General features: G+C 39.9%; 4 protein-coding genes across 5 annotated transcripts; 1 reads left to right on the top strand and 3 right to left on the bottom strand.

Annotated features, from left to right (window-relative positions):
* Nucleotides 1-34886: 34886 nt before the first annotated feature.
* LOC127639871 (adhesion G-protein coupled receptor G7-like) lies at nucleotides 34887-52887 on the bottom strand. 2 transcript variants are annotated; one of them, XM_052122171.1, is made up of 17 exons: nucleotides 52795-52887; nucleotides 49621-49869; nucleotides 49061-49171; nucleotides 48461-48564; nucleotides 48195-48338; nucleotides 46028-46119; nucleotides 45205-45335; nucleotides 44333-44452; nucleotides 43506-43666; nucleotides 42507-42668; nucleotides 41084-41196; nucleotides 40525-40856; nucleotides 38908-38989; nucleotides 38568-38726; nucleotides 38268-38427; nucleotides 37927-38125; nucleotides 34887-35415 (listed from the first exon to the last, which is right to left on the bottom strand). In XM_052122171.1, exons 1-16 carry the CDS (start codon nucleotides 52826-52828, stop codon nucleotides 37940-37942), a joined length of 2340 nt encoding a protein of 779 aa, XP_051978131.1. In that variant the 5' UTR covers nucleotides 52829-52887; the 3' UTR covers nucleotides 34887-35415; nucleotides 37927-37939. The 2 variants fall into 2 exon arrangements, with proteins under 2 accessions (XP_051978131.1, XP_051978132.1); XM_052122172.1 differs by having other exon boundaries at nucleotides 49061-49108.
* Nucleotides 52888-55184: 2297 nt separating this feature from the next.
* On the bottom strand, nucleotides 55185-80212 carry LOC127639950 (adhesion G-protein coupled receptor G7-like). Its single transcript, XM_052122301.1, has 17 exons — nucleotides 79874-80212; nucleotides 79752-79772; nucleotides 69438-70295; nucleotides 69207-69311; nucleotides 67965-68068; nucleotides 67435-67581; nucleotides 66592-66683; nucleotides 65951-66087; nucleotides 65472-65588; nucleotides 65204-65364; nucleotides 64075-64227; nucleotides 60048-60160; nucleotides 59458-59786; nucleotides 58370-58451; nucleotides 57983-58141; nucleotides 57706-57865; nucleotides 55185-55597 (listed from the first exon to the last, which is right to left on the bottom strand). The coding sequence occupies exons 1-17, from the start codon at nucleotides 80001-80003 to the stop codon at nucleotides 55505-55507; spliced, it is 2961 nt and encodes a 986-aa protein (XP_051978261.1). The 5' UTR covers nucleotides 80004-80212; the 3' UTR covers nucleotides 55185-55504.
* A 919-nt stretch (nucleotides 80213-81131) lies between these two features.
* Nucleotides 81132-90232, top strand: LOC127639436 (basic proline-rich protein-like). Its single transcript, XM_052121451.1, has one exon. It carries the CDS (start codon nucleotides 86874-86876, stop codon nucleotides 88497-88499), a length of 1626 nt encoding a protein of 541 aa, XP_051977411.1. The 5' UTR covers nucleotides 81132-86873; the 3' UTR covers nucleotides 88500-90232.
* LOC127639435 (collagen alpha-1(VIII) chain-like) lies at nucleotides 89511-120623 on the bottom strand. Its single transcript, XM_052121449.1, has 3 exons — nucleotides 120470-120623; nucleotides 94091-94427; nucleotides 89511-93160 (listed from the first exon to the last, which is right to left on the bottom strand). Exons 2-3 carry the CDS (start codon nucleotides 94422-94424, stop codon nucleotides 91233-91235), a joined length of 2262 nt encoding a protein of 753 aa, XP_051977409.1. The 5' UTR covers nucleotides 94425-94427; nucleotides 120470-120623; the 3' UTR covers nucleotides 89511-91232.
* Nucleotides 120624-121065: the final 442 nt, after the last annotated feature.

The following is a 121065-nucleotide window of genomic DNA, read 5'->3' as shown; positions in this document are numbered from 1 at the left end:
ATTCATCAGCCTAGTACTGGAGCACTATGGTTGTCCACTTTTCTTTTCTTCTTCTTTATTTTTTTTTTTGCATGCTTGGCAAACTAGTCTTTATGTCTTAAAGGCAATGCATCTACCCCACTGTACTGTAAGGGAGTAATTTCAGAGTGACTGGAACAGTGATTGTCCTTCCCCCTCTTTATTTGTTTGACCCTATCAATTGGAATGAAAGAACAATCCAAAGTACATTCATATGTTTGGACACCTGTGATTTAAAATTACATTTAAGCGACAGAATAGTTTCCATATTGCACTTAAGCAAGAACATACGCTGTCAATTACCAGTTGGTAACTGCAATGTTCAGTCCTGTGAAAAGGTCAGTCCTGTTGGCGAATGATGCTATAAATGATAAAAGAGGGCATTGAGTTTCAGTCTCTATGTTAAAAGAAACACATTGCTTGGAAAAATCACAAAAAAGGTTAGAAAGGGAGAAAAATGTAGCAACTGGTTTTGAGACCAGACTTTGTATCAAGTGATTGTTTTTCTTCTGCATGAGACCGTAGACTCTCCATCCTGCGCCATGTTGACTGAGCCCTCCCTTCACTTTCAAGTGTAGCTCTGCATTCCACATGGCTCATATTTGAATATGCGGAGAGCTAAAGCAAAAGAAAGCAGTTGGAGTTGAAGGGGATAGCAGTTCTCTGTAGAGGACCTCTAGAGCCAGGAAGGAGCAAGGATGAGAGAGCGCAAAGATGGGTTACATTACACAACTGTCATGGAGAGACTCACAAAAGTAGTGGGAGTAGGTTCTGAAAGAGTGAAGGAAATTTCTATAATCCAAATGCTTAAGTTTTGCCAATAAATGTCACTGCATAGTTTCTCTCTAAGGGAACATTTTAAGATGCGCTTTCAAGGGGATTATGTTTTATTACAGTGTTTGAACATTTGTGATATTATGACAACCAAGCCTTAATTTAATAGTCCAATACTCATCAAAGTTATGAGTCATTTTATATTGACAAATTAATAAATGATCTACATCATTTGGCTTTTGAGTCCCTAGAACATTTGAAGCATTTTGGGAAACCTGAAATAATATATGACAAAAATTGTTATTATAATTTTTGTTGTTGTTGTTCTTGCAAAGCATGCTGATGAGCTATTCTGCAATCCAGCAAGTGTTTCTTAGGTTGCACCAAGAAGGAATACCAATAAACTATTTTTAAGCAGTTGGAAAATCAGCAGTTCGTGATGTGCCGTCAAAGGTTTCATGGGTGAAATGTGTCACCTCGTGTTCTCTTCATCTCCCTTTCACTCTTGCCTACCCAACATCTGCTCTGGTGGAGATTTTCATTGGAGCCTAAAACAAAAGAAATAACTAAACCAGCATAGGCTCCAAAAGGCATCACTTAATCATAGCTGGAGCAGGATCTTTCGCCAGGGACTCAGAAGGGACATGCATCCAACTCTCTGTCATGTCAAGGCTTTAATTGTTTGAACAGACAAAAGAAGAGAAGAACAAATCCTACAAATATCTCCCACCTGATGAGCTCTGCAGTTGCAGGTCATCGTTATGCCCGCCAGACTGGCTGTCACACAATCAGGCAATGAGTCCTCTGAACAACTGAAATGTTGAATCTTGGCACGAGTCAGGGATTTATGCTTAAAATTACCATTCGACATTGGTGTAGGTGGATGGTAGTTGAAGTAAGGCCTTGGTCCTGATGAGGGTCTCTGCACTTGTGGTTGAAATTTTGGCTTTATTTACCAGCTTATTTGTTTCCGAGCATTCTACCAGTAAATACAACCATTTTTTAACTTGTGGTACACTGGTCCCATTCAACTGTACATCAATTATGAAGATATGGTCTGACTACTAACATGAGATGTCTGTCTGCTGATCCAGTTATGCTGCAGAAGTCCTGTCATTTTGAAAAATGTATTCCAACAACATTTTCCAAAACAGCACACTGAAATTAAAGACAAAATTAATACACTCTTTCATCAAGGATTTTCTGTCACTTAACAAGACTGAAACAATTCACTTTGAGGCTTAGTAACACGCAAGCATTAGTTAGCCCTCAAACAAGTACATGCTTGCCTTGGCCCTGGTTTCACTGCTGTACTCTTTTCACAACCCACCTTCCCATGCTGATCCACAACATTTATTATTGTATGAAATCGATGGGAGTGCAGACAAACCTGAGGCATGTATGGTTCTCATTTGTGGATGCAGACAGGAAAAAGATCACTGATGGTTACATAACCAAATGCAGCCTTGCGGTTTGTAGGCTTATGATGTAATGTAATTACCTATGGATGAATGGACTGCCTGCTCTGCCTCTCCATATTGAGATCAGTCATCTATTATATTTGATTACAATGTTACTTTAACTTTGAGTAATTTGTGTTTATGAAAGATATGACTGCCTTCTGGTTTTGTTTTGATGGTCCTGTGGTTTGTTGATGAATGCAGTATAAATGAAATGAGGCAACGTTATCCAAAAACATTTCATATCTTGAGCCTGATAACTTCTTATTTTGCTCTCTGCAACAGGTCAGTGTTACAATGGAGAGCTCATGCGAAATGCTCAAATTGCACTGGAGAGTACATGCGAACCTTGTCACCACCCTGTAACAAAGACCACCAGGGAAAGTCAGAGGGCAAGAGGGATCGCATCAATGAGCAATGAGTTTGGCAGCATGCATAAACAAATTCTCAAACAATACAAATGAAATATGTCATTTCAGACATTTTGTAGACATATTAAATACTGATGAGAAAAAAGCTGTGTGTGTGTCAGAATTCAAAGTCGTAATTTATAAGGCCAGTAGCATTGGTGTGTAAAGTGAAAATGGTATTCCCTTTACCTGAATGATTAAAATCCATTGGCGTTAACTGCATGATTTACACTGCACACATGCACAAGTGTCAAAATTTGTAATTCCCTCTCATGTTTAACTTTATTTAAATATTAACTTTAATCGAAGACAAGACCACTATCCAGACATTCTTATTGCACAACTGTTTAGTGAATTACATTAAACAGTTGTGCCACCTTTGTACATTTTATTTTAGCACAAAGAGCAATGGCTTGTTCACCAACCACCCACAATCTAATTAAAGCTGGCAAAATCAGCGCTGAAATAGTGCTGTGACTCATGATGCTGTACAGTACAGTCCTGGCAGAGTAAGCCAGATTGTGGTAGTCGACCGCATCCTCTGCTATTTAGCGCTCAGAACTGGACCACAAGATTGGAATTGCACCGTACAAATTGCTTACATCACAGACTTTGTGGCCGTGTTTGCCGGATCTGCATAATTCCTTTAGTGAATCAGGCACTGAACCAGCGCAGTCAGTGCATGCATTAACTGTCACTTTTATTGGACACAAATCATTCGTAGTGACAAGACCCCAAGGTCTTTTCACTTTCTGTTGACCGTCACCAAACTAGTCACATTCCTCTGTCAATGAGCCTGTGGCAGGGTGGAGGGTGGGGCCGGGTTGTGATTCTACACACCCGGTCCCTTATCAGGCTCATCCCCGCCTTCCTCGACCTAGGAGGAGACAGGAGGGGAAAAACAACAACAACAACAAAAAAACAATATGCGAAGGAAAAGGCCAACATGGTGCGACAGAGAGAGAGAGGAGAGAGAGAAGAAGCTCACTCACCGGCTCTCTGATGTGCCGTCGCGTGGTCCTCGAGCACTCCTCCACACTCTTCGGCGGATGACAGCCGCTCCTCCCCGGGCGGACCGGAGTCAAACCTCCGACCCCCAGTGGACAGAACGCCCCTCCGCTTTTCTGGCGGCACATGGGGACATTCCTCCGCCCCTGGCAGCGGCCCTACCGCTCCAGGCTATTGGGGAGTTACTTCCCTCCTCTCCTCATGGACGGCGGTCTTCCCTCGACCCCTCCGCATTTCTGGGGGATGGCAGGGCACTCCTCCACCCCTGGCAGCGGCTCCATCGCTCCAGGCGGTCGGGGAATCCATTCCCCACTCACCCCGCGGACGACGGCCGTTCCCCATGTACGGGCGAGTGGGATACTCCATCACCCGCCAGATGGCAGCGGCGCTCCCCGGGTGGACGGCAGTGTCGAGGACTCTGCGACGGGCATCCCTCCTCCTTCTTGGGTTTTCGGCACCCATGTAAGGGGGTTAAGATGGGCAAGGAGGAGGCGAGAACCGGCTTGTCGATATAAATAATAATTTAATGAAAACTTAAACCAAAGCATACAAACATAAACACACACATGACGGACATGCCTGTAATTCTCTCTCTCTCGAACCTTCGTCACCGGCCGCCTTTATCCCTCGCGTGCCCCATCAGGCCGATTGGGATCGGGCATGCAACATTCTAGCCCAGCCCCACCCTCCCTCCGCTCCACAGAGCCAAATAAATCGTTTGATCAATAAGTCTCAATCAAGTTCACCAAAGCTTGTAGCCACAGCTTGGTTCCAGAAGCAGGGGAGTATTGTTTTTCACAATGAAGCATCTGGGATCATTGCTCATGTAGACACTTTCCTTCCATTTGTGGCCACAACAGTAGTATTTATACCTGGAAAGGTACACTGCTATGATGCCGCTTTCATTCACTTTACATGTTTTACACTATTTATCACTGTGTGCATGATTGTGTTTGTAAAGGGAGCTGTTTTTCATCCTGTCCATCACACTTTAACAGCTGTTTGTTCTCTCAAGAGGGAGTGTCATAATAAACATACCAGATATCATCAAAAGACATCAAAGTCAATGAACAGACCTTCAAAAGGAAATGTCTCTCAGAAATGCCGGGCTCTGGGGTGGTGAAACAGTGAGAAAGAAAGAAACTAAAGGATATCACAACTGTGGATAACATAGATGTTATTGCAAGGACCTAAAGCAAATCTTTACTAAAACAAACCTGCAAGAGGTAACCAACCTTTTCAAATCTGCAAGATTTATTCATGTGTTCACATTGTTCTTGATTATGCCCTTTTCAGGCATAGACCTGTCAAATTTCTTCAAATTTCATTCTATCCCAGGTGCATGTAAACTGAATGCTTCATACTTTGAGTGGTTACAGCAGTGGAGAAAATGGGGAACGCTGTCCTGGGCCCTGAGCAAGAAGGGGCTCACAAAAGATATCTATGGAACAGCTTATTCATTAGGCCCAGAGGAGGAAAGGGCCCACCCATAAAAAAAATTTAAATGGTCCGTCCCTGTGAATTTAAGCAGCAGCCCTGAGTCATGGTAGCGATTGAGCAGATGAAAAAGGAAAGGAATATATGACAACTAAAATGAATGTTTCTGGTGAACACAAGTACATCTTATGTATATCTATCACCTGTGACCTTTTGAAGACTTAGATGCTTTCTGGCCTCAAGTATTGCACTGGAGCATGTTCCTTCCTCTCCCTGCCACCTGTCATATGTCTCCTTGGGATATATGACAAAGCACTTCTTTATTTAAAGGTAAAGTGTTAAATTGTTGCACCATTAACAGCACCAATGCAATTGCAAATATAATCACTTTCAAATAGGTTTCCCCAAGCAATCCAACCATCTACCATTGTCCACTTAAACAGATAGCCCAATATGTGAAGGAGCATCTCATTGGTCTGGCCCGTTGAACGAATACACCCTTCACTCAACCAGTTGAGATGAGATGTCTCATTTATGAACAAACTTAATGTACTGATAAACTCATTCACGAACAAAATGAACGACTCACTCAGTCATCTCAGCATGTCGTTTGTGTAAGATCAGCAAGTGAGTCAATCGCTTTCAAGGAGAGAAAGTGGTGAAATGCACCTAAGACAAGTTTATAGGTATAAACAAAACATATTCCCCAATTTATGAATGTGTAAAAAGACGTACAGTTAAAATGACGTGATTTATGAATGGAAATGTTGTGCTTTGATGCACAGTTTAAGATATTTGGGTTATTCTTAATCGTTTTCTTTGTCTTGGTCAAAATTAAGCCCAGCATTTTACAAAATATAGAGAAAATAAGACCTGTCATTTGTGTTGAAATTGGTTATGGTGTTTAAACTATTTAGAAAATGTCTTCATTCATTTGTAGGCAAGTAAATTCCATTTGTATAAAATTGTATATTTACCCAAAGAATTATCAACCAATGAACATCCGGGAGCTCTTTTGCGCAATACATATTTCTTAGGCTTCTAAAGCCAGACAGAACCAGAAACTCCAGTCCTTAAAGGGGCCAAGTCCAATTTATGACTAGAGTTAAATTACATGAAATTTCCTCACTTGGCTACAAACTGAATGAATCAGTCATCTCGTTCGTGAACGATCTGCTTACCGGCTGAACGAGAGGATGAGCTGCATGTTGTTTGTTCAGTTTGTCAATAGGTTTCAACAAGAAAAGAGACTGGATTAATTATGAATAAAAGTGACTGATGACCACACATTACAATGACATACAGACGTTATTGAAACTCATAATTCGTTTTTAGACTAGTATTATTGTCTATTTTTGTGCAGCTTTGATAAAAAGTAATGCTCAGCAGTTCACAGTATGATATGCTTTGTTGTCATTTGTGGGGAAAGGCTTATGATGCTTAAACACTCTGCAATGCTGAAGTCTCTTTGTAAAATTGTAGAAAAATTTTAATAAAGGATAATTAGACTTGTTCTGGTCATGAATGACTGGTTTTGATCCAATGCAATTACTTAAAAGACGGTCATTTGGCACCATCTACAGGCACAAAGGCATAACTTGAAGAAATGTTCAATGAACAAATCAATAAACGAATCTGAACGATTAAAAAATATTTTTGGTGAACAGAATAAAATTAATTGAATTATAGCAGTGTAGGAGGAAGTCTTTTACAATCAAAACCATTATGCATATCTCCTTTAAGGTTTTCCCCTCAACAGAATAGTGAACATGTTCTCAATTAAATACTGGAAGAGCCCTGGAATTTAGTCCTTACACTAACATGTCACTGGGACCTAGATGGAAAATTAATTGGATGGAAAAAGTCCTGCATCTGGCAAAAACACTGATGCCTCTAGAGGACAATATCGTTTGTTTTAACACTAGTTTTAAATTCAGAATGTATGTGCAGCAGTTATTAGTAATTTTAGTTATGCAGCAGGCACATTCTTTTCCAAATTGACTGGGATAAGAAAGCTCTGCTAACATTCCAATCCCAGACTAAAAATACACTCACACTTTTATTTCAGTACAGCATTTAAAGCTTCGAGAATAACATGCAAACACTTCTAAAACACAACCAAGCCCTCAAGGTCACAGAAATGGACAAGATAGGTGCTAGAACTCATTGAATGCTAACTGAGTCAAATAGAGATGTAATCCAAAGGTCATGGAGTCCTGAACTGAGGATAGTCAGTGCAAAGCTGACCTTGTAAAGATCAGTCTTCTGCTGAGACATAATGTATTCAATATTGGGTTATCACTTTGTAGAGACAATGCAGCAACCTCATCTAACCCTCTGTACAAGGATGAACGTTCACCTCCTCCACAACAATAAATGCTTGTTTTATTGGATTCATGCAACTTCTATGAATATCCAATCTGATAGGGCTCTGAAGAACTGAAAAATGCAGTGAAGCAAGATGAAAGCAATTATAATCAGGATGGAATGAACCATTTAATCAGGACAGGCAATCCTTGGAAAAAAGAAAGGCCAAGGCCCCACCACAATTTCACCATCATGGGCTGTACCATTATTATAGTACACAACTCTGAATTACCCTGTCCAAAATGTTACAGATAAGATTAATTGTAAGAGTTACATTAAAACAGGTATGAAATCATTATGGTATGTTGTTTACAAAAAGTTATGGTATGTTGTTTCCAAACAAGCTTTTTCAGTTAATTTTGATTTTGATGAACCTTCAGCACAAGAGCACTTGCCTTCTCCCTTTCTCGTTATTAACTTCATATGTTTCTACCTGTCAGAGTAGGTCTACCCCAGAAACCACATTGGCTTAACTGCTGCCACTTGAGGTTCTCCGCACCAAGGCTCAGGCATATCAGAATGCTTAGGGAGCATTAAAATGGATGAGAAATCTGGAAGAGAAGAACCACAGTGCTGGAACAGTGGTTTTTGAGTATCAACAAGGTTCCCAGAAATTTGATAAATGATTATCCTTTTCCATGACCTTAACAGTCATTCAAGGATATCAACAAACATCTATATATGGACCAATATCTCCAATAAGAGCCTCAAGAGACAAAATGATGTTTTCTGACTTGATTGTGGTCAGGTTTTACTCTACACAAGCATTCTGACAGATAAAATATTTTAGAGCAAAAATGTATTTTCACCATTTATTATTTAATATCCTCTCATTTACACAGAGACCTGAATGAAGTAAAAAAAAAAACGTTTTGAGTACATTCTTGTGTTGGATTTTGGTGGTGAGGATATCGGATACATTTGGGGCAGGCATGGTTTAAGGTGTGGTCTAGCTTAGAGAGATTTAAGACATATCGATTGAAAACCTCAGCAGGGCCTTCGGGCTTCCTTAACCCTCTGGGGTCTGAGGGTGTTTTGGGCCCTGGAGAAGTTTTGACATGCCTTGACATTTGTGCTTTTTTCAGTTGCTTAAAAACATATTAATGGCTAAAGTCTGATAACACTGTATTCAGCAAACTGGGCTACAATAATATGTGAGCAACATGTATGTACAGGTTTGTATTTTTGAGAAAATAATGTTTATGCATGGTTTTTGAAAAAACGAAAATTTTAAGTCACTGAAATAAGGCCATATAACACATACAAGATTATCTCAGGATCTATGCATCCTTTCACCCAGTATTTGGCCTTGTTTTATTTGGGAGTATCTGCTTTAAGCAATCGTGTGTAAGAAGTTCTTTATATTTTTTATATTTTATAGTATTCATTTTTCATAATAAAAAAAAAAAAAACAAGTCAAATGCACCACATCGGTTTATACAACAGTAGTCCAAACAAATAAAATTGAAATAAAACAGTATTGCATAATGAAAGCTTAATATTTTTTAGCAGGGTTAAATACATTTTAAGTTTGATATTCATCGCCAACTGTTCCTAAGCATCCATTTGAACGGTCCACACACTGCACTAAAATGTTGCTGGCTTCCAAGCGTTTATCCAAATTGACTTGCATGTTCTATCTTTTTTATCCCCTTTTTTCCCAATTTGGAATGCCCAATTCCCACTACTTATTAGGTCCTCGTGGTGGCGCGGTTACTCACCTCAACCCGGGTGGCGGAGAACAAGTCTCAGTTGCCTCCGCTTCTGGGACAGTCAATCTGTCCATCTTATCACGTGACTCGATTTGCATGACAGCGTGGAGACTCACAGCATGTGGAGGCGCATGCTACTCTCCGTGATCCACGCACAACTTACCACATGCCCCAATGAGCATAAGAAACACTAATCGTGACCACAAGGAGGTTACCCCATGTGACTCTACCCTCCCTAGCAACCGGACCAATTTGGTTGCTTAGGAGACCTGGCTGGAGTCACTCAGCACACCCTGGATTCGAATTCGGGACTTCAGGGGTGGTATTCAGTGTCAATACTCGCTGAGCTACCCAGGGGCCCCCTTGCATGTTCTATCTTAACAAAGCCAGTTGTTAAACAACATTTCCACAATCTGAGTGTTACAGTTTTTTTTTATCTATAACTTACACTTTAGTTGGATTAATGCTTGAAATGAATGCACCACTGACATTTTAGCACTGTGGGTGAGTATTGCAGAGATTTAATTATTCATTATTAAATAATTTCTGAGAGTATTTAATTCCTAATCCAATTACTTCTCTTCAATGTTTGCTGGTGGCAGAACAAGCACTAGTAGGTAAGCTTGAATGGAAGGAGGAGACAATCGAAGTAGAGAATGAAGTAAAAGCATAATTCAACCCAACCAAATTTGACCTGAAGAGCTAAGGGGCCCACCTCTGTTAATAACAGTGACAAGCACATAAACAAATTTACACACTAATAGCCCTCCTATATCCAAACAATACAAGCAATATTTTGCAATACAAGCCAGCCAAAATGAGGCGTGCTGAATCAGGTCTTTTATTACCAGGACATTGGAGATAAAACCTTGATGAAATATCATGTCCTTCAATGTCCATTTACTGCACTAGTAGGCCTCTGAGACACATGCAGGCCAAGGTAACTGGAGAGCAACAGCGGCCTGAGGCTTTCCTGACCCTGCAGGTTTTATGAATACATTACAGCCTTGGCCTCAGACCCATTCAAAATTCCTATAAATGATCAAACTGCTGCTATCCATCCATATGACTCTGATACCACATTACCTCACACTACAAACCCCTAACTCTGCCTGCTTTTGTAATCTACATCTGATTCATTGCCTGAGATTTTTGGTACATAATGAGTGATGTAAATATGTGTACATAACAGAAGAAAATTGCAGTGGAGACCAGGAAATTAAATACCATCACTTGGCAGGTAGTTCCCTCAAGCTCCCGAGGCCTTCTAATCTTACGCTGTTGATGAATACTCATTGAAATGACGGATGACAAGATTAAAATCAAAACCAGAACCCAAGCAAAAGTCTGATTCAACAACTCCACCTGTAAATATTCTGTAAGTAAAAATGGACAGGAAACACTATCAAATGGAGTTAGGAGCACTGTGATTTGTTAATTTTCGGGAACAGGAAATGGTAAATCTTACACCATCTGTTGCAGATATGTATTCTTCACATGATATAATCAATGTTTATAATCATGCTAAAGACTTTACAGAGTAAAGGAAACGTAGCATTCTTGCTAATGTGATTACTAACACTTCAAATGAAAGAGGACTGTTAAAGTGTCAGGACTTCATCAATGATGATTCATGGCATATCCCTGTGCTTAAAGGAACAACAGCACCCAGAACAGCTGTTTGCAATTACCCCAAATTTGCACTTTATCTGAACTATAAATGGATTCTTGGGCCAGAAACATACTTTATGCAAGTATGCAAATGCAGATGCAAGCACTTCTAACACACAGCCAAAGTGTGGTCCAGTTGAACATGCTTAATGTGCGTTCATGTGTTACTGTGGTGGTAACAAACACCAGTACTCAAGGGGTGACAGAGTTTCCTTCAAATGCAATTAACCTGGATGTGTTATTATTCAGAGCCTTGTTTCCCAATAACGATTGATCTTAGCGTTTAAGAGCGTTTTCTATGAGCGATTTCATGAACTTTCGTTATTTTTTATGTGCGTTTCCTGAAACTGCACTTAACATGAACATGCGAGGATTTGCTTTAAGTACTACTTCAGAGAGACGCTGTCCATAAACATGAAGTGCTGAAATGTGACCATATAGTGCTGCTCATAATTGCAACTTTATTGTCTTTGTGCGTAACTATAAAAACTTTTTTAATCTATAAAATGTAAAATATTTTTCTTAAATTCACCACATACCGTAATTGCATTTTGTTTAGGAATTGTTTTGCACAGAACGATACATTTCTTTTACACAATTACTGTTTTTGTTTTCCAAATTTGCTCTTACAGGATCAGTGAAGACAGCGGAGACCCTGTGTGTATAATAAAATAAAAAGTATGTATACTGATATTAAATGACCATAAAGTGTAGCTATAGATATTTCAATTATATTAGGTCTAATTTCGTGATTGCAGCAGGTGACTGCATAAGTCTGTGTCCTTACGATGTTCTTAGCGCTGTAAGAGTTGTCATATTCCCTGTTGTTTTTGGTCTTGTCTTTTATGTTGTAATTCTTGTTTAGTTCCTGTTTCCTGTTAATTTTTGTAGTCCTTTTGTAGTTTCATTTTATGATTGGGTTTCCCTTGATTGTGTTCCTCTTTCCCTGATTGTTTCCCCAGGTGTTTCTTGTTTTCCTTGTGTATTTAAGCCCTTGTTTCCCCTGGTTAGTTTGTCAGGCTTTGCATGTATTGTTGGAAGTTCTGTGCTTAGTTCCCTGTGTTTTGTTTTCATTATACTCTGAGTTAGTTCTTTGTTAATAAAAGTTGCGTTTAGATCCTCATTCCTCACCTGCCTCATCACAAGAGTACTCCAGAGCATTTGTTAATCTACAAGCATTTTCTTAAGTACAACTTACGTAAGGCTTTTGGGGAATGGGCTGCAAAAGTAAGAAGAATCGTAAGATGGATTCTACTATCTACTTAGGCTTACAATGTTTTTGGGAAACGAGGCCCAGGTCCGTTGCAATAAATAGATTGATAGTAGCAGACAGTTTTCTCTGATGTCCGTCATAACACGTACTTGCATAGTGTTATGAATTGGGGTCTGACACATTTTGGAACGCAATGCACAAAATTGAGTTTGCATCAAGAAGCATCTGCTTTCGCACACTTGTGAAGAGTATGCTTCGGTCTTTAGAGTCACTTCAAACATCCCTTGGAACCAACCAAAGTCACAGGCAATTCAAGAAAAAATGGCCCTAACTTTTAAAACATCTTTGTCTTTCCTATCCCTGTGATAAACAAACAAATGAGAGTGAAAACTCACGCTCAGTCCTACAAAAACAAAGATATTGTGTTGATTTCCAAAAGGGAAAAACTGAGCTAAGAAAACCTTCAAAAAGTAAAAGGATTGCTGTGCTCTGTTAATGGAGGAAGCAGAAAAGCTGGAAACAGGACAGTGCTGTGTGGTCTCGCTTGCTGAGAAGGGGTTCGGAGCATGGGTGGCATTGCATTACAACACATTTATTGGAAGATCTGATACTGCTGACTACAAATTTAGAAATTAGGGAGATGAGCCATTTATGACACCATAGTATTCAGTGACGCCTGTGAAATGGGATGGACAAGTCCCGTAATGGTAGTGCCTTATGGGATCCCAAGGGTCAATTAATGGAGAAGGGTACATAAACGTGCTTTCTCGAGAAAACTTGGAAGTCAAAGGAAGGTGCTGTAAGAAAACATTTTGTTTGCAAAACAGTGCTTTGAGATCACATCTCTATACATGTGGAATGCAGAGAAAGAAATTAATAAATACCGCCATGTTGAGATCATTCGACCAGCTGACTACTCATTACTCACTTTATCTCAATCTCTGGCCATTTTCACAGAACAGAGCTCTTATCAGTCCACACTCTGTGAGCAGTTTGCATCACATGTAGCAACAACGTGACATTCTTTTTATTGCCGAAGGGTGTTTTTCGCTCACATTGGCGTTAATAACAACACAACATTGTTAACAAACTGAAGCAAGACAAAACACAAAGAGACCACACAAATAGATGAGACAGAAATCAGGTAGCTTGATGCCAGTGTTGACTTTCTAGGTAAATAGATGCACGATGGAAACGTTTTAAATGTGGAGCTTGCAGAAAAGACAGGGAACAGGTTTCTGTGCAAAGAGTCATGATTGATATTAACACCAGAAAGAGAACCAGCAAGAGCCTTTGAGAACAACACACAAACCAGACTATTACGCCAACCTGGTCTCATTGAATGAATGTTACGATAACACTATTTTTGCAAAATTAGTTTTACATTAAACTTTCTATGTTTTACTGCAGTTTCCTTGTGAAATTAACAATAGAGATGCAACAACAACTGTGCATTTTATTCACTTTTACACATATCACGAGTACAAAGGCTGATTTACGCTCTATTACTCACACTCTGCGATGTTATGATATCGAAAACACTTTTAGACGCATCATTTGTGATATGTTTTAACATTTTAACACTAGCATTACAGACCCATCTACATTTATACACTTATTCCAATGCAATTAGCTTGCAGTGTAGCTGACCTGATAGAGTGGTTGGTCTCTTTGGACTCGGGAGTCTGAGATTCAAGCCCAGCCAAGCACGCAATCTGACACATGAGTTGAAAGCTTCATGAAAGAGCCTATCATGAGTCTAAAATCGCAAGGGGCATGTGGATTTTTAAAAAAAAAAAGTCAAATACAGTTTGGTAGAAAGATTGATAGACGGAAAGATTGACTGATTACCTCACACAACATCTTACCTTAAAATGAGACAAGGCCTTTTTACTTACTGCTTGAAGGTTATATGACATGCTCAACAGAATATAAAGTGTTGTAAACCTTGAATGGCTCAAACTTGGAGATACCCTTCTCATCTTATCATTATTCTCAGGCGACAAGGACAAAATCCAGATGGAACCTGCTATACAAGAAAACACATGATAAAGGTGCCCCTTGTGTCTTTCTCTGGTTGCCCATCCATCTATGTTTCCAGTGTAATCTGTGGCTCTCCCCTGATGAATGATTTGAAAGTATAAATATTGTATGAACATCTGTTTTTGCATCTGTGTTTCCAAGTCCGACATAACTGGTTAATGCTCGGAAAATCTGCGTAGACCTCAGAATGAAAGGGAAAGATGTCTGTGTTTTATCAAGGTCGGTAGATTATTTCTCCTGATTCATTATTTAATTGGGGCAAATGTATAAGCTACCTGTCGTGTAAAGCTTTGAGACAACCAGCTATCCGTCATCTGTGAGGCAGTCTCCTCTTGAGAGCTCCGCCAATTAGAGGTAAGCATTCAGTCCCGGCTCTCTGAAGGCACAAAGGAGAAAGTGAAAATGCCTCATCTATCTTGGCAATTTAATACAATTTGATTGTTTGACAAGTCATTGAAGCTTTCGGCATTATCAAAACAGAAAATGCGAGTGAGAATAATGGATGGAATGTGTATAGGAGAAGAAAAGGAAGAAAAAGAGATGGATAAACAATACCAGCCAAGAATGCTACTCTCAGGAATATTTTTTCTTTAACCACAAAGAGTGGAGAGAACAGATTAATGGCCCTTATTTATGGCCAAAATTGCAAAGCGCACTTTTTTTGGTCCCCTCATTACCGAATGCACAGCACATCATTATTTATCCCGTACTGGTTGCTCAGTAGACGTCACAAAAACGTGACACTACACACCTGGACTATCTCTAAATGTTGACCTACTTCAGCTGTATACAACTGTATATGTTGTATACTGAGACTAAGTACTCTAACTCTACTGAGGGGAAAGTACCACGGTTTGCTTTTACAAGACAGAATCTCATCTTAAGAAGTCAATTATTTGCATGGTATTTTCATTTATTTCAGGGCTGAACCAGAACTTGTGCTCAGCACATTTCATCACACTGTTATGAAAAGAAAGGCTGCAGCCTCGGCAATATGCACTACAAGTCAAAAGTCTAGACACACCATTTAATTATGACTATTTTTCACATTTTAGAAAAATCATCAAAACTATGATACACAAATGGAAGAATGTGAATTATGTGACCAAAAAAATCACTCATCTTCTAAATGCGCTTCTTCAAAGTAGCCACACTTCGCCTATATTCCAGCTCTGCACAGTGCACACTTAGCACTTTTCTCTCAACCAATTTCATGAGGTCCATCCTAAGATGATTATTAAACAGTATTAAAGGAGTTCCCATATAGGCCTATGCAGGATACTTGGCTGTGTTCCAGTCCACCAATGTTGGTTCCAGCTTTTTATTTATATATGTATTTTTTAGTTTAATAAAGAAATTCAAACCTAGACAATTTATATTTGTCTTAGGGCTGTGAATCGCACAGTTTTATGTGAATAATCACGATTACATTATGGTGCACTATACTTTACAACAAACATTCAACATCATCATAAATATATTTACCTTTTCTGAAAGCACTTGCAAGAAATTGGTTAATCATCATTTATTTATTTTTAAATCTTTTTTTCTTGTTTTTTTTCCGTTAGTTACAAAAAAAAGTGAATTAGACATATTTTTGCAGGTATTGATCTTTGATAGAAGTATATGTATACATGCCAGAAATTCACTGGACATGCTGTTATTAAAAGTTGGCCAAAGTGTCCTGGCATTTTACAGTGGACTTGTTTTTTTCTTTGTATATATAATTGGATCAAATGGGCAGATTCAATTCCTTTCAAACTTTATTGGCAAGACAAACTTAAGTGTAAATTTCCAATGCACTATTAGGCACTATACAGACAGATATAAAACAAAATGAAAGCTGAAATTTAACTTGCTCAAAACTATTGTTTTGTCTGGCTGACATAGGGTCTCTACATGTATACTTGGCTACAGCTTGCTGAATGGCCAGGACCTTCTCAGTCTCAATCCAGTAACCATATGGGGCTTTTCCACTGCATGGTATAGCTCGACTCGACTCGACTCTGATCACTTTTTGGGGGTTTTCCACTGTGGATAGTACCTGGTAGCTGGTACACTTTTTAGTACCACCTCGGTCGAGGTTCCAAGCGATCCGAGCCGATTCTAAATGTGACGCCAAAACCCTGCAGATCACTGATTGGTCAGAGAGAATCGTCACTACCAACGTCACTGGATTTGCGACACGGGACATCAACATGCTAGTTTTAAAGTTAGCTACAGCGATCGCAATATCATTTGTTCACTCAACTTTCAAAATTGTAAACAGAAATGGCTGTGTGCAAAACCACGCCGTGGTCAATAAACGAGGTGCAGACGTTCCTCTCATTAGCGATGAACAAAACAACGCAAAACGAAAAGGTCTTTCAGGAAGTATCTCAGCTGTTGGCTGCACACGGCTGCCACCGGACCTACCAACAGTGAAGGGAAAAGTAAAAAAAAAAAACGTAAAAGTGACTACAGAACCATCAAGGAAAAGTGGAAGTGGTTCGACCAAATGGACGCTATCTAGACCGGCGAGCAATGGGAGGGAGAGTGCCCTAGACTCCGCAACGGTTGGAGTCCATGATGAAGGATGGTATGTTTTGTTACGTTAACTCTATACTCTGCTTGAAAGCTTCACTTTATTTAGTTGACCAGCTACTGGAAATCTTGCTTCTAAAACAACCAGGCCAATTTAACTGTTACACTTAACTGCATTATGCAGCACAATGAGCTAGTAGCTAACAGCTAGCGGTCGTGTTATTGTTTATTGTTTTGTGTCACGTTTATGATGATGTCACGGCAGTAGAGGCGGCGCAACTATGACAATCAGCCTATAATCCCACCCATGTTGAGACGGCACTAAACAGCAGTGGTAAAGTGAATAGAGTCGAGTCGAACTATATCTTTCAGTGGAAAAGTGCCAATACATGGTCCTATGGTCCGTGGCCCTAACCATATGGAGCCTCTGGCTGAGTAACCTGCCAGAAACAATGCAAGACACTTTTCTCCCATTGTGAGAAGCTGCTCTGGTTTACATCCGTGGTGAGGCTCAGACCTCAACTGAATGACACACAAATGTTTTTTAAAATATAAATTTAAACAATTTGCCTATATATTCACTTAAAATTCCCTTGTTTGGGCATTAAAAAATGAGTGGAAAATGAAGTGCAAAATAATTGCAATTCTCTCAAATAATCGCGGTTAGATCAAATAACCACGATCAGACGATTATTTAATAATCGACAAGCCTATCTGAGATCCACTGTTTGAATATGAAAACGTATAATATGATACTAATTATGTCAACATTTTCATTTTGGGGAGAACTATTCCTTAAACAGTCTTGCTAGCCCTGGTACAATTCTGAGATTACAGAGGCAAGAAAGGCCTATAATATCTTAGACAAGAGTACCCCATCATTCTATTTTCCTGTGGGACTGAGCTCTTAGCAAAGCAGGTCAGTAGTGATGTAACAATGAAAGGTTACCAAGGCTGGTTGGATAGATTTCTTAAACTGTAACCATCATGCATTCATCATTCATACTATACAGTATATTAATCAGTGCTCTACCATTCAACACCACTCGGTGAAGAAGAGGCCATTAATCCACATTAAAGTGATGAAGCTCCTGCCTAAGCCCTTCTTTTGTCAAGGATGCAATATAGGGACCAGCCAGGTATTTTCACATTTCACATCTCTTCACATAAACTAGCTCCTCAAGTGACTATGTGGCATTGAATAATAGAATATATTTTAAGAGACATGGCATGTTTAATGAGCCAGAGCTATGGTGCACATGACATGCTCAGTCTCAAAGGCCTTAACATCAAATCAAGGGATAAGAACCAAACAGAGGGATGATCAATCATTACAACAGTGGGTAGTGAAATCACAGAGTGGGGCTTACTGAGGGATTTGAAAATTGGCAGCAGTCCTCATCAGAAATATAACTGTTGCAAATTCACACCTCTTTTAACTCATGAGGCAACATAAACCATGACTCTGTTTGCGATGAGGTTATCATCTGTTTAAAGGAATAGATCACCCAAATATCATAATTTACTGTTCCTTAGGTCATTCCAAACCAGTATGACTTACTTTGTTCTGCAGAACACAAAATGAAATAATTTAATGAATGTCTGTTGCCTCAGTACAATATAATGGAAGTGCATAAGGACAGCATGACATTTGGTTGAGAGACAAGCTAAAACCAATAAGGTTTGATGTTATCTGTATTGACGCCATATTGGATTTCAGCACTGCTTATGTACTTTATTCATGATTTGATTTGAGAGTTATTTTGTTTGAACCTAATGACAGTAATAATGCATGTAATTTCGAATTAGGCAACCTCTCTCCTACTACAACTTGTGCAAAGAATTTAGACTTCTTGTTTGACAGCAGCCTAAAATTCAATACACAAATAAATGCTGTGGTAAGATCGAGTTCCTTACACCTATGACTTTTAACGAAAGTAAAACCTTTTCTTTCTTTGAGGAATTATGAAAAATTTATTCATGCATTTATCTCATCATGCTTAGATTACTGCAATTCCCTCTACATTGGAGTAAATCGATCATCTCTCTTTTGTCTTCAAATGGTCCAAAATGCTGCAGCTAGACTTCTGAAGGTCAGACGTAAATATGAACCTATCACTCCAATTTTAGTTTCACTGCATTGTTTGCTGGTTAGATACAGAATTTATTTTATATATAAATAATTAAACAATTATTACACACCACCATATTTTCTGATTTAATGCACCCACACAAGCCATCCTGATCTCTTAGATCCGGGGATCTCGGAATGCTCTCTGTTCCCAGATTCAGGCTTAAGCAAAGTGGTGACCGAGCCTTTGCCATACCTAGCCCTAAACTCTGGAACAGTCTGCTGGTCCACAATAGAACTGCTCTATATCTATCTGTTTTTAAATCTAGGCTTAAACATTTGAGTGGTAAAAACAACTTACATTATGGTCTGTTCGTTATTCAAATTTATTGTCTGCCTTCAGAAGTCTTCCTGAGGACCCTAAGAAAGATTGTCACAGCTAAAGAATTCTCTTACTAGTGCAAATCAGTTGAGCAGTCATCCATCTCCCTTTTTCAAGTGATTAAACAGACAAGGACATGGTCATACATTGCAAAACACAAGCTCTGTTTCTGTTCTTCTCATTCACACTTGCACATCCTGGGGTGTTCATCATTTTATATTAACCTTAAGCTCAAACTGCCGTATCTAGTTCAGCTTAACAAACAAGAAGATCTTATTATGATGACTGTTTTGGGGTAATATTAACAATATTCAGACACTACATGCAGCTGCAAAGCCAAAACATATGGTTAATATCACTCTTCACTAAGCTAGGAAAGCTTGGAAGGTTCCAAGGAGTTTCTTTCCTTCACTTTCTCCATTCCCCAGTGTCCATCCATGAGATGCCATTCATCAGTGCATGCTCTGACTGAAGGTCCATGGAGACAGAAGCTCACTAACTGGGAAGAAGCAGGAGAACATGCCAATCACACGGTGGCCATTGGGGAATCTGCATGTGTTCGGCAACAGCATCCAATAATAACAAATCTAACACTTCATCAGCTCTATTATTTTTAACATTTTATGTTTATGAGTAGAACAGCTGCTAGGACCACAGTGAGTCTGGGCCGGTCTAATTTCAAGTCATTAGAAAAAAAATAGAAAATTAATCTAATGCGCCCACCCGGGTGAAAATCCTATCATTGCTGGCCCCCGAAAGGGATTCTGATTTGCTGGTGTCCCCAACAGGCCTGGTCAACCTGCTTCATCAGAAAGACCCTGCTGAAGAACGAGCTAGACCAACACCAAACCAGCATAAACCAGCCTGGACCAGCATAAGAATCCACACTGGTCTAAGCTGTTTTTCTGAAGGGAAATGTGTGTAGATGTGTGTGGATTTCCAGAAGACACTTGGCCTCTTAACTTAAAATATAATGATTTGTTCCAGTTATACTGTAGCTCAGTGGTGAAAGATGCTGGCTACCACCCCTGGAGTTCACTAGTTTGAATCCCAGGGTGTGCTGAGTGACTCCATCCAGGTCTCCAAAGCAACCAAATTGGCCCAGTTGCTAGGGACGATAGAGTCACATGGGGTAACCTCCTCTTGGTTTCTATAATGTGGTTTGTTCTTGGTGGGACATGTGGTGAGTTGAGTGTGAATGTTGCGGTGGATGCCGTGAATCCTCCACATGCACTATGTCTCCGTGGCAATGCGCTCAACAAGCCACATGATAAGATGCATGGGTTGACGTCTCAGACACGGTGGCAGCTGGGATTTGTCCTCCGCCATCTGGATTGAGGTGAATTACTACATGACAATGAGGACTTAAAAGCATATTGGGGGAATTGGGCATGCCAAATTGGGAGAAAAAGGTTATTTATTTCTACAGTACAGAGAGTAGTCAGAAGATTTAGTTTGGTGCCAAAAATGCTGAAACCAAACAAATGTTCAAATGCACAAGCATATATGTTCTTATGCCTATTCCAGGCCAACATCGTAGTCCAAAACTTAATATCATGAATATCATATCAGTCGAAATCTTTCTGACGGTCTCTTTTATTCCCTGTGTCCTGATAGAGGCGTGGTGGTCTTTCTCAGGCACACACATGTTTTGTTTCCATATGCACACGTGAGGTCATCTTCCCTCCACGTGCCGTCAATCATTAACAAACCTGTGACTGCAGAAGACTAAACTTTTGGATCAAACAGGATTCCTTCGGTAAAAAAGGAAAGAAAGCAAAAATGTTTTTTTGTCATTTATTTTCTGTCTTGTTCTAATATTAGCCAAGATGTTGGGCCCATAATTGAAAGCAGAGAACAGTACTGACAGATCAGGAACAGGGAAGCGGTTGGGCTGACAGCCTTTGGGAGCCCACTTTGACAGCATGGTAAACACACTTTGCCTGCTCAAATAACTCTAATACCTCCTGTTAACCCACACTGCTGATATTTGCTTAAATGTCAACAGAACATTACAATTGCACTCAATAACAATAGTAAATTAGCCTGCTAAAAAAATCAGCATACACCAGCATGGATTTTCATACTGGTTTAGGCTGGTTTGTGCTGATTAGTGATGGTCTAGAGCTGGTTTAGCTTGTGGGCCTGAAAATCCATGCTGTTTAACCATCATGGTCTTTATTTGGAAACACTGGCTGACCAAAGCACTCTTCCTGGTTAATCAAGTTAAAAAGCCCTGATGGGGACACCAGCATACCAGAATCTATATGCTGGGGACCAGTCTCCAAAACATTAGCTGGAGATCATCAGTGTAGGTCTTTTCAAAAGGGAACTTCCCCAATGATCCCTGCTGATATAGACTGACCTCAGAGTGAAATCGGAAACTGCCCCAGTGGCCAAAGTGATAAGTGTTGTTGGGCATATGTCTGAGCTTCATTTTCTGGGTAAAACATCCATGGAGGGGTGACAAAAGCGAGTTGTTTTCAGCTGTACAGGCTGCAATACATCTAATAGGTATGCATATTTTATAAACTCTACCATTGCATCTAACTAGTGCCGGACCTTTACTGCTCCATTCCTGGACCTGTGAAGACACCAGCAGGTAGAGAATGGTCTCCCGAGGAGAGGCGTGCTCGGTGTTTAAAGGCAGCATTGATGATGAGGCTGTTTTTATTTTTGTTGACTGTTGGCTGCTGTAGGCCATTCAAATTTCTTCCATTCATTTTAATAGAAGTGGCCCATCTCTGCTAAATGGTCTCTGTTTTGACAAGCAGCAGATATTCACAGAACAGTGACGTCACTTAACGTCACCACGAACAGTCCTTGAAATTGTCTATACTGAGGAGTATCACAAAGCAGTAAACACGTGTCAAACCCCCAGCAGTGCTGTTTACAACAACTGAGTAGGATGAACGCTGTACAGAAGCTTTGTTGGTTTTGGTGCATTTGTGTGCTTAACCTGGATGTCTCAACAGAGAGAAAAACGTGAGATTATGTCCATAACATGCCAGCGTGAATTTGTCACATGAGAGACCGTGTGAATGCATATACAGCTGCTAACTGGAAGCAATGGCTATTTGTAAAAAAGAAAATATAATTTATGCTGACTGTCTGTGATTTTTGGAGGACTGATCACCATCCACTTGCACTTCCACTTTTAAGGACCTACTGAGTTGAGATATTTTTCTATTTTTCTTCAAATGTGTCCTTGTGAAGACAGAAAGTCATACATACCCAGGATGGCATAAAGGTGAGTAAATGATGAGAGAATTTTCATTTTTGGGTGAGCTATCCCTTTAACATACTAAATGTAGTGGCAGTTGCCACATTCACCATTATTGACAGTTATTATATCAAGCCAGCATCGCAGCCAAGTAATGCCACACTTACAAAGGGCAAACCACGACCACTGAGAGCATAAAGTGTCCAACACTAAACATTTGCGTTATTTTGGTTGAAGAAGTATAACACATTATCCGGGTATCGTCTTACTCTTCTACTCGAACAACAAAATGGTGTAGAATAGTGCAATGTGACTGGGGATGCAGTTTATACTTTGAAAGGCTAGTGCACATGAGTGTGCCTTTAATTTCAGAGTTTCAAAGAAGGGTAACATTAAGGGAATCTAATTCTTTGCTTGAAGACTAATAATCTCAAAACTAAAGTTAAATAGCATTTGGCCTTTGCATTAAGAATTTTGGCTAGGGAACATGTATGCTGCATTATGGATTGTCAAACTTGAGGTTGACATGAACCTCAAGTGAGGTGCACAGCAGGAGAGTGCCTTCCCATACCTTCCCACAGATTCACAAGCTCGGTATTTAGGTTTTTAACAGAACTGGAACACCCTGTTGATCTGCAGCCAAATATACGCATACACATACACAGTCAGGCACATACACACAAACATTTACTGTAGATCAGGCATTCCTGTAAACCCTAAATCTTGGGATAGGATCTGGTTCTGAGCCCAGACCTTGGACCCCTTGAGTAGAACAACCAAAACAGATGCAGGGATCTTAGGCTCAGATGGCTGAACAACTCAGGTCTGCTGTGGCCTTGCATTCTCCAGCCTTGTTTATGCTTGTCACATTCACACATGCACAATGCCTGACAAACTTTGCTTTACTCTACAAGGTAAGGTAGATGGATCATTTACATGAGGTGGAGAAAATAAGAAAAATACAATGTATGCTGCCCACTACATTGCAAAAAAATCACTCGCATATGCAACCAAATTTCATGCTATGCGACTAAAATATGTCTGTTATTAGCTACTCGCTAGTAAATATTCAGATTTGACTCTCCATAGATTGAGTTGTGTAGTGGCAAAGAAGAACTTCAGCAGCACAGTCCTATTATTGAATAAAAAGCTGGTTATTAAGGAGCTGGATTTAGCCTTGTCTTGTCTCATGAGCACGCAAATTGACCTTATTTGGCTGCAGTGGGTCCTGAGGTGTTGTGATTGCGGTTGCCACCATCGCTTTAGTTGAGCCATAATATGCCATTCTTACATTTACATTGCATTTAATGATGCCAACTCTGATTTTGCTTAAATTTTTCCACTGACTGTTTTCACAACATTCTCCATTTTAAGGCATCACTGGAGACCAGCATAATGCACCTGTTGGACATCTGTTAAATGGGTAAAAGTGTTCCAAAACTCAAGAGCTTGAAGATTTAAATTTGAGAATGTGTACAATAAATATTTCTACAAGTGAATCATAAACATTATGCAAGTAAAAGTTTCCTTTTGCTTCGTTCCGTGTATTATTTGACCAAAGAGGAGATCCAGGTTTATCATGTCATGTCACTTTTAACATGCTTTCATTTACAGTCAGTTGGTGATCAAAAAAATAAAAAGAAACATGAATCCACATCAATCATTGGACGGATGAGGGAAAAACAACCATGCAACTACTCTCTCTTTAATGTGCACCACAGATCTCCTATACCGAGATAAGAAAACTCCATGTTTTTATCATATAGGAGATAATGTAATAGTGTTACTACAGTAAGTCACCGTTGGCGAATACAATACAAATGAATGGGGAGAGCATTAAAACAATAACTGTTGCGAAATGGTCTCTTAAAGAGACAGTACAATTTTAGTGTTTGTTACACATATTGGCGTAAACTCAATGCAAAATCGCACATTTGCATAAAAACAAACATGTAACAAAATGCGATACTGTAGTAATTGTAGTAAATGTGTAAATACATAAATATTTAAAGGAAAAATCATCCATTTGGAAATATTTTAACTTCAGAAAACTAAATATTAAGGAATTTAACAAAAAGGCTCGTGCCACATCTATGAAAGAGTTTGAAATTTGCATAATAATTTTGATATAGTAGCAGTTAAATTGTTATTTTTATAATACAATTATTAAATTATTGTTATTTGTGAAATTCTATTTTCATTTTCTAACCTTGTGAATATTTTATTTAAATGTGTATTAAATGTACTGCTGATTTGAAATATGTTCTTTGATCATAATCTTGACCAACTATTTTGGAGGTTTCGGTCATTCCCCATTCAAGTACATATGAGCTGTACATTCATGCTGCTTGTATCCATAGAAAATAGCTGCATGGAAAAATTCCCAAGATGGCAGCCCACTGTCTTGCCTTGTCTGACTCTAAAGTGTATGTAAAACAGTTAAAGGATGGGCAAGGAGGAGGCGAGAACCGGCTTGTCAACATAAATAATATTTTAAGGTAAACTTAAACCAAAAGCACAAACATAAACACACATGACGGACATGCCCGTAATTCTCTCTCTCTCGAACCATCGTCACCGGCCGCCTTTATCCCTCGCGCGCCTCATCAGGCCGATTGGGGACCGGGCGCGCGATATTCCGACCGGCCCCGCCCCCCTCCGCTCCACAGTGTACTACAGCATTTGATTACAGTTGATAACTAAGTAAATTAATCATATGTAATATTTTATGAAATCAAATTGTATTTGGGAGGTAAGAAATGGAGAGTGTTTTGCTTGTGTAGAGAGACTGGCACAGGTAGGTTGGTATAGGTAGGCAGCAGTGGCGATTGCTTTAAGACAACACGGGAAGCATGGCTTTCCATTCAATTTCATTAAAATTGCACAATGGCATGTTTATCAAATTGCATATAACCTCTATATTCAGATAAGTATTGTAACAGCAACAGCATACAACTTTTCTTTTGCGTTCTGTTGATGTTATTATGTATGATTATGTCCATCTGAGTTTGCAGAGGAATGTCCCATTGAGTTTAGTGGAGCAAAAGATCAATGTTCATTGGACAAGAGACTTAACACATCAGTGTGCTTTCAATCAATGTATTTCTAATCTGTCTATGACTGGTCTGATATCACTTTATCCCCAGATGTGTGGTTGTTATTCAGATAAATCATACAGGATTAGTTTAGTTATGAATAAAAGACTCAAAATAGTTTAAGTAATAAAACAGATAGCTCCAACCCAAATGTTGACTGGAAGAGCCATATTCAAAGTATAGCAACTGTACAAAAATAAATAAATAGCTGACTTACACAACTGTGACCGCTAATCAGTTGATTTCTATATTAATGCAGCAAGTTGTGTATATTTTGAATTTATTGAAAGGATAGCCCCTTGAGATGTAACATCTCATGTTCAAGGGGGTCCTATATCTACCATGATACAAAGGATAAATATATATATATTTAGCTTGATTGGAGGGAGGGGGCGCACAGAAAGTCTGTTCCATATTGTAGAGCGCATCTAAACACGTTCAGCGGGAGACACGGATATAAACATGTAGACGGTGTGCAACAGCGAAAGTGAAAGCCACCAGGGCAGCATACATTGATTGAAGAACTGTCAGCATCTCCCACCTCATCTTTTTATATACAGTATATGCCCTACTCTGGGTACTAAACTGAGTACAAATGATGATACAAATGTCACCAGGCTTAAAAACAGGGTCAGTACTAAGATGTGATCTTTGGGGGGAATTTTGATCTTTAGGGTGGGCAAGTGGTTGTTTCTTCATTGGACTGGGAATGGGGTGTAAGATGTTTCTGGGGGGACAATAGGAAAATCTAGGGGGGCAATAAATATAAATGTATATCCATGATCATAAGACCAGTATGGCCGAGCGATGGGACGTCGTTATTGGATATCGCCGATGTCTTACAAAGATACCAATGACGATTGCGACACTCATTGAAGACAATGAACGACAATATCGGGAAATGGCAAAACCATGGATCTGGTAAGTTGCCAAATATATTAAAGAGTAGCCCAGGGGGTGAAACTGGCACCTGCCAAATGCAACGCGGCTGAATCCAGTTCGTAAGCTCCTCGTCCAAATGTACTTCATGCACGTGGAATTTTGCTCATCTACCCGCAACAGGCGGGCAAATTCTATAAGACGTTTCATAGTAACACATGACAAGAAATGCTGTTAGTCACAAAGACTCTCACTTGAAGAAACACACTTTATTATATTTTTAAGAATAGACAAAAAAAAACTGTCAATGCTTGTTTCTGATTCGCTGCTTGTGCAGCACAAGCTTGTCTCGAGGAACAAGCGCATATTAAAGGGGTCATGACATGGGTTTTTTTATTGTATTATTATGTTCCCTTAGGTGCAATTATAGTATTAATATATTTTTTTTTAAGAAAAACTTTTAAAATCTAGTGATTTATGACCTTTTCCCACCCTGTTTCTCATCCTCTGATTCAAACAGTCTGTTTTGGGGGCGTTTTCCATTTAAGACTTCAGTGTTAACGCCCACTGTTATGATTGGCTAACGTCAGTGCCTATGTATCAATTATTGACGCCCCCAGCCAGAACAATATGCAAGTAAACTAAGTAAAAACACTGTGATTATTCATAATGAATGAAATTGCGCTTTAAAAAGTAGTTTAAAGTTTAAAATAGATTACTTACAGTTTGCGTCGTCGTTGTTCCCAGAATAGTCGGCACGGACTTATCTTTGAGCAACAGTTTTCTGGCAAAGCCAGCATCATATTGAGATTTGTTCTCAAAACAGTCATCCTTAAAATGTACAGAACAAACGCTTAAGTTAACACTGCCGTGACTGGGACGTCCGCAAAAAATAAACTGCATCCATTTTTTCCTGACGTCTGGATCTTTCGGCAGCTTATTCAGAGGTTTTGTTTGACCACACCCAGGAACAGCACATCTGTGTGGCATCGTAATTTTCCTGTGCACAAGTAGTCTCTGTCAGAGCTCGCTGTCCATCGACTGAACACTTGTGAGGCGACGGCGATACTGAAATGAGCGTAGTTGTCTTGGCGCTTAAAGCGTAGTTATCTTGTGCTGGAGGCGGTCATATGCAAACGCTGGTACGTCACTTCTAACCGTCACGTCACTTCTAACCATGAATCCAGAACGAGCTGTATTTTGAGCTTGATTAAATAAATGATTCGTTTAAAATGGGGAGGACGTCTTAAAATATTAAACTTGCAGGACGTTTTAATGATACAAAGACCTCTTATATACCAAAAGATCCAGGCAAATTTGGTTTCTCATGTCATGACCCCTTTAAGAGTTATCACTCATTTTTCTCTGTTTCATTCGACTGAAAACTATTTGCAAGAATAATGTCATCTACGTATGAGAATGCGGATGGTTGTGTGATCGCAAATTGAGCAGTTGGAGATGGTTAAATAAGGTCTTTTGATCACTTTGTTATTTTATATACATATCGCTCAGCCCTAAAGACCAGTCAAAAGTCTTATGATCATTAAAAAATCTTTTGATGCAGATACATTTGAAGGGCCACAATAGAACCACCATACAGGAAATCATCTGTCATTTTATAAGTAGTCACAATGTGTGTCATCATAAATCCTTTAACACTCCCAAGGGGCCAGTGTTTTTGTACGAGTGCACTTTGACTGTAAAGCGTGATGCTAACGGGCCACTTACCATCATAGATTTAGATCACAGAGACACATGATAGCCACAAGTTCCCAGAATACGGTGCTGTTCCTGAAAGAGAGACACGCAAGTTCATGAAAGTTCTGAAGAGGAGGTGGTTGAAGAAGGAAATCTAATTACGTCTGCAGTAAATTCTAAGGTGTAAACTAAACAGGCAAACGTGTGTTGTCAGCTGTTTTCTGAATCCTTCTGGCCAGTAAGTAACCCCAAAAGATCCATTCAAACAGCAGGCCAGAATGGAGAACCTAGAGCTTTGTACACACATACAGACATCCTGGACATCTTTTAACACTAAAAACCCAGTTCAAAACATTATTATCCTTAGCCAGTTGGTTCTTAAAAAACAATCCTGAAAACTTTTAGGAGGCAGAAATAGGGTTGCCGCAGTGTATGGTGTTACTGGTTTTACAGGGTACAAGTGACAACACCAATGTGAAATTTTACACTGGTGGAAACATTATAAATGGAACTTCCAATATCAGTACAATAGTCTAATGAATAGAATAGCCTTAAATAAAGATTAGTTGACTAATGAAGAGTTTGCAACCCATTTTTTTCACCAAAGTGGCATTCAATTGATCACAAAGTATAGTCAGGACATTAATAATGTAAAAATTACTATTACAATTTGAAAACTACTTCAAAGAGTTCTCATCAACAAATCCTCCACATGCAGCAATGACAGCTTTGCAGATCTTTGGCATTCTAGGTCAGTTTGTCCAGATACTCAGGTGACATTTCACCCCACACTTCCTGTAACACTTGCCATAGATGTGGCTGTCTTGTTTAGCACTTCTCACGCTCCTTACAGTCTAGCTGATCCCACAAAAGCTCAAAGGTGTTAAGATCCACAACACTCTTTTCCAATTATCTGTTGTCCAATGTCTGTGTTTCTTTGCCCACTCTAACCTTTTCTTTTTCTGTTTCAAAAGTGGCTTTTTCTTTGCAATTATTCCCATAAGTCCTGCACCCCTGAGTCTTCTCTTTACTGTTGTACATGAAACTGGTGTTGAGCAGGTAGAATTCAATGAAGCTGTCAGCTGAGGACATGTGAGGCATCTATTTCTCAAACTAGAGACTCTGATGTACTTATCCTCTTGTTTAGTTGTACATCTGGACTTCCACATCTCTTTCTGTCCTTGTTAGAGACAGATGTTCTTTGTCTTTGAAGACTGTAGTGTACACCTTTGAATAAAATCTTCGTTTTTTTGGCAATTTCAAGCATTGTATAACCTTCATTCAAAACAATGATTGACTGATGAGTTTCTAGAGAAAGCTGTTTCTTCTTTGCCATTTTTGACCTAATATTGACCTTAAGGCATGCCAGTCTATTGCATACTGTGGCAACTCAAAAACAAACACAAAGACAATGTTAAGCTTCATTTAATGAACCAAATAGCTTTCAACTGTGTTTGACATTATGTCAAGTGATTTTCTAGTACCAAATTAGCAATTTAGCATGATTACTCAAGGATAATGTGTTGGAGTAATGGATGCTGGAAACGGGGCCTTTCTAGATTTTATAAAAATAATAAGAATAAGAAAAATTATTCAAATAGTGATAGTGCTGTGTTTACGTCAGTAACGTCCTGACTATACTTTGTGATCAGTTGAATGCCACTGTTGAATTAAAGTGCCAATTTCCAGAGGTGTGGACTCGAGTCGCGTGACTTGGACTTGACTCGGACTCGAGTCACTAATTTGATGACTCGCGACTCGACTCGATAGAATCAAAAAAGACTTGCGACTCGACTTTGACAGCAATGACTTGCAACTTGACTTGGACTTCAGCCGTCTGACTTGGAAATACTTATACTTTTTAAAACCAAAGATAAGAGTTGTATAATTAAAAATGTGCAGTAAATCAACAATTAATTTCCCAAATAAACGATTAATTTGATTTACAAATCTGCACGTCAACGCTCCTTATTCAACTAATCAGACAACCAACCAATCAGCTTCCACGAAAGCTGGACCAAGTTTGAAGACCGCGGCGCGCAATTAAAGAACAAGGACGCAGCAAAAATGATTCCAAAGGTGATATAATTGGGATATATTGAATACAGCGTTAAAGGCTGTATTCAATATGTAGAACCTGTGGTTCCAAAATTACAGACACCTCGTCGACAACGTCCAATTTTGTGAGGCATCTGAAAATCCACAGACAGAGGTAAGTTATCTAATTTACGTCAGCTAAGGTTCAGTAACATACATGTCTATGGCAGCACATGGCAGATTTACAGGCTAACAAAGTCTGCATATCGAACCGCAAACAATTTTTTACTGCGGTCAGTAGCGTTTAACGTGTTATAGCAATTGGTGTAATGGACTAAATCTACCCAGTGTTTTATCACGCTGTTGTATGACCTCGATAAAGGAACTGCATTTATTGTCACCACACACGTTGGTGCTTTTTGAGCATAACTGGTCAGAACGTGCATGTAAACACACACATGCTTTTGCGGACGCGCTGGTCCTCTGTCATGCGTTTAGCTATATTTATTTAATTATATTGGTTAAAAATCACAAAACCGATCATTTACTCTGTTCGCAGCCCTTTACAGTATATAACCAGGGCCGGACTGGGACACAATTTCAGGCCGGGAAATCCTACACCCATCCAGGCCATCCTATGCACCCAAATAAAATGTAGAAACACGGACAACCTTGTATTTCATACAATATTTTAATTTTTTTCTTTTCTTATTTTGCTTCTACCTGTCATCTCACTCCCTGGCTGAATCTGATGTGTGATCATTGCACCACAGCTAGGCTGGCTGTCTCCACCTTCATTTGATGAAAAAAAAAAAGGAAATTTGTATTACCTTATTAAATGTATGCATCATCTTTCATGTCAAATTCTTACATTTGATCAATAAATTCAGTTATAATAATAGGACACTATAGGGCTATTACCCGTCAAATTAAAAAATGTGCACTGCAATTACAACTGCAATAAATAATGTTATGAGATTGATGTTTTAAATAAATGTTTGACTATAAAAAAAATGCAATAGGCCCTACTTAAACATTAAACTAAACCGCCAATAGGTGGCGGCAAGTGACCGTCTTAATTAGTGAGTCATTCATACAAAAGATTCGTTCAAAACACTGAATCATTCAGTAACAAAACACCGCGCTGCTGTAGCTTTCCTTTGGAACTATTTTAGTCAGTGAAATAGAACAAAAACAGTTAATATGGTTTGTGTCTAAAATGTAAGTAACTTAATAAATATTAACTACGCTACTTGTTTATTGAACAATAAATTCAATGTAACATTTTCAATTGTGATAATATTCAGCAAAACAGCTCCCTTAGTTGTGTTATGTTAAACTAAATCATATGTTATAAATAAAAAAAAAACAACAATTCGAATTTTTACCTCAGTACATTTCTTCTGTGAGTTTTCTGTGTGCACTCATTTGTTTTGATTTCTCCAAGAATGTAACGTTAGACGGGCGCTACCGCTTACATTTGCTACCAGTTCAATACTAAAGTTAACGAAGAAAAAAGTACAGTATTTACAGATGAAACTGACCTGCACTTGAAGCCCTGAACTGGTCAGTAATTTTGCAACATTTTGCTGCTTCTTGGAGTGCTTTCTTTTTTTTTTTTTGTCCTTTCCCTCTCTGCTCCAGCTGGCCGCTTTCTGTCCATCATCGGGTGCTGCTCGCATTTTCTGTTTAACCGTTTGTAAAGTCGAATCGTAGCCTTGCCAGTCAAGATTAACAGATTCATGATTTTTCTTTTTTTTATTGTTATTAATATTAATAATAATTTTATTGAATGACGAATTCAAAAATGATCACTGGTAAAGGTAGTAATATAAAATAATAATAATTTAAAAAATACAAAAAAATACAAAAAACGCTGGCTGGCAGCAGGCCAACTTAGTCGCCAGGCCAGTGGGAATTGTCCCGATGCTCCCGATGGCCAGTCCGGGCCTGTATATAACTCATATATGCAACTTAAATGTCTGCAATTAGCCACTGCCTGGTAATATTTCAGATTTCATTCACCAGTTCAGCATGTTCAGTGTCCTTTCACCGCATGTTTAGAGTAAAAGTTTGGTTTGCCTTAATGTGTGTCCAAAGATAAGATCCATGTATCATCTTTATTACCCTCTTTGGTCTTTACAGGTAGATATCGTAAAAAAAAAAAAAAGAGAAAATTAGATTATAAATTAGAAACTTCTAGATAAAATTAGTACAGATTTACTATAGTAATTAATACTCTGATACTAATTTGCGCAAAGCGCACTAATGACTTGTTTAAGACTTGAAACTAAAAGTTGAGGACTTGTAAATTGACTTGGACTTGCCTGCCTTGACTTGGGACTTGACTCGAGACTTTAATGCAATGACTTGAGACTTACTTGTGACTTGGAAAACAATGACTTGGTCCCACCTCTGCCAATTTCCTTCCGAAACAGCAAAATCTGTCCATTATTCCAAACTTTTGGCCATCAGTGTGTGTGTGTGTGTGTGTGTGTGTGTGTGTGTGTGTGTGTGTATGTATATATATATATATTATTTGTTGCCAAAGAGATATTGTCCTTCACAACTCTTGAAAAGCCATCTTTCAAACTATTTTTTTTATTCTGTTTGAACACATTTTTAATTGCATGATTTGTATCAGTTTCATTTAAATGTATAGTTAAAATCAATATTAAATTAAGTTCAAAGTTTGAGATCAAGCTGCCTTGTGTTATTGTGTGGCTATTTCTTTACGAAAATGACCCCATAGTACCACCTAGCGTCCAACCAGCGGTAATACTGGTGCTAGTCGGTTTGAACTAAAACACCATACCGGTATGAAAATTATGACACCGTGGAAAGTCTAGGCAGAAAACACAAGTTTTAAACACACTCAAGAGATCTGTTCTCGGTGGATACCATTTTTTATTAATCAAATTATCTTTAGTGTTAACTTGTTTGTCCAAACAGCATAAAAGCGGGAAACAAATTTGTGTTGTCTGTAACAGAATGTATGCGCCCTCTTGTTGTTCCTGAGGTTATTACATCTAAGCAACTCAGTCACAGCTCAATGTAAAGACCTGGGTATAGTTTATTTTTGTGCGTTCCAGATAGGACACGTCTGACCGCGTTGCCTTTCAAGTATACTCTTCTGACCGTGAACGAATGCTTTCGCCGCATTCGAACTGTCGCCGTGGACTGTTCTGATGACGACATTTTCATCAATAATATATATATATATATATATAGGCTATATATATTAAAAAAAAGTATACTTTGGCCTTAATGGTGACACGTGACCAGCGTGCTTGCACCACGTTTTAGCTTTCATGCACACTCAGGCATAAACCAAGCAAACGGACCAGAACTGCTCATAAGACGGCCATGAGGTCATCGTCTGCAGAGGAAGAGAAAACGCCTTAGTCTGTGTGGATTACCAACTATAAATAGTAAATTATGAGTTACACAGTGTGTTATTCAACTGCTAAACTGTACGGCAGACAGCAATACTGGCCGCATGTCTCTGTGAGGACAAAAACACAACAACCAGAGTGGTCTGGCACCTGTCTGAAACCTCAGTACTCACAAATAACAATAACTCAATAACAATCACCATGTTTTTTTCTCCCCAGTAGGCTATAAGACAGCTTTGCATTAGGTAATGTAAATATTAAATGCCATAGGCAGGGATAAATTCATCTCACTTCATTATTTGCTTTGAACTACTGTTGTGAAATGTCATGTTACTGTTGTATCAAAGTAGTTTGATAGTTAGATAATTCATTACACATAACAGTATAAAATACAATGCTAAAGAAGTTTTTGACCACTGTGTTTAGTTACAATTGTCTAGGCCTACCAACATGAAAATGATTCTTCAAAAGTGTGCACATTAGTTAGGCTTTACTTAGTAAACACAGGCAATACATAACCATTGTTATGTGCAGAAAAAAGACAGCTTTTTAATAAAATGTGTATTTTCTTGTAAATAGTTCCCTCTGGTGGATCTAAAGAGCTGTTAAGCGTTTTTTGTTTTTCAGATTCTCAGAAGCAGTAGCACTGCTACATTGCAACAAAGAAATAATTTAATCAAAATCGATGGTGATTGAATAAATGGTTCTTTAATAAGTTATTTTCACATACTTCTACAGACTTTCTTACAATATAAAAAATACCAGACTATTCTGTGAAACTGTTTGAACGTATAATTTCAGTACGTTTTGGTCTCCCAGAACGTAAAGTAGTATGTCACTTTGTCCTCACGAAATACAGAATATAAACAATACAATAAATGTTTTATATCAAACACGTGAGTGTCTGTAAAACTGAGAGCCTCCTGTTTTACAACACTCACAAGCCCTTAATTTTTCCAAAACAGTTAAAATTGCATAGCATGTTGGTCACAACTACTTTAACACATTAGAAGGAAATCTCAATCTCATCCAGATGAGTTATGAAAGTCCTAGAAAATAAGTGATACAGTTTACCCCAGCATGTATGAAGCTTAATGGTTATTACTTCCCTGTACACAGAAAACACCTCCTCTGAAAACGCTCACCATGTTTGTGTATGTTCAATGTGTTTACTGCCTTTAATTCAGTTTCAATTGCCAAGTCCGCGGTTTTCTTATAAACTGTTGCCGCCAATTGAAGATTTGATGCACCGGCCCATGTATGCTACTTATAGTTGTTAAATTGCTCCGACACCACGCAGCAACGCACATACAATGAAAGCATTTTTTTATATTGTAGTTACCAACCATGGTTCATTTTTGTAATGGTTGTGATTGAGCTTTTCTTAGCATTCATGAACGCAAATAAAGATTTTTGTGTTGCTTCTCATATGACACACAAGTCACATCAACTACTTTTTTGATGGCTACTTTTGGGTCCTTTTTTGTGCTTTAAAGAGAAGCGCAATCCTCTGCCATTTTATTTTAAAAAAGCTATACATTGATATTCAGTAACATCTTATTTTGTTCTGCATTATAAAAGTCACGCAGGTTTTAGAAATGACATTGGGGTTAATTATGATACAAACTTTCCTTTTGGGTAAACCATTCCTTTACTTGCTTTATCAGGAAGACTTGCTTCCAGGTGTAATATTTTGAACACTTTCCTTCTCCACTGAGTACAATATGGAGATTGCTAAATGAGTATGCAAACAGCACCATCAAAAAGACACTGACTTGATTTAATTCAAGATTTAATTTGTATTCATTTTACATGCAAGTACTCTTTATTACCATTACAACACAAAGATATAAATCAACAACACAAGTTTGTATCCCTCCTTCTCACCATCTATGTATTGAGCCTTACTCTCATCCTGAATCTCATAGTATCAATGCATGTTGTCCCTAAATGCTGAGGAGAAGATCACAATCTGAACATCCAATGATCTGCTCCAGCTCTAAAGAAACATAGTATGGACATTTGGAGTTGTTACAAAAGAGCAGTTTTATATGATAATACCAATAATACCAATGCTGCATCTGTAACAGTGGGGATTTCTTTAAGACTGCAAGGGAAGCTCAGCTTCCCCTATAATGTCAAAAAATAATGGTCAAATATGTACTATTGTGTAAACAATTTATTGAATAAAAATGCGTTAACACGTTCATCTCGAAGACGAGTTCGTTCAGAATCAGCTACATTACATATAGCAGGTCGGCTGACTCGATTTACTTCTCATACATTCCCGTAGCGTCAGTGCATTTCCCTGTTGAAGCCGAGCGTCCATTGACTTCAATGGGGCTGCTATGAACAGTTTTTTTCAGTGCTCCGAAAATAGACGGTCATTGGATAAATGCTGCGATTATGTCCCGCCCACGGACGCTCAGCGTCTCTGGGGGTGAATGAGGAGTGGGCTGGCCCGGACTCCGGGCTTCCACGTGATGATTGGAGGATCTGTCGAAAGACTACATCTCCTTTTGATTGACAGCGAATCTGTACTATAAGAAGTCACTGAAGCTATTTCGCGCTCAGTCCAGGGTTGCCAGATTGGGCGGTTTTGCAATCTTTTTTGCGGGCAAAAATGGGTTTGGGCGGGTGGATAAAAATTGGGCTGGTTTCGGATCAGTTCGGCGGGTTTTGTAGCCGAAACATCGGTACTTCAGATCCTTCTTTCGGCGACTCTCTGTTCAGTAGCCTACTCTCACTCACATACACACACACACACACACACACACACACACACACACACACACACACACACACTACAGGTCTGGCTGACGTGCCCCCTAAACTCACAACAGACACTCCCTCCCTTCAGCTCACGTCACGCACGCCGGCACCGCCCTCCCCTCAAACACACTAGATTGCGCAGGGTTTTCAAACTTAGCTAGCTGACTGACACTGACAATATGCTAAAGTGGGCAAAATATAGAAAAAGTTACAGGAAAGAGTGGGAAAGAGATCCAGACTTAAAGTCATGGATTGCACCGGGTGCAGAAGAAAGAATGGCACACTGTAAATACTGCAACGCTGATATCCGTGCTCATTTAAAAGATCTTAAAGATCATGCAGCCACCAAGAAGCATAAGGCAAGGTGCCAGCCAACGGTCAGACAGTTAGCAGAGTGGGTGAGTCCAGTAACCCTGACACCAATGACCAGAAACGACGAGAACTGCGGATAGCAACGTACATTGCGTGCCACACTGCCATTAATGCTGTTGATGAACTGATATACTGAAAGACGAGACAGGTGCATTCCATTCTAAATCACCTCTCTGTATTGTTCCAGAGACATGGCTCTTCTCATTCAGCACTGCGGGAAAAATATAATTTCCGGGTTTGGCCTTAGAATGAATTAATATGGACATTTTTTCCATATTAATTTGTGAATATTTTAAATGTTTAATAAAGGGGCAAAAAGTCATAAACAATGCGTCAAGATTTATTTTTTATTTATTTTATAAAAATAAATATGTATTATATATTTATTTTATTTATTATACAATATATATATATATATATATTTATTTATTTTTTTTTTTTAACTGCAGCATTTGCAGGTCAATTTCAAATTTTGGTGTTCAACTTTGTGTTTTAAAAATACAACAACCGTTAATTTTTTATTACAGGTTAAAAAAGGAAAAACGAATGGACGCAAAGTACACGGACCAATGGGAAATTTTAAAACTCGTTAATGATTATCATGTGTTTAAACGAGAAACCATAGCGAGAAACAAGCCAGAACAAATTTGGGCGGTTTTTTTGTGCATTCTCGTGGTTTTTGACGAGGTATTGGGCTGGAAAACCTTGCTGGCATCTGGCAACCCTGGCTCAGTCCCATCACGGATTTCTCAAGTGTAGTCGAAAGACAAACTGCTGCAACCTATTTCTTTATATTTGTTTGGCGAAATTGCTAGTCAATTTGCATAATACATTTCACACAATTATACACCACATTCCTTGTTTCAGTTTTACCAAGTTTAATATATTTTGTTTTAGAGCGTTCGTTCGTTCGTTCGTTCATTCATTCATTCATACAGTAGGCTAGGCTAGCGTCGTACGGGTTAAACTGTGCACGATGGCAGACGGTGCTAATATTGTCGACCTGATTTTGGTGAAGCCATTTGAAAGTCTTCCTTACGAGGAAAAAATTAGAATTAAACAGCAGGGCAGATCAACACCTAAGATTGATTTAGTGCAAAAAATAGGGTAAATAAGTTTATAATGTAGGCCGAAAATGAGCTTCCCCTCTTTGAAAGACCAGCAGCCGCCACTGATCTGTAATGTATTATCAAAATAATGGTATCAATGTTAACAATAATAGACTTTACATTTAGGCTTGAAAAGTATCAGCAGACTTACTATTTTAAACTTTCTTTGAATTGGAGGTACAGATCAAAAGTAAATATTTACATGCATTAAGTATGCACCCATAGTTTTAAAATGACTATTTTGGTTATTACTGTACCTTTACTGACGACCTATGGTGGACTGGAAAAGTCGAGATCTGTGGATGTGTAGGTTTCTCTGCTTTCAGGTATGTTAACTTTCCATAAAGAGAAAGTTTTCCTATGAAGGCTTATCTGTGCTACATGCATAGTGTCCAGAATAGCTGGTTTCTTGTTTAATATAGATTTCAGAGTGAATAAAATGAATATTTGAATGCCCTTAGTAAATGGAAAAAAAAAAATGTGTAATCAATTTAAAAGCTTTACAGATTTAATTTGAAATCCATAAATATTTCAACATATTTTACAGTCAAATAATGTAAACTGCTGATGAATGAAGAGTGTATATGCATTAACAAACCTGTGTTGTGTTGCAGAGACAGAAAACCACACTAAGGATGAGCTTGAGAGTTTTTTCTTGGCTGATGAGTAAAATGTATCCTGTGACCCAAGACAAACCGAGCATCACGGCTAGAGAGAAACTACTCAAAAGCTTCTTCTTTAAAGGAGTTTCCCGTGACCTAAAGACAGCAGAGTGTTATCAGTGGAACGTTAAAATCTGTTGGTTAACAACTGATTGTACTTGTTCATTATTACTTGTACAACCGTGTTAATGTATTTATTGTGAGTGTATACAGCAATGCTCCAAAAGTAAATGTACTTGTTTAAATTAGGGTTGGTCCTGCAGACGTTGTGAGAGAAGAACAGCAGCATTGCTGTGTTGGAGATCAGCATGATCACTAGAGGGAGCAAAAATCCCCAGAACATGGGTTTCCTCATATCAAAGTTGTGTTTCTGGTCCAGGAAAGCCAACCAACAACTGCAGCAAAAAAGAATGACAACTGAACTACCAAAATCCCTTACAATGATGTAGCAATCATTAGTACGAATGAAAAAGTTTGGTGTAGAATACTATGGTGTCCCTAACTCTGCTTATTGTTAATGTCCAAAACCCAAAATACTCAAGTTAATATGTGAAAACTGAAATATTTGGTACTTACAACTCTTCTTGACGATAACCTAAAGGTTCCTTCACTCTGTAGGTGGATCCCAATGAGATTCCAACAATGACAGCAGGAAGCCCTGATACAAGAAAAGGGAACTTTATGGGCACTCAGTAATGATATGACTTGTTGTAATTTTCTTATTGGTCATTTGATAATCAGGAAGAAATAGGGATTGGGATTTAACAATTCTGATTCTGGTTCCATAATGGTTCCTTAATGATTCTTTTTGTAATTTTGAGGAAAAAATAATTCATTTACAAAATGATAAGAGATGATTTCATATTTACAGAATATGAAACCGAACATATTCTTGCCAAATCCTTGCCATGGAATTTGTTGTTGACATATTTCATTTATTTTCCTCCCCTTTTTCTCCCCCAAATTGGAATGCCCAATGCGCTCTTAAGTCCTCGTGGTTACGTAGTGACTCACCTCAATCCGGGTGGCAGAGGACGAATCCCAGTTGCCTCCGCATCTGAGACATCATCAAATGGCATGTTGAGCGCATTACCACAGAGACATAGCACGTGTGGAGGCTTCACGCTATTCTCTGCATTATGCACAACTCACCACGCACCCCATCAAGAGCCAACCACATTATAGCGACCACGAGGACGTTACCCCATGTGAATTGGGCCTATCCGTCCAATATGACAAAGTTTTTGATTCACTAAAATGACCGGGTTGAAAAGGGCTATTCATTCTAGAGCAGGCGCTGTATGTTTTGCAACATATTTTCAAAAGAAATGACTCATATGATTAATTTGTTCGGCTATCTTACTATTGCGATGTTGATTAAAATATCCGTGACATAAAAGTCATTTGTTTGGGAATGAATCTACAGTGGTCACATCGTGTGTTTTGCGCTGCTATAGCAGTGTTGCAGTGCCGCCGACTGGTAACACAGGAAACACTGTAAAGAGGATTTTATGCTGCCTTCTCATGCTGTCGGAATTATCCTAATTGCAAGTTTCCTACTCCGAAGTTGCACATGAACGCCCCCTCAAGTCATAATTATGTTTGGTAAACTCTAAGATAATGTTGAAGTCCGAGCATCAGAGTTGGGAGAAGATGTAAACATTCAACAATATGGCGAAGGAGAGTACAGTTTCAATAGTCAATGATGGTTTCATTCTTTTTTTTTTCTAAATGCAACTACCATATTATTGCTTGCCTTTTCAGTGGTATACATTTATGTATTTCAGGAACTATTTGATGCTTATTGTTCATTTTTACACAGAGAAAATAGCTTGTATTTGACCAAAATTCCATTATTATCAGCAAGTTGGCTAGCATGTATTTCGGTGTCAAAATAAGAGTTCCCTAAGAAATATACATGAATGAACCTGGCACCCTGTTTCCAACAACAAAGTACTTGAACGTGACATGCTCGTTATTACGACTTCAGAAGTGGAAAGTAGGATCATTCTGATAGCACGTGAAGGCAACACACATCGGCATATGAATGCACATTTGAGAACCATTAACTGAACCAAAATGAATGAAAATCATTTGGTTCTGGTATTTTGGTTTCTCTATTCCCAACACCAGTCAAAAATGAAACTGTTTTCCAATAGATTGACATTTTATGTCAATGTGAATGTCTCCTACCCCAGCCAACTGCCAAGGCTACCTTTGGAAACCATTGAGGCGTTCCTGACACTTTGTTTTTGAAGAGAAGATACACATTTGCACCATACAGAGTATTCCAAGTGAATGTGGCCAACAAGAAGTACTGAAGTAGGGCTGTAACTGCCGTGCAGTGACCGTTATCTGGTTCCTGATAGTGATCTGATTCAGGAACCATATTCTCCTCTGAAAACTTTACAGCCTTCATATGTTGATCAGTGTTGTTAATGCCAAAGATGAAGAGAAGGTAGAAAATCGTCATGCTCAAGCAGACGTTCACCACAAGTAGAGTAGGGCTCCCCCCTCTTGACTTCCTGTAGAAAAGAGTGTGTATATAATGTGAAAACTGTCCCAGCACTATAAGCCCATTAGATAACCCTACCTTTATTAAGTCTGTATAGCTGATCAACCAGCATTCAGTATAACAGCCCACAGTGATTAGGGTTGAGAAGTATTTTATAGCCCTTCATGCCAGTTACTCTGTCAGTACATACTTAATTTTTTTGTGTTTCTGAAAGTAAATCAAAATTGTGATTTTTACCTGGTCACAACTTGGTACACTGCTGTGATAGCCAGACCCACTACAGAAAGAGAACAGCCTGTGATGCTGATCCAATGTAGGGCCTCTGAATATTGATAGTTTCCACTGAAAGTCTGCAGAAAATGACACCTGATTAAAATGTGTGCGCTAATATTATTTTTAAGTGATATTTATTTGCCTATACTATACCTTTAAACTAAGTGTTGGGGAAGCTACAAGCTATGTATAGTAATTAAACTATAGTCAAGCTACTCTTTTAAAAAGTAGTTAGCTACAATACAAGCCACTAACAAAAGGTAACTAACTACATTGAAGCTATTTAACCTCTTAAACCCAGAGCGACCCAGTACCAGGCCCTCTAGGGGCGCTGATCACGAAAAAGAAAATATTAAGTTATGATTCTCCAACCACTTGCTTGATCTGCACAAAATAGAGGTTGTTTTAAAGCTTAGGGTCTTGTCTTTTACAATGAATATAGCTGATCTGACCAATTCTAACATACTGCTTTTAAATTTGCTGATAAATTAGAATGGTTCCATTTTTAAAACATTTGCAATCACAACACTCATGTAAAACAAACCAGTAAAAAAGATCAAAATGATTAAACAGCCACAAACAAATGTGTTGGAAATTATCTTTGGAAAGTTCTTGATTAGTAGAATATAACTAGTAAATTACTTTCATTCAGAGACCAAACTACAGTGAGTATTAGCATGTGATATCCACATGTATCTTACTATATGGATACTACTGTATTACTGTAGCAAAACAATAGTAAATTGTATCAAAACCATGGTTTCTGTCAGGATCAATGCGCATTGAAACATGGATGTCAAGGAAAGAGTCATTCATATTCATAAAAAGATACCTGATTGTTCGATGAAACTGAACCCAACCCTTACCTTACTCGTGAAGCCTAATTCTATCCAATCAAGTAGTGCTTTTCTTATTTATGAATGAGTCTTCCCCTGCCATCTCATTTTTCAGAAATTTGTACACAGGGGAACCAAAATGAGGAAATAAAAAGCAACCTTTAAGATTCTCGTTTTTTTTTAGTTTCTCTCTCTTACTCCCGTTTCCTTTAGACATGTTAAGAACCTATTAAAAACTGATTCACATATGATTTGATTTTCCCAGTGCTACTACATTATAGAGATGGTATGGTTAGGTGTTTGATTACTCCATCGACTCCATACTTGTGTTTGCAGAACAGGGTGACAAATGTAGCATTTTGTGACACTACAGTGCTTTTCTTTCATTGTTTGAAAAGCTACACTATTGTAAAAATAGCCAAACTACTGTCATGCTTCTGAAAATGTAAAGTCAGTAGTGTCAATACTTTCAGTTAAATACTGCCCAACACTGAGTAGCCTTGTTTATAACACTGTTAATATCAACATTTACATCCTGTTATAAATCTTACCATTAGGATGGCAAAGTTTATATTTGCTTGATTAGGTTTACATCTGCATGTTGCGTGACCCGTGGTGCTCATTTCTTTGACACAGTCTTTTGTGCTCCATTCTTGCTTGGAATCATGCCATAACACGCATGCAAAGTTGTGGAGGGACTTGCTGGAATCGGTCTAAAAGTTCAACAAAGCATTAGTTCATGAACACCCTTCACTGTGCCAACCACAATGTCAATGTGTTTGACACCACAGAGCTCATAAATGTTCAAGAAGCACATCACAGCAAGGATAGTTCTATGGAGAATTCCTCTATACCAGTGGCATGGTCTGAAATCTCATAAAAAGTGAGAGGACTTTGGTAAAACAGAGCCAATCTGTTTTTCTGTGCTTATTTTGTAATTTCATTGTGAATTTTATAAGGTGTTTCCTTTGCTTTTATTGCTCTTTTTACAAAGATAAAATCGAGTATAACATTTCCTTTTAAATGATTCATGAAAAACATACACCACCAATGAGCCAACTTCTGTACCTCCCACTGTATGTATAACCTGTTATACGCACATCACACTTTAGAGTGCATATCAAATTCCGTCAAGACTAACTAGAGCACAACATAACTACAAAACATGCCAAAGAGGGTAGTGCAGCATGACAAATTTCCATTCATAATATACAAACAAGTCATATACACGTTTTCCTGTCTGAAAATAATTGCTCATATCTTAAAAATGCATAAAGGCGTTTGCACGATTTTTGGCGTACTTCTACGACTGTTTGTAAACAACAAAATGATGCCACTGTGACATCATTATGACCAACAACTTGCTACAAATAAATAAATAAGTAGCGAGTTCTTTCTTCAAATCATGTGTTATATTTGTTGTTAACAAAAAGTTGTACAATTACGTCAAAAATCATGCAAACGCCTTAATGCATTTTTAAGATATGAGCAATCAAACATAATGTAATGGCCCTGTTTTTTGGGCCACCCTATATGCATATACTGCTCACCGATTGTGCTGGGACTTTTAACTCAACCTCGTTCAATTCATGATTTTCTGGCAGGTTAGCGGAGACCACCCTTCTCTTGATATCCAGAGATGATTTAAAGCTTTGTGACTGGAAGAACTGATCGTTCTCATACAGGACAATCCCAACATCTTTATTAAAAGCTACACAGAGATTGAAAGACAGAAAAAGAGAGAGAGTTTACTTGCAAGTTACTGATTACTTGTTGCCTTGCAAATGAAACTTACCTCAAAGGTGAGGTGTAATTTTTTTTAAGTAAACAATAAAAACAAAAAAAATACAATTGCATTGATTCCCCCTACAAGTGTAAACACTTTCAAAAAAGTGCTTTTGTAGTTTGTGATCCCGCCAAGCATAACACAGTAACATTGGCTTAAAATTGTGTGATTTAGTTTGACCACTGACAGATAGGGGGAGTTTTCGAGAAAAGCTTCAAGAAAACAGTAATAATTTCACTTGGTAACAAAAGAGGTGCAGAAACTACACAATTCACTTGTCTTTTAACACTCTTCTTCTATCCATGAAAATGTAGGTTATCATGAAACGAATGTAATACGCACTACAAGAAAAGGAAAAAAAATATATGTGCATGTGAAAATAAATCTTCCCTTCTTGGTCATTTTCTTGTGTTGATATATTGCTTTGATATGTTTTGTAATGTATAAAGCTGAAGCATATAATTTCTGCACGACTAGTGCCACCAAACAGAATTGTATATATAAACACTGTTTTCAAATGGCTTTACCGAACACTCCCCCAATCTGCCATTGACCGAACAAACCCAAACATCGCTAGATTCATTCATCTACCTTCCTTAAATATGACTTTCATCTGAAGGTCAAAGTAATTTTGGTGTTGAGGTAGATTCTCATTCTCATGTGTCGCATAGTCCAGTTTTATTCTGTCAGGTATGAAGGTATCGTTCTCCCCTGCAAATATAAAGATAATTTTAACTGTTAGGAGGGCTCTAACTGGTGACAACATTCAAATATGTATAAAGATGTACCTGTGCTTGTAGAATATGGACATAACTACTGTATATAATGGAACACTAACTTGTTAAAAAAAGAGTTGAATTTGCTGCCATCTTCCAATGACCAAATGGGAAATCGGCATGTTAGTTTTAAATGTTTGCGCTACCCATATTCGGACCCAATGTGCCAAATTTCAGACAGGCTTCACCATTCGATGAGTGTTCATGCCCCAAACATCTACTGTTTGGATTAGGTTTAGGAGTATATTAATATACAGTGATTACTACTCAAATGTTTTTGAAAATATTGTAAGTTGTGCTGTACCTTTTACGTCACATCCATTTAAAGAAGTATGTGTTTGTGCAGTGTGTCAGAACTGCAGTTCCAGGCATGTCGGCCATTTGGAAAGCATACCAGTTTTAGCAAACAAAATATTCAACCACCTGTCACCGATTTTCGTGAGCTCATTCTGCATATTCACCTTTTCTGGAAGCTAATTTCAGCCACTAATTTAGATGCTCAGCTTATTAGTTACTGGTAATATTCTGAAGAAATTAAGTGTTTTACATAATTTGATTGTCTCATTTTATCATATATTTAATCCTGACAATATAGATGTTTATAAATCACATGATCTGATTTATCCTGTTTTGCATAAGAGCACCTGTTGTACAGTACATGTTCAAAGCAAATAGTCACACACTTGCCTTTAAAAGAGGTTAACTGCACTTGTCGGATCTGTGTTTGCCCCTTAATGGACTGCACTGCCATATTCGGCTGTACCAACAATGTATTTGAATCTTTTTGCAGAGAGAGTTTCTGTAGAGATTTTGTAAGGCTGTAGACAATTGAAAGTCAGAAAAGAAGACAAATTAAGCAAAAAAGAGAGGTTTAAAAACTACTGGACCTTTCAAGCTACATCCACCAATCTCGGTACAGACCTTCAGACTGTTCTGGAATAGTGTGCTATGTCTTTTCTAACTGATCAGACTTACATTGACAGAATGTTCAAATGGGCCAATGGAATGCTTGTTTATCCAAACTCCAACTGTCACAAATTCAAAGGTAATCAAGCACACAAAAGGTCTTTAATATGCTTTAAGTTGCTTTTTCTACCTACCAATAAACCTATACCGACCCACCTACATACCTACCCACCAAACTAACAAATAATGATAATCATTAATATTATTATTATTATTATTAAGTTTTAGCACTATTTTAGCTCACTAATCAAAGAAGCAGATTTGTGACATTGGCCATGTTAACAATCTTTGAAATTTGTTCAGAAGGTCAGACTTTCACACTAGCATTGAGCCAAACCTCTTTGGAGCATTCCTTATGCTGAGATAACATGGATTATCAGGATGATCATACAGAGCTTCATGTTCATTTTCCATGTAACCTTTTATTCCAGTTTTAATGCAGATAATACAATTTGTTTATATATATAATTGCGATAGTTCTGTAAGTCAGTGGGAGTGCAGTGTGTGACATATTTTTTAAAAGTACTTTGAAAGTAAGTATTACTTTGCGATTGCCTTATGGTCGACATCAGAGTACTTCATGGGACTTGCACTCAGGAGTTGACTGACTGTTGCAACCGCTGACACAGCGATGTCCTGCACAACAAACAAAAACAGCTTTGGATTTTGTATACTTATATCATCAAAGATTTAAGTTACAGTTGTAATTCTGGCTTTCTAAAGAAGATGACTGTATGAGTGTTTCTACAATGAGAAAAAGCGGTTGCATACTATATGACTTTTACCATCCTTTACGATTGTCGCTTGATGGACAATATGATATGAACCCATGGAGATATTGGGTAAAAGCCATGGGATATTGTCCATAATTATGTCAGACTGTACAATACACATCTTAGCCAAGGATTTCTTCCCAATAGTCCCAATCGACAGCATTGACTGTGTGTTGTATCTCATCTGGCCGTCATAGTAGCAGTCACACTGTGCAACTGTAGCTATGTTTCATCCACGATACAAATGTGATTGATGCAAAAATATCGGAATATTGCAACAAAAAAAAAACAAAACAATATATATATATATATATATATATATATATATATATATATATATATATATATATATAAATAAATAAAATTTATTAAAGTGGTTTGTCTATCCCATTTGTTTAAGAGAACAAAATTGTCAAATCTGGGGAAATTCTGGGGAAATACACAAAATATAAATGGAAATGGATGTTGAAGCCACTGTGGCTCTTTTGAACAGTGTAATTAATTAGTTGCGATTTAGAGCATTTAGTTAAAACTCTGTCAAGAACCAAAAGTTTGCTTAGGGTTGGCAACTTTTCATCGTGCAAATATGGGACACTTGAGCAGTTTGAGCACTTAAATACATGTCTTCTCTTAAATACAGCACTTCAAAAATGTGTGCTTGGAATTGGAAACCTAGCTTGTGACACAAAATTTCTGACACTGCCAGAACTGTGTCAGAACTTTGATTCAAGGCAAATCCAAGCAATGAGCCATAAGTTAACATGTCACACTAAGCGATCAAAGACAGATGATTTTGCCCTTAGAGAAGAGAATTATTATCCCTGAAATCTGTCTCAGACGGCAAAATCGTGGCCAAACTCTTACAGTGTGTACCGAGCTTAAGACATCTCACTGTAGGACATGTATCTGCCTTGTCATCAATGAATATCCTTAAATAATTAAGCCTTCAGGTCAGTGCATTAGAGAAACTCCACCCCATACCTACATATTCTATTGCACAGTCCCTCTTTCAAATCTTACTCTTCCAAGATGACAAACAATGGGCTCACTGGTGATATGTCTGACTTATTTCACTCAAAGAACCAGGGCTAGACGTACTGCTTCGGTTGACTTGCTTGACATCTCACCATGGGATATAGAAAGCGTCAACTTGTTCAGTTATCTGGAGACATTCTCTATAGTATAGCTAAACAAGTGGACACTGTGACACTGGATTTAAGCTAGCAACCACACCAGTTGTTATTGCCCACACAATATTATATGGGAATTCCAGGCATTCTAGTTCAGTAAGTGAGCTGAAAAGTTCCCTGGATTGTCAACAAACAAACTGCATCAGTGATAGATACGATTTTATGGGGATTTTTATATAAGAATTCACTTCTTTGTGCATGTGAAACATGAAAGTAATCTTTGGATCTCACAACTGAGTCAAATAAGAGTCCACATGGAAATGATGTGTGGACAAACTCTAGCAAAAAATAAAAATAAATTCCATTTTTTCTATATTCAAATTACAATATCTATTTGATCTATTATCAATTTGGCAAATCAGCCAGTGACACGCAATGTTATATGAACATAGCAACATGCAAATTAGCACCATCAAAACAAACAATCAAACAAAAACAAAAAACAAGTTCTGGAATCAGAACTATAATTTACTGTATACTACACTGCCCTAAAAATAATTATTAATAAATGGACAAATAAACTAACAGAACAAATCAAAATGATAAAAGATAACTTTATTTTAACCCTTATAAAATAATGATCATATTAAAAAGAAAGCAATGTTGTTTCATTATATAATTAAAATAAATTTTATAATTAATAATACAATAACCCTTATAAAATATTATGATTATTACAAGCATTATTATTATAATTATCTTTTATTTATTTTATTAGTAATATAAAATAACAGGGCTTAACGTGTACCATTTTTGTATCAGAGGAGAGCAGGATGCTTGTTATCTCAGCTGCTTTTGTGATGTTGTAGGGTGTCAGCCGTTCTGGTATGGATGTGAGGATCTGTGTACTGGAGGCTAATTTGTTTTTTTGTTGCACAGAACTGCCATAAATCTTAATTAAAAAAAGAAAAAAGAATAGCAAACTATTAAAATGTCCGTTTTTTTTATCTTAGGACATTTTTTTTCAGTATACAACTATACTGCATATTATAATCAGAAGACATTGTTACTTACATTTATATTAATGGTGTCCAGGGTCAAAAGACAATCTAGATCGTTTGAAGGATCAAATGAGTGAGTAATTGTGTTACAGAGGGCTGATGACTTGGGGATCCCAGCTGAAAAATATGAATGAGAAATTAAGAGATATTTAAAGTATATTTAAAGGCGCACACAGTTATTTTTTTCCCCATTAAAAAAGTTTTACTCCTAAATAAATGTAATTGTAATTTAGAAACATATGTATAAAATCATGATTACTCACATGAGATGAAGACTCTAGTCATATCAGTAACCTTATAAAAGCTGTTTTAATCTACATGGGGCAGGGGCACCCTCATGGGGGCAGCCATTTTAAAATCACATGACCATCTTAATACTACTCGCTTAATCTCAGTAACTGCCTTGTAATTGGATACTTTCAATCTTGGATTAAATTAATAATGTCTGATTGTGAATAATACATTTTTACAATGCCATTTGTAACTGTAATCTATTGATTTTGCATGATGCTGCATCCACACCACTAGGTGTCATGGTGCACAGGTTACTGGCGCACCTTTAACTATGAGTCTGTATTGTAATTACAGAAAGGTAGTAGAGAAGGTAAATTACCATTTGGTGTTCCCAATTGACATTGCTCTTTGGAGGAAGCAAACTGGCCTAAGAGAGTTTTTGGAAAGGTATATTTGTTTTTTTCTGTGTTTGTCTGCTCACAGAAATTTTCTGTAAAAACATACATGACATTTAGTAATCATGAAAACGTTGCATAGGCTAATACATATGTTTAGACTTATCTACAAAGTTTCAAGGCTGCATTGTTGAGGAGTAACTAATTCAAAATATCATGATCACATGGATTTTAGCTGATGAACTTTTGATCTACTGTCATCAAATTCAAAGTGAGACCAGTCGGCACTAAAAGTAATGTTGCTAATTACTTAACTTCATTTTTCAAGTGCTTAACAGTACACACGATGTAGTGTGTATAATGATACATCAGATTTTTTTGTCACATGCACATTTACAGTCTAGCAAACTGAGGGAATAATTCAAGGTATATTATTTACAGTATAATTGTATATGTGTGTGTGTGTGTGTGTGTGTGTGTGTGTGTGTATGTGTTTACAATGATACAGTCCACATAACATGCACATTTCTTTTTTTTTTTTTACTAGTAGTGCAGGTAGGTCCACTCCAGTCGTCTGGACAGAGGCAGACCCCCCCAGTTAAGTGACCCCCATTTTGGCACTGGTTGGCAACTGTTGTGTTGAGGTGGGCTGAGGTGATGGATCGCTTGGTTGTAGTTTGACGGTTTGAGGTGTTGATTTTTACTGTTGTGCTGGCTGTGATGTTGTTTATAAGTTGTATAGGTTGTGTGCTGTTTATAACGGTCTGATTGGTCCAAACCTGTTCAAAAACAACTGTTTACAGAGACAAAAGATCACACAATTATTAGCTATTATGACCACTTGCACTTTGTCTCACGTAGCCAGATTTTTAACTTTTGGTATAAAGGCTGGTTCAATATTTTCAGCTTATTCTGGCCAATTGCAACTAACTTAGACCAGTAATTCTGTCTGTCTGACATGAAAAGTGGCCAACCACTGCTCAGTTTGTTTTTATGTACTGTTTATGGGGATGTTTTTAAGTAACACTTAATACCACAACAATAGAGCAGCATGGGAAAATAAATCAAATAACTGCACAACAGTGTCAATCGATAACCAGCAGTACATAAAACACAGAAGTAATTACAGGGTTCCTACAAGTCCTTAAAAAGTCTTAAAATGACTTAAATTCAGTTTTCAAAATTGAAAGGCAATAAATATCTTAAATGGTATAACAAAAGTCTTTATTATCATTTAATGAGGTCTTACATTTAGTGAGGAAATACAGGAATCGTGATGTGGCCTAATGTGATGTTTGTGTTTATATACTTTGTAGATAATAGTAAGACTGCATATTTTATTTACTTGTAGCATTGTGTGAGCAGCTGAGAGTACAGAGATTTCAAAATAAGAGTCACAGGTGTATATATATATATATATATATATATATATATATATATATATATATATATATATATATATATATTCTGAGTAAATTCTAGAGAATTCTTGGTGTCAGATGGGCTAGTTTGAGTATTTCTGTAACTGCTGATCTCCTGGGATTTTCATGCACAACGGTCTCAATTTACCCAGAATGATGCCAAAATATGTGTAGTGATTGGTAATCACTTATAACTGACAAATCGATGATTAAAATCTTTAATCTGGTATGATTCATCTCATTATACTAAGAATGGTAACTATTCAACTGGATATTATACACCGACAATCAGGTTTCTCATAACGTGTAATGTATTATCCATGTTGTAAAACCAATGAATTAACCAGTATGATTTATAACCAGGGATTTTCACGTTTTGTTACTTACATGGATAATATTCATGAAAGAATGTCATATTTATGTAAATGCTTGCATGTTTATGTAGATAATATTGATGATAATTCCTTACAATAGAAATTGTGAGCAGATACAACAAGACGTTGTATTACGATTTTAATGGTGGAGAATTGTATTCAGCCAATTATCTAGTTATTTGTCATTTATCTAATTTAGAATGATTGTCGAACTTGACTAATTCCATTATACATTTCCTTACATAATAATGTAGAATAAGGACAGTTTAATTTAATTTAATGCGTTCCATTTTAAAGGGCTCATACCTATGCCCTAATCCCCTCAGAGGGTTTGCCCTACAGACTAAGACCTTCAGAGGTTTGAAGGGTGTACAACTCAAAAATATCAGTCATTCGGAATGCACTCCATTGTCACCTATCAATCCAAATGAGTCACCGCTGTCGCACAAAGGCTGACACTAATAAACATCAATTTACAATATCATAATTAAAAACCTCTATAAACTACTGACTTTTTGTTTATAGATTTTATAAATTTTCAACCAACCTTCAGATTTGTGATGTATGCTCAGGTTCCTGTCCACTTGGCAGCGAAGTGTCCATTAGTTGAAACCCACAGAAACACCCGTTTTAAAGGGCCATTCAAAGCAGCTATGAGCCCTTTGGTTTGGAACGAACTTTCAACATGGCGGCCATGATTGTTCCCCCTACTAAGTGCCAGTCGGAGGCGGATTTATCCCGTTTGGAATGCAGGGAATGTTTTGATAGTGCCTGGGAGGCTCAGTGTTTATACTTTAGGGTGAGGTAAACCCACAAATGGCTTCTTCAAAGTTGTCAATGAACAATAAACTGGAATATTGTTCACTGACATCAAAAAGTTACTCACTTCACCTATAATTAACCTGTTTTAATATACTGTAACAGCTGACTGTGCAGATCTGTAGCTTTAAACAAATATGTTTCAAAAGATGTGTGGGATTTTTTTGTTTGGTAAATATTTCTTAGGAATTGTATAAAGTTGTGCTCGAAACACACAATGAGTTCGTTGTTCGATCCCTGGCACTAATAATAGTAGGTTTTACTTCCATTTGCTGAAGAAAACAAAACAGAGAGCTCATAGTAGTGCAGCTTTAAAAAAGTTTTTTTTGTTTTTTGTTTTAGCAGATTTCATATTTTGTGTAATTTTTAATTATTCAATGACATTCAAAGCCTCAATGATAAAGAGTGAAACAATAAAGCAACAGTAATATAATATAAAATAACAATATTACATTTGTGCATACCTGCTGTACAACCAGTCAAAAGTTTGGATACACATATTGGTTGGCTTTTCACATTGTATTAAAACAAAGACCTTCATACAGTTTATTTTTGTTTATTAGTAGTGTTCTATTGTTCTGTTCGTGGGGTATTCAAATTAGTGAACCTATCTGATTCATGTGAACTTAATATAAATAGGCAGTGGCATGCAATGTTTACACTGCATTCTCATGGAAATACCAATATGGAAATGAATCCCATGAAAACAAGATATTTTAACAAGTAAAATAGTGTCTTACTATATTATACTAAAATACACACAAATAAACAGATACATCAACAACACAATTAAAACATATATTCAAGACAAATAATACTTCACCCCTAATAATAATAATCATTAAATAAATATAATTAACTGTAGCTGCTAAATGAACTCAACATAACAAACTAATTAATGCATATATTGGCTATGTAATAACTGTAATATTACAAAGGTGAACTAAAGTGAAGTTTAGAAAGAACAAAGAGTAATAGAAAAGAAAAACTAGTGGGCTGGTTTCATTATAAAAACTACAAGTTGACAATCACCCTTCCACTCACGCCCAAGATCCAATGCATAGAAAATATCCCAAGTGGGTCTGCAAGTCATTGATCTCTTACCTGAGGTAAATATTATGAGCATTCGACAATCCATTGCACTGGATACAACTCTACTGAAACTAATATGAGACTATAGACCAAAATGAGAGGTTCTCTTGTCACCATCTGGTTTATATTGCAGAATCAGTGCTGGATCATATGGTGGGAAGTCCATCACTCAAGGAAATAGTTATGCATTTTTAATCACACAAAGATCAGACAGAGTTTACTGCACATGGCTAAAATAAGACACTAACAAGAAAACAGCATTTGAGTGCCACACTATAAGGATAATATATATAATTTATTATTGGTATGTCATTCATGCTAATTTTCCATTGATAAAATGATGTGGTTGATGAACAGTTATTAGTAGAGAGTCAATGTAAGTCAAACAAGCCATATTATTAAGTTATTAGCTGACCCATATACCATAGTGACTAACTGCACTTTTCCACTGCACGTTACGGTTTGACTCGCCTCAACACTATTCGCTTTACATTTCTGAGCTTGCATTTCCACTGCAGTTTAGTGCCTCCTCAGCGTAGGTGGGATTATAGGCTGATCGTCATAGTTGCGCCGCCTCTACTGCCGTGACATCATTTTAAACATGACACAAACATTACTGACCATAAACCATAACACGACCTCTAGCTGTTAGCTACTAGCTCATTGTGCTGCATAAAGCAGTTGTTGCAAGGTGATTTTTACACATTTACATTTACATTTATGCATTTGGCAGATGCTTTTATCCAAAGCGACAATCACCCCGGAGCAACCTGGAGTTAAGTGCCTTGCTCAAGGACACAATGGTGGTGGCAGCATCCTTCTGATTACCAGTTATGTGCTTAGACCACTACACCACCACCACCACTACACAAGTGTAACAGTTAAATTGGCCTGGTTGTTTTAGAAGGACGCTTTCTAGTAGCTGGTTAACTAAATAAAGTGAAGCTTTCAAGCAGAGTATAGAGTTAGCATAACAAAACGTACCATCCTCCATCGTGGACTCCAACCGTTGCTGAGTCCAGGACACTCTCCCTCCCATTGCTCGCCCGTTTAGATAGCGTCCATTTGGTTGAAACACTTCCACTTTTCCTTGATGGTTCTGTAGTCAATTTTAAGGTTTTTTTTTACTTTTTCCTACACTGTTGGTAGGTCCATTGGTACCGGACCGCACTTCCTGAGAGACTTTTTCATTTTGCTCATCGCTAACGAGTGGACCGTTTGCTTCTCATTTATTGACTACGGCATGGTTTTGCACACAGCCATTTCTTTTTTCACAATTTGAAAGTCGTGTGAACAAATGATACTGCTTTAGCTGTTACTAACTTTAAAACTAGCATGTTGATGTCACATGTCGGAAATCCAATGACTCTGGTAGTGACGATTCTCCCTGACCAATCAGTGATCTCCAGGGTTTTGACATCACATTTAGTATCGGCTCGGCTCGCTTGAAACCTCGACCGAATCAGGTACCAGGTCCAATCCACAGTGGAAAACCCCCAAAAAGCGAGCAGAGTCGAGATGTACCATGCAGTGGAAAAGTCCCATTAGATGACATACAAAATTTGGTTGCTAAGGAAATACCTAGTCAGGATGATACTGAACAAACACCTAGATAGAACTCAGAATAATAATAGTGATAATAACAGGATTTTTGGATGTATATGTTTCTTTGCTTTTTGTTATCTTAGCCTTCTACACAGATTTTAACAAAGTTTGATAAAGATATCCAAGAGCATAAAATGAATATTTGAATGCCCTGTTCATGGAAATCTGTCTGGATTCTTTTCACATTTTTGGGTTGTGAACGTGGCAGTGAACTATAGCAGGGTGAACTTCGATTGAGGTAAAGAACAAATATAATTTTTTATGTTGGGAGAGAAGAATGGCAGCATTGTTGTGTTGAGTATCAGCATGATCACTAAAGGAAGCACGAATCCCCAGAACATAGACAATGAACAAAATAATTTTTTACATAGCTCAAAGCTTGAAAATTACAGGCAGTGCTGTGCAATTAAAAGTTCAAAGGTAAGTTCTTTGATTGTCCATGAAAATATTAGTTAAATTCCGTTATGTCTCATTTGGTAATTTACTGTATGCATTTCTAATAGTGTCATTGTCACCTGACATGTATTATTAATTATGATGAAACTCAAAAGTGTATTGTGCTTATCAATAGATGTTTAATGCTGTACTGAACTGTACTGTACTACCCATAATTTTGCTACTTGTGAATGTTTGACACATTTGACTGTGTTAACGTCTCATTTCATATTGGTTGAACCGTAACAGCATTAAAGAGCAAAAAAAAAACAAAGGAAATGAATACATTTGGATAATAGCATGTTTTTATTTTTTGTAAAGAATAAAACAATTAAGTCCAATTTAAATCAAATACATGTCACAAAATCTAAAGTAGATTATTGAAAGGCTGACTCTATTTTAATGTCTGAATATAGGAAGAATTTGTTTTGTATGTAATACTAAAGTCTAAATGTCCCCATATGTGATATTAAAAACCTGTTATACCTGTCTACATAAGAGATTATATCAATTTGTGTTAGCAAGGCAAAATGACAAATGACGTCTCTAAAATAAAGAGGATATGCCAAAAGTATTTGCACAAAATAAAGAAAACTAAACAAATCCAAGTTAGGCTTGACAGTAAATATGTCGTTGATCTTGTCTGTTATCCATGGCTTTTTGTGTCTTTAAAGAGTAGATTTTAAGTAGCCACCTTTGATTCAGTACCAAGATTATCTCGGGCTCTCTTCTTTAGAAAAGCCCTCAGTGTGAATAAAATGAAAATCTGAACACCCTTTGGAGGACAGAAAAAGTACAGTTAGCTCACAACCACTTCAAAGCTGTAAACATTCCTAATAATATCTTAAAGGAACAGTTTACCCAAAAATATCAATTCTGTCACTAAAATGTCTCAGCCTCATATCATACTAAAGCAGTGTACTGTTATTTTTCCATTGAACTCAAAAATAGATTTTTTTTGTACAAGCTCAAAAAAAGACCAAATATGCGCCATTCAATCTTCAAAAATATTGCATCAGATTATGTTACTTGACGCAAGAATCAATGCAACTTAGTCTCATATAATGAACATTACTATAACAACATTTTTGCAAACGTACTTTTTCATGTCGAATTCTACGTTTCGTTGCAGTTTCCTGGTTAAATTAACACTAGAGGTGCTACAACAAATATGTGTTTTATTCACTTTCACACCTTAACAAAAAAATCTAGAGTTGCCACAAATTCAATATTCATTATTTTCAAATGCAAATGAGCTTTGCTGCAAACTCTTCATTGTTGCCAAAGTGTAACATCTGAGCCTACACCTCACACTCCTCACCACTAGAGGTTACTGACTCCTGAGTTCTAAGACTGAGTTGATCTCTAAGGTTCACTTCCTGTTTTTAATCTATCTGCCTGTTTATTTATTTATCCCCAATTTGGAATGCCCAATTCCCTATGCGCTCTAGGTCCTCGTGGTGGCATAGTGACTCAATCCTCAATCTGGTGGCGGAGGATGAATCAATCTGCGTATTTTATCATATGGCTTGTTGAGTGCGTTACCGCGGAGACATAGTGCCTGTGGAGGCTTCAAGCTATTCTCCGCGGCATCCACACACAACTCGCCACATGCCCCACCGAGAGCGAACCACATTATAGCGACCATGAGGAGGTTACCCCATGTGACTCTACCCTCCATAGCAACCAGGCCAATTTGGTTGCTTAAGAGACCTGACTGGAGTCACTCAGCACACCCTGGATTTGAACTTGTGACTCCAGGGGTGTGGATTACCCTTTAAATGGATCAAATCCATTCATGGATCATCCTCAGTCTTCCTCGTCTGATACCTTACACAAAGGTTCGCTGCAGGTTTACAACTACCGGTGAAGAGCTGCAAGCTTCTTGCAAACATTTGCGGTGAATTGCAAGATTCTTTGCATGTGAAAATAATGAGTAGCAAAGTTACACCAAGTTTGCCAGAAGGTAAATCTTAACTACAAGAGATGATTCTGACATTATAAACACTTTTTTTACTCACACACTGCTATGTTATGATATCAAAATACTTTCACTGTAACACATCATTTGAAAAGTGACATTTTAACACAGACCCACCAACATTTACACGTTTATTCCAATGTGATTTGCTTGCGCGGTAGCTCACTTAATTGAGTGTTAGACTTCGGACTTGGACTCACGGTTCGAGACCAGGCAAACATGCAAGCCAACATGTGAGACGAAAGTGTCATAGAAGCAATACAAAATTTCATAGTTGCTTCAGAAAATATGCTTTTAATTTTTCATTGTATTTTTGGACACTATCGGTTATGTTTGGGAGTTGGTTAAGAGTAGGGATGTCTGTTTTGCAAAAACCTCTTCCGATTACATCACCATTTCACTCGCTTTTGGCGCCCCCACTGGACATTTCACTGGGAAACTGGAGGGAAAAATATAAGAAGGTATGTAATGTTTTTTTTGTTTTTTTTACATAAATGTTGCCAAGGTAACGTAACGTTCATGAGAGCAGGCTGAATCATTGCCACTTTTGCGTCAATGATGTTAACGCTCTATTTTGTAATTTTTTGAATCTGGTTGTGGACACTGGCTTGACATGAGCTTAAGTGGAGGGGAAGGTTATCACTGAATACTGATTTACATTACAGTCTGTTTCTTTAAAAAAAGAGCGAATGGCTTTGTACGATTACATGGCGATTAATCAAAATTTCAACTTTTGTGTTTCACTAACAATATAACAGCATACAGGTTTGTAATGACAGAATTTTATGTTGGTGTAAACTTTTCCTTTGAAATATAACCCTCAATATTGTGGGTTATATTGTATTTCTAGTCAATTTTATTTGTCATTAATTGATGAATATAAGCAAAGTGCATTAACACACCTGTGTTGTGTTGCAGAGACAGAAGACCACACTGAGAATGGTGTAAAGAGTTTTATCATGGGTGATGAGCACAAAGTAGCCAATGACCCAGGACAATCCGAGCACCACAGCCAGAGAGAAACTACTCAGCATCTTCTTCTTTAGAGAAGTTCCTCGTGAGCTAATCAACCATAATTAATGTTGAAATATTATTGCAACACAGCATTACATATTTGAGCTCTGGATACATTGGATATAAAGTATAAAAGAATAATGGCCTCTATTTTCAAATACGTACCTCTTCAGGTTTGGATTTGCACAGCAGATGGTGTGTGAAAAGTAGATGAGTAGAGCTATGTTAAAACTGAGCATGACCGCTAGAGGGAGCAAAAAACCCCAAAGCATAGGCCGCTTTGGATCAAATCTCCCTCCCTTGTCCAGAGAAGCCAGCCAACAACTGCAACGATACAACAAAGATCAGTGGTGCCCATGCATAACGTGTCACAGATGTTAGGAAGTAAGAAGAAGTAATTTTATACAACTTTCAATTCAAGTTAAATTCTACTAAATTCAAATGGTAAAAAGAAACCTTGATGAAAAAATCTGCGTAAACTAAAACCTTCCAACAGATCTGCCAGACCAGGCTGGGAGACCAGCTAATATCACCAAATGATTTGTTACTTACAATTGTTCTTGTCGATAGCCTAACGGGTCCTTGAAGCTGTAGGTGGTTGCCAGTGAGATGCCAACAATTAGAGCAGGCAGGCCTAAAACATAAAATATAGAGATCCAATGTGATTTATCTAAAATAATGGTAACACTTTACAGAAGGGTTTATAAAGGAATTCATTCATGACTAATAAGTCATTTACAAATGCATTATGAATAAATTATCAAAGCAACATGCATAAAAATAATGCATATGGATATAACCACTGGAGTCCTATGGAGGTATTTTATGTGCATTTTGGAGCTTCAAAGTTCTGGTCACCATTCACTTGCATTGTAAGGACCTACAGAGCTGATATATTCATACACATCTGGGATGGCTTGAGGGAGAGCAAATTATTAGTTTTTTTTTTTTTTTCATTTTGAGTGAAATATCTCTTTAACTTTCATATTATAAATGCTAATACACTTATTCTTATTTATATTAATCAAACCACAAAATTCCATAAATTATGACTTATGTCGCAATAAAGAAAATAGACTACTATTGTTAAATTTAAAGGAGTAATTATGTCATTTTGCAATGTCTGCTTTGTGTTTATATTCATTACTGTAATTCCTTGGTTGTATCTTTCCTTGTCACGTTGATGTCAAAATAATGTTTTTTTTTTTTACCTAATGTCCCTGTACATAAGCACTTTTCAGGTCTTCATGCTCATTCACAGCATATTACCATATAATAAAGCCGAAAGACCATTAAACCATACTGTCCCTTTATTTATGGGTTTCTAATGTAGGCAACTCCTTAATGAATACTTTACAGGTGTCCACTTTACATTAAGATATATTTCTGTAAAAATAGTTAAATATGTGTTATTAAGCATTTATAACATGTGAGATAAAATGTCTCAGTATTTGGCAGGTATTGCATAAGAGCCTTCCTTTTAATGAATGTTGTTATAACCACATATGATTCATAAAGCATAAACCTACTTTACTTGACATAAGCATATTATACTTTAATACCATACATTTATACTTTTGTATTCTTTATTCAACCAAAGTGTCAGGACATTCCATGCCAGTGAGTTTAAATGTACCTACCCCAGCCGGCTGTCATGGCCACATAGAAGAAACTTTTGGGTGGACCATTGAGACCATTACTAATGAGGAAATACACATTAGCAGCATACATGGTGTTCCAGGCAAACGTTGCCAGCAGGAAATACTGGAGCAGGGCTGTAACTGGAGTGCAGGGGCCCTGATCGACTGGCTTATGCCAGTCTGAAGTAAGGATAACATTCTTCTCTAAATCAGAGTCGTCTGTGTTCTGGACGGGGTTGTTGATTCCAAAAATGAAGAGCAGGTAGTAGGTTGTCATGCAAATGCAGATGTTCACCAACAGCACAGTGGAGTTTGCTCCTCTCAATTTCCTGTTGAATTGTGGGTGTTTGATATTCATTTTTATATAAAAAAGAAATAAAAAAGACAGATAGCTCTGTTATTATTAATCAATAAACCTTTTTCATTTACATTTATTTATGATAAAAATTACACAATTCAATTTGATGGATTTCTTTTTAATTGAAATGGGTAAATCTCACAAATAGGCCAAATTATTATTACTATATATACTGTGTATATATATATATATGTATGTGAGTGAGTGAGTGAGTGCGTGCTTTTAGACGTACCTGGTTTTAATTTGATAAAGTACTGTTAGGACCAAAGCCACAATAGACAGACTGCATCCCACAATGCTGATCCAGTTTAAAGCCTCAGAATAAACGTAATCCGCTTTGTAGCTCTGTAGGGAACATTTGACGCTTAATTCATTAATTAGTTTTATATTTCCCTCATCTGATCACTTTGCATATCAGTGCGCTATCAGTGAGTAGCTCTATTGGAATGATGCACAGAGTTACTGCCTATGTAGAGAATTACAAATTGGTCACTTGAAAAAAAGAGGTCCCATTTCAGTAAGAATGCTGCCTCAGGGGCCGGTCACACAGGATGCACGTTTGTGTCTATCTCACTGATTTAGTTTTTTTCAAAAAATAAAATTGATGCAGCACAACAAATGAAACAGATTTTTTATCTATGTATTATCAAGGCCATTGTCATGCGTCATTTTAAATAGTATAGGGCATATTTAAAAGCCATTTTTTTCCATTTATAGGCCTATTTGGAACATTATTAGAATTCTGTTTTGTTTATCATTTATTAACAACAACTACAGAACATTATACATGTTTTAATTTTTTTTAATTGAAATAGGAAATTTTTAGCTATTAATGGTATAAGCAGCTGCTTAGGACCACCAGGGTTCCACCTTGATCTTTACACTAGGTGGCTTTTTTTTCTCAGTGCTGCAATCCATTCAGGTCAGATGTGGGATATTCCAACTTGATATCTCCGACCATAAAGGCATTCCATTGCCAGATGCTCGGAAGATGACGTGTGGGATATTCCAACTTGATATCTCCGACCATAAAAGCATTCCATTGCCAGATGCTCGGAAGATGACGTGCAAGGAAACAAAACTGTAATGCTCCCGTTAGCATAGCATTGGGAAATGGGCAGTGGGCGGGATCACAGTCCATAACATAAACAGAAATTCCAGCCGGAACGGACATTTCAAAGTTGTAGAATTGTTTTCGGAGAAGCCAGTATTTCAACTTAGCAAGTTTCCTAAATCTCTGATAAAATAATTTGATCATTTTATGCTTTAGTACAGTGCATATATTACATATTGCACCTTTAAAACAAGTGATTTTATTATTTATGTGAGTATCAATCCTTTTAGATACAGTCTCAGTATCGGAAGTGTCTAAACTTTAGTTTACATGCACGAGTATGTCTTTAGTTCATGTTTTTCCCCATTCATCTTCCTCAGCTGTCTCTGTCCCTATATTTCAGTATAAAGTTGAGAGACTGTTTTCTGTTGGTGCTGACCTAAACAACTTATCATCGCTTCCCTGCTTGGAGTCTTCCCCATCTCTTTCTGAGTTTCAGCGTTTGGTTAAAACAGTGTTATTTAACACACGCTCTGTGAAGGCTCTACAACATAGAGCTAGACAACATAAGCCCTAACTCTGTATCACAGTTTGCTTCCTTTGAATGCCATTCTAAGTGTCTCTGCCCTCATGCTACCATCATTGCTACAGTCCATAGACCTCCAAAGCATAACAAAGCCATTTGTCTGTTTGCTGATATGTTGTCAATGTTGTGCCTCAAGTTTAAGAGAATTCTTATGTGTGGGACTTTAACATACACATTGTCTCAAAAAAAAACTACAGTTATTCCTTAGACCTTCTCATTGCAAATTATTATTTTGTGTCTCAGTTTCCATGTAGGTCTTTCTGACCATTTATCCATCTTTTTTAATGTGGAATTACCACACTCAAACACTTCCTCTGCTCGTACTGTACATTTCCACAAATGGAAATCTATTGATCTGCCAGATTTAATTAATTCATCTTTAAATTGTTTTTTCTCTTTCTGATCCCTTGAGGACAACATTTTGTTGTTAAATACTGCTCTCGAACCTGGCTTGGATACTTTTTATCCTTTACAATCGTGAACTATTTCCTTCTCACATTCTGCTCCCTGGTAATGACAATCTGTGCTCAATGAAAACAGCTTATCGTAAAATTGAGCTTAGGTGGCATCTTTCTGGCTTGAATTACCAAGCTTGGAAATACCACTTATGTGATTATAAAGGTGCAACTGAATCTGCCAGATCTTATTTTTCTCAGATAATTGTGAGCAATCAAAACAATCCCAGGCACTTATTTCACACTATAAATAGACTGTTCAAATTTAACCTTGCCTGTTTCACCACAAATGTGTAATATGTTTCTAGATTTCTTTAACACAAAGATCAACAATGTCTGTAAGAATATTCTCACTACTCCATCTGATTCTTCTGATTCTCTTAATCTATCCAGTATTTCTGGTGTCCTTCTCTCTAATTTTACTCAACTTGACTCTGTTTCGCTAAGTAAAGATGTATCATGCATGAAAGCCACCACTAGCATACTTGAACATCTCCCAACTAGTTTATTTAAATCTAGTTTTGCCTCTTTGTGTCCCATTGTCCACAGTATAATAAATGACTCCCTGTGCACTGGTTTTGTGCCAGCAGCATTTAAACCAAAAAAGCAGAATATGGAATTGGATGATTTAAACCATTTTCATCCCGTCTCAGATATCCCCTTTCTTGCAAAAATCCTTGAACATGTTTGTTGTTACTTCTCAATAACATAATCATCTCACTGTTAATAACCTCTTTGAGCCCCTTCTATCTGACTTCTGAAAACTTCCTTTTACAGAATCTGCTTTGGTTAAAGTCACTAATGATTTGTTGGTAGCTTTAGATTCTGTCTCTCTTTCTAATGTCATCCTTCTTGATCTCAGTGCCACTTGCGACACTGTCGATCACAATCTTTTATTCACCCATCTTAAAACTGTCTTTGGTGTCTCTGTGATTGCCTTAAACTGGTTCACATCTTATCTCACTGATCGGTTCATCTCCCTGGGAAGATATAGGTCTGAGTTTTGTTCAGTTCAATCTGGTGTCCCTCAGGGTTCTATTTTAGGTCCCTTACACTTTAGAATTTACATCCACTCTAAACCTTGTTAAAATGTGGCAGTCTCTTTTCTTTAAAATTTTATTTCTGAGATAAAAACATGGATGACTCTCAATATTCTTTGTCTAAATAGTAGCTTTGTCAAGCTGGTTCTTTATCTCGTTATGGGTCTGTTTTGGAGTTCCAAAGAAACCTTCCAAAAAAAAATCTTTGAGTTATATGTGACACGAGTTTAACATTTGTACCACACATGCATAATACTGTTAAAACATGCTTTTATCATATTGCAAGATTACGACCTACGTAATCATTCTCTGTGGCTGAAAAGCTGATCAACACTTTTGTCTTTTCTCGCATTGACTATTGCAATGCTCTCCTTGCTGGTGTCTATAATCCACACTAAATTAACTTCAATATGTGCAAAATTCAGCCACCAGAATTCTGACTAGGGCCAGGACAAGTGATCACATCACTCCTATCTTAGAATCCTCACACAGGATTTGTGTTGATTTAAATATTGTCATGCTTACCTACAATGCATTGCATTGATTGACTACTCAGTATTTGTCTGATCTTTTAACTCTCCATACCCCATGATTTCCGATCCTTCAAATCTGGTCTCCTAGCTGTCCCTCAGACTAGGTGGCAGGGCTTTTTCTTCCTATGCTCCTAAACTTTGGAACTCACTACCAGCAGATATTAGACAAGCACAGACCCTGAGTTTATTTAAATCATCTCTTGAAACATATTATGACAGGAATACTTTACTTGATTGATTAATTTTTTACCCGGTTTTTATTATTAACTCTATTATTATTATTTTAATTTGACATGGCATCTTAACAAATTTAGTGCTCCAGTGCGAAACGCTGAAAATCATAGTTGACATATGTCTGGATACATGGTACCTCAAAACATACAGCATATATAAACATGCAAAGACTTCTGCCTAATGAATATTTATTTAGAAAAAACATAAATCAGTGCAGACGAACACAAAAACACATTCTGGGTGAACAGCGCCTTATGTAGGCAGTAAACAGAAAGGAAGTTTCACTAGGTTTTGGAACAGAGCCACAAAGTCACACAAAGTCACACAAAGGTGTTATTTGAAAATCGTTTGACTAACCATCAGAACTGCAAAGTTGGTGGTGTGGTTGCATTTACACTGCATGCCGCCAGAAGCATCAAGCATTTTGTAGCAGCCCTCTGTGCTCCAGTCTCTCTGAGTGTAGTCCCAAAACACACATGCAAAGTTGTGAGGTCTTGAGCCAGATACGTTCTGAAACACATAAATATTCAATAGACAGGGCCGATATTTGTCTGATTGTTATTGTTTTTATAGTGCTGTCCAATATTGAAGACAATCCAGAGAACCAGAAAACTCTTTCATTGTGTGCTGTTTTCTAATGCGTATCTCTAAGATACCAGATGAAATAACTGTTTGAAAAAAAGATCTTAATAATCAGAATTTTTTTTTGCCCTTATAGTTTGAACCGCTTTTCTAAAATGATGATGTTTTTGGGTCATATAGAATCCAGCGATACCTCATTTTCAGATATCATGCATATTGCCTCTCCACCAATTTGCATTTTCATATAATATGATATATCTTTTAAACCCCTTGTTGAATGCTTTGATAGCTTAGCGGGCTAATTGGTTAACATGCTAACTCTAGGGTATTCTATCTTTTAAAGTTGATCACAATGTTATTCATATGCAACATTAGCTTAGCATGCTAATCAGTTAGCATGCTAACCAAGGCTTTTGTATGTTCCCTCTAGTCATGCCTCTTTGGCATTGTTCAGCTGTGTCAAACTAAGTGCCCCAGTGGTTAAAGCATTTGACAATAGCACAAAAGGTTGTGAGTTTGAGTCCAGCAATGAACAGTTTTAAAAATTGAACTTCTGTTGACCTCTGTGTCTACATGTTGTGCTTACTATAATGTAGGCCATACACTTTGCTGCTTAAATCCTGCTTCAATTCAGAATTTCTTATTTAGTTTTTTTACTGAAGTTTTGTATTATTTTTGAACTTGGAATTCCTGTTTAGCATCATGTAGACTTGTCATGTAGTGTGGCGCAGTGGTTAAAGCCCTTTGCTTTGAATGGTTCAAGTCAGTTCATTCTTATTTGTATAGCACTTTTTACAATGCATAATATATATATATATATATATATTATGCATTGTAAATATATATATTATCTATTTCTTGATTGATTTGTTAAGTAACAGTGTGATGGGGTGGACTCATATACCTGGGGCCTCATGGTGTACTCCAGGTTATCTAGCATCTGTTGGTTAGTGAGGCTTATTGACATTACCCTTCTTTTTGTATCCATTTGACTAATAAAATTGCTGGACTTGAAAAACTGATCATTTTCATATAGAACCACTCCAATACCTATATTTCTGTTCCCTAAAGAAGCAAAGGGGAAGAGTAGATATTTAGAAACTTACAGAATACAAAACACTATTTTATGCAGAGTAAACCAAGAACCATAAAAATAGAAATACATATGATACCCATATCTTTTTGCAGGTTAATTGTTAAGGGGATTTCAACAGGTTGTCCTGTAGAGATTGTCGTGTTACCCTCTGTGCCCAGACTTACTCCGTCAGGAGCAAAGTTATTTGACTGGCCTACAGAAATACAGTTATTATTATGTTAGTATTAGTTACAATTAAATTAGTTATATTCCTATATATATATATATATATATATACATTGTGATTTAATTAGTAATTTACAATCCATTAATTAAACTTTAATAAACATGAAATCAAAATGCAACTTTTTCAGTTTTGGGTCACTTTTTGTAATCTGATTTAGTAATCAAGATTACATGTAATTTATTTATACCAAACACTGTTGGTGTGTTTTTAATGATTAAATTATGTGTTGTTTCAAGAAAAAATGTATATAACATAATAAATATAAAAATATATATATTATGCCTTTCTAATAACATCAAATATAAGGTTTACACCAGGAGCTTTTAGACCTTTTAGACTGTATAATTCCACTTGTGGGGTCCCACTCGCCACATTGAGGTATTGCAGAGCCAAGTTTGGCTGCACCAGTCCGCCAGACTTTGATTCACTCATACGCAAAGTGAAATCCTCCAAAGTAATTGTGAGACTGTAAAAACACATGAAACATTAACTCCCATGTCGAAACAGAATTAGTAAACAGTTCCAAGATTTAATTAAGTCATAATTAATCAGAGTTTCTGCTAAAATACCATAGTATTAATGTTATTGTTACTACAATAAAACAGTGATAACTTATTTGTGATAGTAAAATAACTATGATGAGTTCTGTATATCTGCATGTCAGGGGCGGACTGGGAAGAGAAAGCGGCCCAGGATTTTACATGGCCCAAACGTTGTTGAGCGGGGAGGGAAATCTGGCACAAAAGTTGTTGGGTGGGGTGGGGTCACTGTCTTTTTCTTTATATCGCTGCCACCTTTGGCATATCGCTGTGCCATTTTGTGGCCCGTTCTACATAACAAGGCAGCCCATTTCAGCTTATCGCAGCCCATTTGGCCCCGTTTCGCGGCCTGGCCATCGTGAAAAATCCCGGTTCTCCCGATGGCCAATCCGCCCCTGCTGTATGTACTGTAAGTCGATGAGTGTAAATACTTCTCAAAAGCAGTATAAGTGTCTTTGGAGCATTGGCTTTGATCAACATTCATGAGCTGACTGATGATGGCCACTACTGCCACTGCAACTGTCTGTACAATAAAAAGGAACATTTGTATTATCACGTCATGATGTTTAACTAGTCACATCGTTAAACATAAGCAGGGATAAACTAATAAGCAACTAAAGGAATAGTTCACCCAAAAATGTTAATTCTCTCATCATTTACTCACCCTCATTCTATCCCAGTTGTGTATGACATTCTTTCTTCTATAGAACACAAATAAAGATTTTTAGAAGATTCTCAAATCTTTGAAGCTCCAAAAAGTACATCAAAGCAGCATAAAAGTAATCCATACGACTCCAGTGGTTAAATCCAATTCTTAGTAATCAATATAATAAGTGTGGATGAGAAACAGATCAATATTAAAGTACTTTATATAAATCTTCACTTTCACTTTCACATTCTTCTGCTTATGTTTTTTGGTAATTCACATTCTTAGTACAAATCGCCACCTACTGGTCAGGGCTGTTAAAAGGTAAAATATTATAGTAAAAAGGACTTAAATTTGTATCTGTTTCTGACTCACACTTATCATATCACTTCTTAAGACATGGATTTAACCACTGGAGTAGTATGGGTTACTTATATTCTGCCTTTATGCCCTTTTTAGACCTTCTAAGTTCTGGTCACCATTCACTTGCCTTGCAGAGAGATGCAATACAAGTGAATGATGACTGAGATGTCTCCTTATGTGTTCTACTGAAGAAAGAAAGGGGTTTGGAACAACACCAGTCACTAATTATATTTCTTGTATGTTTACACATTGATGTAATCCTTGCCTCATTTAACTCAGTGGAGGACAGCAGTTTACAAGCAATCTCAGCAGCTGAGGTGATGTTCTGGGATGTTAGTTGCTCTGGTTTGGATGTGAGCATCTGGAGATTGCAGGCAATGAGCAGTTTCTGTTCTAGAGAGGCATTAGTCACCTAAATAAATAATTAATGTGTAATTAGAACCTGATTTTCATTTGTTTCCAAAGAATATGAACTTAAGTAATGGATAATGATTGTGGCCTATATCAGAACCATATTTTGGCTGGTTTAAGCTGGACATTTTGTCAAGCCAATGTGATGCTCAACTGAAAAATGTCAACAACAACAAACAGCCAACTGATCAGCCTGACCTGGATGAGAGGCAACTAAGGCCAGCCAACAAGCTTACAGGCTGATTATAGTTGTTTTGTTTGTTTGTTTGTTTGTTTGTTTGTTTGTTTGTTTTTCAGCAGGGATCTGAAAAGATCTGCTGCATACAGTATGTGAAGAAATGCATGTGTGCACACAACAATGTGTCATCACAGACATTCACTTACTTGACTTTGGATGCTCTCCAGGGTCATGCTACAATCCAGAAGTTTGATTTCACCAAATGAACCTTTGGAGCTTAAACACTGAGCTGAGGCCTTCGGAACGCCGGCTAAACAGCACATACAAAACCGTATAAAATATCAAAACAAGTGGCTTTTATTTCAAAGAAAGATAGCAACAAGAACACTTTGCAAGCATAACACAAAAAAATATGTTTGTTTTTTATTATAATTATTTTATCACATTAATGACATGACGAATAATTTATCACAATTAATAACACCTATGAATATTTGCAAAGAAAGCCTGTCAAATAAAGATGAAGGTATACTGTTGCAGATGAGTAAGCATTGATTAGACAATTCAAAAAGTGCCTTTAATTTTAATATATTGTTTGTTTTATTCCCATATCATCAATCATAAGATTTAAACTATCTGTCCTGTTCTTACTCTCTATCTGCACTATTTTAAATTGTTGCTCTAAAGTATGTACAGACGGATGCTTCTGGAGCATCGCATTGGTTTTCAGCATCATAAATGTAGTGTTTTTATAATTCTGTGTCTAAAAAGTTACATTAAAAGAAGTAAAAAGTTTCTAGAACTTTTAATCCCTACATTCTGTTGTGCTTTCTTTAGCAGTCAAAAGAGTCTCCTGTGTGACCTTCTCTCATTTTATAGCTTGACTGCTTGTGAGGTTTGTTGAGGCACGCTGACTGCCCCCTTCTGACATGGCTTAAAAAACCACAAAATTTCATTCACTTCCAAGGTTGAATCGCACCGATGGTCCAGGAAAATACATATTTTTATAACGGAATGTCCTTACGCATCAGGAGGTAAGATACATTTATTTTTGTATAATTTATTGCACTAACTTAACAAGATAAATTAGCAGTAGATACGCTGTTCAAAATGACAACAAAAATATTTGGACACTTTTATGGTTGTCAAACCCTTTAATCACAGTTACCATCAGAATATGTGATGAACTACACCTGTGTGAACTTGAACTGTAAACACTGGGACCAGTTGTTTAAAAGAAATAAAAAGTGGGTCAAAAAGGTAATGCATGAACTAAGTTCAAACATCTACAGTAGTATCTTGTGATTGCAGATATTTTGACATTTTGTTCTTCTGTAATGAAAATTATACATTTTGAGAATTTTAATTGTCCAAATACATTTTGGGGCCATTACACATGTGTTAATAACTGTTTACATTTCTTGTAAAAAGTGGAGAAAATTAAATACCATTGGTTGTTCCTGTAGGGCATAACTGTGTTGAAAAATTAAGGTGGCCAATGACAGTGAGTGGAAAAGTCAAACCATTGAGTGTTTCCTCTGCACAGAATTTACCTGAAACAATACCATTGGGGAAACAAAATAAATTATGTATGAGCAAAGTAAATGTGCCAAAGTAAATGTTTTTACTCAACCAAAGATGAAAAAGATTGCTTGTTTGTTGTCTTGAAATGTACTTACTTATATTACAGGTCTCTCCGGTCCATTCATCAGGGCAGAGGCAGATGCCAGTGTCCAAACGAACCCCTCTCAGGCACTGCAGTGGGGGTTGAGGATTGGTTGGAGTGGTAAGAGTGGTTGGAGTGGTAGGAGTGGTTGGAGTGGTAGGAGTGGTTGGAGTGGTAAGAGTGGTTGGAGTGGTAAGAGTGGTTGGAGTGGTAAGAGTGGTTGGAGTGGTAGGAGTGGTTAGAGTGGTAAGAGTGGTTGGAGTGGTAGGATTGGTTGGAGTGATAAGAGTGGTTGGAGTGGTAGAAGTGGTTGGAGTGGTAAGAGTGGTTGGAGTGGTAGGAGTGGTTGGAGTGGTAAGAGTGGTTGGAGTGGTAGGATTGGTTGGAGTGGTAAGAGTGGTTGGAGTGGTAGGAGTGGTTGGAGTGGTAAGAGTGGTTGGAGTGGTAGGAGTGGTTGGAGTGGTAAGAGTGGTTGGAGTGGTAAGAGTGGTTGGAGTGGTAAGAGTGGTTGGAGTGGTAGGAGTGGTTGGAGTGGTTGGAGTGGTAGGAGTGGTTAGAGTGGTAGGAGTGGTTGGAGTGGTAAGCGTGGTTGGAGTGGTAAGAGTGGTTGGAGTGGTAGGAGTGGTTGGAGTGGTAAGAGTGGTTGGAGTGGTAAGAGTGGTTGGAGTGGTAGGAGTGGTTGGAGTGGTAAGAGTGGTTGGAGTAGTAGGAGTGGTTGGAGTGGTAAGAGTGGTTGGAGTGGTAAGAGTGGTTGGAGTGGTAAGAGTGGTTGGAGTGGTAGGAGTGGTTGGAGTGGTAAGAGTGGTTGGAGTGGTAAGAGTGGTTGGAGTGGTAAGAGTGGTTGGATTGTCATTTGATCCAAAAATTCTGACTGCCGATTAATTATGTGAAGGAAAAGAAAAACATTGATTTAGATCCGTGCTGTAATTTTTGGCAGTTTAATTGACTGATTAATTAATTTACATTGTTTTCTTTTTTCAACATGTGAAGAATTGGGTTGACATAAGATCATTTCTAGAAGATGACATGTCCTGCAGTGTGACGTGCTATACTCTGTTGACGATTTTAAAAAGCATTTGGCTGATTCTTTTGTAATTATTATGCAGCAACTTTTATGACCTCACATTAAGTGAGAGACTAACTAAAAGTATTGATGTTGATTTAAAAAAAACTGTTAGGGGCAGTTCACACTGGATGCATAGCATGCATCCATCTGCACTATTTTGGAGTTGTTTTTCTAAAACAATAACAAGATGGGCTTCTTTGTGGTTCACACAAAGCACATTTTTGTGTCTGCCTGCACTGTTTTTAATTGTTTTTCTGTAAACATGCACTAGATAAACATCTTTAACCATTGTTACACATCTTGCTGCCCCAAATTTGTAAACAGTGAGCCTCCCAGGCACTATCAGAAAAAATACTATATTTTTGTAATTCCATTTGTTTCCACTAGTAGCACCGAAAATCTCCCTCACCGTCAGTCGCTCGGTCTCACTTGCCAACATTCTAATCACTCACACCTGCAACTCATCTTCACCTCGTTAGAACTTGCACTTAAACTGCACTCTCCCCCACTGTCAGCGTCTAGCCTTGTTGTTGGCACCCTGGACTTTCCCTCTGCTCTGACAAAGTGATTTGCTGCATGTCGCCTATTTGTTCACTGACGTTCTGTTCAGAACTCTCAAGATTAGTGACTAGATTTACCGAGTGTATGACATGCCATCTTACTAGTATTTTCCCCATTCGAGTTTTGATGGACTGCTCTGTTCTTTCAAGACTTGTGATTTTTACTATTTACATCTTTGTTTAGACTGCATTAACCAAAAGCTCTGTTATGAAATCCTGCTCCTTTGTTGTAAGAAGATACTCCCAATTATGCCAGCTTGATGCTGAAGTTTCAACATGTGCCACTATGGAGCGGAGGGGGGCGGGGCCGGGCTAGAATGTCTCACGCCCAGTCCCCAGTCGGCCTGATGGGGTGCACGAGGGATAAAGGCAGCCGGTGACTACGGTTCGAGAGAGAGAGAATTACGGGCATGTCCGTCATGTGTGTGTTTAAGTTTGTGGGTTTTGGTTTTGAGTTTAATTAAATATTATTTATATTGACAAGCCGGTTCTCACCTCCTCCTTGCCCATCTTAACCCCCTTACATTGGTGCTGAAACCCGGGAAGGAGGAGGGATGCCCGTCGCAGAGTCCTGGACACTACCGTCCACCTAGGGGAGCGCCGCTACCATCTGCCGGTTGACGGAGTAGCCCGACCGGGGAACGGCCGCCGTCCGGGGGGCGAGTGGGGACTGGATTCCCCGACCTCCTGGAGCGATGGAGCCGCTGCCAGGGGCGGAGGAGTGCCCTGCCGTCCCCCAGAAACGCGGAGGGGTCGAGGTTAGACCGCCGTCCGCGAGGGGAGGAGGGAAGTAACTCCCCGATCGCCTGGAGCGGTAGGGCCGCTGCCAGGGGCGGAGGAATGTCCCCAGGTGCCGCCAGAAAAGCGGAGGGGCGTTCTGTCCGCTGGGGGTCGGAGATTTGACTCCGGTTCGCCCGGAGAGGAGCGGCTGTTGTCCACCGGAGAGTGTGGCGTAGTGTTCGAGGACCACACGATGGTACATCTGAGAACCGGTGAGTAAGCTTCTCTCTCTCTCTCTCTCTCTCTCTGTCGCAACATGTTGGCCTTTTCCCTCACCTATTTTTTGTTGTTGTTGTTTTCCCCTCCTGTCTCCTCCCAGGTCGAGTAAGGCGGGGATGATCTGACAGAGCGCAAAGCACGCCCCTCCCCAGGGAAAGGGGGTGTAGGTCATGCTGGTGGAAACCCGGCCTGATGGGGCGCGTGAGGGATAAAGGCGGCTGGTGATGACGGTTCGAGAGAGAGAGAGAGAATTATGGTCATGTCCGTCATGTGTGTGTTTTATGTTTGTGTGTTTTGGTTTTGAGTTTAATTAAATATTATTTATATTGACAAGCCGGTTCTCGCCTCCTCCTTGCCTTCCCATCTTAACCCCCTTACAACATGTTATGTTACCCTTTATGGATCTGTTCACACTACCATTGTCCTGTGTTTACCCGAAGATAATTGTCTAAGACTTTATGCATAATCTGTGAGATTCTGAATATTCTACTTCTACTTGGGAGTTCACTTGAATTAAACTCCCGCATCTGGGTTCATCACAGATCCCATGTTGGTGTCGTTACATTCATATGTCAGTTGAATATAATAATCAAATTTTTACTTTTAACAGCGTAAAGCATCCTTCTTAAACAACCTTGTTGAAACCCATATTCAATTATACCAATCCTGTGATTGGCATTGGTGTCTGAGCCCCAGCACTATGGGCACACAGTTTGCCACTATATGTGGGTGCTCAGTCACCATTTCTTCAGAATTTTCTGACTGAGGAACAAGAGTGAGTCACTTGTATTATGAAACTCTGAGGACAGATTTCGCAATGTCTCATTCCCGTCATCTCAGGGAACCGAGGTTCCAAGATGTTTTCTTTCGATTCAGTTCACTCAACATTGCTATAAGCACTATGGGGAAAGATATCCCATCACGCCGCTTTATGTGACATTACAATACCAGATTTATAACACTAAATAGATATATTCATTAGGAGTCACAGGCCACAGGCCGATGACAAGTCATATTAAAGTGTGTATAACTACTCCCACTTGGCAAACACCAGATGGAAACTAATGTACTAATGCAGTCTGGGATCTAAATTAACCATATAGATATACACAGTATGGATTATTAAACCTCTCACAACAAAGTTTTATTTCTTATGGGATTTCAACAGCATATAATTAAGTGGCTGTGTTGATTATAGTCGGTAGCCAACCCCTAAAAGAATTTGGGATCACCCACCTGAAAGAAGAAGCACTCTATACAGAGAGGACTTGTTAGGAGATGGACGCTATGTCCAGGTTATAAAACCTTGTGAATGTGTTTTGCGAGGACTATCCTGCTGCCATTTGTCCACGCCCATGAAGAGGCCATGCCTCTGGTTGAATGCACTTTGATGCCAATAGGGCAATTCGTGCCCGGTGATTCATAAGCGAGGGCTATCGCATCAACGTTCCAGCGAGAGCTTTTGTTTGGAGACGAACATTCCTTTTGTGCATCCCCATAACAATTAAAGAGCTGATCTGACAGCCTAAACTGATGGATGTGCCTGACATATGTATGCAGTGTCCATAACATGCATAGATTGCTCTTAATCTAAATAATAATTTTCATATTTTAAAATAATAATAATAATCACACATCCAGAAACGTCAGATATCTGCCCCAATTCTCCACAAACAAGTTCAACTTCACAAAAGACTTCTAAATGACCCTTATTCAAAGGGCGCCACCCTCCCCATCTCCAAGCACCACTCATGAATTGAGGGTGCTCCAGTTGACCTCCATCCCCTTAAAAGTATCTGTATCTGGCAATCATGACACTGGTCAGGACCCAACTCTTTATGTGTCTATTCTCAATATTGATGACCGCCCTATCACCCAAAACACAGAGTCTGGGGCAAAATGAAATAATCTCTAGATGCAGACTTCACGCTTTTTAGAATCCTAGCCCAGTCTCCCTCCTCCAAAGGAATGCGGTCTTTAAGGAAAGCACTCGCAGCTCAACAGGTTCCAGTGGCTCGAACGGGGAGTTTGTGCATGCCTTCAGTGCCAGATTTAAGTTAAAAAAAGCAGGACAAGGGGGGTTCAAATGCATTGCTCCCCTAAGGAAGTTTATGACTAGATTATTTTTTCCTATCAAAGATCCAGCATCCATAAACCTTGAGCACTGATGTCGTAAGACCAGCATCCAGACTCTCTTGAAGGAATATCAAAATCTCAGCTATGGGGCAATTCACCGGGTCTTTACCACATGAGGAGCACCAATTTGCCAACATGCATCATTTAAGTGCATAGAGTCGTCTCGTCGTCTCTATCCTACAAAATGGTATTCATCACCGACTGAGGTAATTCTGGCTCGTCCAATGTGCTCCATTCAGGGGCCGCACATGTATGTTCCACAGCTCTGGCATTTTGGGACTGTAAAACAGTTTAGACAGGCAAGGAGGAGGCGAGAACTGGCAGACAAAACGCCCCTCCGCGTTCCCGGCGACTCGTGTGGACACTCCTCCGCCCCTGGCAGAGGCCCTACTGCTCCAGGTGGTTGGGGAGTTACTTCCCTCCTCCCCTTCTTCTTTCGACCCCTCCGCATTTCTGGGGGATGGCAGGGCACTCCATCGCGCCAGGCGGTCGGGGAGTCCAGTACAAACTCGACTCACGGATGGAGTTGTTCACCGCGTCTGGCAGTGTCAAGAGAGCTAAAGAGACCATTTGATGACACCGGCATGTCAAAGAGGGGGGCTTTTTCTGTGTTGCGCATCTCTGTGAGAGTTTGCCAAATATGCCGATCCAGCACCACCAGGTTGCTCATCGATTTGCCGATGATATGAGTGGTAGATTTCATGTCTCGCAGCGCCAAATCTGTGATGGTGCGGAGCTCTTTGATCAGCTCTGGATTGAGCCTTGCTAATTCATTTGTTTAAGGAGCTTAGCTTGAAAAACCTGAAGCACCGACATGCTGTGGAGTGCTGAACCAGCTTGGTCCGCAGCTGTATAAGCTCTTCCAGCCAGTACGGATGTTAGTCGACACAGCTTGGAGGGGTGGGTGGATGGGATTTCCATCCCATGGCAATATAATGGGAGAGGTGAGCTGCGACCGCCTGTTCCACCAGGGGAAGTAAGCAAATACCAGGTCTATGTCAGATCTACATGGACCTCAGAGAAGAATGGTGCACTCCTCTGGACCATGGTCTGTTCACGATGGCAGGTTCTCAAAAAACATTCATCCAGGCGAGACTTTGCTGGCTCTTCTGGAGCGGACCACTCAAGACGGAGGCGGCAACATCTCCGTGAAACACTCGCCTGAAGCTGTGAGTGACACAGCATCATTCCTGTCGTCAGAGTCGCCAAACGTATTGAGGCCATATACTCCATTAGAGAGCCAGAGATCATCCTGTGCATATTGCACAGGCGAAGACCTTAGATTGGAAGTTCGTGGGGCTCACAAGGCTTGCGCTGGCACGCGATCCTCTTCTAATTCTTCCAGCTCAACCTAACTGCCCCACCGTGCCTCCTCATGTGGTCACTCAGAACTTAACACGGAAAAGGCTTGTTGGATGTCACGAGAGGCTGGATCTTCCCTGAATGAGATCGATCCTAGAGCGCAACATCCAGAGATTCATGCCCTCTCAGTGAGGGCAGTCTGTCTCCATGAGAGCTGCTTGTGCGTGGACGCAGCCCATGCAGTGAACACAGCCCTTGTGCTCATTAGACAGTGGGATTTGCTGTTCGCAAATGAAAAACTTGCACAGTGACATCTTTAAAAAGATGCGTATCATGCAAGCGGCTCTTTAGATAATATTGTAAAAAAGATACCATAACTCCAGCTGGAGAACTGTGGGAAGCAGGTAGAAGTTTCACTGAAGTGCCGTGTTGATCAACGATGAGCATCTGAAGCAAAGAACCCGTTCACCGAGAGCATCTTAGATGCCAATGTGGAGAACTCTTCACGAGAACACACAAGGGAGAGGAAAGCCTCTTGGTGCAGGCACATGCACAGGCAACGAGTCGTCCTGTTCATGTCTTGCTGAAAAGTTCTGTCAACTGTAAGTGTATAATGACGGCAAAGCAAAATTTTTCGAAGACAGAGTTCGTAGACTTGAAGGAAGAAAATTCTGAAGAAATGGTGACTGAGCACCCACTTATATAGGCCAACTGCATGCCCAAAGGGGCAGGGCTCAGACACCATTGCCAATCACAGCTTTTGTATGACTTGGTCATGAATAAGGGTTTCAACAAGGTCGTCTAAGAAGGACTCCCCATAGTGCTTACAGCAATGTCAAGTGAACTGAATAAAAAGAGAACCAGTTTTCTTGTTAATCAAAACACCTGAAAAAAAAAAAAAAAAAAACCTGTGAGGGCCCTCCAACCAAACATATCCTGCTGCTTCATGAAGGGTCTGTCATTTTTATTTTATTTATTTATTTGTTCAGGGGCAATTCACAGTATATGTATTGAAACCGTATTAGCTTAAAGCTAAAATTCAACCGGAGTCACTGGGCGGTAATTACAGTACTGCCCTAGAAACATTGTGTATTCACAAATAAACAAAAATAAATACAATAATTACCCTACCAAATAACAAACATTTTTTACAAAAATAAAATAAAAAGCACACAACACCCACTACAAGTTATGGCCCCTTCAAATAACCAGTGAAATGTTGAAGTCTTAGAACAGTTGGATGTAACATTCATTCACTGTGTTTGTTATGTTTTTTTTGGAGTCCTGCAGCAACCGCAACACCTATCCCTACCCATAAACCTAACCTAGTTATAATAAACAATTATTAATATTCCGTGATTTCAAATTCCTATTGGATACAGTCATTCTGCTGTATAACCTGGTGGTGACAGTGAGGAGAAATGTGATGAAAATGAATAGGAGAAGAAACTAGCGGTGTGGTAATTGAATAAGTTAACAGGTTAGCTTGTGAGCTAATTGAAGAAAACAGAACAGAGAAATGTTTAATTTCATAATTTGTATAATAATAATATGATATGTGACAAGAATCACTTTTATTTCATTTCCTTTTTAAGTCAAGAGAGGTTTTTTTTTTACTTTTGACTTTTTTTCTCTGATCATTTGTTGAATTAACACCATGGATAGTTTGTTTACATTTGGCAACTTTATTTCCTAGTCTCTCTCTCAGTCTTATTTTTTTTAACGTTTCAAAACACGGTACAGGAGACCGTCTCCGATCTACACACCTCAGTTTACCCCTTCTCTTGGTGTGTCACAGAATTAGCGTATTTAGTGAAGTCATCGTAATTCAGTAGCCTATTTAAATAATAGGCTAATACCGTATGTATGTTGTTGTAAATTGGAATCACGGTACCATACAATTTATTTACTGTGATGTACTGGCTACTGCGCTGCCAGTAATTTAATGCAAAATAACAGGTACATTTTTAGTGTGAGAACATGGACACAAAAATGCTTTCTCTGTGAACGTCTTCACAATGAATCAACTGCCCTAATATATTTTTTCTGAAACCATTTATTGCAGATCAATGAGAACTCTTTCCTATTGACAGCTTTGAAGCAATTTTTCATAAAATTGTAAAAATATACAATGTTATTTATTCATTATTTCAGTAATTTCTTAAAATGTAGGGGGTTATCTGTAAAATGAGACAATTTGTTTTAAATTAGTCCACTATATGTGTGAACAGGGTACTTTTAAATTTGAGTGTGAACAATTTCAGGCAGCAGCCCAAAAACCCTGCAGAGCGTAAGAGGTTAAAGAGTCCTCTTTTGTATGTTGTCATTTTTCAATACAGTTATTTGCATTATAATTTGCATTATATCAGGTGTGAAATGCATTTTAATTGCATTATTGAGTTGTCATGACTGTTTAGCCTTGTGCTTTTTTCCAGCTAAAGTATATTTTGAAGGTAATTTGCAAGTGAAAGTTTCACACAAATGCACAGAATTATTTAAATGACTATGACACATGCAAACCTGTGAAATTAAAATGTGGACGCTAACCAATCAAATTAAGCAGTGAAGTGCAGTGCTTATACTGTTGATACATTCAAGGAGGGGATACTAGAGTGGAATATCTCTAGTATAAGTAGAGTGGAATATTTTACACAGACAGGTTTGCCTACATTAAAGCAGGGGATCAAAATTTAAGACATGTCTCATTAAACCCAAACCATTCTACAGCAATACTAAGATCATCAGTATTGGTATTAAATATTAATCCCCATTAAACCTCATCATAATGAGCTCAAATGTTTAAAAAATAAAAAATAATCACTGCAGTAAGAAAAAAAGAAAAATAATTTGTTACAGTAACACAAAATGTAAAGGTTGAAATATCTAAGGCTAAACCACTGCATATTGCAAAAATGATAATAAAAATACATATTTTTACATGACAATACTTTTTTTCATTTTTCATTTCATTTAATTTATTTCAGGCAATGGCACAGAAGTACAAGGCAACAAATATTGTTAAGTCATACAGGATAAAACAAACATGCAGTATTAAACTATGACGATCGAAATCTGCCTGAAAGGGAGTGGGAAGAAGACAACTTATTTAATCCCACCCCAGTTCCCCATGCATTTAATAATTAATACATTGAGCTTCATTTTACTTTGCTCACGTATCGTTTACAAATGTTGTATCATGGTGGCGTTACCACAAGTAACAAGTATTTATTATAACAACCGTACCAACAATTAAGAAGAAGAAACAATACCAACAATGGTAATGGACAATATACCGACGATATTAATGGACAATATACCAACGATGGTTAGGAAATATTGAGCACATGTTAACACTATAAGACAGAGTACAACAGCAATGTAAATTAAAGATCCTCATCTCTGTATCTTAACCAGACCCGATGTTTATATATCAGTTTAAATTGATGAATAGTTTTACATTGCTTTTGTTGCAAGTCCAGTTTGTTCCAGAGTTTCACTCGCATACAGACACACAATAATGTTTACGAGTGGTTTGGGCTCTTTGTAATGAAAAATATCCAAAACCTCTCAAGTTATGAGCTCGCACTGGAATTTGAAAAAACGTTGTAAGTTAGGCGGTAATAAGTTGTTAAATGCTTTATATAGGACCATTGATGTATAGTATTTTACAAGATCATCAAATTTTAACAACTTTGACTGTGTAAATAGATTATGAGTATGCTCTAGAAAACCAACCTTATGAATGATCCTCACAGCTCTTTTCTGTAATATGATCAGAGGATTTATTGTGTTCCGTAATTATTTCCCCACACTTCAACACAAAACATAAGGTATGGTAGTACCAGGGTGCAGTATAAAGTACGGAGTGCATTCTCATCAAGGTATAGTTTTGCTTTGTTTATAATTGAGAGGCTTTTGGAGATTTTTGATTTTATGTGTCTGACATGGGGTTTCCATGACAATTTACTGTCAATTTTTACTCCCAAAAATGTATTCTCACTCACAATTTCAATTTGGGTACCATCAATACTTATTCTCTGTTTAGACATTTTGTTGCGATTACCGAACATCATTATCTTAGTTTTATTTATATTCAAGGATAATTTATTTGTATCCATCCACTTTTTTATTATATTTAGTTCCCTGTTTACCATATTTACAAGCTCATTATAATCAGCACTACTGTAGAATATATTCGTGTCATCTGCAAATAGTATAAGTTTCAGTATTTTGGATATATTAAAAATATCATTTATATACTCACAGATTGTTTCTCCCCAGGTGTCTAAATAAGAGAAAAATCACAATGTGAAAAGTCTACATAAGTTTTTCCCTTATAATTAATGTCCTCTGTATGAATCTATGATTTTATAATAATCACCTTACCTGCAACAAATGTGAGCAGCAGCACGGAGAGATACATCATCTTGCAGTTAATGGACAAGATCTGGTTGAAAAGCAAAGCCATGCATGGTGATGACCTCTGAAGGAGGATCTTAAATGTTAAGTTAGACATGATATATTTGCATTTCTAACAACAAAGATATGGACACCATAATGGGCAATGTTTAGCAAAAACATGACAGGAAAATACATTGGGTTGTTTTATATGACTTTTTTTGTAAGGACCTATACTTTGGTGTCAGAAATGTATAAAATAATGTACATTTAATTCACAAAGTTAAAGGCGCAATCACTAACACCTCTAATGAAATTGTCATTATGATGTTGTCAAATTACCTTTCTTCAGCGCTGTTGAGGATGCACCAATCACAGTCGTTTGTAAAAATAAAATAAAAATTAAAACATTCTGGAGATCCACAGGCAGATTTCAATTGGTATTTTACATCCAATGCTTGAAATGTAATAGATATAAACAAGCATACTTTTCATGTACAAATGTTTCCTTTCCAAAAAACGAGTTTTGGTCGGAAAGAGTCCTCTTGAGGAAGACACCTTAAAATTTGAACGGTTGTGTCAGAGGTGCAGGATTTTAAGATGCCAATATAACTCCCAATTTATTTTGCACATTGGAGAACATCAGGATACATTGGAAAATAATGTTTTGTCAATAAAATAAGGCATTTGTGGTCAATAAAGTCATTAATTGTAGGCTAAACTTAAAGCCTACTTTGTTATGTATTTTTCAGATAAAAATGTAAGAACATATGAATAAGCAATGAGAAAACATCAATGATCCATTCTCCCCATAATTATTTTTCTATCAAGAAGACTTGCAGACTTGAGTGAAATTTAAGATAACATTTATTTGATGAATATAAAAACAGAAATGTAATGTCTCTCTTTGGCGTAGGCCCCGTCTGACGGTCCAAAGAAGTTGTACTCGGAACCATCATATCCTTCCGGAGATAGGAGGCAGGGGCGAGGAGCCTACCGCCTGTGCAGGACGGGATTCGACTGGTGGTGGTGGGGTGGTGGAGGTTGCTGTGTTAGCACACTGAAACAGCAATGTGATAGATTGTGAGCAGACTTATAAAGCATTGGCTGGGAATTACCCAGCTAATGATGTGATGATGTACAGCTGCTAGTCTTCCCGCTAGAACTACGCTGTGCTTACATATCTTGTAATGTCATTATGCACATGTTAATTGTTAATTTACCATTTGTTTAGATTTCCAGTTGTTTAATGCTGGATAATGCATTTTACAGAAATTCACTTAATGTTCCTTAGATATCATTTTCTCGAGGTAAATCTTCTTGAAAAAGATAGCAATTAATTTGGACCCATTAATCTTACGTATATCGCATTGTATATATCGCTGTCACATTATCCAAGTTTATCATGTATCACATTTTTCCTCCTAACGGTGCAGCCCTAGTGGTCATTCTTAATTAGTTTATTCCTCAGAAATTCTTAAAAACAATTAAATAGGCTAATATTTAATATAGTGTGGCAGAGAAAAAGGAAAAGAGACTTGTTGAATGAGGTAATAATGTTATTTTGCCTATATTACCATTCTGATTTTCTCGCATTTTCATAATGACAACATTTTGAATATTATCCTTGCAATATGTCCCTACCAACCTTCAAACAAAACCTACGCCCATGTATCTGTTTATACAGGAATGACATTTGTTTAATGCATGCACAAATGTTTCTCAGTCCTAAGAGATACAAAATTACAGAAAAGAATTACTGTGCAATTACAGTGCAAGAGCCTTGCATGTCACTATATGACACTAAAAGCACCTCCAGCATCTGTTAAGAGACATGGCAGATAAAATAGTCACTGCCACTCTTTGAATATTATCGTATTTGTTTAATCGCAATATGTTTTTATTCTACTTTTTAAAATATTAGTGTACTTGCACTACATTACACTACATTAATTACACATTACACTTATACTGTTCTACATTTAGACCACCTAACCCAGTGGTTCCCAACCCTGGTCCTGGAGTACCCAAAAAACTGCACATTTTGGATTTCTCTCTTATCTAACACACCTGATTCAACTCATCAGCTTGTTTTTAGGCTCCATGAGCAGAAATGGGTGTGTCAAGTGAGGGACTAAAATGTTCAGTTTTGGGAGTATTCTGGGACCAGGGTTGAGGCCATAATCCAACCCCTACTCCTTAAACTAAACACTTATCAGCAATAACACAGAGATAAAAGTATGACATAAAGCACTATAAAAGTATTCCAGCATTGTGTGAGGAACAGAGTTAAAGTTTTTATCCCTAATAATCTTCCCCCTACATGAATGCTGTCACATCACATCCAAAAGATCCATCTAAACTTGAGCTTGTCTAAATCACTGAAAACAAGTTTTGCAGGTTTCTCTTCTAAACATTTCAATAAATGTAATTATCTGAAAAGCACAGTCTACTAAAGTACACCATGTAGGATCAGTGTAAACCAATCAAGTGTTAAACAGCAGTGCAAAATGTTTTTTTGCTGCTTGTTAAATTTACTCAATTAAAATTAGCTAATGCAGGGGTTTTCAAAGTCAAAGAATGTGGGCCACCCAGTGCCCAGTGTGTGTGTGTGGGGTGTGTGTGTGTGTGTGTGTGCGGGTACGGGTATGTGTGTGTGCGGGTACGGGTGTGTGTTTGCTGGTATAGGTATGAATGTGTGTGTTTGTGTGTGGGGGGTTTGGGTGTGAATGTGTGTGTGGGTGTGTGTGCGGGTACAGGGGTGTGGGAGTGTGTGTGTGTGTGTGTACGTGTGTGTGTGTGTGTGTGCGGGTACAGGTGTGTATGTGCGGGTACAGGGGTGTGGGAGTGTGTGTGTGTGTGTGCGGGTACAGGTGTGTATGTGCAGGTGTGTATGTGTGTGTGTGCGGGTGTGTATGTGTGTGCGTGTGGGTGGGTGTGTTTGTGTGTATGAGTGTGCGGGTACAGGGGTGTGTGTGTGTGTGCAGATGTGTATCTATGTGCGTGTGCAGGTATGGATGTGTGTGTGTCTGTGTGTGTGTGTGTGCGGGTACGGGTACAGGTGTGTGTGTGTGCGCGAGTACTGGTGTGTGTGTGTGTGTGTGTGTGTGTGTGTGCCATGTCAGATATGCGCAGACCCACTGTGTTGTCATAGAGTGGAATAGAATCAAGCTTAGAGGCTCCTACCATCAAGGAACACATATCTTTTGCTGCCAGAAGAATCAATGTCTCTCTGATGTTATGTGCTTTGTCCGCCTTGGCAATATGCAGCGCAAGGTGATATGAAGCTTCAGTGGCCTTTACATTTATTTTGACAAATTCTCCAACAATTCTCTTTTTCCCGCTACCTCAGCATGCTTGGTGTCAGTGTCTATGGAGTTTAACAGGTTGCATGCAGTCATTAGCTAAAATCTCCCGACATACAACACCTAAAGATCGTGGTGCATTAACTGAACCTGTCTATGTAAATCCTAAACTTAAATACTGCTCATCGTGTTGTTGTCTTTTGAGTCTGACCCCTGAAATGGAAGGATTCGAATTTGGTTGTCTCAGAAGCTCCATTGTAATTACAGACTAATACGTCACGCACAAACTTGCCGCAAATTCACCACTTTCACATTTTCATCTGCAAATTAGCTTGCGATTCACGCAAATGTTTGCCGGATGTTTGCAGCTCTTCACTGGTACTGGTGAACCTCTACAAACTTCTAGTGACAATGAAGAGTTTGCTGCAAAGTTAATTTGCATTTGAAAGTTATGAGCGGCAAGTTTGCGGCAACTTCATTATATGACCTCGACATATGATTTCATGCTGATCGTTTTCTGATGCCCTTTGCGTCAGTCTATTGACAACAAAGTTTTCTCATTGCAAACAATGCGATTTCTGGCCATGTCAGAATACAGATGCTAGAGGGTGCTTTCGGCATCCATATAGTGATGTGCAAGGCTCTTATACAAACAGTAGTATTTGATGCCTTGTGTGTGAGAACACGTTGCTTCACAGAGTTTGCCTTATTTGGATTGAGCTGCTCTATGGAGAAATTAGAGTTGCCATCTTTAAATGATTTTAAATCCAGTCTTAAAACATTTTTATTATAAATAATATTAATAAGAATATAAATAATGATAACAAAAAGTTGTGTGAAGCTAACTTTAAAAGCAATATAAAGTATAAATAGGTCAAATGTATCATTAGGCCTATTACAAAAGTCAAACTGGATAAAAACAAGGATTTGATTCATGACTTCCATTGTGGTTAAACAAAGTCATTTCATGTCCAAATAAACAGTGTTGTGTAAAAGACTGGAGACATGTCAAACATTTAAATTAATTATTTTATTCTCAACTTCATTTTCTTATTCAAAGTTGCCCTTGAATCAGATGAGCAGATGCAAATTACTATCAGAGCATTTACACATTTTAGGTGTCACTAAAGAATAATCAAACAAGCAGCTTGTCTCTGTTGAGCATCTATATTGAAAATGAAAGCTAATTGCAAACATTTTAAATAAAAAAAAAAATACAATTATCCATATAATAAATCATTCTTTTATGTATTGGTATTGGTCATAAAAGAAGACCACTATGATATCAAAGCAGAAGTCCAATACGACGATTGTGTGGCAGCAGTGCAATTAATAAAATCAAGCAGATATGGTTCAGGCCTTCAGTTAATGTTCACATCAACCATCAGTATGGGGAAAAAATGTCATCACAGTATTATTATAATTTTTTCACACACAACAGTCTCAAGAGTTTTCTCAGAATGGTGCTAAAAACAAAAAACATCCAGTGAGCGGCATTTCTGTGGATGTAAATGCCTTGTTGATGAGAGAGGTCAACGGAGAATGGCCAGACTTGGTCGAGCTGACAGAAAGTCTACAGTAACTCAGATAACCGCTCTGTACAATTGTGGTGCAAAACAAAAATAGACTTTTGACATGTCGGGTTCCACTTCTGTCAACCAAGTACAGAAAGCTGAGGCTACAGTTGGCACAGGCACACCAAAACGGAACAGTTGAATACTGGTAAAACATAGCCTGGTTTGATGAATCTCGATTTCTGCCGAGGCACATAGATGGTAGGGGCAGAATTTTGCGCTAACAGCATGAATCCATGGACCCAACCTCCCTTGTGTCAACAGTCCAAGCTGGAGGTGGTGTAATGGGGTGGGGTATGTTTTCTTGAAAACACTTTGGGCCTATTAATACCAGTCAATCATTGCTTGAATGCCACAGTCTATTTGAGTATTGTTACTGACCATGTGCATCCCTTCATGTGCAGCTGACAAATCTGCAAAAATTCTGTGAAGCGATGTGACTGTATAACATTTTCATATCACAATAATTTCTGAAGCATTTATCACGGTACATGTATTATCACGGTATTGTATTGAATTGTAAAACAGGTTGAAAGATAAATAAAATGTATTGTTGTTCTTAGTTACAAGATTTAGATAGACGTTTTAAATTAAAAGAACACAAAGAAAGTAAATTTGCAAAGTTCAAACCATATAAGATTCAAAAAGACCTGGTGGCTTTCAAAAGTCCAATGCTTTTATTTTGCATTCCTCTAATTTATTACTTTAGTTTATTTTCATTACAAATGAACAAGTAACAACAATAGTAACATTTTGAGGGAAAAGTTTAATTGAAAATGAAACATGAATTTTTGAGTTTCCTAGTAATTTGGCATGTCATCCTATTACTGTAAGAGTTAGTGTTGGGAATGTTGATTTATTGATGGAAATGCTACAGTGCATTCAGAAGATGTAAACAATTTGGTTAAAAGGTTATCTAGATATTTTCATGGTATTTTGAAATGCTCACGATAACAATATTGTGCATGTTAATTATTGAATTTCTAACATCTTTTTGAATCCATGCCATGAAGAAATTAGGCCCTACCCAGTATTAGTATATTGATCTTAAAGGAATGGTTCACCCAAAAATAATAATACTGAGATATTTTTTTATTTATTTTTGGGTGAACCATTCCTTTAAGATCTATATGCTAATACTTATGCCATCCCAGATGTGTATGACTGTCTTTCTTCAGCGGAACACAAATTAAGATTTTTAGAAAAAGCGTTGATGCTCTGTTGGTCCTTATAATGTAAGTAAACAGGTGCCATTAGGCTGCTGGATATTTGATGGTCTAAAAGGCTTATTTAGGCAGCAAAAAAATTATCCACACGACTCCAGTTGATCAATTAATGTCTTCTGAATAGATTCTTGTAAAAAATAAATAGATAATTCAAACATTATGAAAATGGATTCCTGCCAGCAGTCGGCACATCAGTGATGTAAGGTTTTAATTATGGATTTTTTTCTTACACCAGCCAAGTCCTTGTGGTGGTGTAGTGACTTGCCTCAATCCAGGTGGCGAAGGACGAATCTCAGTTGCCTCCGTGCCTGCCTACTATACCATTAACGTTACAAGTTTAGGGAAATTATGAAATTTTATGAGAGGACCAAATATATATATATATATAAAACGTCTGTAGGCTATGTAAATCATAAACAGGACTCAAGCGTCCGATGATCTGCATTGCGTCTTACACAAAGTCTCATAAATAAAACAAATATAGATGCATCAAAAATAAGTACTTGAAAGTGTCACGGTCTCGCTCACCTGCACCGTGTCTCATGTCGTCTGCACCGTGTTTCGTGTCGTCCGCCCCGTGTTTTCTGTTTCACCCGTCACTAGTCACTTTCCATGTCACGCTCCCTTGTTGTCCGCCCGTGTTTTCTGTTTTACCGTTCACGCTCCCTGTCATGTCTGCCCGTGTTTCACTGTCTCTGTGAAAACTACACTTCCCTTCTTCCCGTCGTTTCCGGCCCTGTCTGCGTGTTATTGTCCGCACCTGTCTGTCATTTTGTCATTACCTTGTCTCTTTATTTAAACCCCGCTGTTTTCCCTTCCCGTTGTCGTGCGTTAACGTTTCGTGTTTCATGGTGACGCTTTATGCTCGTTCTCGTATTTTTCTATGCTCTGTATGCCCTTTGTTCTTGTTCCCTGCAGCCTCCAGCCGTTTGTGTTTTCCCTGTTGTGTCGCCCGTTCGAGGACTACCCTCCCCTTCGTGGAAGTTGTCTGCCTGCACCCCTTCCTGTGTCTTACCCAGCACTTAGCCTATGTTTTACTGTGGGCGTGATAAAGGAGGACCCTACCTCACCACCCACAGCGGAGACTCTCCAGCCGTCCCTGGCGCACCCTGCCGCACCAGCCTCCCCTCTCGAGCCTTCCAGGGCTCCGCCTCTCAAGCCTCTCGAGCCTTCCAGGGCTCCTCCTCCCGAGCCTCCCAGGGCTCCGCCTCTCAAGTCTCTCGAGTCTTCCAGGGCTCCTCCTCCGGAGCCTCCTAGGGCTCCGCCTCTCCAGTCTCTCAAGTCTTCCAGGGTTCCTCCTCTCGAGCCTCCCAGGGCTCCGCCTCTCAAGTCTCTCGAGCCTTCCAGGGCTCTGCCTCCCGAGCCTCCCAGGGCTCCGCCTCTCAAGTCTCTCAAGTCTTCCAGGGCTCCTCCTCCTGAGCCTCCTAGGGCTCCGCCTCTCCAGTCTCTCGAGTCTTCCAGGGCTCCTCCTCCCGAGCCTCCTAGGGCTCCACCTCTCCAGTCTCTCGAGTCTTCCAGGGCTCCTCCTCTCAAGCCTCCCAGGGCTCCGCCTCTCAAGTCTCTCGAGCCACCCAGGGCTCCGCCTCCCGATCCTCCTACGGCTCTGCTCCCAGAGACTCCAGAGCCTTCTAGGGCTCCACCTCTGAAACCTCCTATGGCGCCCCCTCTCTCGGCTCTGCCTTCAGAGCCTTCCAGGTATCCGCCTCTGAAACCTCCTACGGCACCACCTCCCTCGGCTCCGCCTCTGAAACCTCCTATGGCGCCACCTCCCTCGGCTCCGCCTCCAGAGCCTTCCTCGACTCAGCCTCCAGAGCCTCCCACAGCTCCGCCTCCTGGGCCTCCTGAGCCATCCTCGGCTCCGCCTTCCTCAACCCCGTCTCCTAGGCCTTCCTCGGCTCCGCCTCCTGAGGTACCCTTTGCTGCGCCTCCTGAACTTCCCTTGGCTCCGCCTTCAGAGCCTTCTTCGCCCTCGCCACCTTCGACTCCGCCTCCTGAACCTTCCTCGGTTCCGCCTCTGGAGTCTCCTTCAGCTCCACCTCCTGAGCCCCCCTCGGCTCCGCCTCCAGTGGCTCCCCCAGCTCCGCCTTCTGAGCCTTCTACGCCATCGCGTCCCTTGGCTCCGCCCAACACTGTTCCGCCTCCTGACCCACCCAAGGCCTTACCGCCTGAGTCTGCCACGGCTCTGCCTGTCTCTGCTCCACCCCCAGGGTCTCCGGCGTCCTTGTCTAGGCCTCCTTCGGTGCTGCCACCCAAGGCCACGACTGCTCCGCCTCAGAAGACCACCTTGGCTCCGCCAGCTTCCCCAGTGGCCACTCCTCCTCCCGGGCCCCCTGAACCGGCCCTTGCCCAGTGGCCGCCACCTAGACCACCTAAACCCATCCCTGTCCTGTGGCCGCCTCCCTGGCCTCCTAAACCTGTCCCAACCCAGCGGACGCCCCCCAGACCTCCTGAACCGGTCCTTGCCTTGTGGCCACCTCCCTGTCTCCTGGACCTGTCCCTGCCCGGTTGATGCCCCCCAGGCCGCCGGACCCGGTCCCCTTCGCATACCCCCATAGACTGCTTGCCTGCCCTCTCGGCCTCCCTGGTCTGCCTGTCTGTCCTCTCGACCTCCCTGGTCTGCCTGACTCCCGTGGACTGCCTAATTGCCCCCTTGGCCGGTCTCAGCACCCCTTGCACCCCCGTGAATTGTCTTTGTGCCCCTTGTTCTCCCCCTGGTCTGTCTGTTTTCCCCCCAGTCTACCCCCTCTTTCCTGGGTTCTTCATTCCTTTTTATTGTTTTCTTTTGTTGATTCCGTCTGGAATCCGGTCCTTTTGAGGGGGGATTATGTCACGGTCTCGCTCACCTGCACCGTGTCTCGTGTCGTCTGCACCGTGTTTCGTGTCGACCTTCCTGTGTCTTACCCAGCACTTAGCCTATGTTTTCCCATCGTGGACTTTTTATTTGTTCCAGCGTTTGTTTCTTTTCGTGTTCCTTCTCAATAAACTGCGTTTGGATCCCAATCACCCTTCTGCCTTCTCCCACTTCCTCAGTTCATTACAGAAAGCAGGGATTGAAAATGTCTTTCTCAGATAACATAGTTAATCTTTTCTTCCTGAGCTGTCAAGACGTACTAATTCATCATGATTACTGGGTTTCAAATCATCAGTGTATTTTCTGTTTCTAATTCAATGATTCTGCAACTATTATGTGCTCACTGCAACTTTCACTGGCATATGCTGACGTTTGCTCGATCCTACAGGATCAATATGATTGCTTTGATAGAAGTGCCATAAAAGTTCCTTTACAGTCACGATCATAATCGACTTTACAAATAAGCAGAAGCACCCTGATATATCAAACATATGAACACCCATACAAAACATTCTTTCCTTCATTTAACATGAACCATCTAACCACTTCATATACCTATTCTACTTGTGCAGACGTTTCCAGTCCTCCTTGGTGTGGAAGGGGAATGACTTAATTTTTCCCCTAGGTGAATCACAAGAGTCAAATTCCAAAAATGACAAAGCACTTAGATGCTCAAAGAATAAAACCAAGGTTTCTTTATTTTTTTTAATTCCCCAATTACAAATTCAAACAATTTAAGTCAAATTAATGTATTATTATTATTATTATTATTAATAGTAATATTAATAATAACAATAACTTTAATCAGTATTCATTTAATAGTTAAGCACACTGTCAGAAATACAAAATATAATAAATTCCTTCTTTTTGTGCCCCACCACCATCTTTTTGCACATATACAAATTTAGGCATTCAGTAGTAAATCTAAAAAAAATAAATTACATAAAACTTTAGGATCAAACATCAAACATTTTAAGATCAAATATCAAAGACTGCTTGATTTGAACTTGGTGTTCATGTGCTTGAATAAAATTTGCCTGTCAACTAGAAATGGTGACAATGTACACATTAACATCAAATAAACTTTGGTTTGATAAACATTAATAAACAATGACCTAGTCTATTTGATCAGTGTGAAAGAACCTACATTTTAGGTTCAGTACATTTGGTTTTACTGTTATCCAATCCCAGATGACTTTCTTTCTTCTGCAGAACACAAATGAAGATTTTTAGAATAATATTTCAGTTCTGTAGGTACTCACAATGCAAGTGAATGGTGATCAGACATTTGTAGCTACAAAAATCACATAAAGGAAACATGAAAGTAATCCATAAGACTCCAGTGTTGAAATATCTTCAGACGGGATATATTAGGTACTTTTTTTTGTATACTCTAAATCTCCACTTTAACTATCACTTTTAGATGTAAAAGTTAAAGTGGAGATTTACAGTAAAAAAAAAAAAAAAAGACTTACATTTTTCTCCCCCACAACTATTATATTGCTTCTAAAGATATGGATTAAACCACTGGAGCCTTATGGATTACTTCTATGTTTCCTTAATGTGATTTTTGGAGCTACAAAGGTCTGATCACCATTAATTTGCATTGTATCTAAAAATCATTGTTTGTGTTCTGCTGAATAAAGAAAGTCATACACATCTGGAATGGTATGAGAGTAAATTATGAGACAATTACAATTTTTGGGTGAACTATCCCTTTAAAGCTAATAAAATAAACATAAACCCTTATGTACTTATTTACTCTCTTTAAGTTAATTGAGATGGTATAATGAGAAACTACTACAACAGCAGAAGAAAAGTGCATATCGAACATCTAGCCAACAAAACATTCTCAATTTCTGACAATCTAAGTATTTCATCATTTTACACTGATATGTAGTTAGTGTGACCACATCTATACACAACTTATAGACTACCAAACAATAGGAAATATGCACAAATAAATAATGTAATATGAGTTCTCTCAAAGTGCTAGATCCATATTGATGAAATACTGAATACTGTAAGACATGTAATAATGTGTATGCTTAAAATGTATATTCAACATTATCTCACTACCGATATACTGTATTTGAAGTTATATTTCCAATGTAGCACAAAATGCCAAGATATAAAACACAACACTGGATATACCTTTGCATCACCTCATACAAAAAGGACCTATAACTTAACAAATTGAACGAACTTTGTTAATTTGTTAATGCATGTCCTGACCAGCTAGTTCTGGAGAAAAAAAAAAAGTGGATTAATAATGTTTCCCTTCAATTCTTAAATTTTTTAACATGTCTCTTTACTGTTGGCACACGCACAGTTGATGTTTGAAAGGTCTAAAATTTTTACTGTTAGGTCATGTCACATCTTTTCACATATTCAGATAGGATATAATAAATACCCAGAAAATGATGAGTGGACGTATGGACCAGCATAAAGTCCTGCAGCTTTGTCTGATGGTAGCTGGACATGTACAGTATCTCCAGTTTGTAAAGGCAGCACTGCACTCCCTGATGCCTGATCCAGGTAACTTTTTTTGTATTCATCATATGTGTACATAACTGGCTCATTGTTCCTGTACAAGGCCACCCATACATTTCCCCCTTTGCAGTGAACATGGTAGGCAAAGTAGTAAATTCCAGGTATTTTGCAAGTGAAGATGCCTGTTTGAGGGTTGTAATTCTGGTTTCCATTATGTAGAAGCTTGTTGAAGACAACAGGTTGCCCAACTGAAGGAAATGGTGTTGTTAGCTGAGCAGTAAATGCAGGCATCTCTTGGCCATTTCTGTGAAATATAGCGCCACCAGGCTTTTCTTTCTTAAAGCCACCTTTGAATCCATCTAGCTCAGGACCTGTCTCAGGAAAGATTTGCTCAGCAACAGGAGACTGAGCAGGAGGCCCAGGTGGCCCAGGAGGGCCAGGAGGACCAGGTTTTCCATGTTGACCGGTGGGCCCACCAGTCCCAGGTATACCAGGAGGACCTAATGGGCCTTGAAGTCCTGGTTTTCCCTCACCTGGTGGTCCAGGTTTTCCTGGTGGACCATATTCACCTTTTGGCCCTGGGAGACCAGGTGGTCCTATTGGTCCTGCTGGACCCTTCAATCCTGGGATCCCCATAGGCCCTGGATAACCTTTCTCTCCTGGAAATCCACCTTCTCCTTTTGCGCCAGGCTTTCCAGGGGCTCCAGGTAGGCCAGGTAAGCCTTTGTGTCCGTTTTCACCCTTAGGCCCCAATGAACCAGGTAATCCTCTAGGTCCTGGCTGCCCTACTCCTCCTGGAAATCCTGATGTTCCTGGAAGTCCTGCAGGTCCTGGTTCACCTTTTGGACCTAGTTGTCCCTTTGGTCCTACTGAACCTCCCTCTCCTTTTGGACCAAGGAAACCAATGCCTCCAGGAGGTCCCAAGAGACCTGGAGGACCCGGAAGGCCACTTGGACCTGGTGGTCCAATCATTCCAGGAAGACCACCATGACCCTTATCACCTTTTGGGCCTTGAGGGCCAGGCAACCCACTATACCCTTTTTCACCTTTGGGGCCAGGATATCCAGGCTTGCCAAATCCAGGCAAGCCTGGACTCCCAGGTAAACCAGGGAGACCTGACTGACCTCTTCCACCTTGGAGACCTGGTTTCCCTGGCAACCCATCCAAACCAGGTTTACCAAAACCTGGTAGTCCTGGTGGCCCTGTTTGCCCTCTCTCCCCTGGAACTCCTGCCAGTCCTGGTTCTCCAGGTGCACCAGGCTTACCTGGCCATCCAGGTGCCCCAGGTAGTCCATTCAGTCCTGGCTTGCCAACACCTGGTATCCCTCCTTGTCCTGGTGGCCCTGGAAGTCCAGAAGGCCCCTTTAGACCCGGCAGTCCTGGGAGACCAATTCCATTATGACCTTTTAGCCCAGGGACGCCAGGGAGCCCAGGAAGGCCCTTATCTCCAGGTCCTCCACGGGGCCCAGGTTGTCCTGGAAGTCCTTGTCCACCTGGTTTTACCACACCTGGTAAGCCATGGGGTCCTGGAAGACCTGGAGGTCCTGGCAATCCTATCGGCCCTCCACCACCAATTGGTCCTAATTCACCCTTTGGTCCTGGTAAACCTATGCCCCCAGGTTTTCCTGGCAATCCTGGCATTCCTGATTTTCCAATCCCAGGGAATCCTGGTGGACCTTGGGGACCAAGTTTTCCAGGAGGTCCTGGGATGCCATGACCAGGAAGTCCTGGGGGGCCCTGAGGCCCTGGGGGGCCCTGAGGCCCTGGAGGCCCCATTGGACCAGCTTTGCCAGTGACACCTTTCTCTCCTCTTGGAATAGTTTCACCTGGGGGTGGATGAAAAAAAGAATAGATAAATAAATAATTGTATGTATTTCTGGATGTTTGCAAGTAAGAATCAACATATATATATATATATATATATATATATATATATATATATATATGCATCTGTTTAAGAGTGAATGCAATAGAGCTAAAATTATATAAAGCAATATGTCTATTAGGAGACTGTAGCCATATGCACCATGACAGTTTCATATATTACTATTAATGATGTTTGATGTATTTTGGTGTTTTGGGCAATGAAAAAAGCAGGAATCAGACAAGAGTGAGTTCTGTTTTAAATGCGTATGCAAAGCATTTTCTATGATCTTAATTGTATCTGTGTGCTGGCCTACATTTGGATTCGATTTTAAACCAATTAAAAGATTATAAGGGAATATATGTATATTGGTCTAATGCTATCCTTATGTGTTATGATATTTTATATGTTTGACATAAACATAAACATAAACATCATTAAAAACCTGACAGTAGGGTTTTCAAGAAGTTAACCTTTTAAAAATATATATAATTGCTATCTGTCAGTCAAATACATGGGGATCTGGCAACCATTGCTCTGTCCTCAATTATACAATGTTATCATTTGCAGCTCTGTCTAATACTGTTTATCATTTAACTATATCTTAATAATGTGGTTATGATCTCCCAGATTTCATTATTGATAGTGCATATTATCTTAGAACTTGGCAATTTCACCTAACTAGACTTCATCTAAACAGTATCCCTGTCCAGAAATGCATAATAATTTCCATCAAGTATTGTCCATATTATCTTATGTATGTTATGGCAAACAAAACTGTCCTACAATAATATATTTTTGTACTTTTTAATGCTGCTTGATGTTTTATTTTTCATCAATACAATACATTTTTGAGAGTGTTAGTGATTGTCAAGCAAGTTTTAAACCCAACCTTTTCCTAAATTGGGTTTACCCATGTGCATGGGTATCTGTGGATGTTCTTTTCCATAATGTAGAGCCAAAGGCATCTCATTTTCATAGGGCAAGTGTGGCATTTCCTTCCCATTGTAATAGTGTTGGGGTATTCCCTCATTGCCATGCAGCAGGTGAGGTAACTGTGGCAGAGGTTGGTGCAGTTGGGGCAGTGTTTGATGCTGTTGGGGCAGTGGTTGGTGCTGTTGAGGCAGTGGTTGGTGCCCATAAAATGCCCCTGCATGAATATGATGTAACAGAAAGAGGTGCTCCACCAGTACAAACAAGCGGGCAGAGAGGAGAGGCTCAGCCATATCCTGTGGAATAAAGTGGAGGAGATGGAGTTGGTTCTCTTGGAACAACACAAAACATTTCCTATGTCTTTACATGGGAAAGCTAGCTGGAAAACCAGCCAGTGCATTAAAAGCAATGCTATTCTTTTCTCAAGCGGCACATTTCGAGAAGTCAGGTTTAAGAGTTCGGTTGGCAAACATATGGTTATTTGATTATCTAGAGTCTGCCAGGACATTAATCATTTCTGATGTGTGTTCTCATTGTTGAAAGATGTTATTAATCCTGCAGTGGTTTTGCTATGTCAATATACTTCAATTGTATATTGGCATTACATATTTTGAGGGATCTCTTCAGGATTTAGTTGTCTCTTATCAGACAAAAAACAATTAAGCCGTATTTGTTTCATATTCCTATAAATAATGGTAACTATTTAACAGAACTATTTTTTGTTTTGTGCTTTCATATAATGGTTAAACGAGCTTGAGACTTAACCTGTGCTCCAAGATTCCCCCCAGACTACTTAAAGTCATAATACATGTTAATGGATTAAGGGAAATTAATGTATATGAAGACCATGCAAAATTAATATGTAGATGAAGCGGAGGATGGATGCCAGATGAATTGTCACTTTATATTATCTAGTGATTGTGAGATTAGATGAACCTGCTCCTCCTGAAATTAAGTTCTGAAATCCAATAAGACTATTAAAACACCCTCTTCAAATGTTAAATGAGAAACAGCACTTCTGCTGTGCTTACACAGCTTACACAATATCATCGATACTACTTCCTCATTATTAAGTCACCGTGATTGGGCAAGCCAAATTTCTAAACAGTGAATAGGTGTATTTCACAGGTAAATGTGGACAGTAATGTGTTAATATATTCATCTGACATTGTGGTAGTATAGAACAAGCCATTTTTGCAGCACATTTCAATAAATGGTCTTCTAATAATTACAGTATGTTTTCATAGAGCACCAAACTTTTTAATTCAATTTAAGATCAATAATAAAACTCAATTCAACAATGTATTTGCTTTCCACAGTATATTGTTCCTTTTGTTGTTCATATTACATGGAGATATTCTCAATGCTTACTCACATATTAACATATTACAATAGCCAAACAAAACCAGTGTCAGTGGTCTTTCTTCTCCCATGATAAATAATTTTGAATTTACCAGTAAATCAATATTTCAAGTTTATTTATTTGTTTGTTTTTTTATTTGTTTAGTAAGTAGCATGTACTAAGCAGTCAATATTTATCTTGTAGTAGTAAACAGCTTGCTGTACATTATCCCTACTTATTCTGTGCCATATGCATTATAATTCAATACTTGAAACAGGAACAAACATATATTTGCATATTAAAAAGTAACATTCAAAATTCCTATAATGAATAATGCATGAAAATAGTGTATGCAGTTAAAACAAAAAATGCCTATACTAAAAGAATACAAGACTTTGGTCATTTTTAAACATGTCCACTAGAGGGCACAAAACTTAGAAAGTTTCTGTGAGTGTTTTAAAGCTCATACCTTAAAAATTGTCATTTAAAAAATGTATTAAATGTACAGTTAAAAACTATTGTCTCTAACCCATAATGAGATGAATACATAATTGTTTCTGATAGTAAGTATGCCTCTTCTCTCAAAGTTTTATTAATACTTGATGCTATCTTGAACTGTTACACTGTAAAAAAATTAAATAATAATGAATAAAAAAAGACCACACAGTATTTGGTATTTTATTTTTGATACATTTCAACTGAGGTATGTTGTATTTCTATTTTAAATATAATGTATTTGAGTCCATCATTGAGTGCACTTAGCAAATACACTTTAACATCACCACACAACTATTAATCAACAGTGATGACAAAAACAACAACAGCAGCCCAAAGATAGTCTGCAAATAACAAAACAAATAAGCCTACAACACTAACCTCATTATATATTTGTGCTGTAATGCAGGCTAATGCTGGCAAGTCTTTGTTTGATCAGACAACTTAGTTAAGTGAGTTTTGAGATGACAAATACACTTGTTAATTTGACTAGTACAAATTGATAGAATTACAACTTAATATGTTAATAAAGCTGGACAATTTAGTTGTGTCAACTCAAAAAAGCACCTTGATATGGCTAGATGTCAACAAAAATTACAGTTTATATAAAATTGCACTTTAAATGAGTTCCTGTTGCAGTCTGGAACCATGGGAATCCCAGCCACATTTCTCAGAGTATTGGAGTTTTAGAACCCAACTGACAGCTTAGCTAAAATTCAATAAATGAACCAAAATCAAGCCCGGCCAGTGCTGGACAGGTAATCTGGCATACCAGGCATTTTCCCGTTGGGCCGACGCACTTTGGGGCTGATCGGGGTGGACTGGCCATCGGGAGAACCGAGCGGCTGCGAAATGTGCTGAATGGGCAGTGATAAGTTAAAATGAGCCGCCGCGTTATGCACCTTGATATAAAGAAAAGGACAAATGTTGGGCCAGTTTACATGTAAAATCCCAGGCCGATTTCTCTTCCCAGTCCAGCCCTGAGCCCGACCCCAGAGCTGAATGGGCATCCTGCTTTAAATGAGGGTCACAGAAAATTTTTTAAATCTTATTGGAATATTCAGAGTTCAATACAAGTTAAAGTTGAAGTGCTTAATTTCTGTGCCATTACCAAACGTGATTGCAAAAATAAACATTTGTTTTCAAACAGCTTTCTGAACACGCCACCTAATGGTCCACTGTTGATCAATAGTCCACCCCAACTCACGCAACTGGTTTAGTCATAAATCCATCCATCTTCAACAGCTTATCCGAAGTCGGGTCGCGGGGGCAGCTGCTCCACGCCTCGGGGTCCCCCAGTCAGAGCTGGTTAGTGTGGCTCGGGATAGGGAAGTTTGGGGGACCCCGAGGCGTTCCCAGGCCAGTGTGGAGATGTAATCTCTCCACCTAATCCTGGGTCTTCCCCGAGGCCTCCTCCCAGCTGGACGTGCCTGAAACACCTCCCTAGGGAGGCGGCCAGGGAGCATCCTTACCAGATGCCCAAACCACCTCAACTGACTCCTTTCGACGCAAAGGAGCAGCGGCTCTACTCCGAACTCCTCACGGATGACTGAGCTCCTCACCCTATTGCTAAGGGAGAAGCCCACCACCATTCTGAGGAAGCCCATTTCGTCCGCTTGTACTCGCGACCTAGTTCTTTCGGTCATGACCCAGCCTTCATGACCATAGGTGAGGGTAGGAACAAAAATTGACCGGTAGATCGAGAGCTTTGCCTTCCGGCTCAGCTCTCTTTTCGTGACAACGGTGCGATAGAGCGAGTGCAGTACCGCCCCCACTGCCCCGATTCTCCGGCCAACCTCCTGCTCCATTGTCCCCTCACATGGAATTAACTCGACTTCATGCCGAGGACCCAGACACAGCTCTCGCTTTGGACGTACAGGGATTGGATCGCCCGAAGAAGGGACCCCCCCACCCTGTACTCCCGCAGCACCTCCCACAGTCTCTCCCTGGGGACCCGGTCATACGCCTTCTCCAGATCCACAAAACACATGTAGACCGGATGGGCATACTCCCAGGCCCCCTCCAGAATCCTTGCGAGAGTAAAGATCTGGTCTGTCGTTCCACGGCCAGGACGAAAACCGCATTGTTCCTCTTCAATCCGTGGTTCGACAATCGGCCAAACCCTCCTCTCCAGCACATTTGAGTAAACTTTACCAGGGAGGCTGAGAAGTGTGATACCCCTGTAGTTGGCACACACTCTCTGATCCCCCTTTTTAAAGAGGGGAACCACAACCCCGTTCTGCCACTCCTTAGGCACTGTCCCAGATTTCCACGCAATGTTGAAGAGGCGTATTACCCATGACACCCCCTCCACATCCAAATCTTTCAGCATTTCTGGTCGGATCTCATCAATCCCCAGGGCTTTGCCACTGCGGAGTTGTTTGACTACCTCAGTGACCTCCCCCAGGGAAATAGAATCTAATCCCCCATCAGCCTCCGGCTCTGCCTCTAGCATAGACGGCGTGTTGGGATTTAGAAGTTCTTCAAAGTGCTCCTTCCACTGCCCAATAACCTCCTGGGTTGAGGTCAACAGCGTCCCATCTTTGCTGTATACAGCTTGGATGGTTCCCCGTTTCCCCCTCCTAAGGTGGCGGACGGTTTTCCAGAAGCACTTTGGTGCGGACCGAAAGTCCTTCTCCATGGCTCCATTGACTAAATACATTTAGTCAATGTATTTTTTTTTTTCAATGTTAATGTTATTGTGTCAGTATGGACGGGTCACTCAGAACAAACAGAGGAATTTTTATAAAGGCAGAACATTTTTTGACATGTAAGGTCAATTAGAATTAGAATGGAAGTGAAAGGGACCAACTTTACACTGATAAGATGTAGGTGATTGTCACGAACCCCTTTCCTCTGCCCCATCTCAGCTTCCTCACACACGTACACTATCTCCCTTCTCGCACACAGGCACTCCGCGAGCATGCTCACTTCCCGCTCCCTCGTCCGCCCCCCTGAGCGCGTACGCTCTTTTTCCTCCATCGGGCTTCCACGCCCGGTTTTGCTTTTACGAGCTCTCGCTCGTAAACGATGTCCCCCCTCTGGCGCACTCGGCTCTTCCCCCAGAACATTATGACCACCTACACTCACGCGCATCCTATCCCCACACATTAGATTCACCTGCACTCGTCTCGTCACCTTCATTGTTCACACCTGCACCTTCCCCTATAAATACCCAGCACTTCCGTTTCACGGGTGTTGGTTATTGTATGTATTTAGATTCCCGTGTTTTGACCCTCGCTAGTCGCGTCTAGTTTTGACTTCCCCACTCTTGATTACCCTCGTAGCTTGCCAACTCCCTATTCCTCTCGTTTCCCTGTCTTTCGCTCCCGCTTATCCCGTCTTGTCTTGTCCATAGTTGTTAACTGTTTTCCCCACTTCGACCCCCGCTATCGTTCACCTCCCTCACTAGATCTGCCCCCTTGTTCATCTCTTTGATTCCCCGGCTCTTGACCCTACGCTTCCCACGACTACTCTTCATTGGATTTGCCCCTTGTATGTACTTTTGCCTGCCTGCATATAAACGCAGTTTTTGACTTACATTGTGACTGTCTCAACTTGTGTGCGTTACAAAATAACCAACCTCACCGAAGACAGTCACAATGCGTCGCGCTGAGGATTCGCGCGGCTCACTAGAGCGGAGGAACACGTCACATTCAGCGCGAGGAGCTACGGTGTGGAAGCATGATCGCGCGCTCACAGCCCAGGGCCAGCAGGTACGTGCGATTTTTGATTTTTGTCACCCTGCGTCACCTGTGTCTGCCCCTGAGCCCGTTTATGCTTCCCATGCGTTTTTGAGCGCCGTAAGCTCTCCACCCCCGGAGAGGTTTCACGGCTCTTCAGACGCTGACCAAGGGGTTTTTATGCGAGGCAGCGGTTGTGTAACCCATAACCCCGCCCTCGGCATTATGGACCCAGCGGCCCAACTCGTGGGTTTGCGTCAGGGAGCCAAACCGTGGAGGCTTATATTATGGATTTTTGTGTCCTGGCGTACCAGGTGAATTTTAATGAGGTGGCTCTGAAGACCATTTTTCAATGTGGTCTGAATGAGCCAACCTCATCATTAATGCCTGGTGGTCGCTGCCCCTTAACCTGGCTCAGTTTATTGACCTCGCCCTACTGTACTCTGGTTCCTCGTTCACTGTGGGGGAGGCAGACACTGAACCAGCGCTCCACACCAAGACCCCCGTCTCGAAGCCTACCACGGCCCCCGTCTCGAAGCCTACCATGGCCCCAGTCCCGAGGCCTGTCACGGCCCCAGTCCCTAAGCCTGACACGGCCCCAGTCCCGAGGCCTGTCACGGCCCCAGCCTCGAAGCCTGGCACGGCCAACGAGCCGGCGCCCATGCCTGCCACGGCCAACGAGCGGCGCCCATGCCGCCACGACCAGCGAGCGGCGCCCATGCCGCCACGCCAGCGAGCCAGCGCCCATGCCGCCACGGCCAGCGAGCCAGCGCCCATGCCCGCCACGGCCAGCGAGCCAGCGCCCTGCCTGCCACGGCCGGTGAGCCAGCGCCCATGTCTGCCACGGCCAGCGAGCGGGCCCATGCCGCCACGACCAGCGAGCCGGCGCCCATGCCGCCACGGCCAGCGAGCGGCGCCCATGCCGCCACGCCAGCGAGCCAGCGCCCATGCCGCCACGGCCAGCGAGCCAGCGCCCTGCCTGCCACGGCCGGTGAGCCAGCGCCCATGTCTGCCACGGTCAGCGAGCCAGCGCCTGTAGCCTCGACCCCCTGAGCCAGCGCCTGTAGCCTCGACCGTCCCCATGGCCACGTCCCCTGTTGGCCGAAGACGTAAGAGAAGGAAGAGGGCCCCTTCTCCCCAGTCTCGTCTGGTGCTCAAGACCTCTGCTCCGCCCTCAGAGTCTTCCACGGCTCTGCAGACCTCTGCTCCGCCCTCAGAGTCTTCCACGGCTCTGCAGACCTCTGCTCCGCCCTCAGAGTCTCCCACGGCTCTGCAGACCTCTGCTCCGCCCTCAGAGTCTCCCACGGCTCTGCAGACCTCTGCTCCACCCTCAGAGTCTCCCACGGCTCTGCAGACCTCTGCTCCGCCCTCAGAGTCTCCCACGGCTCTGCAGACCTCTGCTCCGCCCTCAGAGTCTCCCACGGCTCTGCCGGGTTCTGCTCCGCCCTCAGAGTCTCCCACGGCTCTGCCGGGTTCTGCTCCGCCCTCAGAGTCTCCCATGGCTCTGCCGGGTTCTGCTCCGCCCTCAGAGTCTCCCACGGCTCTGCCGGGTTCTGCTCCGCCCTCAGAGTCTCCCACGGCTCTGCCGGGTTCTGCTCGCCCCTCTGAGCCCTCCCGGGCTCCGCCTCACGAGTCTCCAAGGGCCCCTCACGAGCCTCCTAGGGCTCCTCCTCACGAGCCTCTCACGGCTTCGCCTCTCGAGTCTCTCAAGGCTCCATCCCTCGAGTCTTTCATGGCTCCACCCCTCAAGCCTCTCACGGCTTCGCCTCTCGAGTCTCTCAAGGCTCCATCCCTCGAGTCTTTCATGGCTCCACCCCTCAAGCCTCTCATGGCTCTGCTCCCAAAGACTCCAGAGCTTCCTAGGGCTCCGCCTCTTGAGCCTTCCATGGCTCCACCACCCGAGCCTCCTACAGCTCTGCTCCCTAAGACTCCAGAGCCTTCTAGAGATTCGCCTCTCGAGTCTCCTACGGCTCCGCCTCTCGAGCCTTCCACGGCTCCACTACCCGAGCCTCCTACGGCTCTGCTCCCTAAGACTCCAGAGCCTTCTAGAGATTCGCCTCTGGAGCCTCCTGCGGCTCCGCCTCTAAAGCCTCCCTTGGCTCCACCTCCAGAGCCTTCCAGGGCTTCACCTCTGGAGCCTCCTACGGCGCCACCTCCCCCGGCTCTGCCTCCAGAGCCTACCAGGGCTTCACTCCTGGAGCCTTCTACAGCGCCACCTCCCACGGCGTCACCTCCCTCGGCTCTGCCTCCAGAGCCTTCCAGGGCTTCACCTCTGGAGCCTCCTACGGCGCCACCTCCATGGGCTCCACTTCCTGAGCCTTCCAGGCCTTCGCCCCTAAAGCCTCCTTCGGCTCCACCTCCAGAGCCCACCAGGGCCTTGCCCCTGGGGCCTCCTGCGACTCCACCTCCCTCGGCTCCGTCTCCTGAGCCTTCCTCGGCTCTGCCTCCGGAGCCCCCCGAGCCTCCCTCGGCGCCGCCTCTTCTGTCTCTCAATTCCCCGCCTGCCGAGTCTCTCACGGCTCTGCCTTCCAAGGCTCAGTCTCCCAAGTCCTCCACGACTCCGCCTTTCACGGCTCCGCCCCCTGAAACCTCTCCTCACTGGGTCTTGCCTGCTCCCCTTGTTACCGTTCCTCTACCTGTCCTGTGGCCTCTTCCCTGGCCTCCGGACCCTATTCCTGTCCGGTGGTCACCTTCCAGACCCCCGGACCCAGTCCCTGTCCTCCAGTCGCCTTCCAGACCTCCTGACCCAGTCTCTGCCCTATGGCTGCCCCCTAGACCTCCCGACAACCCGCCTGTCCACTATGTTCCCCTTGACCTTGCCTTGAACTGCCCATTGACCCCCATGGACTGTTTCATCTCCCTTTTGTGCCTTCTGCCCCCGTGAGCTCACACGCTCGTTCTGCTCCCCGCGAGCTCACGCTCGTTCTGTTCCCTCGAGCTCTCACGCTCGTTCTGTCCCCACGAGCTCTCACGCTCGTTCTGTCCCCACGAGCTCTCACGCTCGTTCTGTCCCCACGAGCTCACACGCTCGTTCTGTTCCCTCGCGCTCCTCGCAGCCGAGCGCGGCCGTCAGGAGCCGTCCTATTCAGAGGGGGGAGTACTGTCACGAACCCCTTTCCTCTGCCCCATCTCAGCTTCCTCACACACGTACACTATCTCCCTTCTCGCTCACAGGCACTCCGCGAGCATGCTCGCTTCCCGCTCCCTCGTCCGCCCCCCTGAGCGTGTACGCTCTTTTTCCTCCATCGGGCTTCCACGCCCGGTTTTGCTTTTACGAGCTCTCGCTCGTAAACGATCTCCCCCCTCTGGCGCACTCGGCTCTTCCCCCAGAACATTATGACCACCTACACTCACGCGCATCCTATCCCCACACATTAGATTCACCTGCACTCGTCTCGTCACCTTCATTGTTCACACCTGCACCTTCCCCTATAAATACCCAGCACTTCCGTTTCACGGGTGTTGGTTATTGTATGTATTTAGATTCCCGTGTTTTGACCCTCGCTAGTCGCGTCTAGTTTTGACTTCCCCACTCTTGATTACCCTCGTAGCTTGCCAACTCCCTATTCCTCTCGTTTCCCTGTCTTTCGCTCCCGCTTATCCCGTCTTGTCTTGTCCATAGTTGTTAACTGTTTTCCCCACTTCAACCCCCGCTATCGTTCACCTCCCTCACTAGATCTGCCCCCTTGTTCATCTCTTTGATTCCCCGGCTCTTGACCCTACGCTTCCCACGACTACTCTTCATTGGATTTGCCCCTTGTATGTACTTTTGCCTGCCTGCAAATAAACACAGTTTTTGACTTACATTGTGACTGTCTCAACTTGTGTGCGTTACAGTGATAAGAGATTTTATAGCAAATAATTACATAATTTCAAGATCAATCATTTTTACATCTAGTGGCTAAACATTTAAAACATTGTGAATTTTAATGTTTACAGACTGGCCCCATTCATTTCCATTATAAGTACTTTAATGTAACCATGATTTTGTACTTTTTGAAACAAATGAAAAGTTGCATTTTTCTTTTTTTTTTTCTTTTGTGGTAATAAACATTAGGCCACAAATGCTGTCATTTAAGCTTAACTTGTAATATTCCCTTAAAAGCTTTTACGCTTTTTACAGAATGATTACTTCATGCTAAAACACAGACGTTGAGATCCGATCAGTGTGTGGGTGGGATGACAGAAATGTGATTCCCTTTTCTGTGCTACTGTAAACATCTTGATTGACCAAGCTTGAATAGAAAGAGACAAGTTCAAACATAATCTATATTACATGAGATGCTGTCATCCAGGATGATTGTGATATTTTCCAACTCATCCATGTCTCTCCACATCTTCCAGTATCTTTTTAATTGAATTTTTCTCAGGGAGAGGGCCCATTTTAGACAGTTTTCAACATAAAAGACAGATACCCCGCTCTAGGTACCCCACTCTATTGCTGACTCTTCAACCAATATGAATTTCCATTCTTGTCCAAGTTGGTTTATGCTAATTAGTGCTGGTTTGGTGTTGGTCTAACTGATGGACCAGTATTGCTAGGCTGTTTACTAGCAAAATATAGCTGGTAAAGCTTTTTGACCAAGTAGAAACTAGTTAAGAAATCTGAAACTAGTTAAGAACACCAGCACACCAGAATCCTGTGCTCATAGTCAGGTAGTCCTGCCCTAAATTACTCACCATTGTGAGCCAATGTTGTTTTGCCACACCCTGTCAGGCCATTTAAAAAGATTCCAATTACATTTGGTGCAGCTAATGGTGTAGAAATTACAAGTCTCCCAGAAAAAATAATTTAATCCTTAATTTTGATTCACAGTGCTAACCATCCGGAAGCATGTTCAATATTTTGATTAGAAATGATGATATCAAAATGTAAAATAACAGTGGAGTGATGACTGTTCGGAAATGAAGACACTTCACACAGTCGGACACTAATTTAATAATTAATTCACTCCTTTATATTTCATACATTCATTAATTCATTAATTTATCTGTTTGAGAGCAGACACCAAACACAAAACCGAGACTTGGAGGAGGACTGTTACTGAATTTAATTCGGCAGGACTCTCTAATTTATAACTCTACCCAGATTTGTTTTTGAAGGATATTGTGTTATTCCTCTTAGTGCTGACCATGTTCAGCCAAGAATTGTGACTTTGGAAAAACAATATTTGGGCTGAGCCTCTGACCCAACTCCCTCTCTTGTTATTTTTGGCGTGACTTGCAAGTCAAAGTGGACAACTGTCCAATTTTCTCTGTGACCAAAAATTAGGACATAAAAATTGGACATTTCTCTGGCCTTATCTAAAAGAAGTGACACAGAATATAATCAACTGCACTATGAATCCATGATACCCAGCCTGCATAAAGTTTTACAGGAATTTAAAAGCAATCTCAAGACATTTTGTACAGGAGCAGTTATATATATATATATATATAAAGTAGTCCAAGGTTGTCCAAGACATATGTTCATTCTGAACCCAAACCCTAGTCCTTGTCCAATCTAACTCTCCATGCTTATTTATAAAATTCACTAAGCCGAAATAACGTTCTCACTTTATTCCTTCTGGGTTAACTTGGATGTTCAAGTATGTCAGAAAAATGTACAGTACAGCTTTCTGTGCTTAAGCCAAAGGCTACCCACCTTTCTTATAAGACAATAAATATATTGACAGACAGTGGTCAAAACCACAAGGAGAAGAATAACGGAACACCAGCAAAGCTACATGTACATGTCCAAGGCAGAAGGCATGAACCAATGTTATCTTCTGCTCTCTCTCTCTCTCTCTCTCTCTCTCTCTCTCTCTCTCTCTCTCTCTCTCTCTCTCTCTCGCTCTCTCTCTGTTGTTTTGCCAACATTTACAACCGCAACGTTTGTCTGCTTGGTTTTATGCCACAGCTTTGTTATCGCCCTGCCCCTTATTTTAAAATAATCAAATTTCCATTTCTACTTCAACTTTTTTGACTGCTTCCAGATGTTTCACTTCAATTCACAATAAACAAATATGAGTTTGAAGAAGAAAATGCTGGGTGTCAACCATATACAGTAGTTGATAATAGGGTGGTATGATATGAATGTTGAACTATGCTCAGCCCCCGATTGAGAGAACACACAACCTGAAGAGTCAATGATACTTTACAGCTTTACTAATTATTTTGGCCTTACTCACCTCTGAAGCCTTTGTATAAATTATTGAGGAGCAGAAAGAAAATAATTTCTGTCTTCAGTGTCCAATTTATTTCACCTTACCATAGTCAAGTCGTAACATAAAAAGTGGACTTGTCCTCAATCTGAACCCAGTAACTCTTGCAGTGAAAGGTATTTTGACTTGACTAAGGCACTTTTGGTCTTCCTAAGGTCATGGAACACCTGGAAATATCAGGGAATTTCCAGATAAGTGAAGTAATGGAAATTAATATAATTTTACAAATCATGGACATTGCTATAGTTTAAAAACCTTTTTCTAGTTGTTCTCTGTTTTTAAATATTGAATCAGCTAATTGATATTGCTGTTTGTGAGTACTTTTCAAGAATCCCTTTGATTCCAAGGATTGGTGCCTGACATACATATGAAAATCTCTATTAAATGATTTGTAAAAATCCTAATCCCATAATAACAAATGTATGGAAGGCCATGGAAAAGTCATGGAAATTTACTGGAATAAGTGAAAAACCTGCTCTTCTTCCCAGGTTGCTCAGTGGACATAGTCCCTGCATTTAAATAAAGTACCAGAAGTCACTATACAATAACAAGCACATGCAACATGCCAAGTGATCCAATGTAGACTGTAACATCTCAGCAAATCAGTTTTTCTGCACTGGGGCTATTTTCAATATATAGAACTTGTAGTGATGAAACGAGTTTGTGTAGATATATATTTTATCATTTGGATGTTTTGCGGATGTTTTGCATTGTCTACTCTCAAACTCTTACAAAAGACAGTTGTAAATAAAATAAGCATGGGGTGCAGGTTTTCTATAACGCTGGAAAAAGGATTCACGGTTCTGCTGTTTTGGGTCAGGCAACTAAATTTGACGCACCTTAGTGTGCTTTTCAGTCAGCAAGATGGTGATAATGAGGTGCCAACAGTAAACAGCAGCAGATGCCAAAATACACACGCACATGCATACAGGCACACGTACACATGATTCCATGTTCCCACCTAATCAGCCAGTGCAGGTCTTTCTCTCTCTCTGGAATAATGTTAGTATTGGAGAGTGTGTAAGAGGGACTTTTACCCCATTATAGTGACATGTCTATAACCCTCACACACACACACACTCAATTTTACTTATGGCTGGATTACACAACACATATTTTACACCAATTTTAACCCGAATCTCAGTCAGGCATAGTTGGTGCTAGTCACCACTAGTCGGCTCTAGTCTGCAGATTTTGATAGAATTGGAGTCTGAGAAAATCGCATTGTGTATGTGTCATGGAAGCAAGCATGACACGGAATGTTGGTGAAAACCCAGTCAAGGGTATTTTTAATAGAACAATAAACAAACAGAAAGACAAGGTTAAACTAGGTTAAACAGGATAATAACGGCAGTACATAGGATAAACAGGAGAGAACTTGGAAGGGTCTGTTCAAGCATAGAAGAGACTGGACAATGAATGTAGTCAGTGGATAGTATATATAGTGTCCTTGATGAGTCCTTGATGAGTGACAGTTGGCACTAATCAGAATGAAGGTGAATTGGAGCTGGAGATATTGGATGATGAGGAGACCAATGGAGGCATGGCAATACCAGGGTGGTTTGGATGTTCTTGGTGGAAGTTGGAGAGGAGAAAGGGTAGAGGATGTCGGAGTGTGGGACCCAAGACTGCTCCTCTAGATCATACCCCTCCCAGTCCAAAAGATATTCTAATCTCTCCTGCCGATATCGGGAGTCTAACATGGCCTGGACTATGTATGCCGGTCCATCCTCCAGGAGCAGCGGCGGAGGTGGATCACTTCCTATATTGCCTCTGGAACAGATGGAAAAAGAGAGAAAAAAGTAAGGTTTAGTAACGATACATGGAAACTAGGAGATATACGATTGGAGGAGATTTATTGTGGTGGGAGCTGGGTTTATCTGTTCAGTGATTGTGAAGGGACCTATGTATCAGGGACTTAACTTTCTGCAGGGTAGATGGAGTCTGATGTTCCTGGTGGAGAGCCACACCTTCTGGTCAGGACAAAACATTGGCATGGATCTTTTGATGGCAGACAGCACAGTTTAGGTGGACATGAGCAGTGTTCCAGATTCTTTCACTATTTCTGAACCATTGGTCCACTGACAGGACTTCTGACGGCTCTCCTGACCAGGAAAACAGGGGAGGCTGGAAACTGTAAATGCACTGAAAAGATGTCCAGTATGCCAGAGTTTTCGGCATATTATGCCCAAGGGAGACAACGGCTCCACTCGTGTTGGTTAGAGTGACAATAGTTTCTTAAGAATCAAAATATCTCCTGGATCTTTTTCACATTTTGACCATTAGTTTGGGAATGGTAACCTGAAGAGAGGCTGATGGAGACATCCAGGAGATTGAAGAAGGCCAAACACTTTAGGTGAACTGTGGACCTCGGTCAGACACTATGTCCTCAGGAAGGCCATAATTCCTGAAGACATATTGGAGTAGTGCCTCCACTGTCTCTAAGGATGTGGGGAGTCCTTTGAGGGGAATAAGATGACACGCTTTAGAGAAACAATCCACAGCAACCAGAACACAAGTATAATCCTTGGATGGGGGAGGTCTGTGATGAAGTAAATTCCCATGTGGGACCATGTTCGATGTTAGGGAGGTAAGGGAAGGAGTTTACCGGTTGGTAGACATCAAGGAACGTTTTCTTGAGCATACTCCATTTTGACTCGAGATCTTGAGAAAGCCGGGGCCACCAATTTTCTGGATCAATGTGAGGGTTTGGGAAATTCCTGGTTGTCCAGATTCAGGAGAAGAGTGGAGCCATTGTAACAGCTGATGGCAGAGTGAAGAGGGAACATAAATACACCCTGAAGGGCAGTCATTAGGTGCTGGATCTTCAGAGGTTGCCTGGGCGATTTGCTGATCGATCTCCCATTGTATAGGGCTAACAAGGACAGAGGGAGGAAGAAGGGCCAATGGGTATTTTTAAATCTTTTCATATTTTAAAAGTTGTGTAGTGAAATCCATCCTGTTGTGTTTCACATGATCCCCATGCTGATGTACCACTGTTTGGACAGTGTAAAGTTTACGTACAGTTTGTGGCTTCTGGTTTATTTGGTGATGCCATGAATTTGGTTATCACCAGGTTCCAGGAGGCAAAGAGTCATGAGGAAGCCTTCAGGCAATTCCTTCCTCGCCACACTCAGGGTGAGGGGATGTTGGTCACCCAGCCCCGCCCTGGTCCTTCTTGACGGGAGGCTCAAAAACAAAGCGTGGCGAATAGTGCTCCCACTCATAGAGACTGGGGGCCGGTTCGTTGCCCCTCAGCAGCCCCCAAAGCAAGACCTCAGGGCAGTTATTTTTAAAAAGAGAAAACCCTGACGGTTTTGTGCCCAGCCTTGTGGGGGTAGCCCCCCTCGGGTTGGGGCGCGTGAAGCATTCACCTGTACCTTCCCGATACCCCCACAAAACCTCTCCATTCCCGCTGCCTCAGGTGTTTCGGTTTCCAGCAAAATGTTGGGTGTTCCGTTGCTTCCTGCCTTAGTCCAGGACACGGAATACTCGACATAACCTCAACAGGAAGTGTCAAAATTGATTCCCATCTCAGAGAACCTGGCAGCGTGGAAGCTACTGCCAGGTGTTTCTATGTGGGTTATAAGAACAGTAGAAAAGGCAACCGAATTCAATTCAATCACAGTCCTCTGTGTGGTCTCCACTACCGTGAAACAAGAACAAGCATGTCTACTGTGAAAGAACTGCAATATCTTTTGGTCAAAGGGGCCATAGAACATGTTCCCCTTCCAGAGAAAGAGTCAGGTTACTACAGCAGATACTTCCTGGTTCCCATGTAGGGTGGTGGGTTGTGTCCGATTTTAGACCATCAAAGCTTGAATCGATCAGTCGAGGCAATCAACACAGGAAGTTCCTGAGGTTCGCTTTATGGGGCGAAGCTTTCCAATATCGGGTTCTTCCATTCGGCCTAGCCCTATCACCCCGCACATTCACAAAGTGTATGGATGCAGCACTGGCTCCTTTGCAACTCTGGGGCATCCGCATGCTGAATTATATAGATGACTGGCTGATACTAGCACAGTCACAAGAACTGAATTTTCAGCACAGAGATATCGTCTTAGCTCATCTGGTTTCTCTGGATCTGAGACTCAACATCAAAAGAGCTTTCTCTCTCCTACTCAGGAAATTACCTATCTGTGGGTTGTATGGAATTCAATCATGATGCGGGCACAATTGTCTCCCGCTGAAATCGTGTCCATTCAGAACACCCAGAGCAAAGTCAGGCTAGGTCAAGGTTGCACTGTTCGTCAGTATCAACGAATATTAGGTCTCATGGCATCTGCATCCTCTGTGATCCCTTTGGGCCTTCTGCACATGAGACATTTCAGTTGTGGCTCAAAGCCAGGGGATTTCATCCAAGGGCCAGTCCCCAAGGCAGATAAGGGTTACGCACCACGTTCCTCACTTTGGGTCCCATTCTAAGTGCGTCTTGCCGTCGCAAATTGCTAACAACAGACGCCTCCCTGACGGGCTGGGGTGCGGTCTTAAGTGGTCGTCCAGCTCAAGGGGAATGGGAGGGTCATCAGCTCGATTGACACATCAACTGCCTCGAGTTGATGCCGTTATTTCTGGCTGTGAAATACTTCCTCCAGTATTTGAGAGGCTGCCATGTCCTGGTGCAGGTGGACAACACAGCTGTAGTCTCTTACATAAACCATCAAGGAGATCTACGTTCACGACAGCTAAACAGACTGGCACGGCAGATTCTCCTTTGGGCCCAGGGCAAGCTCCTGTCAATCAGAGCAGTTTATATCCCTGGATGCCTGAATGTGGGAGCAGATTTACTGTCCAGACAGAAAACACTGACGGGGGAGTGGAAACTGCATCACGAGGTAGTGGAACAAATCTGGTTGAGATTTTACAGAGCGGAAGTGGACCTCTTCGCCACCCAACAGACAGCACAATGTCCCCTCTACTTCTCTCTGAGTCACCCAGCCCCCCTGGGTCTGGACGCAATGGCACATACTGTACATGGCCCAGAATGCGCCTGTATGCATTTCCTCCGGTTTCTCTGCTCCCGGGAGTCTTGGCCAGAGTTCCCAGCAAGGGTCTTGCCTCTTACTGATAACGCCACGTTGGCCGAACAGGGTATGGTTCTCGGAGATAATGTCTCTCCTCGACGGCTCGCCTTGGGCGTTTCCGGACAGGAGGGACCTTCTGTCCCAGGCACTGGGGACAATATTTCATCCCTGGCCTGAGCTCTGGAACCTTCATGTTTGGACCCTGAAGGGTACCAACTGAGGGACACTGGGCTTTCACCTGAAGTTATCGAGACCATTCTAAGTGCTAGGGCTCCCTCTACTTGAAGAAGTTATGCCAATAAATGGGGTTGTCTTTGAAAGATGGTGCAGTGCACATAATGCAGACCCAGTTAACTGCCAGATTGCTTCAGTTCTGGACTTTCTGCAGGAAAAATTATCAGTAGGCACATGCCCCGCCACTCATGATTTATGTGGCCGCTCTATCGGCTTGCCATGCCTTGATTGACGGGATGCCTTTGGGGAGACATCCCCTTTTCAAACCTTCTGCAAGGACCAGGATCCCTTCATGGGACCTAGCAATAGTCCTTGAGGGTCTGGTTCAGACCCCCTTTGAACCTCTAGATTCAGCATCTGATAAACTTCTGACTCTCAAGATGGTTTTTCTTATGGCAATTACTTCTCTAAAAAGAATTGGGGATCTACAGGCTCTGTCCGTCTTGCCATCCTGCTTAGATTTTGCCCCAGGAATGGCTAAAGCAATATTGCACCCTCACCCTGACTACCTGCCTTAGATTCCTTTCTCGACCGTACATCCTGTCACTCTCGAAGCCTTCTGCTCCCTGCCATTCATAACGCCGGAGCAGGAAAGACTGTGTCTCGTGCTATTACACAACTGTACGGGTCGGACAGCCACACTGCGGCGGCGTGGGCATTCTCGTTCCCAAAGCGTTAATCAGCGCAGCATCAAAGTGTAGCTTTTTGATAGGGAAAGTCTTGGGTTACTTAACTGTAACCCCTGTTCCCTGATAAAAGCGGAACGAGATGCTGCGCTTCATTGCCGCACTGAAGATGCCCCAGGACTGCTCTTCAGACAAAATACCTGACGATGCACCTGTGGCGCATCTATTTCAATTTCATTGCCGTGTTGCACACATATTCACAGCTGATCACTCCTACAGACGTTCCCAAAGTGCTAAATCAGCACAGCATCTCGTTCCTTTTTTATCAGGGATCAGGGGTTACAGTTAAGTAACACAAGACGTTAATTCAGTGCAAATAATTAGACAAAAAAATTATGCATTCAAATTTATCACAATGAATTATGCTACCATATTTTCCTTTCAACAATTCAGGCTTACAGTGCCATCTCCATGTTTCTGTTATTCTTAGTCAGTTTGGGGAAGTAAGCACAGTCTCAGCGCTACAGGCAATGCATAGCTATACAGACAACAAACCAATGGCTGATCAAAAACAACAGAACAGAGAAGAGTGCTGGGATCATCAGATGCAAGTTTCAAACTACATTTAACTGTACAAAGCATCCTGCACGTGATACAACGAAAGTAAGATGCTAATGTATGTCTACAGACAGAACAAAAATGCTTAAAGGGTAACTAAACACCTGCTCAGAGTCTGACTCCACCCACTAGAAATATTTGAAAATGCTGGAAAAGTGGGCAGACCCCGGCGGGGATAGAGGGAACGAACTGAGTGCGGTGCTGAGCGGGGGGGGGGGTGCACCTGAGACTCGTAGTGATGGATTAATTGACAGCTGCTGTCAGACTCTATGTTATTATTATTCCTCACACGGTCGCAAGACGACATGTACATGAATCTGGCATGGTGAGCTGGAACCTGCTTACGTCAGCTGTCACCGCTTACGTCACGAAGTACCGCAAACAGCCAATAGGAAAATGCAACTGCAGTAGCCACCGTTCAACCTGAAGAGGGCAGCACTCAGACGTTTTTACACCATATATTGTAGAATTAAAACACTTTATAAACAAATGTCAAAAAAATTACTTGAATCAATGACCAGTACTAATAAAGCCCCATGCTTACAGATCATTACCTAAAAAAAGTTGGTTTAGGGTTTAGTTACCCTTTAAAGAGTGATTTATTCTATGGAAGAAGAGGAACTTTTTTATCCTGGACGAACTGAAGCACCCAAAGTGAACGAAGCCAGCATTTATACTACACATGCCACATAATGCCACGTTTTTAACTTATTGTTCCAGTGGGTAGCTCAGCGAGTAAAGACGCTGACTACCACCCCTGGAGTTCGCTAGTTCACATCCCAGGGTGTGCCAAGTGAATCCAGTCAGGTCTCCTAAGCAACCAATTTGGCCCAGTTGCTAGGGAGGGTAGAGTCACATGGGGTAACCTCCTCGTGGTCGCTATAATGTGGTTCGATTTCATGGGGAGCATGGTGAGTTGTGTGTGGATGCCGCGGTGGATGCCGTGAATCCTCCACACGTGCAATGTCTCTGAGGTAACGCATTCAACAAGCCATGTGATAAAATGCGAGGATTGACGTTCTCAGATGTGGAGGCAACTGAGATTCGTACTCTGCCACCTGGATTGAGGCGAGTCACTACACCACCACGAGGACTTAGAGAGCATTGGGAATTGGGCATTGCAAATTGGGGAGAAAAAGGGGAGAAAATTAAAGCTAAATGTACTGTTCCAGCCACAGAAGTAACACCAATAATGCAGGTTTGTATCTGCGTTGATCACCGCTTTTAATGCTGTATCGCTTCTTTGCTTTATTAAACTTGTCATGGAGCACCCTCCACTCATTTGTTGTGGTGACGCTGTCTTTGTGGGGTTTGTGCTGTGAATTATATACAAAAAAGGATACTTATGCACAATCTCTGAGAGACAGGCCATTTTAACAGCAGTAACAACTCAGCTGGCATGCACGATTGTAAATAAAAAAAGTCACATCCAAGCCACACCCACAATTAGTTTTAACCAATATCAATGCTCTTCAACCAGCCAAGTTCTCCAGGTCAAGAATTTCAGAGATGTGCTCAAAAAGGAGAAATATCACCAAACGAACATATTGGCAGAATCAAAAATACACTGCATTTCATCATCATTTGTAGGCGAACTAAGCGAAGCCTGTTCGCCCAGAAAGTACAAATTAGCCTTAAGTCTATCTTGGACAAATTGACAGCCTCAATTGTAAAATGGATCACTTTGGACTGTAGGTCAGTGATAGGCCTATGTACAATGATATGGAAACCAAACAATAAATTGAATTCTAAAGCCACTTTTTGTATTGTCTAATCAATGCTTTACTTGTCTGCTACAACAATGTAATGTTTTTGAATGATCTGATATTATTATAAAGGAATATTATTATAATGAATCTATATTTATAATTATTTTGATTAACTTGATATATATTCAATTATTTTATATTTATATAAATTAATCGCTATCATGTAGACAGCACTAATACTTATGTATATGCTGAGGTGGAGCATGCAGATATTCCTGAGGGCAGTGGAATGTAGAATCAGCTGACAGTACTGACTGTGGGCCAGAACTGAAGCCTGAGACTGTAAAACACATTCTCGATCTCTTTCTCACTCACTTTCTTAGTCACTCACTACTTTCTTGTGGAAAGGAACTTTTACATGTAACCATATGTTTTTGTCCATGGGGAAACTAAAGTTTGGGGCCATTTATAAACCAAGATGAGGTGGCAGAGAGCCCTTAATTTTAAAGGAAGGAACATGGACTATTCTCAAGAATGAGTGTCGTTGCGGCAGAAAATGTCAGGAAAAATAAAATAAATCTAATTGTATAATTCTCCAAATTCAGTTACAGTGCAACAGTGTTGAACAGAAGGATGTGACAAAGACATTTAATATTTATTAATAAAACCTTTCTGAAAATAGTGAGAGCATGATATTTTAAATTCAATGAAAGCCAATTTAAGTATAATTATATTTAGTTTTATTCTAAATAGACTGTGATGAATGGGGTTATTTAGCAATTGGCTGGCTTTAATTAAAAATGTAAATATTTTGAAAAAACTAAATATATATGTATATATTATTTTTAAAATGTCTATTTCATTAAAATGTTTTAAATGTTAATTTTGCCCCTTTAGAGAATTAACTCTTTTAACACCAAACACTGACAATGATCAACACTTTAACAATGTTACTGCAATCCATTTTGGCATGCAAAAAAAAGCACCAATGACAAACAACATTTTTGGTTTGTTATTTTGATAACAACTAATTAGTCACTATGTGTCCATATTTATTCTATATCAGCACTATTTGCATTACACAACTTTTTTTTTTTTATTCTCTCTTGTTCCAGCTGGACACTGATGCTGGTGATTTATATCACTGCAAACACAGGCCAGGGTCAGAGGTGTGCGGGTGCATTTGTGAGCTTATGTGTCAGATTCCAAGTCCACATTCCCCTAGTTCTGCACGTGCTCGGATGCCAGTGGCTTCCACACTACAGCGAGATCAGCCCAGGTTGTGTGTGTGTGTGTGTGTGTGTTTGTGTTTGAAACTAGAAAAGAGACCCAAATTAAACTATGCCAGACAAGGGTGGGGTGTTAGAGCTGTGGAGTATGTAATTTGTGCCAAATACTTTCAGGCCGTTCATACCTAGTTCATACCAACAATACATGCCCAGAGTTCCAATAATCCACACTAATCATTAGCAAACATTTTCTCTCTTGTGCAGTGTCTGTTACATTACTGCTGTGAAGCAGGAAGAAGAACTCTTCTAGTAGTTGTACTAAAAACTTCAAGGTCTACTGAACACTGAACACTGTTCAGTCAATGTAAGGCATGATAAATGCCTGAATTCAATAGCTGTATTGAACAGGCCACTTCCTGATGCACTTTATTTAATGGGACATACAGAGCAAGAATACTGAGCTTGATACAGTTTTTAATTTTAAAATGTAAGTTTTTTTTTTATTATTTACATGCTACCGAATGTTCCGGTTCCCAGAAATCGAGCCCATTCTGTCAAATTACTGACAAGCCCCATCTGCCATCAGACATTTTTTTGTTAGTTGTAAAGTGTTCATCTTTTCCTGTGGCGCTACCTCAGAGACACAGGTTCAGGTCTTTATAATCAGGAGGTAATCATGTTTACATAATTACATTTTTACTCCAATTACTGTTAGGTTTAGGGTTGGGGATTTGGTGTAAAATTTCAATGTTAATTCCAGTTGACTCTATTATATAATTGACAACAAAAAATACAACTTGCTTTTGGCACCACTCTGTGCACATTTTACCTTGAAACTGGAGTTCACATCACACATTCAACAGCACTCCCAGCTTTGGCCACCGATGGCAGTGTTTCGAATTTTGGTAAGCACAGACCGATTTCAGCAGCAAAACTTTCAAACTGCTGTCTTAGAATTCACAGAGAGATCAGTCTGCAAAAAGACTTGTTGATGTCACTCCCTCAAATATGATGTCAGAATGCCTGTCCAGTATTCACCTTATTCAGCCCGCCCCTTTTCAGAGCTCAGCTCTTACGCATTTTGTCATGTAGCGTCTTGTTTGTATTGAAGCTACTGAAAAGAATCGACCAAAGTGAAATACTTGTGGGAGCACAGAAAGTTTTTTGATGGTCTGTGAATCTGAGTTCATTGTAATCCTTGTTGTTCCATTTCATCGATGCAGAACATAATACTTGTGTTATTTCACATGCAAGTACATAACATTAAAAGAAATAACATATGTACTTTTTAGAATTTATTTATTATCCCAGATTTTTAAAACGCTTAAATGTGATTAAAATTGTTGTAAACAGAAAATGTGCACTTTCACACACGTGAAAGAGTGTGTGTGTGTGTGTGTGTGTGTGTGTGTGTGTGTGTGTGTGTGTGTGTGTGTGTGAGCGTGTATTTATAACTTTGTGGGGACCAAATGTCCACATAAGGATAGTAAAACCCGAAATTTTTCACCTTGTGGGGACATTTTGTCGGTCCCCATGAGGAAAACAGCTTATAAATCATACTATTTTATGTTTTATGAAAATCTAAAAATGCAGAAAGTTTTCTGTGATGGTTAGGTTTAGGGGTAGGGTTAGGTTTAGGGGATAGAATATAACGTTTGTACAGTATAAAAACCATTATGTCTATGGAAAGTCCCCATAAAACATGGAAACACAACATGTGTGTGTGTGTGTGTGTGTGTGTGTGTGTATAGTGGCACTTCTTCACCATCCTGGTTTAACACAAAAATGTTTCTCACCTTAACTATAACGCGATGGGTGAATGACATGAGAAGATGGCGTGGAGGTGTCGTAGAGAGATATTTTTAATGGCTTTGTGTTGTCTCTTTGAGTTTAATGAGCACGTAGGCATCTCAGTATGTTCAGTATGAAGGTAGGATCCTGTGGATTTATGAATGAAGTACTCTTGTTTTAAAATCACCTCCCTCTACTTCCAGTAATGACATCCCTGAACTCTTTAAAATACTCATGATAACTTTTGGCAACTTTGGTAACATATAAATCCACTTCACTAGTTAATTACACTTTGATATCAACACTGTAGATATCTATATAGACAATATTTTCAAGATGGCTGCACGCTAGTTTCTCGGGTGCATAAGGTGAATAGCTGAAATTAACAAACCACTTCCTGTTATGCTTTTTTCCCTCTGTGGTATGCACAGGCTGGCTTTTACAATCTTCCAGAGGAAAGTACACGTAATAAATGTAGAAATTTCTGATTAGCCTTGAGCCTTGTCAGGCAAATATCTGGCATCTTAGAAACCAAATCTGAGCTCTGAGCCAAACCTCCTTTTAAACAGAAGACGCCTGGCCCACCGCATTTTGGTGTTCTCGTTTCAGTACAATGCTGATTTGACATTAAAAAAAAGTACTGCCAGAGAAGACCTGTAATTCTGTCATCTAGGATGGAGAAGATTTGTACGGTAAACAGCTTTTGGCCTTCACGTAGAGGTCAGGACAATAGCTGCATTCATGATCCAAACTGTGTGTTGCAAAGATAAAAAATAAATAATAATAATCCATAAAAATCCATTTTAATTTTCCCTTTAATATGTGTTATGAAATGTATCTATGGTACAAAACATCCCTGACCACCAAAAAGTATTGTGTTCCCTGTGTTCTAGGGTTTGGCTCCTATTTGTGAAAGAGACATTTGTGTGTGTCTTTCATTCAGATGAAAAACAGTTATAAAACATCAATCTGTTAATAGCCGGAGGGAACTGAAGAATGAATGTCACAGGTCAGACTGTGTCTGTGATGGTTTAATGAATCAAGCTACTCAGGGAAGGTAAAAAAAAAAGAAGAAGAGACAGCAATGTTAACAATATTCATTGTAGCATTCTAATCCAAGCAGCTGGATAAAGTGTTGTATGTCTGATCAACATCAAGTTGTTGTATGCATATAAGAGATGCTCTTTACATAAACGGTGCAAGGGGTTCAAAACTGACAAAACAAAACAAAAGTTCCCCCAGAAATATGAAAGCATGAACCTGATGTCTTCCATGTTTCCTATTCTCTCTGACATAAAGTCCTTGAAAGTGGCACTCTCATAATAAAGACTTTAGAAGTGGAAAGTAGCATAATACCGAAAGCACAAGAAGGCAGCATTACTGTTGTAGTGCAAGGTAGCTATAAATGGTTTAATATATGGAAGACAAACCAACCACAATCACTCTGCAGCTTGTGAGGAATTTGTAATAAAAAAAGACCAATCTCAATTCTGTATGCAAACATCATGCTGATGTCATTAATACCAGTTACATTTTGAATGCTGAACACTCTATCAAAGTCAGTGGGAGATTTGTTTAGTAACATTTCCCATTGCATGATTAAGTACAGTAGGAAGATAATCTATTAACCCTATTTCATAATAATAAACATAAGTGTCTGCCTAGTCCTTTTAATTTGTGGCTAAGTAATCATTTTGTGGAGTAATTATGAAATTTGTGTTTAAATCCTCTAACTAAAAAAAATAAAATATAAACATCCTAACCATTGCAAATTGCAGTGACAATTTCATTTGTTTAGTGATCAATGTCAGGCAAAGTATAAAAAATTATATTTTTGTTATGACAATTCCCAACAACAAATGGGGCTTTTCCAATGCAAGGTACAACTCGACTCGACTCTGCTCGCTTTTTGGGGGTTTTCCACTGTGGATAGCACCTGGTACCTGGTACTTAGCCACGGCTGGAGTCCATGATGGAGGATGGTATGTTTTGTTACGTTAACTCTATACTCTGCTTGAAAGCTTCACTTTATTTAGTTGACCAGCTACTTTAAAGCGTCCTTCTAAAACAACCAGGACAATTTAACTGTTACACTTGTGTAAAATCACCATGCAACAACTGCTTTATGCAGCACAATGAGCTAGTAGCTAACAGCTAGCGGTCGTGTTATTGTTTATTGTTGTGTGTCGCGATTAAGATGATATCATGGCAGTAGAGGCAGCGCAAATATGGTGATCAGCCTATAATCCCACCCACGTTGAGGCGGCACTTAACTGCTTTGGAAATGCAAGATCGGAAAAGTAAAGCAAGTAGAGTCGAATCAAACTGTAATGTGGAAAAGTGCCACAAGTCATCTGGTCCAGAAATATAGAGCACGAGACAAAGTCAAAGTGGAAATGCTGGCTAACACCACAGCTTTGCTTTAATGTCTAAGCTGGTCAAATGCCCTCAGGAATATCTTCTGAATCCCGGAGAAATACCATTGATTCAACACTGATCATTGAAGAAAGATAAGAGTATACAGCTGCCCTCTGGCTTATATGCCCAATGTCAAATCAAAGTGAAACTAGTGTGGATGTTGCATGGACTACTTTTATGGGACTTAGAGGTTCTTTATTAAGCTTTAAAGTAAGTCACTATCAACTTGTATAGAATTAAAAAAAATTCCTTAAGAAAATGTTTCCTTTTGTGTCCCACGTAAATAAATTTTATTTTATAAATTTTTTATAAATACTTATAAAAATTTTTCTTTTTTTGTGAACAATTACTTTATTAGCTTTTTTATCATTAGATTATACTCTTTATATGGTATTTTTTTTGTTATATAAAACAACTATAAACACAAATAATTTTTTTTATTATTATTATTATTATTACTATAGAAAGATTGCACCCACAATTTTTTTAAACAATTTGATGTTTTTGACCTAAGCATAACGAGAACACTTTAAATTTACAATACAAATCCATGACTTTTTAACACTTTATCTAAATTCCATGACTTTTCCAGGATTGAAAATCACAATATAAAAAGAATTCAATACTATGTGTCGATGTGTCCCTTTTCCTCCACAAGCTAGGCAAATCCAAAATTACTGATATTCCAAAAATTCAACAAAGTCCATTATAAAGGAACAATTCAGTGATCTGACAAGGAATTCAAGAAATGTCCAAGCCATGATATCTTTACTTTCCCTTGTACACTTCACATTCAGTTTTACTGTGACTTGAAATTAGTATGACATAGCTGCAGTCCACATGAATTTCAGTTCCAGTAAATTTTTGCTGGATCAATATCAATATTTCGTTCAATATCACTAGCCACGTCTGATTTCTAGAACATATTGATTTATTTTGACAATACTAAATATATACTGCACTCACCTCTCTCTCTCTCCTTGCCTCTCTCTGTCTCTGCCTGTCTGTTTATCTCTTTGAGTGAGAAGTGAAGGAAGAAGATTCTGAAGACAGATGAGGACTGTAGTTAAATGCTTCAGGCAGCATGGTTTCCACTTTTAAGGACGGGTAGGAGGGGCAAGGCAAGTCTGTGAAGTAGGTAGGCAAAAAGTGAGGGACAGAGAGAGAGAGAGAGAGAGAGAGAGGATCAAATAACCTTCCACCCAGGGCGTTGATCAGTAGCTGTTATGACAGTTTACCAACAGTAAGCTCCTTATTCAAGTACATTGCAGTACTTTGCATCTTTAAGACTAAACTGCACAAAAAGTCATTTCTCTAAAAGTTCTCTACAAAGGATTAATTATTCAGATGGCACACCTATAAACATGTAAACATTTGTGATTTAAGGATGATTTAAAAACCAAATCAAGATGTGTGAATCAATCATAGTGAATTTCTTGACAGCTGGTCGAAATTTCTTCAGCTGAAATCGGTTTGCGCTTACCGAAATCCAAACCCTTGCCCCCAGTGGCCAAAGTGGGAAGTGTTGTTGGAAATGTATACCCACGTGTGAGTTCCAGTTT

Source organism: Xyrauchen texanus, chromosome 48 (genome assembly GCF_025860055.1).
Source record: "Xyrauchen texanus isolate HMW12.3.18 chromosome 48, RBS_HiC_50CHRs, whole genome shotgun sequence".
Lineage (NCBI taxonomy): Eukaryota > Metazoa > Chordata > Actinopteri > Cypriniformes > Catostomidae > Xyrauchen > Xyrauchen texanus.
Note: the sequence above shows the minus strand (reverse complement) of the source record. Positions and strands in the feature narration are given on the sequence as shown.

Bases quoted from the DNA above. Each gene is read 5' to 3' on its own strand.
- LOC127639871 (XM_052122171.1), bottom strand. From the start codon at position 52,828: ATGGATTGTCGAATGCTCATAATATTTACCTCAG. The intron at 49,172-49,620 runs GTAAAAAAAAAA...ATGTTTTTACAG, and splicing joins TGGACCTACCTGCACTACTA to AAAATTTCTGTGAGCAGACA. The intron at 45,336-46,027 runs GTAATACTTACT...AATTGTCTACAG, and splicing joins GACCATAAGGCAATCGCAAA to CCTTACAAAATCTCTACAGA.
- LOC127639950 (XM_052122301.1), bottom strand. From the start codon at position 80,003: ATGTCTAACTTAACATTTAAGATCCTCCTTCAGAGGTCATCACCATGC. The intron at 65,365-65,471 runs GTATCATATGTA...TTGCTTCTTTAG, and splicing joins TAACCTGCAAAAAGATATGG to GGAACAGAAATATAGGTATT. The intron at 58,452-59,457 runs GTAGGTACATTT...TTTATGTTTTAG, and splicing joins GGCCATGACAGCCGGCTGGG to GCCTGCCTGCTCTAATTGTT.
- LOC127639436 (XM_052121451.1), top strand. From the start codon at position 86,874: ATGCTCTGTATGCCCTTTGTTCTTGTTCCCTGCAGCCTCCAGCCGTTT.
- LOC127639435 (XM_052121449.1), bottom strand. From the start codon at position 94,424: ATGGCTGAGCCTCTCCTCTCTGCCCGCTTGTTTGTACTGGTGGAGCAC. The intron at 93,161-94,090 runs GTTGGGTTTAAA...ATCCACCCCCAG, and splicing joins TAAACCCAATTTAGGAAAAG to GTGAAACTATTCCAAGAGGA.